This window comes from Diabrotica virgifera, chromosome 4 (assembly GCF_917563875.1).
Source record: "Diabrotica virgifera virgifera chromosome 4, PGI_DIABVI_V3a".
Taxonomy (NCBI): domain Eukaryota; kingdom Metazoa; phylum Arthropoda; class Insecta; order Coleoptera; family Chrysomelidae; genus Diabrotica; species Diabrotica virgifera.
This window is the reverse complement of record NC_065446.1, coordinates 175,392,767-175,514,662: the sequence shown is the minus strand read 5'-3', so window position 1 is coordinate 175,514,662 and position 121,896 is coordinate 175,392,767. Positions and strand designations below refer to the sequence as shown.

The window sequence follows — 121,896 nt, the reverse complement described above, 5'->3', positions numbered from 1 at the left end:
CCAAACCTCTTTTAGATGCTTCCTTGCACAACTTCACAAATTTTTCCTGTTTAGTTTTATGTCATCAGCATACACCACAAGTTGTGACATCAATGTTATAATTGTACCTTCTATTTTGGTAGCTTTTATTGTTCCTTCTACAGTGACATTAAATAGTGAGTTGACAGAAAGTTGCCCTGTAATACCTCAGTTGCTATTTCTATATTTTTGGTGATGCTGTCATCTGTTAGTATAGCTGTTGTCGATACTTCCATTGTAATTTTCGTAAGCTTTAACCAACCTTTCGTAACCTAACCTAACGGTTTTATTGGGACATCTTAATTTTTAATCAAAATTTAACCCTCACGCACAAGGTGTACATACAACTTCAATGAGGAACTGAGTTTATTTTATATGTACAATTTATTTGCTACAAATAAACTCCATTATTATTATTATTATTATTATCTATTAACACGTTGGCTGCCATGAGACACAAATGTTGTGTCTCATGTTGTTTTCGATAACAACCGTGTGACCCATTTATTTTAATATTGTGGTAGCCAATGTGTTAAGAACAATAATTATGTATAAATTAAAAATGAACAAACATTTTCAATGTCTTTGCAACCCGAAACTGCAGTCGTATTATATTCTAGTTCAATCAGAGAGTACAGCAAGTATATCTACCGGTTTCGAAGCTTTGTAGCCCCTCGTCAGGAGATACATATGCTCTTCTCTCTGACTGAACCAAGATAATACTCCGCATGCAGTTATTATTTGTATAAAAAATTCATTTGTATAGCGCAATTATGTATAAGTAAAATTTTGAAATTTGAAAAAAAATTTGCGTGTTAATGGGTTAATAAATAATTGAATCAATAATTATGGATTTAGGAATAAAATATCTAAAAAAATTCAGTAAATTGTTATATTTTTCAATAAATCAATATATAAATTTAAGTAATGATAATAAATGAGATAATGATCAATAGTTTCTACACATTTACACAAAATAATTTACTAAAAAAATATTTCTGAATGATGAAAATGCTAGTCATTAAATGCCTAACTAATAATTTACAATTACAATTAAAATTGTCTAATCTAAAGATAATCAACTAAACCTCATGCTTCATTATATGTTTCTATAACATGTTTTTTATATTCATCTTTACTTTGCCATTTGGTAGCTGCTAGAGCATTAAGTGGACTGTCGATATTGGGCTCAGCAAGCAATACTTGAATAGACAATAAAATAGTTCTCACATCATATAGGGCAGACCATTTATCTTTCAATATGTCTAAACAGATATTACCACTAGTGTCTACGTTGGGATGAAAACAAGGCGTGATAAATTTTACTGTGGGTGCTGTATAAGGATAAGAATGGGGAAACTGTAGGCTTAACTTGAATTTTAATGATTCATATACAGAATCTTTCGGGCCTGTTATTGTTCCTACCCATTTGAAAAAGTTTTCACCTTCAGGAAAAGCCGATATACTTTTATCTGGATTCATCATTAAAGTCATGAGCTCATTGTGTAACCTAAAAGTAATGAATAATAAAATACATATGATGAATAATAAAATGCATATGAATACTTAGGTTCAGTTAACTTTGATATGATTATTTGTGCTACTATAGTATGTGGTATACTGTCGTGTTTCCACCATGGCTGGTGGTCTACCGAGGGGTGTATAAGCTGTATTATATTACAATGTAGATAAAAAATCTTTGTGGCTAATCACAATAACCTTCTCAGATGGGTTTGCACACAATAATGAAAGGCACCTTTGTAGATGAAATGTTTATTGCTAAGTACTAATAAGCATTTATACTACTACTATTTAGGAATATACAATAAACTTAATGCAAATTTAGATTCTTTACTATTATGCAAATAACACTGAAATCTTTTTCCAGGGTATGCGCAAATATCAGCCCATCTCTTCAAATAAATTGGCCCATTTATTTTACCCCAAATGTTTATTACTTGTGAATAAATATTTTTTTATTGGTACCCCATTTTGCTTATTTAAAGTATGCATCAATGTGTTTAAATTCAACTTTCAAAAACGCGCATTTTTACCATAGCAACATCAACAGTTTAAAATATTGATCTGATCTGATAGGAGTACACACCTTGTAACGTCGAATACCTAAATAAAATAATATGAATAAAATATTACTAACAAATGTTTCAAAAGCTTTATTCAAATATTGAAAACCTTAATCCTCTGAATGTGTGAACTTGTCTTATTCTTTTTTTATAATCGTCTTCTGAGTTTTATGGTATTAACCGTGATTCTGCTTTACTATTTAAGTAATAAATGTTAGAACTAATTTTTAAGCAATATACAACCAGTAATAACAGTTAATCTTATGTGGGAGATTGCAAATAAATCTTTGTTTTTCTCATTTCCATAACAACAAAAGGTATACTGATGTACATCACAAATTCAACCATTTTACATTAGGTTTGTTCTAGCAAACAGTCAAACTAGTCAAAAACCGTCAGCAAACAGTTGGTCAGGGAGAAAACATAATACAGTCACCAGTGCTATTCCCTCTACTCGCGCTGGTCCACTATTCGCTGATGGTTTCAAACCGTTTGAAACTGATGCTAGAACAAACCTATTATTAGCTCTTATTTCAATTTTTTGTAGTAATATTACATGATTTCAAAATGTGCCCATAAAATCAATAGCGTAAAATATTCGTGGGTAACAGGTCTTTAAAACACTTGCTCTATTTTGGGCCATTTCGACGAAGAGTGTAGACACATTAACCAACAAAAAATGAAGCATATAAGAGACTCCAGCAGCGCAGAACGAGATCAACTCTCGAAGATTATGAAAATCTTAGAAGGGAAGAAAAGAGAATGTTCAGAAGAAAAAAGAAAGAACAATACGAACACGCTCTAAACGAAATTGTTAACTACCACAATGGAAAAGACATACGAAAATTGTACCAACAGATAAATAGCTGCAGAAAAGACTTCAAAACCCAGAATAATAGCCTGTAAAGATAGATGGCGAGATGGAGGATCCCATGCTTCAAATTAATGAAGATGATCGGCAGCCACTCCCCACCGAAGAAGAAATTAGAGAAGCCATCTTAACACTTAAAAATAACAAAGCCCCCGTTCGGATATTCTCCCTGCTGAACTCTTCAAAAACGGCGGCGACACTCTCTTGAAACACATGCATAAACTGATAACTGCAATTTGGCAACAGAAAGAAACACCCACAGACTGGAAGTTGGGTGTACTGTGTCCTCTACACAAAAAGGGAGACATGATGGTGTGTGATAATTATAGAGGCATCACTCTACTCAATATGGCATATAAAGTGTTGTCCAACGTATTGTACAAAAGACTTCTCCCCTACGCTGAAGTAATAGTAGGAGGATATCAGTGCGGTTTCCGTCCTAATAAATCAACAACGGACCAGCTATTTACAGTGAGGCAGATCCTTGAAAAATCTCTAGAGTTTGGAGTCGACACCCACCACATATTCGTGGACTTCAAAGCCGCATACGACTCAGTTAATAGAGGTAAACTTCTACTTGCTATGGTAGAATTTAAAATACCGCTTCATCTTGTCCAATTAACTGAACTTACGCTCACAGGAGCAGAGAGCGTGGTAAAGATCTAGAACGATTTCTCAAGACCCTTCCATTGCAAAAATGGACTAAGGCAGGGTGATGGACTATCGTGTCTCTTATTTAACCTGGCATTAGAAAAAATAATTCGAGAGTCCCAAATTAATACGAATGGTACTATCTTTAACAAATCAGTACAAATTGTCGGATACGCAGATGACATAGACATCATAGGTAGATCTAAAGAATCTCTGACTGAAGCATTTCGGTCGTTAAGAGCATCTGCACAGAGAATATAAGTGTTCAAAAGACCAAATATATGTGTTGCACTAGGTCAAGCAACCCGACACCTACAAGAATAATAATTGACGACCTAGAACTGGAAGGTGTCGACACCTTCATATACTTAGGCTCGCTGCTAACTAAAGATAACAATGTCAGTGAAGAAATTAAAAGAAGAATAGTGCTCGCCAATAAGTGCTACTATGGCTTAAGAAAACAGATGGCCTCAAAAATACCTAGAAAAATTAAATTGACTGTCTACAAAACACTAATAAGACCAGTGCCAACATATGGCTCAGAAACTTGGTCACTTACTCAGAATGACCAAGAACTGCTCAAATGTTTTGAGCGAAAAATTCTAAGACGAATGTATGGTGGCATAAAAGAACAAGGTTTGTGGCGCAGGCGTTACAACTTTGAGTTGTATAGAAATTTTGGAGAACCTGACGTTGTACAATCCATTAAGGTATCACGCCTTAGATGGATAGGTCATGTAATCAGGCGAGAGGAAGATGCCATAGTCAGAAAAGTTTTTGACCGAAGAGGGCCGATAGGACAACGAGCAAGAGGAAGACCGAGACTTAGGTACCAAGACAACATAGAAACTGATTTAAAATCTATTGGAATTAGAACATGGAGGAGAGTTGCCAGAGACAGGGGCGAATGGAGGATTGTTCTGAAGAAGGGCTGTAACGCCACTGATGATGATGATGATTTTGGGCCATGCTCGAAAAATCGCGTGTGTTTTAAAGACTGCAATATCCACTTATACTTTAATACACTATTTTCTACAAGAGTTTTCTTGCATTTCATTATTTTTTGCAAATCCTTCAGGTAGATCGCACCCTTGAGGTAGACTGCTTACTATAGTAGCACCAGATTATTGATGATAGGGATATAAAAAATAGTGTTTATAAATTTTATAAAGCGTTATGATGCGTGTATTAATCTATTTGTACCAAAAACTAGGTGCAAAGACTCCAAAATGGTACACTCTTCATTTAAAACATTTAATATACCAGAAGAAGATTGTTAATGCAAAATACAAATAATCATTTTTCTAATTTGCATCAACAATTTAGGGATTATGGCAAAACATATCAGATTCAGTCAGTCAGGGTAATTGGAAACACTATTTGAAATATCATGACATCTAAGCATTTGAAATTTATTTAAAAATTTACTGTTTTATATTATAATAAAATAAAAGCTTTTGGTTATTATACGATAAGTCTACAGTAGAATGTCTTAAAAACTAGTAAGAAAAAGTCACAAAAAAATAAGATATTCAAAGTTTCCATTTAACCCAGAAATTTTAAGAAAAAATCTAAAAAATTGGGTTAAAGTAAACAACAATCTCAGGCTTTTAAACATGTAACAATATGGTCTTCAATTTTGGCTGACCATGCAGTAGACACACTAGTTCCATGCAGTTGGTATGTTTCTACCCTTTATGCAGCTGTAAATAACGCAATGTGGAATACTGTAGTAAGCATCAGCCTCCCTATGTTACTTTTTTTTGTTTTGATGTCTGCCACCTCATTTTTAAATTATTCAAAGAGTATTTCGTTGGTTCTCTCTTCCGTATGTACTTCCTTAATATTTTAAAAATGGCAAGACCTGTACCTTAACATAAAAAAATTGATTTCCATTTACCTCACATTGTTTCCATTTACCCCTAACAGGTGGTTTCATTTACCCCATGCTCAATATTTAAGGGGGTAATTGTGAACATGTACTGTACTTATTTCTTGTAGTAAATAACATTCAAATTAACATTTAGGGCAGTCAATGAGGGTATTTGGCTCCGAATTCCATCCTACTACATCGATTTACTTGATATTTTCACAGTAAGTAGGTAATAGCTCAAGAAACAAAGTCTACCCTATGCCGATGTGCGCTTTTTTTATCTTGGGGGTTGTTCCCACCCTTTCTCAGGGGTGAAAAATGTTTTATTTAAAATAGCCACGGAAGAGGCTAGAGAATCTAATTTTAAGCAAAAACTGTTCTATAATTATATTTTGAAAACTCAATACTTTTTGAGTTATTGGTGGTTGAAAATTGGCCATTTTCATTGAAAAATGACACCTTTTCGGACGGATTTTTGCGAATACCTTAAAAACTATGCATCTAACAAAAAACTATATAAAATATTTCTGTAGGTTATAAAAAAACAAAGAGATTCGTTCCTTCATAAATCTTCTAGTTAAAATACAAAGAGGGATATGGTAGGTAAGAAGAGTTTGTTTTTTTGCTGTATGCTCAATTCGGTGTATTTTAGCTGTCAACTGTCGATTTTAGGTGTATAATGATGCTAATAACTTTTGTAGTGCTTGAAAAGACCTTTAAAATGAGCAATACTAACTGTCGATTACATTGAAACTAAGCGAGATATTCCTCAAAAAAGTTGATGGCTAATGTATTTTAAGAAGAAATGAGAAGTATATTTAACCCCTCATCCATCAGCATTTAAAAACATCGTTTTCCGTCTACAATACTTTTTATTATAGTGTTATTTCTATGTTCAAAAAGTTGAACTGAATTAAACTGAATGGTTTTTGAAAAAAATAAGATCAAATTATAGAGCGCATTTTTAAATTTTCTTAAAAATCTTCCTTTTCCTCCATGTAACTCGAAAAAGGTAAGGGATACGAAAAACAGATACCACACAAAAATGTAGGGCTTTTTAATTTAAAATTTCCTTTTATTTTTCATTACTGTATCTCATTTTCATTATCATTTCATGTTACATGGAGAAAAAGGAAGATTTTTAAGAAAATTTAAAAATGCTCTCTATAATTTGATCTTTTTTTTCAAAAACCATTCATTTTAAACCCGTCCAACTTTTTAAACATAGAAATAACACTATAAAAGGTATTGTAGAATGAAAACGATGCATTTACATTTTGGTGGATGGGGGGTTAAAATTACTTCTCATTTTTTCTTAAAATACATTAGTTATCAATTTTGTTTGCAGCATATATTGCTTAGTTTTAATGTAATGGACCCTTAATATAGCTCATTTTAAAGATCTTTTCAAGCACTACAAAAGGTATAAGTAGCATTATACACCTAAAATCGACCGTTTCTCTGTTATTTCAAGTTGAATACACCAATTTGAGAATGTACCAAAAAATAAACTACATATTTTCACCTAGCATATCTCTTTTTGTATTATAACTAGAAGATTTATGAAGGCAAGTGTCTCTTTGTTTTTTTATTACCTACAAAAATGTTTAATATAGTTTTTAGTTAGATGCATAGTTTTTAAGAGGATCGGTACGTATTTTAGTCTGCAATGCTATTCAAATGGGGATTCATTTTTTTCGAATCCTGAGAAAACTAATAAGTATTTTTGAAAAATTTAAACGCAGAATGAAAGATTACGTTATTAGCGAAAGCCGAAAGTCCCTGAGAACTTCTATAATGTTTATTTTAATAAGTTACAGGGGTGAAAAACTAAGAGAAAATTTAGTGTGATTTTTAATTTCAAATATCTCATTCAAAATAAACTTTTTATTTATTCTAAGGGACTTTCGGCCCCCGGTAATAATTTAGTCTTTCATTCTGCGTTTAAATTTTTCCAAAATATTTATTGGTTTTTTCAGGATTCGAAAAAAATGAACACAATGCCGTGGTAATATTTTCCAAATCTATCTTTGTCTTACAACGCACTCAGCCGAATATAATATTGTCAGCATATATTGTCAGTCAGACACTGACAATCAGTGACAATTTTAAATATTTGACATTGCATCGGGAATATTTTGAGTTTTGATTAAATATTATTGATATATAGTGTATTTGATAAATAATTGATTTAAGACGTGAACGTAATAAAAAGTTATTAATTGTGTATTATTTGTGGAAGATCCAAGCAAAGAATACATCAGGATAATATATTCTGTGATCCAAGTATTTTGTTGTTAAAGATGTTCAAAATTGTAAGCGTTCCATAACAATATATTATTAAAAAATCACTTTAACACTTTTCCTCTTTTCTCGATTGAGTATTAGTTTTTGTTGTACAAATAAATTATTACAATCACTAAATACATAGTTAGTGAAAAAATTATCACATTTATTAACTGAATTAATAATTTGCAATTATAAAAATAACAGTTATCCAAGAACATTTAAAACCCATCTCTTTAAATTAATGATGACATTTTCAAGTAGAATGACATTTTAGTAATGTTTACATATCCATACCAGTGTGAATTTTACTACACGTAATTTGCCGTGTAAAGACAGAAAAAGTAGGGATACACGTAAAATATTTGCGAATTATGTACCCATAGCCTTAAGGTATTCGCAAAAAACCGTTCGAAAAGGTATTTATTATGTTTCAATGAAAATGGCCAATTTTTAACCACGAATATTTCAAAAAGTATTGAGTTTTCAAAAAATAATTATAGAACTGTTTTTGCTTAAAATTAGGTTCTCTAGCGAATACGTGGTAATTTTAACCAAAACATTTTCCACCCCTAAGAACCACCCCCAAGATAAAAGCACACATCGGCATAGGGTAGACTTTGAATTAGGAGATAACTAGAGGCTAGGCACAAAATTTCATTAAAATCCATGCAGTAGGATAGAATTCGGAGGTAATATCCTATTCTTGCTCCCATTGACTGGCGTAATTGTAGGCAATATAAATATTCTTGTAGTAGCTATAAATCATACAGGGTGTCCCGAAAAGATTGGTCATAAATTAAACCACAGATTCTGGGGTCAAAAATAGGTTGATTGAACCTCACTTACCTATATACAATAGTACATACAAAAAAAGTTACAGCCCTTTGAAGTTACAAAATGAAAATCGATTTTTTTTTCATATATCGAAAACTCTTATGAGATTTTTTATTGAAAATGGACATGTGACATTCTTATGGCAGCAACATCTTAAAAAAAATTAAAGTGAAATTTGTACACCCCATAAAAATTTTATGGGGGTTTTGTTCCTTTAAACCCCCCCAAACTTTTGTGTACGTTCCAATTAATTCATTATTATGGCACTATTAGTTAAAAACAATGTTTCTAAAACTTTTTTGCCTCTTAGTACTTTTTCGATAAGCCAGTGTTTATCGACATATTTTGAATATTTTTCAAATCCACCACATATTTGTATATGGTTAAATACCATTTTAGAGACCTATTAATAATCTGAAAATTTATTTATAATTTGCATTTTTAGGTATATTTTGAAAATGAAGCCACATCTCGATAAAAGGTGACTTTTAACAAAATACTAAGAGGCAAAAGAGTTTTAAAAACACTGTGTTTACCTAATGGTATCACAATAATAGTTTAATTGGAACATACACAAACATTTGGGGGCTTTAAAGGAACAAAACCCCCATAAAATTTGTATGTAAATATATTAAAAAAGAAGCCGGGTCTCGATAAAAACTGGATTATCGAAAAAATACTAAAAGGCAAAAAAGTTTTAAAAACGTTGTGTTTAACTAATGGTACCACAATAATGAATTAATTGGAACGTACATAAAATTTTGAGGCGGTTTAAGGGAACAAAACCCCCATAAAATTTTTATGGGGTGGACAAACTTCACTATAATTTTGTTTTAAGATGTTCCTGCCATATGAATGATACATGTCCATTTTCAATAAAAAATCTCTAATAGTTTTCGATATATTAAAAAAAAATCGATTTTAATTTTGTAATAAAGAGCTGTAACTTTTTTTATGGGCACATTTGTACTAAGGTAAGTTAGGTTCAATCGAACTATTTTTGACCCCAGAATGTGTGGTATATGACCAATCTTTTTATATGACCAATCTATTCGGGACACCCTGTATAATCACTATACATACCTATAATATTATTATTATTACTATACATACCTAATACAGAGAGATAAAATTTGTAAAATATTGGCACTGTTCTAAATCGATTTAGGTGTTTAAAAATAATCAAATTTAAGTTGCACAGAATGGATATTCACTTGACTTATAAACAAATGAATAAAATACCACACAATAAGCAAAGATGGAATTGTAATTCTGTGTATATGATATTGATGCAATATTTCATTTCTACTGTTTCTAATCACCCCTGTTTCCAATTACCCTTACTGACCTAATAGAGAGAATATTGAAAACTACTGATCCATATTTAAAATTTCAGTTTTTGGTAAATCTTTTGAAGCTGAAATTGTAATTGAATTTTAGCCGCAAAAACTTGGTCCATTATTGAATCCTACTTTAATACCTGACCAACACTGGTTTATCCTGGCACATTCTATTATACCAATCTTTTAGTTCTGGAAGAATTTTGTTGGAATGCTTTTGAAGCGTTTGACCAGGTTGATGTAATCTATACTGATTTTTTCAACGGCATTCGATAGAGTGAATCATACTGTCCTAACCTCATAAACTAAATAAAGCAGGTTTACATGGAAGATTATTAGGTAGGATAAGAAGCTACCTCACTAATAGAACTTGAATTTTAAAATCAATCAATTTTTATCATCTACTATCAATGTAACCTCTGGTGTTCCACAGGGTGGAGATTTATCTCCTATCTTTTTTAATTGTTTTATAAATGATATTAAAAATGGTAACATTCTTCTCGTATGTTGATGATCTAAAAATTTATACAATCATAAAAAATTCCAATGATTGTAATTTATTACAGAATGATTTGAGTAGATTATTAGATTGGTGTAACTTGAAACTAGAAATACTTTGAATATGAACATAAATAAATGCAAGGTAATGAGATTTTTTAGGAACGAACATCCAATTACATTTGAAAACCATATTGGACCAAATATTTTATTTAGTAGGGGTCTTGGGGTGATTTCTGACCCCACAGTAAGCTTTAAGGGCCAGTTTTCATACATTCCTAATAGATCCATGAAACATTTAGGTTCCATGAAAAGTAGCCTCTCTGAATTTGATAATATTTATTGTCTCAAAAACATCTACTGTTCCATTATTAGATCCGTTTTGGAATATGTAGTGCAGTCACTGAAGGTTTTCACCTCCGATTTCGTTGAACCTTCATCGATTTTCATGAAAATTGGTAAGTGGTTAGTTTGTTAGAGGATGCCTCAAGGAACAAAAGTGAAAATTATTTTATTAAAAATAATACCATAAATTGATAAAGCGACAAATTATAAGTAAAATTTGTTATACAGTATGTAAATCGTTCAGCTGGACAAAGGAATTATACAGTGAGATAATTGTGGCAACTGCGCTCTCTGGATGACAATATGGTTGTTTGCATTAAGAGGTCTTAACCTCAAAATTGACAAATTATTTCTACTGACACAAATAAACGTCAAAACATGACAATGTAGTAGCTAAATATTTTTAGCCTAAGGGAATGGGAAAACTATAACCATTTAATTTTGAAATTAGTTTTTAAATAAAAATTATTTTAAAAGATAAAGTAGAATGATTATGTAACTCATTAATCAAAATCTTTTCTTTTGATTTATTTATGAACAGCCTTGCTTCCCAACTCACTCATTATATTCGTTCGAACAGCTCTACTGCACCAGAAACTTATACTCGAACAGAAGCTTCAACTAACCCAGGATAGCGCATTTGCCACAATTATCTCAATACATTGAGATAAATACAGTAGAAACCCGCTAATCCGAACCAACGGAAAGTGAAAAAAATTAAAAAATACAAGACAAAAACTTAAAAACACGTTTATTATACAGAGTAAAACTAGAAAATTGAGCAATGTAGGATTTAGTCCTGTCGCCAGGGGGGGTACAACGGCCTCCTTAATTCAGATGGACTTACCCAAGTTTTTTTTTATATATTTTGACCCGTAGAATACGAATTTTTTGGGTAACAGTTGATCCGGATGTCGATAAGATTGTTATAGACAAAGAACTTGAGGAATTACATAACAGTGATTTCTCGCAAAACAAAACATATTTTTGTATTTTTTGGGTCATTTTAAGCAAAAAATATTCCTACAAGTTTTTTCGTAGAATGCATAGTTTTCGAGATAATCGCGGTTGAACTTTCAAAAAATCGAAAAATTGCAATTTTTGAACCCGAATAACTTTTGATTAAAAAATAAAGTAGCAATTCTGCTTACCGCATTTGAAAGTTTAAGTCAAATTATATCGGTTTTGATTATTTGCATTGCTAAAAATTAATTTTTTTATTGTTAAACTAATCTATAAACACATAGGTTTCCCGTGCCTAATACATGCGTTTTACCGCATGCTACGTAGAAATTGCCTCGCTTGCACTTGTAGCTACTCTACCTACTCGTTCGATTTTAAATGAGAAATCATAGAAAACATCCCTCACATACTAGGTGTTTACTACAGTTTACAGCTTTGTTTAACAATAAAATAATAAATTTTTAGCAATGCAAATAATCAAAACCGATATAATTTGACTTAAACTTTCAAATGCGGTAAGCAGAATTGCTACTTTATTTTTTAATCAAAAGTTATTCGGGTTTAAAATTTACAATTTTTCGATTTTTTGAAAGTTTAACCGCGGTTATCTCGAAAACTATGCATTCTACGAAAAAACTTGTAGGAATATTTTTTGCTTAAAATGACCCAAAAAATACAAAAAGATGTTTTGTTTTGCGAGAAATCGCTGTTATGTAATTCCTCAAGTTCTTTGTCTATAACAATCTTATCGACATCCGGATCAACTGTTACCCAAAAAATTCGTATTCTGCGGGTCAAAATATATAAAAAAAACTTGGATAAGTCCATCTGAATTAAGGAGGCCGTTGTACCCCCCCTGGCGACAGGACTAATTAATAGGACTTTGATATTTAAAATTTCTTAAAAATAAATACGTACTTTAATATGTAGTGCCTATAAAGGTTAAACATAAACTTACTTCGGTTATCTCGTGGTCAACCTGAGTCCAAAAATATTGTCCAGGCTATTGCGAGAACGTTTTGCTACTCAAAATCAATGAAAGCTGAAATACTAGTAGGCTAACTTTCGGATAATCCGAAATTTTTGGAATCTGAACAGGCTGTCCCCCCAATTAGTTCGGATTTTAGGGGTTCTACTGTATAAATAATAAATTTAATACAATGTAAATATTCCCTATGTCCAGCTGAACGATTTACGTACTGTATAATATTATTAATACAAATCAATACTTTTTGAGTTATCAAAGATCAAAAATTTTATTTTTTCTTAAAAAAATGCATGTTTTAAAGCAGTTTTTCACCTATAACTCAAAAACTGAGCTTTTACAAAAAAGTTATTATTACCAAATTTGAAGATAATAAAAAGCTGAATACACTCATCACGTAAAGAACTAAACTAATGTTAATTGAAAGTGAGTTATGGGTAATTGAATGTATACTTTTTTGGACGAGTACTTAAATCTAAGTATTCAATCTTAAATAACGGGAAAACGATGCAATTTTATAAGATATACCTGCTAAATGCATATTTTAAAAAATGGTATAATTTACAAAAATCAGAATTTTTAAAATTATCGTAATTTTCATTTTCTTTTGATAATAACTGCAAAAGTACTCAATATACGTAAGTAAAAACTGATATATAACCAATTTTAGTTTTCTCTGTGTTAAATATTTTATTATTTTTACTATTTCTGTAGAGTAAAAAATAACCGAGATAGAAACGTTTAAAGCTTAAATTTTGCTGTGAGTACCATGTAACCAGGGGTATTTTTCACCTTTCATTTAAAAAAAAGTAAAGGGTTTAAAGACTAAATTTAACGTGGTTCAATAGCCCTTGGAATTATCTTTCAGATGGTTTTTAGGTGAATCTGATATCATAAAAATTAACGGAGTTATTAAAAAAAACAATAACATTTTTTGGAAAAATTTTTAAAAGATAAATTTTCAAAAATTTTTGGTGCATAAGTTTTACTGCAATCAATTTGTTCGGGCGCTCATTTGATAGATATTTTTAAGTGCTTTTACAAATGCATGCGTTATAAAATGCATCATTTTCCCATTATTTAAGCTTGAATACTTAGATTTGGGTACTAGCCGAAAAAAATTTACATTTATTTACCTATAACTTCTTTTTAATTAACACTAAAAGGTTTTTTTAGTAAGGAATTTATTTAATTTTTTATTAGCTTCAATTTTGGTAATAACTTTTTTGTTCAAACTTATAGTTTTTGAGTTATTTATGAAAAATCTGCTAAAAACATGCATTTTTCTCACGAAAAATTAAATTTTTGATCTTTAATAACTCAAAAAGTTTTGATTTATTTTAATAACTTTATGTAACAAATTTTGCTTAGAATTTGTCCCTCTATCTAATTTATTTATTTATTTATTAACGGGATAAACTCAATACATACATACAAAATACAATAAAGCAGAGCTATCGTCATAATAATGAAAATATAAAATTTAGATACACGTAAAACTGCAACTATAAAACACAAACATAAAAAATAAAAATAGTCGAGGAAATGAAGCTGAAAAAATGGCAAAGCCTCGCAATTTTTTCGTCCAGCATCGATTTGTACAAAAATTTGGGATTAGCCTCCTTACACCCTCTAGTTCATTTTCTATATTAAGCCGTTGTACGCTTCTGGTTTTTTAAGGGTGAAAACTACCCCTAATTGTAAAAAATTATAAAATAACATTTTAAACTTTAATATTGTCAACATTTGGTTCTTATTAGTTACATAATGATTGTTTTATGCTTTATGATATACTATCATAATATTTCAACCCTTAAAACCAACCTTGTTGGAGCTATATATAAAAAATTGACTTATCCTAAAAGAATAATTTCGGCTTGCATCGATTTACGTAAAAATTTGGGATTAGGATCATCTCACCCTGTACTTCATAATCTATATCATGCTTAAGGGCGTTTATTATTTTTAGGGGTGTAAATTACCCCTTATTGTCAACAAATATATAAAAACATTGTAAACTTTAATATGGGTAAAATTTGGTTTTGATTGGTTAAAAATAATGATTGTTTTATACTTTAGGATATAATATCATAATATTTCAACCCTTAAAAACCACCCTTAATAACATTACAGTTTTTATAAGTATGTAGATATTTTAATAGATCTATACAGAAAAAAAAGTAGAATTAAAGAATTACAAAAACATTTATTTACACAAAAATAGTTCTTTAGTCATCTTTTAGTATGGCACGAACCGGTTCTGTGGTATTATACATATTATACATTGAAAATTAGCGGACTATCCGAATTTTTCGAAAAAAAAAATTTACAGCTCCTTCATTTTTGGCGATAAAAAGTTTTTTAAAGAATGACTTTGTAGGATTCTTGATGAGTTATAAGACTGTGTAAACTAAAATTCGTAAGATTCCTTAGTTTTTAATGAGGGTGGGTTTAAAGGGCTCGAATAAGGGGGTGTTTGCTCGTAAATAGAGGTTTTAAACAGCTATATGTCGCTAACTGTTCACTGTAATGAAAATCTATGAACCAGGGAATTTTAGTTATTAAAAAAGCTACAATTTATTAGTCCATAATTTTTTTCGTATCTCCAGTATTTTCGGAGATATTTTGAAGTAAAAGGTGAAAGATGGGAAATTCCAAAAAATTTATTTTTCTTTAAATTCCGTTTTTTTCTAAAATTAGGCCTTTTAAATAGGTCAAACTTCTTCTGTGTATTGATAATACAAATATAAAAGGAATTACAGAAAGGTGAAGAGCAATTTTTAATTAGGACGGTAGTTAGGGGGTTGTTTTCACCGATTTTTTCATAGAGAAAAGCATGTACCGACCTTTTTTTGATCATAAGTCGCTTAATTTTCAGGCTGGAAACTTTTTATTATTATTTTTTGAAAGGCCTAACTGTATACTTGAAAAAAGATTTATTAAGTTTTTCTCGAAAAATGCAAGTTTTTCCGTTATTGCCGTATCTCGGTTTGTATTGGTCTTAAAGATATTACAGAAAAAGAATTTGGTTTGTGTTACTAAAAGATACAATTTTGATATCTACAGTTTTTTTGATTAACCTTCCGATGACCAACCTTTTTTGAAGATATTCTTCTTTAGTGGCGAATCGATTGAGGGTAAAATTGTACATGATCCGCGCGCCTGCGCACACTGACAGTATGTAGTTCATTGCTAATCTTTCAAGATAGGTATGTATGTATCTGTAACCGTGCAAATAAGTCATTAAAAGAATATATTAGTGGTTTTAGGAAATGTATTATTTATTAAAATTCTTGTGTTTTTGGATTTGTGTTTCTCTGTAGTAAAATAATAAAATATTACGTAAGCATAACATTTTTACACTATATGTCGCCGTGTTGTGTAATTATATCCGAAACTTACATTTCTAGGGCCTCGCTGGAGTAGTGGGAAATGCGTTAGCACTGAGATTGGAAGGTTGCGGGTTCAATTCCTGGGCGATTCATATTTTTTTTTATTTTTGGTTGTTTTAATAAACATTTTTTGAAAGTGGTAGATAAGAAAGTTAGTTTGATTTTTAAATAAAATACAAATAACCTTTTAAGTATATTTACTTCGTTTAAATTACGTATTATATAATAGAAGAATATCTTCTTATGTGCGTACAAAGTACACACACATTCTTTTTTTGTTACACAGATGACCAAGGGGGGAAAATTACCCCAGGTCAAAAATGTCAAAAATGACAACAAAAAAATGAAGTTTTTTTATGGCATGGACTTTATGTCATTAAGCAAGTCACAACATGAGTATTAGTGTCATGTGTACTGTGTATGTTGAGTAAGTGTCTTGTTACTTTGCAAAGTCGACGTCATTAGCGTAAAACTACTTGGAATTACACATTTTTTTTTATTATAACACCTGTACGATGTATGCATACTGCTATCTAGTCACAAATGACCAATTATCAGTGATTCTCTGACCTAACTTAATAACAAATTCTTAAATCTAAGGGCATACCCTATGGCTTACTATTATTATATCTATCAACTAAGCACTACAATTAACATGCAATAACATCACAGCACTATGCTCTGCTTTTTACACTAAACTGTTACACATTTACACTAACTCAAATGGTTTTGTCCTCATGAGTCTTCTCTTTAGTTCAGTGTTGTCAAGAAGCTGGATTGCCTCGACATTCACATGACTATGCAGCCTCTGCTCGTGACTTGCTGCTGTTCTCTTGATTACTTCGGTCACAGTTTCCATACCCAGGTCCTGGTGGAGGTTGCTGTTACGGATATACCAAGGAGCATCAACAATGTTCCTCAGTACTTTGTTTTGAAATCTCTGGATAATATGTAGGTTACTAGCTTTGGTACAGCCCCAGAGTTGGCACCCATATACCCATACTGGCCTCAGTACTTGTTTATAAATGGATAATTTATTATGAATGGATAATGTTGAATTTTTTCCAATCATCCAATACAATTTCTTATACCTCATATCTAGCTCCCCTCTTTTCTTTTTGACATGGAATTACACATAAGAGACGGTATTTTACTAAACATCAACTTCAGAATATATTTTTTATTTGTAAAATATAGGAAATTTTTTTTATTTCAAAATATGAGGATATCTAGAATGATATTAAAGTCAAATAAAAAAATAATGAGTTAAAAATTGAAAATACTTTTGAATTTATTAAAGAAAAACATACGCTGGGGTCACAATTTCCCTCGCTTGGTCATCCGAAGGTTAAATGCATACTTTTCGAGGTATTCTCAAAAAACCCTCTAAAAAAGTCGATTTTTTCATCGAAAAACTGTTACTTTCAAGCACGAATAACTCGAAAAATGTTAGTTTTACGAAGAAAATGTAAAAAACATTTTTTTCTTAGAATTACTTTTTACATGGTTAAAATGTAATAAAAAATTCCCGCCCCCGAGATGGGGTGGCAACCACCCCCCAAGGTGTACCTTAGCGTACAGCGGCATGATATAGAAAATGATCCTTGGACTATTCCCTACCTTCTGTGAAAATTTCAAGTAAATCCATGCTGGACGAAAAAATTGCGAGCCAAAATGCTTCATTTCCTCGACTAAAAGAATATAAATTATTTTCAAATGATGAAAACAACTGAATCAATCATAACAGTTAATTCTATTTAATTTTTTTAAATTCAAAATTCAAGACGCCCGAGTTCTTGTTGAATGGAGGAAATTGAAGAACCAAACAAATCTATTAATTTTTTTTTTACTTTTTTTGGCTTGGACTATGGTCATTCAGCCAGTCTCAATCAAAAGTAAATGTATTAAAGATATTGCCAATTAGTGAAACTTGGTTATTATTTATTACAATTTTTTACTTCTTATTTACCTACTCATTACAGCTAATGTAAATACTATGTTAATAAATATAAATATATTACAGAGTGAGTTTTATGTATGGAAACACTCAATTATCTCAAAAACGGTTTACACGATTTTTATAAATTTTGGTAGGTATGGGTTTTCTAATGCGGCCGATATTATAGTGCTATTTACATTGTTGTCATGTTTTCCGTTTTTCTGGAAATCTAATGAACTTTCTTATTTCAAATGGAACACCCTGTATACTTTTTGTGTTTTGAAGTCCCTAAGAAATACTGATAATTGTTCATGTGATATTCCCTATTAGTGCAGTCACTGAAGGTGAATATGAGCTATTACCTCCGATTTCGTTGAACCTCCATCGATTTGCACGAAAATTGGTGAGTGGTTAGAGGATATCTCCAGGAACAAAGGTGACATGGTGCCAACTTGCGTTTTTACCCTGGGGGTGGATGCCACCCCTCCTCGGGGGTGAAAATTATTTTATAAAAAATAACCCCACAATTCGATAGAGCGACAAATTATAAGCAAAATTTGTTATATAAAGTTATTAAAATAAATCAAAACTTTTTGAGTTATTAAAGATCAAAGATTTTAATTTTTCGTGAGAAAAATGCATGTTTTTAACCGATTTTTCATAAATAACTCAAAAACTGTAAGTTTTAACAAAAAAGTTATTATTGTCAAAGTTGAGGCTAATAAAAAATCAAATAAATTCCTTACTAGAAAAACCTTTCAATGTTAACTGAAAGTGAGTTATAGGCAATTGAATGTATATTTCTTTCGTCGAGTACCCAAATCAAAGTATTCAAGCTTAAATACCGGGAAAATGATGCATTTTATAACATAAACTTATTAAACATTTGTCAAAGCTCATTGAAATATCTATCAAATAAGTGCTCGAACAAGTTGATAGCATTAAAGTTTATGCACCAAAAATGTTTCAAAATGTATCTTTTAAAAAATTTTCTAAAAAATGTTATTGTTTTTTTGTAAATAACTCCGTTAAATTTTAAAGTAGCAAGTTCATCTAATAACTGGTTAAAATTTTATTCCAAGAGCTATTAAAAAACGTCAAAATAGTCATTTATACCTCTTACTTTTTTAAAAATAAAAGGTTAAATGGCCCCGGTTACATGGTTCTCGCAGCAAAATTGAAATTTTAAACGTTTCATCTCGGTTATTTTTTACTCTACGAAAATAGTAAAATGGGTAAAGTATTTGTTACAGAAAAAACTAAAATTTAATTATTTATCATTTTTTACGTATATTGAGTATTTTTGGAGTTATTATCAAAAGAAAATGAAAAGTACGATAATTCTAAAAATTCTGATTTTTTTAAATTATACCTTTTTTTCAAAAATATGCATTCTAAACCGGTCAAATTTGTTAAAATAATTAACTATGCTAACATAAAGAAATTCTTGTGAGGATTACTACAAATTTTAATTTTTGCGGAAATGGCGTATGTTTAGTTTTTAACTTTTTCCTAAAAAAATCGAAAGGGTTCTCTTATTTTTATCATAACTTGCTTAATTTTGATGCTATTAACTTCTACTGAAGCTCATTTGATAGGTATTCCGAAGTACTTTGACAAGTGCTTAACAAGTATATTCTATAAAATGCATCGTTTTTCCGTTATGTAAGCTTGAATACTTAGATTTGAGTACTCGTCGAAAAAAATATACATTCAATTACCCATAACTCACTTTAAAATAACATTAGTTTAGTTCTTTAAGTAGGCAGTGTATCAAATTTTTTATTATCTTTAATTTTGGTAATAATAGCTTTTTTACAAAAGCTTATAGTTTTTGAGTAATACGTGAAAAACAGCTTTAAAACATGCATTTTTTGAAGAAAAAATAAAATCTTTGATATTTAATAACTCAAAAAGTATTGATTTATGTTAATAACTTTATATAACAAATTTTGCTTAGAAGTTGCCCCTCTATCGATTTCTGGTATTATTTTTAATAAAAAAATTTCACGTCCGAGAAGGGGTGGCAACCACCCCCAGGGTAAAAGCGCAAGTTAACATCATGTCACCTTTGTTCCTTGAAGTATCTTCTAACTACTTACCAATTTTCATGAAAATCGATGAAGGTTCAACGAAATCGGAGGTGAAAACCTTCAGTGACTCCACTATATACCTAAATACCATAATTTCGGAGTTATTGCTACATTTATTTAAAAAAAAATTTAAACAAATTATAAAAATCAATTTTTTTGACCCGGGTAAACACTATTTTAGGTTGTTTGGATCATGGGGAACAAAAAAGATCTTTTATAATTTTTCTCTAAAATTAATCGTTTCCGAGTTATAAACAATTTAAAACTGAAAAAAATCGAATAACGACGATATTCAAGGTTCAAGAACACAAATAAACAATCTTATTTTTGAAACTGCGAAGTACCAAATTCAACATCAATCCTTATTTTATCAGATACCGATAAGTAACTTAAGATTGTTTCATTTTAAAACATTGTTATTTTAAATGTTAATGCAGCCCGATCGCCCGTCCTCTCATATGCACTTCATTAAATATTAAAAATCAATGTTTTACAATAAAAAGAGACAAAAAATCTTATGCCAAGCTATCAGAAGAAGAGTTGGGCTTACATTTAGGTACTTTATAATTTCAAAAATTATATTTTTTACTTGGGGTTTAGAAACCTTAAAAATCGTCATTATTCCATTTTTTTCAGTTTTAAATTGTTGATTACCCGAAAACTATTAATTTTAGAGAAAAATTACAAAAGACCTTTTTTGTTCCCAATGATCCAAAGAACCTAAAATAATATCCACCTGGGCCGAGAAAATTGATTTTTATAATTTTCGATTTAAAAAAAAAATTTAAAAATAAATGTAGCAATAACTCTGAAATTATGGCATTTAGGTATAGGGAATATAACATGAAAAATAATCAGCATTTCTTAAGGACTTCAAAACGCAAAAAATATATAGGGTGTTCCATTTGAAATAAGAAAGTTTGTTAGATTTGCAGAAATACAGAAGATCTGACAACAATGTAATTAGCACTATAATATCGAACGCATTAGAAAACCCCTACCTACCAAAATCTATAAAAATCGTGCAAGCCGTTTTCGAGATAATTGAGTGTTTCCATACATAAAACTCACTCTGTATACTACTTAATGTTTATCAAGAACACATAGTGTATACATTTTACAAATAAAAATATTAATGTTAATATTAAAATAAAGGCATTCTTTTTTTGTATTTTATTTTAGTTTTGTTTTTTTTTGTCACTACGATAGGATGTCAACCCGGTTCAACCCCGCGGAGGTTTAAATCCTCTTAGTAATTTTTTCCTTTAATTTTTTTTTATTATTTTTTTTTATTTTTTTTTTAATATTTTTTTTAAACATATTTTACAAATATGTACCTATAACTAATTACAATAATATTTTACTATCCGACAAGAAAGATACCAAACAGTCAAAAATTTTCTTTTTATTCAGTGACAAAATAAAGAGAATATTTACAGGGAGTGGGATGTTCTGGTCTATAATTCTTTTAATTAGGTGATTGGTTAGGTGTTTATGCTTTTTGCATTCAAAAAATATGTGGTTCAAGTCACTTTTAACCTCACATTCTTGACAAATATTCGAATCTAATTCTATAGACTAAGAGCCGCTATAGGTGAAATTTCTTAATCATTTTAGGCATGATGAGACCCTATAACTTAAATAGTAGAACCTAAAAGAAAACGTTTGAACACTGTGCCGTCACTTTTCAGTGGCACATGCGTTGACAGTGGCGCATCAAACTTTCCACTTATGGACGGGATAAATAAATTAAAAGTTACCCTCCCTTACCAACAGAATTAAATTTTTTTTATTTTTATAAGTTCTATGTGATTAACACATAGGATTCAGTGTAATTTTAACCCACCACCCCCTTCTCCCTGCCCCCACCATCAAAAACTTTATTTTTCATTTTTATTTTTTTTTTGGTGGGATGCAATCAATTTTAAAATTTCAAAAATTCACACGCATAGCTGAGGCTTTTATAAAACATGCCTATTTTTTATAGATCCATAGGTAGAGTGTACATAACCTCAAAAAATTAAAAGAAATTTTTTTTTTTCAAAAAAACGTATAACTTTTTTTGAGGAATAGCTGCAGGTCTAATTTTTTCTTAATCTTGCGTGTTTTACCAAACACTATATTTTTAATTTTTTTCAGATTTTTCCGTAAGGCTCCCCACCTTCAAAAATCCGAAAAACTGTTTTTTGGGGGGTTTTGGGGCATTTTCCCTATTTTATAGACTTCATAACATATCAAATCAATTTTGTTTTTTATAGGTTATATGTAACTTGAAATAACTGAGTACTTTAAAATATTTAAAAATCAGAAAAACACGTTCACACCCCCCAAAACCCACTCAAAAAACAGTTTTTTGGATTTTTGAAGGTGACCAGCGTTACAGAAAAATCTAAAAAAAATTAGAAATATAGTGTTTGATAAAATACATAAGACTAAGAAAAAATTAGATCTGCAGCTATCCTCAAAAAAAAGTTATATACTTTTTTCCAAAAAAAAATTTTTTTTGAGGTTATGTACACTCAACCTACAGGTCTATAAAAAAATAGACGTGTTTTATAAAAGCCTTAACTATGCGTGTTAATTTTTTGAAATTTTAAAATTGATTGCATCCCACCAAAAAAAGAATAAAATCGAAAAATAAAGTTTTTGATGGTGGGGGAAGGGAGAAGGGGGTGGTGGGTTAAAATTACGATGAATCTTATGTCTTAATCTCATAGAACTTAAAAAAATGAAAAAAATTAAATTCTGGTAATGAGGGAGGGTATTTTTTAATTTATGTAACCCGTCCATAAGTGGAAAGTTTGATGCGCCACTGTAGACGCATGTGCCACTGAAAAGTGACGGCACAGTGCTCAAACGTTTTCTTTTAGGTTCTACTAGTTAAGTTATAGGGTCCCGTAGTGCCTAAAATGATTAAGAAATTTCACCTATAGCGGCTCTTAGTCTACTACTGATGGTGGATATGTATTTGCGAGGGAGAGTGAAATTCTTATACCAAGGTTTTTCCGGAATAATCGGTTGTATCAAACTGTATTGTGTTGTTGATATGTTACAGTACCTTTCCCAGTGTGTTTTCCAGCTCTTCATCTGTTCAGTTCTTAAACAAGCAAAAGCATCTAGAATGCAGGGCTGATATTTGGTTACTGTTCCATGGATGAGGGAATTTTTAGCTAATTGGTCTACATGCTCATTATGTGTAAGTCCTGAATGTGCTTTGATCCACATAAGTTTTATTTTTGGGGTGTGTTTATTAATTTCAAATAAGATATTTTTTATTAAAAAAATGTATGGATTAGAAGTACTACAACGTAGTTGAGGTGTTTGAATAGCAGTAAGCACAGATAATGAGTCAGATAAAATTACTGCGGAATTATAGGATGCCAACTTGAAATAAATTAAAGCCTCATATATACCGCCGCAGCCTCGGCAGTAAAAATGGAGAAATTTGAGGGCAGTTATCTATTAGATCAGCGATACTCAAAGTGTGTTCCGCGGAACCCTAGGGTTCCGCGATACCCCTGTAGGGGTTCCGCGAGAATTTAGAAAAAAATTCAAAACACCTCTCTCTGTTCGACTTTTCTGACGCGGTATAGCACGATTCACGAGGCGTGGTCGAACCACAGGTCGAACTTAGTTGCCTCCTGTTGCCTCATACAATTTTACTAGCCTGTTACCGCCGATACACGACTTGGTTGGTTGGGGTATTCTTTGGTGACTTAGTCCTTAGTCGACGATGTCCTCAGTCGACAATTAGGGTTCGGAGCGATGAGTACCTACCTACTAGAAAAAAGTGTTTATTTTTCTACTGCTGTATTCTGATTGTATCAGTTTTGTACTTTTGTTGTTTGTGATCGTACGTTATTTTGTGGTTTTTAATAAAGAAGAATGGAACGTTGGCTTAAAGGCGTTAAACGTGATGCAACAACATCTTCTACCGAAGCCGAATGTTCGAAAGCAGTACGCGCGGAGTATACAGCAATTACCGGTCAAGATGATTATGCAACGACGTCAAGTTCCACTGTTTCAAAGGCGAAAAATAGGAAGTATGATGACACAGTTTCGGATTTGTTGATTCCAATGGCTCACCTATCTGAATTTTATGTAGTAAACTGTTTCCTAATAGTTCCAATAGCACCTGCTAAGTTGCGCCGACATTTAGAAACTGTACACCCCGAGTTTAAAAACAAGAATAAAGAATTTTTTATACGTAAAAAAGAACAGTTATTGGAAAGTCAAAAAACTATAATGCATGTAACCAAAACTTTCAATGAAAAGGCCACAGAGGCATCATATTTAGTTAGCTATCGCATGGCACAAGCAGGTGAAGCGCACAATATCGATGAGAATTTAATAAAACCATGTGTGTTAGAGATAACAAAATGTATGCTCGATGAAAAATGTGCAAAGCATCTTCCTACTGTACCGCTATCGAACGATACTGTTTCACGGCGTATTCATGATCTGGCCAGCTACGTCAAACAAGAACTACCTAGTTACACGTCTACAAAAAACACGATTCGCCTTGCAAATAGATGAGCCTACTGATGTCGCTGGTCTGGCTATCTTGCTGGTTATCGTGAGATATCCATATGAAAGTTCTTTCGATGAAGACATGCTTATGTGTTCACCGCTGTCCACAAACACAACCGGAGAGGAAATTTTTAATAAAATAATTATGTTTTTTAAGAAAAATAATCTCAGTTGGAACGATTGCATTGACATTTGTACAGATGGGGCCAAGGCGATGACAGGTAAAACAGCAGGATTAGTGTTACGAATAAAAAATAAAGCCAATTATAGCTCCAGCCATTATATCCTGCATAGACAAGCACTTGCGATGAAGCAAATGCCGTCAAATCTAAAATTAGTTATTGTTAGGTTTTAAATCTGGTATGGACTGTAATTATTTGCGCTGGTATGGATATATTGCATTAAGAAAACTATATTTTAATTTGAAGTTTATTCTGACAACTTGGTAAAAATTCAATTATTTCTATATTGTTTATCAAGGTGCATGCATCACCAGGCAAACATAAATCTTCTTTTTATTTTCTTTTCATCTTCTACGAAACTGTCACATAACAAAAAAAGTCAAAAAGTTCCTAACATACTCCCCGCGTTGAAGTACACTTCAAACAAGTCCACGACACATATTACACTTGGGAAGTTGTTATAATAGTTAGAGGATCACTGAGATTCTTCTAAAGGCAATTGGACTAGATGTCTGGAGGATCTGGTGATGATGCCTTTCGAGGTTTTAACTTGAACAACCCTGATTTTTCCATCTTTTCCAGGAAATACCTTCTCTATTCGTCCTAAAGACCATTTACATGGAGGTAAACTTGAATCATGGATAATCACTAAAGCACCTGGATTGAGAGGTTTCGATGAATTCTGGTTCCATTTATAAGACTGGTGCAATTGGCTGACATATTCTTTTGAAAAGCGAGCCCAGAATCTTTGAAGAAGTTGCTGAACTTGTTGGAAACGATTAAGTCTGTTTGTAGGAATTGATAGAACATTGGGTTCAGGAAGTGAAGTTAAAGGACGTAATGTCAAAAAATGGGAAGGAGTTAAGGGTCCAAGGTCAGATGGATCTTCTGAACTAGCAAAAAGTGGTCTTGAATTTAAAATACACTCTATTTCGGTTAATAAAGTAAAAAATTCTTCATATGTTAAATTACTATTGGTAAGTGTGCGTTTCATATGAAATTTCATTTGTTTTATAGACGATTCCCATAAACCGCCAAAATTTGGGCTATATGGTGGAGAAAAATGCCATGCAATATTTTTAGTTAAAGCAAAATTGTGAATGGTATGGCTATTTGTTTTCAAAAAATGATAAATAGACTTTAATTCTCTATTGGCTGATTTAAAAGTGGAACCATTGTCGGAGTAAACATTAGTGGGAATACCCCTGCGAGGTATAAATCGTTTAAAACATGATAAGAAACAGTCAGTTGTCATATCAGTTAATAGTTCTAAATGTATAGCTTTTGTAACAAAGCAGACATATATGCAAACATAACCTTTTAGAATTTTGCTTCCTCGTCCCTTTTTCTGCTTTAAAAGGAACGGTCCTGCAAAATCTAATCCCACATTTTCAAAAGGGTGTGATATAGTAATTCGTTCATTAGGAAGTGGACCCATGGTCACTGAAGTATTAGGTGGTTTTACTCGAAAACACTTAATACATTGTTTCACTATTTGCTTGGTTAATACTTTTCCTGATATTGGCCAATAATTTTGTCTGATTAGTGACAATAATAGTTGTGGTCCTGGGTGCAAATAGTTTACATGGTAATGTGTATATATTAATTTTGTTAAAGCATGAAATTTTGGTAATAGGATTGGAGTTTTTATATTATTTGGTAACATTGTATGTAAAAGTCGTCCTCCTACCTTTAATACATCATTATCTATAATAGGTGATAAATGAATTAATTTGGATTTTTTATTTAATGGTTTTTTATTTGCCAAGCTAACAATTTCATCTTGAAAAGATTCTGCTTGAACAAGTTTTATTAATATTAAAAAGGAGTCATTTAGTTCTTTTACACTTAAAACCATGCTATCTGCTCTAGTTTTAGTTTTAATAGATATTATAAATCTTATAAGATATGCAAATACTCTTTTTAGTTTATGTAAATTTGAAAATCTACTAATAAAATTCGAAATCCAACTTATGTGTATATTGGAAAATAAGGTTGTTTGGACAGACTGCTTGAGTTCTGGTATTTCTTCTAGTTCTCGAAGTGAATTAATCGGCAAATTATTGGGATGTTGTCTCAAAAAATGTGGCCCATGAAACCAAAGGTTGGATTTAATGAAAGACTCGGGAAGAATTCCGCGACTAGCAATATCTGCCGGATTTTCCTTAGTGTTGACATAGTCCCAACTGTTCACAGTGGTGAGAGATTGGATTTTAGCTACTCTATTAGATACAAATACCTGTAGCTGGTGCGGCTCTAGTTTCAACCAACATAATGAATTTAATTGAGGCAACTGGTTATATAACTGCCTCCAGGATTTATTTAACTCTGGAGGTACAGGTTCATCCCATGGTTTTTGAAGTTGGAACAATTTTTGAATAATTATTTTGGCAAGTATAATAACTGGACTGAGAAGACCCATTGGATCCCAAATTTTAGAAATAATGGATAAAATTTGACGTTTAGTAAATAAAACAGGCATTTCACAAAGTGATATTTTATAACAAAGGAGGTCTTGGCGACTCATCCATTGAATTCCTAGAGTTCTGGTACTCTCAGAGCTTCCAATATCAATGATATTATTGGAAATATCATTGTTATCAACGTGAACAAGGGTATCAGGAGTATTGGAAATCCATTTTCTTAAGATAAAATTTCCAGATTTCAATATTTTAAAAATGGTTTTGCATCTCAATTGCAATTCTTCTAAGTCGTTTGATCCAGTGAGTAGATCATCTACATAAAAGTCTTGTATCACAGATTTTGCAGCTGAAGGAAACTGAGATTGAAAGTCTAGGGCCAATTGGCGCATACATCTCATGGCTAAGAATGGAGCTGCCTTTTGTCCATAAGTTACTGTGGTTAATTTAAATGTGTCAAGACTATCAGCTGGATTTTCTCTCCAAACAATTTGTTGAAGGGTTTGGTCCTCTTCATGTACCATTACTTGTCTGTACATTTTTGACACATCCGCAGAAACAACGTGGGTGTACTGTCTAAATCGTACTAGAATGTCAAAAATATCGTTTTGAATTTTGTGTCCTGTATACTGAAGATCATTGAGAGACCAACCAGAAGTACTAGGACAGGAGCCATCAAAAACTACTCTGAGTCTAGTAGTAAGACTGGTGTCTTTTAAAACTCCATGGTGGGGTAAAAAATAGGATTTAGAAGATATATTTTTCATATCGACCTTAACCAGATGTCCCAGGTTTTGATATTCTTTAATAAAGTCATGGTATAAATCACTAAGTTCTGGATTTTTGGTAAATCGTTTTTCTAATAATAGAAATCTGCTGACAGCAGTATCTAAGGAGTCTCCTAACAAATCAGCAGAGAACTTCAGTGGAAGTTTTACTACAAATTGGCCACTTTCGGACCTGGTAGTGCTTTTTTGAAATATTTCTTCGCATTCGTCATCATCTTTCGACCATGGTGTAGAATCTTGCATTTCTTCTATTTGCCAGAAATGTTTTAACTGGTCATCTTCGGCGATGGTTCTGGTAAAGTTACATGACACACGAGTTGTCTCATAGGGAACAACTCCATTTACAATCCAGCCTAAACGTGTATTTTGCAAATTTGGTAAACCTTTTCCCAGCTTGATTTTGCCATCAGTAAGGAGATCCCAGAATAAATTGGCACCAATAATGGCATCAACATTAGTGGATTCATTAAATAAAGGATCAGATAGCTGAATATTAGATGGGATAACAAAATTTGAAGTATCAAAACTAGCTGACGGAATTTGGTTTGAAATGACTGGTACAACATAAAATATGGATGTAATATTAAAGCTATTGAACTTAGACAACAAAGAAATTTGGCACTTCTTTGTGATAACTGACACTACCTGGTTTATACCACTAACAGCAAGGTTAGTTGGAATCAATGGAATATTTAATTTTTTACAAAAGCTCTCACTTATCATATTTATCTGAGCGCCACTGTCTAGAAGCGCACGACATGGTATTAATTTATTATCACTTGACCTGACATCAAAAACAACTGTTGACAAAAGAACTTGTTTATTTTGCAAATCTACTGCTTGTGCAGATAGCTGGTGAGTTGCCATTGGTGGCATATTAACATTCTGTATACTATTTACTGATGTTTCACATGGCTGGACATTGTTGTCAGAGTCCACTGAAACATGTTGAATGTCATCAAAGTGTATTAAGGAATTATGTTTTAAATGACATTTCAAACATGGTTTTAGTGTACACTCTTGAGCCCTGTGCCCAATTCTTAGGCAATTGTGACACAAATTTAAATCATTAACTTTACCTAATCTGCCTTTGGTATCTAGTTTGAGGAATTGAATACAAGAATATATATAATGATTGCCTTTACACAAAACACAACTCTTTTTCTGTGCTAAATTTACTTGGACTGCTCTCTTATGACCTTCATGGTTTGTATATTTGTAATTAGAATTGGAATTATTATTATTATTATTGTGATGGGCATTATGAGAACTTTGGTCTTGGATTTCTTCCAAAGTATCTACTTTCGTTTTTAAGAAATTAAAGAATTCCATTAAGGCTATGGGTACATAATTCGCAAATATTTTACGTGTATCCCTACTTTTTCTGTCTTTACACGGCAAATTACGTGTAGTAAAATTCACACTGGTATGGATATGTAAACATTACTAGAATGTCATTCTACTTGAAAATGTCATCATTAATTTAAAGAGATGGGTTTTGAACGTTCTTGGATAACTGTTATTTTTATAATTGGAAATTATTAATTCAGTTAATAAATGTGATAATTTTTTCACTAACTATGTATTCAGTGATTGTATTAATTTATTTGTACAACAAAGACTAATACTCAATCGAGAAAAGAAGAAAAGTGTTAAAGTGATTTTTTAATAATATATTGTTATGGAACGCTTACAATTTTGAACATCTTTAACAACAAAATACTTGGATCACAGAATATATTATCCTGATGTATTCTCTGCTTGGATCTTCCACAAATAATACACAATAAATAACTTTTTATTAAGTTCACGTCTTAAATCACTTATTTATCAAATACACTATATTTCAATAATATTTAATCAATAACTCAACATATTCCCGATGCAATGTCAAATATTTAAAATTGTCACTGATTGTCAGTGTCTGACTGACAATATATGCTGACAATAATTATATTCGGCTGAGTGCGTTTTAAGACAAAGATAGATTTGGAAAATATTACCACGGCATTGTGTCTATTTTTTTCGAATCCTGAAAAAACCAATAAATATTTTTGAAAAATTTAAACGCAGAATGAAAGACTAAATTATTACCGAGGGCCGAAAGTCCCTTAGAATAAATAAAAAGTTTATTTTGAATGATATATTTGAAATTAAAAATCACACTAAATTTTCTCTTAGTTTTTCACCCCTGTAACTTATTAAAATAAACATTATAGAAGTTCTCAGGGACTTTCGGCCCTCGCTAATAACGTGATCTTTCATTCTGCGTTTAAATTTTTCAAAAATACTTATTAGTTTTCTCAGGATTTGAAAAAAATGAATCCCCATTTGAATACCATTGCAGCCGAAAATACGTACCGATCCTCTTAAGGTAGGGAGTTCCTCTTTGGTGCGAAACTCTTTCCATTCTCTATAACTCTGTTTATCAAGTTTATCAGAAATAATGTTTATTAACAATAAATCACTTAGGCACTCTTTTGTTATCTGCAAACTTTCAATTGAAGTGACACTATCTGACACAATATCTAACAATTGTCTTAGATGCTTTGGAGACTCTTTATTAATTGACTCTAAACTAATAATGGTTTTAATGTGTTTGTTTACTAATAACCTTTTATTGTCAAATCTCTGACAGAGAGCATCAAAGGCAGTTTGGTAATAGTCACCAGAAAATTCAATTTTATCTATTATACGTTTTGCATATCCATCCACATATTGTCGCAAAAGCTGAAACTTGACTGTTTGACAAAGGACTGTTATGAATGACACTAGTAAACGTGGATTTAAATTCTAACCAAGTTTCTAACTCCCCAGTGAAGACTTTGATTTTCATTTTTGGTAACAAAAGGTGACTTAAGGAGTCTACTTGAGGAGTAGAACTCAAACTAGTATCGTGTGAAGACTGAAATGTGTTACTTTCAATATAACCTTTCAAAAAACCCATAGCTTTAAAATACCTATTTTCAAATAATTCATTTTCCTCATACTGTTCTTTTAATTTGTCTTCCGGTGTTAAAATTTCAATTTGCAGTTGTACATCTTGAAATTCTTTTAATAAACTGGCATTCATTTCATATCTTAGTTGAATTTCTGACAGAGATTGTTTACTACTTGGCGTAGGAGCTTTTATTATATTAACATAAGACTCTAAATTGGTCAGTTTTCCCTTGTAAGAACCCCTTGTTCTTATATGATTGGCTAAAGTCATTTTTTGAAGATTTATGGCAATCCCACAAACTTGTTAGCAAATTAATATTAACGGAAATTAAATTTATTCTATATTAAATCAAAACCAAACTTCAAAATGCACTGTTTTGCTTAATTCAGAAATAAAAATAGGTTTATGATATAATAGCAAAAAGGACAGACTTATCTTCAAGTTTTGGACGTGGCTTGGTGCACGGTATCTTGAAAATAAAGGAATATATTGGAATTACTTATATCTTCTAGTCTTGGAAGTCGCTTGGTGGACAATAACTTGAAAATATACCAATATATGGTAACTTCAAACCCACTTGGAAACGTGGCTGTTGGCACATTTCTTAATGAATATATCCTTAATTCGACGATGTAGGACCAAAATGCGGCTCTAATGACCAAAATGTTAGGTTTTAAATCTGGTATGGACTGTAATTATTTGCGCTGGTATGGATATATTGCATTAAGAAAACTATATTTAAATTTTGAAGTTTATTCTGACAACTTGGTAAAAATTCAATTATTTCTATATTGTTTATCAAGGTGCATGCATCACCAGGCAAACATAAATCTTCTTTTTATTTTCTTTTCATCTTCTACGAAACTGTCACATAACAAAAAAAGTCAAAAAGTTCCTAACAGTTATGGATGAAGCAGTAAAAAGAATTAATTTTATCAAATCACGACCATATTCCCGATTGTTCTCATTATTGTGTGAAGATTACGGCAGCAAATATAAAACACTGCTGCTCCATACAGAAGTGCGATGGCTGTCTCGGGGTAAAACTTTAACAAGGCTATTTGAACTTAGAGCCGAGTAACAAATGTTTCTTTCAGATACTTATTTCAATTTGAAAGACCGTTTGTATGATAAAACTTGGTTGTTCCGACTGTCTTTTAGAGTTTTTTTATTTTAATATTATATTCTATTATTATACTTGTTATGTAAGTAAGTAATAAGTAACTGTTACATTGGAATTTGATTATGCTTATTAATATATGCTTTAATTAATTAAAACTACACTTTTAAAAACTATTGTTTTATTTTAAGGTTCCGTTAAGTATTTTGCTTTCCAAAAGGGTTCCGTCACCAAAAAAGATTGAGAACCGCTGTATTAGATGACTAAACTTGTTTCCATACAGGGTCAATCTACTAATTGGTGCATATTGACCATAATTTGTAGCATGCCTGTAATTATGGGGTTATTTTTATGAAAATAATTTTTACCCCCGAGAAGGGGTGGCATCCACCCCCAGGGTAAAAGCGCAAGTTGGCACCATGTCACCTTTGTTCCTTGAGATATTCTCTAACCACTCACCAATTTTCATGCAAATCAATGGAGGTTCAAAGAAATCGGAGGTAATAGCTCATATCCACCTTCAGTAACTGCACTAATGGTAGCAATATCTGGTCTAAGATTGCTAAGATTGTCTAAGATTGCTGAAGGCAACAACATTGCAAAAGCCGAGAATGAATTAACATCGGAAGTAGAAATCAACACGGGAATCAGACAAGGGGATAGCTTGAGCCCATTGCCTTTTAATTTGGTACAACATGAAAATATCAACAGCTAAGACCAAATCGCTGGTAGGGTCAAGGCAACCCATAAGATGCAAAATAGTAATTAACAACAAACTAATTGAACAAGTTTTAAGATTCGAAATATGTAGTTATGGAGATGTCAAAGGGAGCGTCGGAAAGCAAGAAAATAAAGCCAATTAAGTGTCAGGATGTCTGAGGGATGTCATCTGGAGAAATAAAGATATGAGGATGGAAGGGAAAGTATGCCAATACAAATCATGTGTAAGACCGATTATGATGTATGCTATAGAAACAAGATGTGACACAGCGGAAACCAAGAGGATACTGAGAACATCATAAATGAGATTTCTGTAACATAAATAAGACCAGTTTATAGCGTCCTGTGCCTTCGGGTTCCTATTTTCCAGCTGTGTAGATCTGTCCAAGCTCTTGGTCGTAGATCTCTCTCAGACATTGCTTTCTGGATTCCAATTATCCAGGTAGTTTTCAGTCTGCTCCTTTTCCTTCTCTCTGGGGGATTCCATTCCATTATCAGCTTTGGAAATCGATGTTCCTCCATTCTTTGCACATGGCCATACCAACAAATTTGTTTTTGTTGGACTTCTTCTGTTATGTTTGTTTTCCATTCATAATATCTTGTACTCATTCATTCGTTATATGTGAGACTCTGGAGATGCAGGCCAATCTTCACTAGAAGTCCATTTCCAGTGTGAGCAAGTTCTGTTCTGTTCTGTTTAAAGATGCTACTATATAGCTGTTTTCTGTTCTTCTGATATGGTTTTTGACCAAAGTAGTGAGTTCAAAGCTCCTATTACTTTCTTTACTTTCATAATTCTTTCATCTATTTCAAATTCAGTCCTTCCACTTTGTTGGATTCTCATTCAAAGGTATACATAATCAGAGCTTGGCTTGATGATGATATCATCCTCTAGTTGTAACTCATTTTTCTGTCCTATACTTGGTTTTCTCTATATTAACGTATAGGCCCCATTTTTTGTATTCTCGAAACAGCCAGTTTAGTCTGTAACATACAAGACTAGTACAGTGGGGAAGACGAGAGTGGAATCAGCATGTGACAAGAATGGACAGCGAGAGAATAGCTCGTATAGCCAGATATTAAAAGCTAACAGACAAGAGACCAATAGGAAGGCCCTTTAAAAGTTTGCGAGATAGCAGGCAGTCAACATCACAGCTACGAATACGAGCTCAAAATTGGTTAAGAACAGGTCAAGAGGCCTAATATAAGAAGAAGACTCTGCTGCAATAGTTTAAGTTAAATTTAAGGTGAAGTATTTTTTGAATTTGTTATGGCTGGAAGTTCTGCTTTAAGTTTATTAATATGTTCGACTTCAAAAGGCTCCAAATGCACATAATACAAATGTGTTAAACTGTATACAAACCTCATACTATTTAATGAATAGTAGAGAATATACATCTAATATATCAGTGTAGCAACATTTATGGATAGCAGATTAAACAAAGATATTTTTTGCTGCCTACAGTTAATACATGTTTGAAAAAATCTTACCTTTTGGTTACAGCATGGTTGTCATTTGAAGCTTTTCTTGAATCGTCATTTTGTTTTACAACATCTGCCTGTTGTTCAAGAAATGGATTTACGTTTTGGGCCATGATGGTCTTTTATTTTAATTAATTTATTGACAGCAAAATTCGTTGAAGACTGACAGCTATAATGGCGCACTGGATATATAAAATATATTCAAATTAACCAATCAGAAATCATTACATTTCACCCCCTACCTCCAACAGTGTGAGATGTGAGATTCTCGTTTTCCAAAGTTCTCATCAAAAGAATCGAGCATCGAGCAATCGAGTCCATAACATCGATTTATAGGAAGGTTTACTGCTATTTTTACAGTGTATGGTTTAACATCGGTACATCGGCGCGGCAACGCTGATATTAAAGTTAAAGTGACAACTGACAAGTGACAATGTCAAAATAGAAATTAAATTAATTAAAAGTCTTTAAAGTTTTCGCTGTTTTCGGTTTTCCTGCTAAGAAAAAACAATTATTGAAGAATTTTAAATTTCATTAATTTCTGGAATACCAATCAAATGGAAGTAAAACATGAAGTTATGGAAGAGACGTGTAAAATAGAAATAGTTGATAACGAGCTGCATAATGCTCATCCAGATACCTTTAAAACTGAGATTAAGGAAGAACCCCATACAGAAAGTGCACAGAATGCATTCGATGATTTAAACTATAAGATATTAAAGACAGACATAAAATACGATGAAGATAAACTGTGTCCCCTTGACGTAAAACAAAGTAAGTAATTGTCATAGCATAAGTAGTTCAGCTTCACAATTATAGTGCCTATACTCCAGCTCTTTAAAAGATGGAATCCAAGATCGCGTGGTCTCTCAATGCAAGCATCGACCGGTCGTTTGTATCCAGACCTTCTAATAAGTGTTTACACCCTCATTATTTGTGTTTTGCACTTCCGCTGGTGAATTTTGTTAGGCAGTTCTTAAAATTCGTTTTCATTGAGAGGTGTAAACTTTTGGAAAAAGTGATGACATCAGGAGAGGAACGTTTAAGAGTGCGTGCAGTTCTCGTGATCATTCCATCTTTTCAGTTGCTAGACTATAGAGCCTAGTTATCATATGAGCGGTAAACACAGCGGAGGTTTAACCTTTCTCCGGTCATAACTGTATCCAGCAGATACAGCAGTCTTTCTTTTGTGTTGTGTGCAGCAACCTTTATAATTACAATTTTCCATCTCTAGATAGCCTCTATACTATTAATTATGGATACCCAACATTATTTTTATTTACGATAAACCTGTTATTAATTTTACAAAAAAAGTTATTTTTTATGAATAGTTATGCATGGTATGGTCTACAAAACTAGGATGTAATCATAAAATATCGAATTTTACCAATTTGGTATGTCACGATGTACGAGGTATGTCAAAAAATATTTTGCTCGCAACCAAATATGGTTTTGTTGTGGTTATGGTTGAGTGAGGCATAGAGACAAGCCCTATAGTCGATAATGGGCCTTATGTATGTTTTGTAGGTGTGTAGGAGAGTCTTGTTTGATGTGCCTCCAAACTTTCCAGACAACACTCCAAGGAGTTTAGCTCTATTCTTTACCTTGTTTAAGACATTTTGAATGTCAGTGTTCCAGTTGAGTGTCCTGTTAAAGTGAACTCCCAAATAGACTACCGACGAGCGAAATTCAAGTGCTTCCCCTTGAAGGGTTATCCTAGCCCATAAATTACGGGTACTATTAGGATGCCTGAAGACAATCATTTGTGTTTTTGTTTGATTAAGAGTGACTCTCCATTGGTTACCCGCAATTCAACAAAAAAAAGACTTGTTCACTCAAAGGCTATTTTTCAACTGGTTGTTTTTCATATACCACATAGGTACATTGTATTTTATGATATCCAACAGGTAAACTTACAGATTAATCTATAAATATTAATTCCCTGAAAACCTCAAAATTAACCCTAGTAATTAGGTAGTGAAAATTATTAATTTTATAAATTATAAATTGAAAGTAGTTTGTCAAGTTCTATTTCTTAAAATTTAAAACCTTCAAAAGTTCCAGAATTATTTAATAATTTTATTTTATTGATTTACGGGCCTTACCCATTATTAAAAAATAATTTAAAAGCTATAATATATAGATTATAACCTCAAAATAAATTATAAAAATATGTAAACTATACACTTAATTAATTCACAAGATGATAACATATCACAGACAATATTAAACATTGACAATTATTTGGCCACTTAACACTAAGGGCCAGTTGTTCAATCAGTAGTTAACTCATGGATTAAGTAAACCATAATTAAATTTAATCTAAAGATTATTTTTTAAGAAGTTGTTCAATGTTAGTTAACTTTCAGATTTATTAAACCCGAGTACTGAAGCGGCGACAACATTGCCAGTTATTAATTAACGATTTGGAACAGCTTTATGATGAAAATTGTACATAAAAATGTGTTCTGTGTTATCAAGTTAATGATTTTTGACATGTAGTGTTTACTACATGTCAACTACTGCTGACAGAGATTTTAATTTACATTATTAAACATATTTAAAATGGAAGAAAGTAGATTCAGATTCGTTTATTCATGTCAATAACACAAGTGTTTAACACATGTCAAATAAAATTACACAAAGATTTGGACGCAATACAAATTAAAAAGATGCACAATACGACTAAGAGTATTAATAACATTAAATACTAATATAAAAATCACATTAAATTTGATTACATTAACAATGGACATTGCTTAAAGTCATAAAATCCTAAAATTTAAATGCAAGAAATTCCTCATTACTATAAAAAACATTTTCTAACAAAATATCTTTAATTGTACTCTTAAATTGATTTAATGGAAGACACTTTAAACTATCTGGAAGTTTGTTGAAAAATTTAATAGCCCAGTATCCTGGCCCAGTTTGACACCTCCTCAATCTCCAGTAGGCTGGCACGAGATGGTGTTTATATCGGGTGTCATGTTGGTGTATGTTCTCATGGGTTTCAAAGTGCGCCCCTCCCCTCTTGATAAACATTAGGTTCTCAAGTATATATAGAGATGGAACAGTGAGAATTCTTAGGGACCTATATGCTTGCCTACAATCATCCCTATACCAAAGACCAGCAAGAACTCTAACTGCCTTACGCTGCCAACCAAAGACTGTCAACATTTCTGCTGAATGACCCCAGACTAAAATGGCATAGGCTAGATGAGACTGAAAAATTGCATGGTACACTGTTATTGAGACTTTATGTGAAACATTAGATGCCAGATTCCTGAGTACAAACAGATTTTTTGCTAGCTTTTTACTTAGACTGTTGATATGTTCACCCCATTGAAGCTTGGGATCTAATAATACACCCAGAAATCTGACACTGCTCATACCATCATTTACATTCTGTGTGTCTCTGAGAGAAAAAACAACTCTGTTGGTTTTTGCTGCATTGAGCAGTAATCGGTTTATGCAAAACCATTCATTGGTCACTGACTGTGCAGACATAGAACCCTCAAGCGACTCCCCAAGTGTATCAGTTGTAAAAGACACTGTGGTGTCATTGGCGAAGAGTGTGTACTTTGCATTTGTGTTAATGCTCGTAAGGTCATTAATATAAATTAGAAAGAGAATGGGTCCCAGAACAGAGCCCTGGGGAACCCCAATATTAACAACACTCTTTCCCGATAACACCCCAGAGACCCTCACAACCTGTGTTCTGTTTTCTAAGTAAGATTGAACTAGTTTTACACTGTAAGGACAGAAGTTGTATTTTTTGAGTTTTTGCAAGAGCATTCCATGATCTACACAGTCAAATGCCTTGCTCAAGTCACAAAACAGAACAGTATTAAACTGCAACTTATGAAAGGAGTGTACAATATGTGAGACCAAGTCCAGTATACCAAGTACTGTGGATTTGTCCTTTCTAAAACCGAACTGAGAGTCTGAGAAATAGTTATTATTTTCAAAAAATGTGTTATTTGTACTGCCATAGCTTTTTCAACAATTTTAGAGATTATTGGAAGCAGAGAAACAGGTCTATAGTTTTCTGGATTCTTAACGTCCCCTTTTTTATAAATTGGTGTAACAATTGCTTTTTTAAGGACTGATGGAAATTTATTTTCTTTAAAGCATAGATTTATTAGTTTAGTGAGTGGGCTTATAATAATATTTTTAATCATTTTAATAAGGTTAACATTAAATCCATATATATCATGGCTATTTTTATTCTTTAAGCTGTTTATTATATCCCTCGTTTGATTAAAGGTAATTTCAAGAAATGAAAAGGTGTTTGTATGATTGACATAATTAATTTTATTAATAAAGTCAATATTTAATTTTGGAATGTCTTTAACTATATTAGTGGCAATTTGGGAAAAATAATCATTGAACTGGTTTGGCGTGATCTTGTGATCTTCTAATGAAGACCCTGATTTTCCTCGATATTTGTTTATCATGTTCCACATGGTTTTCTGTGGATTTTTTGAATTTAATATTATTTGGTCATTTGACCTCACTTTGGCTTTCTTAATTTCATTTTTATATTGATTTCTGAATTGTTTAAGTATATGATGGTTATTATCATTTTTATGTTGCCTATAAAATTCTTCTAAAAATTTTAGATGTTCCCGCATTGATGTTCCGATTTTTTCAGATTGTGATCTTACTCTATATTTTTTTTTTTGTGAAAAAGATTCTAAAAAACAACCTTCAAGAATATTCATAAAGTGACAGAATTTTAATTCAACATCAGTGTTATCTTCATAGATAAAATCCCAGTTTACTTCCGATACTTTGTTGAAAAATATGTTCTTACTTTTTTCAGTTATAGGCCTAATAAGCATAGTTGTCTCAGTAAAACCTGTAACCTTTTTTTGAATCTCAAATTTGACAATCTGGCCTTTGTGATCTGAAAAACCAGTCTCAAAAACCTCAGCAGAGTACAGGGGCAATCCAGGATCCATGAAAATGTTATCAAGACACTTATTACCCCTTGTCGATTCATTTATAGTCTTGACTAGGTGAAAACCTTCAAGAACGCCTTGAAGTTTACGGGCACTTGCATTGTCAACAAGAAAGTCCACATTGAAGTCCCCAGCAACAAGGACTTGTTTATTTGGGCTTAATGTGCCTAGAACTCCTTCAAGAGAGTCCAAAAAGATGTCAAACGGGCCAGAGGGGCTATGGTATACTGCTAAAACTAACAAGTTAAAATCTTTTAGACATATACAACAATATTCTATACAAAAATCAATTATAAAAGTGTCATTATTAACAACATTAAAACATATAGTATTTTTGACGAAGATCGCAGAACCCCCTCCTCTATTTTGTGACCTTGCCGTGTAGTTGGCCAATCTGTAGCCCTCAATATGGACTGTTTGGATTTCCTCGTCTGCCAGCCAGTGTTCTGTAAGGCATAGAATGTCAACATTCTTGTCCTTGATGCATGCCTCCAAGAGACCAATCTTATTTCTCAGTGACTGCATATTGAGATGAAAAACACTAAGAGGTATTGGAGATTCACTTGAGTTTATATCTTCTTCATCTTTTGTCCCTGGTGGCTCTGGATATTCATAAAATGGTTGACTGAGATCCCAATTGGCCAAAGGGACGTATCAACAATTTCATTTGCCTGATCTGTGGGAACTCCTAGCTTGAAGGAACTTCTTTGATCATCCTTTTTAGTGTACATTTTCTGGCAAATAAACCCTGCTTTCATTCCATTCTCCATTAAATGAGCCTTAACGGCTGCCGAGTCCACTGAGGGGTGGAAGCCGGTTACAAAGAACCAAGTTTTGGGGGATGGTGATTCAGCTACCTTGAGTGTTGTGACACTTGCAGCTGTGCCTCTGATTGGTGCCGGTCTACGATTTTTAGGGGCTGCTCTCTTTCTGTTTTGGACAATGGTCCAACCTTCAGTAGTTTCACTCTCATTGGTATTTGTTAACTGATGTTTTTGAAGTTGAGATATTTTGGACTCAGAATTATTGATTTCCGAATCCGAAATCTGTTTTGTTTTTGTTTTATTTGTCATGTCGTTGACGTTGACATTATTGACTTTGACTTTTGGCGAATCCATTGCTACCAACTGTTGTTCGTTGCGTTCGATTTTCGTTTCCATCTGCTCCGTTTGATCCGGTTTCAATGCGCCGGCGCCTGAGACGTCATCGTCAGCGTGAGAGGATATGATGAAGGCAGGCGAAAGGTGCGGGGAAGAAGACGAAGGATGTTTACCTTTCTTTGAGCGTGAAGTCTCCGGTTTTTTTATGGGATTCTCATACTTTTCCTTCCATAGATTGGCATTTTCCTGTAGAATCTTGTTTTTGTCAGTTAATTCATCCACTAACCTTCTCAAATCTTTTATGTTCTCTGGTGTTACATTTTGGCTATCTTTGTCTTCTTTAACCTCGGTCTTCTGAGCTTCCGCATCACAACAGTAAATACGACTTTTGTCGACGAAAACTACTTTTCCGGCCCAATCTCTGTTCACACAGGAATTGTGGAAAAGGCTACCGCACTTAACACAGATTACCACAGTAGAACTTTTCGTTTTGCAGCATTTAAATGCCGTTTTATCGGGAGCGTCGTCTTTCGCATGTTTCACAGCTGACGCCATCTTTTGAAGTTGAAAGTATTAAAAGTACAACTGCTAACTTTGCGTAAAAAACATTTTAAAATAGTAATGTTCATTTTTTAGCTTATAAAAATAATTCCTATTCCTTCACAAAAATTTCATAAAAAGTTTTTCCAATTTGTTTTTACCTGATTTTTACACATAATGAAAAAAGCGAAATTTCTGAAAATATGTATTTATAAATAATTAATAATTATCATGCATACATTTGTAGAAAGCATAAGTACCTACACACTGACTCACTGAGAGATCTAATTTATTTTTGTACTGGCTATATGTGCATATCACTGGGTTATAATAATATAAATTTTTTAAGAAACACATTTTTTGAAGTCAAAAAAATTATATTAAAAACAGCTATTAACAGGTTATTAGCTGCGTTACTCAGTAAACAAAGTCTAACAATAGGTTTAGATTTGGTACAAAATATTGATTGACATAAGATAATTTGGACAGTTTTCTCCTAATAGAGCTGGTAGAGTGTTCATTGGACGTATTTTGGATACTCAAGGAACAAATAGATGACTGTAAGAGGCATAAAAATTAAGGTTAGACTTGCTCTTTTAATTATTAAGTGCTTCTGTTGCGGATTCATAGTCTTAAAATTTTGGTTGCAGTTAAAACGGCTTCTGTTGCAGTTAAAACAGTTTTTTTAGGTGCCAGGCAACTATTAAATTTATAAATATTATAAATAATAATTTTTTTTTGATATTTTGAATAGCAGATCCCTAATTCCAGCTAGATATAAAAAGTCACTTTGTGATAAATACATTAAGATAAAGATTTCATTGAAGACAGTATAAATTATATTTCAAAATTAATGTTTTTCAATTGCGAGCTAGTGGTAAACTCTAAAATAAAAACTAAATTTTTAGGCCTAATCATTTCTAAAAGCAAATAATATATGGACCTTTATAATATAACGGTATATTATCCTATGACTCTATGATCTTATAAGATTAGTCAAGATCATCTAGAGCAGCGGTGCTCAAAGAGTCGATCGCGATCGACCGGTCGATCGCCAAAGTTTTTGAAGTCGATCGCGAAGCTGCAAGCAGTTCCTAGCGAGTTTGAAAGACGCTTCGCTGATTTTAAAAAACTAACAGATATTGTAGCATTCATGTCTAACCCATTTTCTGGTGAATACGTGGAAAAATTTGTCACTGAAATATCCAATACTTTCAACACGGGGATCATTTCCGTTCAAAATGAGGTACAGAAAATAATTTCGGATATACACCGTGAGTCCAGGGCGAGCGATACATTTTAATCTTTCATATCATCTGACAAATATCCATCTTTGAGGCAAGTGTCTCTGTAGCTCACAGCATTCTTTGCATCAACGTACTTATGTTAGTCTGCATTTTCTCAAATGTAGGTACGTAGGTAGAGAAATTAAAGTATCGTAATCGGCTAACTGACGAACATCTCATCATGCTTCCGTTTGGCCCTCGATAATTACGTACCATCATATTATCGTCGCTTAGTACTATAACTTGATTACTCCAAAATTTACGTTTTTGAGATAACTAGTTCACAAGATGTATTTTATTTGCCTCCATATTGTGTAAAAACTTGATAACTCTCTCCAAACGGGTTAAGTTTTTATTTTTATGATTGACGAAAGTTGATAAAACTCAAATGCCCCTAATATTCAGTGCTAAAAGTTGACAAGATAAGTTATCAAGTTATCGTTTAATCGAAATAATCGTGAATACGACATACAATGAATGCTACAACTAGCTAACTCTACTTATCTAGGTGTAGCACGTGTTTTTCTGAAACCATTGAGCTTACCACGTAATTGCTATCTGTTTATTCGGTTCATGTTAATGCAAAAATTCGAGAATTGTTAGCAGATCTGGCAATCCTCATGGCAGAGGGCTAATTTTCACCAAAATAGCAGCCTGGTAGCAGCACAAATATCTTTAAAAATTTTGAACCCGTTTATCTTAGAACTACTAATTTCGAGTTATCAAGTTATAGTATTACGGCGACGATATAAGAAAAACTTCAATCAACATTCAAATAAAATTAAGATGAAAAACATGACTTTAATTACAACTCTCTGTAGTTACAACTTTTATCAAAGAGAAATGTGCAATAAAGTTTTTTATTTTTAAAATTGTTTTTTTATTAGTAGTCGATCGCTAGACACTTGCAGTTTATGTGGTAGATCCCACGCAGTATAAGTCTGAGCACCACTGATCTAGGGTTATTTATCTTCAATAAGATCCAAAGGAGGTTGGAAGAACAACCCAACCGCTGGGCAATTTGCTGCAGTATATAAGCGGCTTATTGTAACAGCAAAAATTAGAGACGGTGGTTTAGGAAATTATATCCCATTGGACGATATTTCAATTTTGACTGGGTCTAACAAACTTAAAACACCAATAGAAAACCTAAATCTATGCCTCATGCAGAGCTGGGCAATACCCGGGTACAAGTACCCGAATTTTGTACTCTGAGTACATTTTGGGTACTGAGTACCCGGTACCCGAGTACATTTTCAATAAAGTACTCGGTACTCGTATCCGTAGCATATCGGTAAAATACCCGGTACCCGCGTTTATTATACGAGTACATTTTCCGAGTACTTTTTGCAAGTCTAAACTTGTCGCTTCATGTGAAAGAGTAAATTAATAGCAACACGCAAAAACGCGTATTCAAAGGACATCGCACACATCTTATGGAAAATATAATGTCACTCAAATTCAATAAAATTTATACCAATAGATTCGTTTTAAATTAACGATCAAATCTTATCATTGCGCCAACTCTCTATTTTCAAAAATAAGAGCAGAAATTGATATTTATAAATAAATCTGAAATCAAATGGGTAGGTACATAAGTTAGAGAGAGAAAAAATATTTTAAAATACCCAGATTTTCGGTACTCCATAAATCAGCGGATTAGTTTCACTAATCCGCTTAGGCCCAGCGGGATTTAAGCTGTTATGAATAGCACTCAGAGCAATAATGATTGTAAATTAACATTTTATGGACTCCAAAAATGTGATTTCGATAAACTTTAATTGCAATTTGCGCCGTAATTAATCATAATTAAGAGTTGGCGCAATGATAAGAATTGATCGTTATACTAAAACGAATCTAATCGTATAAATTTTATTGAATTTGAGTGACATTATATTTTCCATATGATGTGTGCGATGTCCTTTGATTTAATAGTATTCTAACACTATGGTAATTAAAATTTATATTGAGATATTTTTTAATTTAGTTTTTTATTATGTTTCGAATGATGCATAGTGAGCAAAATTTTGATAGTAATTTAAAGAAAAAATGTGGGTTAGTTGCTTTATTTAAAATTGTTGGATAGGTCAAGTTTTTTACCAATACATAAATAATGAATTCTTAATTTTTTTTTAGTTACTTAAAATGTATGTTATGTGATAATTAAACCTACCTTCATTAAAAGAAAATTCGTAATCCATTTTGCATTAAGGTTAGAGGACTTTTATTAAATATTTATAATAATATACACAAAAAGGTGCTACGTGCTACTATAGTATTTGCACAAAATAATGAAATACAAGAAATCGATCTCGTTCCAGATACTTTGTTGTTGACAATCAAGACGGCTGCACATGGATTCGCTCCCGGGTTCAGGTAGGAAGACCTAACCCTTCGGTCATAACTTAACTTTCGGGTATGAGTTTCGGAGCCAACTCGTGTACAATAAAAGTGGTTTTATAGGGGTTGGGAGCGAATCCATGTGCGCCGATCAAGACTATGTGGACTAACTATGGAAATCTACCTGTTCATTTTATTTATTGAAAAGATGGGTTGATATTTGCATATAGGAAAAAGTTTAAGGTGTTATTCATACAATCAAAGAATACACCACCGTGGGTGGTGTATTCTTTGACATCTCAAAATACTATTAGGTAGTAAAAATTTTTATTATTACTTAGCAATATAAATTTTTGGTATCTGTGGGTCGGCACGTATCGTCTTTCATCATTGTGTACAAAGCCTTCCGAGAAAATATTATGGTAATTGTTAGCATAAGGCTGATTCACATTATAGCTCAGGTCACGGTCCGCTCACGCTCAGCTCAAGGTTCGGTCAACTATTCTTACACGCATCTTAATCATGCTATCCGCACTTAACACGACGGTCAAGTTCCGTCCCTTTTTTTTGACCGCGGGGTTTCTCCGAGAGAATATTTTGATCGTGGCTTGAGCTGACCGTGAGCGGAGCGTGACCTGAGCGATTATGTGAATCAGCCGTACACAGAGTAGGCTACCGACAGAAACAACCTTTACAAATTGAATAAGACGCAAAATAATTATTTATTTTAATTAATACATTAATACAAATTAATAGTTTGTATTAATAATTTACTATTTTAGTTCGTAATAAGCCACAAAATTGGCTACTAAATAGGAAATTGATATGACAAATTAAATTATTATTATTAAATATTACTTTAATAAAATTAAAAATAGTCATTCTTATGAATTATGCGTATTATTCTGATACGATGAACACTTGTTGATACATGTTTACTAATAACTGTAAAATCAACATTGGCCTGAGCCACACAATTGAGGGTTGGCCACTGTTGCATTCGTATTTCCAGTATATTTGTCAAGGCAACAATAGATTATATAGTGCCATCTAGCCAAATATGAAGCTAGGTTGTGTAGACCACTGTTGATCAATAGATCCAATGTTTCTGGTTTTATTGATGTATTAATCTAAAAATGCTCAATTTGTGGGTTAGGCCACTGTTGCTCTGAGCGCCTCAAATATGTTTAGAGATGCAGAGATAATTACAGTAGACTCCCTCTATAACGAGAACTGGAATGGCGGACTAATTATCTCGTTATAAGCGGATCTAGTTATATCAGACAACAATAATATTGTGCATACATATGAATAAATATAGTTTTCTAAGACATTAACTTCCTATAGTTAAGCCATTCGGAGCAATATAAAATGCTAAATGTTGTTTCCTCAACAATAAGACTTCGGCCATCATAAATTGTAAATTTCCTACAATATTCAATATCTGTCGAAAAATAAACAAATTAGGAAGAAGTTTTTTATAGGCGGTGGATTTTATTACAGCACTGGCCTCGATAACCACACAGATGTTGGGAATTTCTGTATACAGGCAGTTTATTTATAGCCATTACTGCGCTACAAATAGGTAAAGAAACATAATCTTCGATTTCATTTTTCCTCGTTATAACCAAATATGGGGCGTTATAGAGGTGTTACAGTTCAATAGGAATTTCATGGGATATCTAGCGTACCTCGTTATAAGCGAAACCTCGTAATAACCGTATTCGTTATAGAGAGAGTCTACTTATTACCTTCTTACCTTTTTTCTGGTTTTACATTCGAATGTACTCGAAATAAGTACCTGAGAAATTCGGGTAATTGTACTTTGAGTATTGTACTTTGAGTACTTTTCTGGAGCAATGCACTCGGTACTCTGTACTCGTTCCTTTAATATGAAAAGTACCCGAGTACAATTTATCAGTACCCGGCCCAGCTTTGGTCTCATGGAACCTAAATAGCACCATATGGAACTTATTTGGCTTGAACATGACTATATCATTAACAATCGTATGTTAAACAATTATTCCAAACAAATTGTAATTTATATTGATGGTTTTCTGGTACCTTCATTAATAATTAACAAAACACATTAAATGTGACTGTGTTCAAGAACTAGTTGGGGATTCACAAAACTTTTTAAATTAGTCAATTACAAAAAAATCTCAGGTTTTTTTAACGTATCCATCATCAAAAGGTGTAAAACTTGTCAATATAGCTCACTATAGTAATGAGTGAGCCTGCATAAACGGGTCCATATGGTGACAAGATTAATAGAAATTTTGTCAAGTTGCAAAACAATTTTATAAAATTATATGAAAATTCTTTCAATACAACTAAAATTGTGCAATAAAAAATAAAGTTAGGTTTGAATGCATTCAGTTGCAACTATTTATAAATCTTAAAGACCATTAGTCCTGTCGCCAGGGGGGTACAACGGCCTCCTGAATTCAGATGGACTTACCCAAGTTTTTTTATGTATTTTGACCCGTAGAACACGAATTTTTTGGGTAACAGTCGATCCGGATGTCGATAAGATTGTTATAAACAAAGAACTTCAAGAATCACATAACAGCGATTTTTCGCAAAACAAAACATTTTTTTGTATTTTTGGGTGATTCTCAGCAAAAAATGGTTTTACAAGTTTTTTCGTAGGATGCATAGTTTAAGAGATAAACGCGGTTGAACTTTCAAAAAATCGAAAAAGTGCAACTTTTGAACCCGAATAACTTTTGATTAAAAAATAAAATAGCAATTCTACTTACTGCATTTGAAAGATCAAGTCAAATTCTATCGGTTTTGATTACTTTCATTGCTAAAAATTAATTTTTTTATTGTTAAACAAATCTATAAACACATAGTGATTGAATGATGTTTTCAATGCATTTCCCATTTGAAATCGAACGAGTAGGCGCACATACAGACAATTTTAGTACATTAAAACGCATGCATTGGGCACGGGAAACACTATGTGTCTATGGCTTTGTTTAACTTTTTAAATTAGTCAATTACAAAAAAATCTCAGGTTTTTTAACGTATCCATCATCAAAAGGTGTAAAACTTGTCACCTCATATAGCTCACTATAGTAATGAGTGAGCCTGCATACACGGGTCCATATGGTGACAAGGTTAATAGAAATTTTGTCAAGTTGCAAAACAATTTTATAAAATTATATGAAAATTCTTTCAATACAACTAAAATTGTGCAATAAAAAATAAAGTTAGGTTTGAATGCATTCAGTTGCAACTATTTATAAATCTTAAAGACCATTAGTCCTGTCGCCAGGGGGGGTACAACGGCCTCCTTAATTCAGATGGACTTACCCAAGTTTTTTTATGTATTTTGACCCGTAGAACACGAATTTTTTGGGTAACAGTCGATCCGGATGTCGATAATATTGTTATAAACAAAGAACTTCAGGAATCACATAACAGCGATTTTTCGCAAAACAAAACATTTTTTTGTATTTTTTGGGTGATTCTCAGCAAAAAATGGTTTTACAAGTTTTTTCGTAGGATGCATAGTTTAAGAGATAAACGCGGTTGAACTTTCAAAAAATCGAAAAAGTGCAATTTTTGAACCCGAATAACTTTTGATTAAAAAATAAAATAGCAATTCTACTTACTGCATTTGAAAAATCAAGTCAAATTCTATCGGTTTTAATTATTTGCATTGCTAAAAATTAAGTTTTTATTTGTTAAACAAAGCCATAAACACATAGTGTTTCCCGTGCCCAATGCATGCGTTTTAATGTACTAAAATTGTTTGTATGTGCGCCTACTCGTTCGATTTCAAATCGGAAATGCATTGAAAACATCATTCAATCACTATGTGTTTATAGCTTTGTTTAACAATAAAAAAATTAATTTTTAGCAATGAAAGTAATCAAAACCGATAGAATTTGACTTGAACTTTCAAATGCGGTAAGCAGAATTGCTATTTTATTTTTCAATCAAAAGTTATTCGGGTTCAAAAATTGCAATTTTTCGATTTTTTGAAAGTTTAACCGCGTTTATGTCGAAAACTATTATGCATCCTACGAAAAAACTTGTAAAAACATTTTTTGCTTAGAATGACCCAAAAAATACAAAACAATGTTTTGTTTTGCGAAAAATCGCTGTTATGTGATTCCTCAAGTTCTTTGTTTATAACAATATTATCGACATCGGATCGACTGTTACCCAAAAAATTCGTGTTCTACGGGTCAAAATACATAAAAAAGTAAGTCCATCTGAATTAAGGAAGCCGTTGTACCCCCACTGGCGACAGGACTACCATGTTTTAACGTGATCAAAAGACCAAATACCTACTTTGTAATAGAATCTATAATTTTAAAATATTTGAATGTTAGAATTTATTTTAGTACAAAACGAATATCAGAAATTATACAATTATAGATCCTCTTAGGATGTATTTCAAATTTATCGTCATCTAAAATTCGAAATAAAAACATAATGTACGTATTATTTTTAACAATTTTAATATGAGCAACTTAATAAAACATTTATAGTCTGGGCTGATTATCGGAGAATAGGCCATTTTTGGGAAAAGTTATTTACCAGCAATTTTATTGCTGGAATCGAATCTTATGATTGTATATATTAATAATATAGATATGCAAAGTCCGCAGATAGTGTGCTACTTTTTTTTATAAACAAATGGCGCCCGAAAATCGTGATTTTTTCAATTTTTGCTCTATAACTCCAAAGATTTTAACTTTAGACCAAAAACATCCAAATAAAAATTCACCGCAATAAATTCTGCATAGAGACGTGTTTTTTCTGATTTACTTCGACGAAAACTTTCCCCGGAAAATGCGGGTTTTTCCAACAAAATCTTTAATTTTCAGCTAAACTTTTAGATAAGTAGTTGTTAATCAATAATTAAATAACTTGGTAACGTAAAAGCCCTTTCCGTATACAGTATGTCCCTGTAAGTTGTATCCATATGGAAAACTTTTTTATTATTAATTTTACGAAAAAAAGTTATTCTTCATAAAAAGCTCTGCATGGTCGAAAACCTAAGATTCAACCATCAGATATCAAATTTTATGAATATTATACGAGGTATGTCAAAAAGTTTGAATTTCACTCAAGAGTAAAGTAGCTTTATCTTTCACAATATTGAAAATTGCTATTATGAAAAGTTGTTTGGAATTAAAAACTATATTCTAATATGCAATTACATCCTTCTATTTGAAAAAAATTTTTTTTGAAAAATTATGGATAACTAACATTATTTTCAGTAATTTTAATTCTAATAACTCTTTTATTATTAATTTTACGAAAAAAGTAATTCGTAATAAAAAGTTCTGCATGGTCTAAAATAATCTAAAACCTAAAATACAACCATCTTATGTCAATTTTATACGAGGTGTGTCAAAAAAGATAAATTTAGATCAAAAGTAAAGTACCTTTATAGTTCAAAATATTTCAATAAGAAGAATATAATTACATACTGAAACATGGTTTTAATTCTTAATAACTTTTCATAATAACAATTTTCGATATTGTGAAAAATAAAGGTATTTTACTCTTGAGACAAATTCATATTTTTTGACATACCTTGTATAAAATTGATAAAATTTGACATAAGATGGTTGTATTTTAGGTTTCAGACCATGAAGAACTTTTTATTAAGAATCACTTTTTTTCGTAAAATTAATAATAAAAAAGTTATCAGAATTGAAATAACTGAAAATAAGGTTTGTTATCCATAATTTTTCAAAAAAAAAAATATTAATTAGAAGGATGTAATTGCATATTAGAATATAGTTTTTAATTCCAAACAACTTTCCATAATAGCAATTTTCAATATTGTGAAAAATAAAGCTACTTTACTCTTGAGTGAAATTCAAACTTTTTGACATACCTCGTATAATATTCATAAAATTTTATATCTGATGGTTGAATCTTAGATTTTGGACCATGCAGAGCTTTTTATGAAAAATGACTTTTTTTCGTAAAATTAATAATAAAAAAGTTTTCCATATGGATACAACTTACAGGGACATACTGTATATTATAATTCCAGAAGCCGATGGAAATTGAATGAATAGTTTAGCAACAATTGAAATGTTAATTAAAAATTTACGGTCGCTATAATAACGACAATAATTATGATGCATAAGAATAACTATGACTTTTTCATAAAAAGACACTATACCTATCTAACGTACTTTACAGAATTGAAATTGGACTATTTAAGCGGCCTCAGGAATATTTTAAAATTATAAACAATGTTTTGGCTTATAAACAAATATAATATCTCGGGAAATATTAAACTAAATTAAATTGTGAAAACGGTATTCGAAAGACAGCGGCAGGACGCTTCTTTTAAAAGAAAAAACGTTTAATTATGACGAGTGGTTCCTGAGATACAACCGGTCAAAGTTGACCGCAATTTACGGCAAAGATATAAACAATAGGATCATAATTTTCAAACCATCACCTTTTTATTTTTGTCCTCTTTCTCCACACCAATTTTCATATTTTTAAAATCCTCACAACATATATTATTATAATAAAAACTATCGATAATACGTGTGAAAGTTGCCAAAAATAGCAAAATTCCAATCAAAAATTAGGTTGGAGAAAATGTAACCCTCAAAGTTCAAAATCGGTATACGTTAAAAGAAATGAATTTTCTCGGCTTCCCATGGAGCAATTTCCTTCATTCTTTTTTTGTTCCCAAGTAACTCGAGTAGAGCCATCGAACTAACGCATTATTAAATGTCAAACTTGCTTTTGTTTTGTTATAATAAATTAATTTATTTATTATAACACAATATTTTAATTTGTTTAAATAAAAATTGTTTAAATAATTATATAGCTTTCAAATGAGAATATTTATGTTTTTAACTGTAAAAAGTACACTTGTACAACTGGAAAAAATATGTAATTTTCTGTTCTTATAAAACAATTAATCTATTATAACAAAACAAAAGCAAGTTTGACATTTAATAATGCGTTAGTTCGATGGCTCTACTCGAGTTACTTGGGAACAAAAAAAGAATGAAGGAAATTGCTCCATGGGAAGCCGAGAAAATTCATTTCTTTTAACGTATACCGATTTTGAACTTTGAGGGTTACATTTTCTCCAACCTAATTTTTGATTGGAATTTTGCTATTTTTGGCAATTTTCACACGTATTATCGATAGTTTTTATTATAATAATATATGTTATGAGGATTTTAAAGATATGAAAATTGGTGTGGAGAAAGAGGACAAAAATAAAAAGGTGATGGTTTGAAAATTATGATCCTATTGTTTATATCTTTGCCGTAAATTCTGGTCAACTTTGACCGGTTGTATCTCAGGAACCACTCGTCATAATTAAACGTTTTTTCTTTTAAAAGAAGCGTCCTGCCGCTGTCTTTCGAATACCGTTTTCACAATTTAATTTAGTTTAATATTTCCCGAGATATTCGAGTTGTTTATAAACCAAAAAATTGTTTATAATTTTAAAATATTCCTGAGGCCGCTTAAATAGTCCAATTTCAATTCTGTAAAGTTCATTAGATAGGTATAGTGTCTTTTTATGAAAAAATCATAGTTATTCTTATGTATCATAATTATTGTCGTTATTATAGCGACCGTAAATTTTTAATTAACATTTTAATTGTTGCTAAACTGTTCATTCAATTTCCATAGACTTCTGGAATTATAATATATAGTGAAAGGGCTTTTACATTACCAAGTTATTTAATTATTGATTAACAACTACTTATCTAAAAGTTTAGTTGAAAATTAAAGATTTTGTTGGAAAACCCCGCTTTTTCCGGGGAAAGTTTTCGTCGAAGTAAATCGGAAAAACACGTCTCAATGCAGAATTTAATTGCGGTGAATTTTTATTTTGAGTGTTTTTGGTCTAAAGTTAAAATCTTTGGAGTTATAGAGCAAAAATTGAAAAAAACACGATTTTCGGGCGCCATTTTGTTTATAAAAAAAGTAGCACACTATCTGCGGACTTTGCATATCTATATTATTAATACATACAATAATAAGATTCGATTCCAGCAATAAAATTGCTGGTAAATAACTTTTCCTTGTATTTTGCTAATTAGCCCAGAGTATTACCGTGAACAAATTTTTCATTTTAAATACATTTCATATTTTCATTTTAAATACTCAATCCATAACAATACCCCAAAGATAATGGGGTTTAAATTATTTTTAACCCCATTTATTAAATTATTAATAAAATTAAATTAAAATTAAAATTTTAGAATCAAAATTTTTAAAACTGAATGGTAGTGAATTAAAAAGTAGGGAGCCTGCATATTCAAGAGATTTTCTAAAATTAGTGTGAATATGACGGGGAAGACATATTATCCCGGCATTTCTTGTGTTATATGCGTGTAAGTCATTTGCTGTTTTAAGATCATTTAATTAGTGAACGTGCGTGATAACAACTTATAGATATATATTGAAGAGGAAACAGTAGCGATCAACAGGTAGCGAAAACGCGTTCCAAGATTGCGGCTGTAATTTTGAATATTTTTTCGACATATTTAGCACACGTATTCGTAATATAATAAAGAATGGCGGTACAGAGCCCAATTTGAAAAATACATTAATATGTGGAAATTACGCTGTAATTAAATACAATATTAAAAAAATGAGCCTGTACCGCCATTAAGAAGAACAAAAAAATACACTTTCTTCAAATAAATTTTTTTATCCGATGCTTAGATTTTGTGTCATTTTAGAACTACTAAAATTTTTTATTTCATTAGTAGTTCCAAAATGACACAAAATCTAGGCATCGGATAAAAAAGTTTATTTAAAGAAAGTGTATTTTTTTGTTCTTCTTAATGGCGGTACAGGCTCGTTTTTTAATATTGTATTTAATTACAGAGTAATTTCCACATAATAATATATTTTTCAAATTGGGCTCTGTACCGCCATTCTTTATTATATTACGAATACGTGTGCCAAATATCTCGAAAAAATATTCAAAATTACAGCCGCAATCTTGGAACGCGTTTTGGCTACCTGTTGATCGCTACTGTATCACCTGAAGCAAGCGTAAGAATGTTATTATTTTTAAAACATTGTCGACAATTGCCTCTAAAGCGTAAACCAAATATTGTTCGAATTCTTCGTTTTTGTAGGACAAATACTCTCAAACTTTCCGATGTCTGTCCCCAAACAATAATGTTTTGACTGATTATGGAATACACTTAGGAATAGTCTAGTGTGACCAACGCATTTACAGTAACTTCGTCCTTTAACGACAATATCGCGAAATATGCTCGATTCAATTTTAAACAAGTGTTGTTTATGTGTTCACGAAAATTTAAAGTATTGTCCACAATCGTAATACCAAGAAACTTTACTATGAACTAATTTAATATGTAATCACGTTGTCTGTAATTTCGAATGCAGAAGTACTTGTTTTTCTTTCACCATAAGAAAACTGAATACATACTGTCTTAAATATATTTATTACCAAATTATTTCGGTAGCACCAGTTCTTAACCTTCGGATGACCAAGCGGGGGAAATTGTGACCCCAGCGTATGTTTTTCTTTAATAAATTCAAAAGTATTTTCAATTTTTAACTCATTATTTTTTTATTTGACTTTAATATAATTCTAAAAATCCTCATATTTTGAAATAAAAAAAATTCCCTATATTTTACGAATAAAAAATATATTCTGAAGTTGATGTTTGGTAAAATAGCGTCTATTATATGTAATTCCAAGTAGTTTTACGCTAATGACGTCGACTTTGCAAAGTAACAAGACACTTACTCAACATACACACTATATATGACACTAATACTCATGTTGGGACTGGCTGAATGACATAAAGTTCATGCCAAAAAAAACTTCATTTTTTTTTTGTTAATTGTCATTTTTGACCTGGGGTCATTCCCCCCCCCCCTTGGTCATCCGTGTAACAAGATTCTTGACCTTAGAATGTGCTAACTCGAAGGATTCCGTTGAGACAAGTATGGTGGTATCATCTGCATACATGAATATGTGTTTTTCTGAGATATATTCAGGCATATCCTTTATATAAAGTAAAAAGAGTAGTGGACCTAATATTCCACCCTGGGGTATTACTAAATTACCATATAATATGGTCTTTTAGATAGATAGGCTTTTTTCATTTTACGGAACTTTGGGACAGATGTTGCAGATTTAAGTTGTAATGGGAGATGGTTGTATAGTTTTTTTTGCCGAATATACACTGGGGTGTAAAATTAACCGGACACCTTAAAAATGGGTCATTTTTGATGTCTCGAAGTTCCTAAAGCTGTGATACGATTTAATAGTCGAGGAAATGAAGCTGAAAAAATGGCGAAACTTCGCAATTTTTTCGTCCAGCATTGATTTGTACAAAAATTTGGGATCAGGCTCATTTCACCCTCTAGTTCATTTTCTATATTGAGCCGTTGTACGCTTTTGGTTTTTGAGGGGTGACAACTACCCCTCTCTGTATCTGTAGAGTAGGGAGTGTGAGTCAAGTCCCACAGCAACTAGGCCACAATTGACCCATTGTACATCCTCCCAGGGGGTTGTCGTCCTTAGTTCATTATCCATCCTGCCATTTCCAGGAAGGTGGACAAATCACCTGGTGACATCTCCCCTATATCGGCAGGTGTAGGCCAAGGCTCGCCGAACGCATACTCTCGTATTGACGATAACTCCGGACATTCACATAGGACATGCTCGACAGTTTCGTCATCTCGTTCACACCTCCTGCATAGAGATGTGTCTACTAGCCCCAGTGTGTGGAGGTGTTTTCTTAGTTGACAATGGCCAGTTAAAGAACCAACGGTCAAGCGTAGGTTTTTCCTGGTCATTCTCAAGTACTTTTCTGATGCTGACTTCCCAAGGTTCCTTAGTGTTACCTTGGCAAGTCTACATCCTGGTCCTTCTTCCCATCTTCTTACGGTTTGCGTGTGGGAGTGACATTTGACAGTTTCCGCGATTGTTGTAGTCGACAAGCCAAAAAGATCACAAGGTCCTAAGAGTCTTAGGCCTGCTGCCCTTCTAGCCAGCTGGTCAGCAATGCGGTTGCCTTTATTTCTGTTGTGTCCTTTAACCCACCTCAGGATGATGTTGTTACCATCCGAAGCTTGGGCTAGTGATTCATGACACTCCATTACTAGCCCTGATATGACGCGTGGTCTGTTCAGGGTTAGTAGCGCTTGTCTGCTGTCTGTGCAGATTATTACAGTTTTGCCGGCTATACCTTTCCCGATTATCTCTTTTGCGGCTATGGAGATACCAGCCAGTTCAGTCTGAACTACGCTGGCATTTTTGCCCATGCCCCATTTTATACTAAGGTTCAATGATCTGGAGTATATTCCACATCCTGAGCCTTCTTTCGTTTTGGAGCCATCGGTGTAGATGCAATATGCATTTGCCACGTTTGACTCCCTATGTTGTCTTGTTTCGATTTTGTAGGGTTTGTCGAAGACAAACATAGGTTTAATTGAGTCGTATCCATGGCCCGCATGCAGCTGGGGCAGTGCCTCCAGCTCACCCCGCTATAAACGACATCTCAATTGTCCCATTCCTACATCAAGGTTTGTACCCGCTGAGCGTAACCTCATCATCGTCATCAGCGCCACCTCTCTGACATATGTCTAAAGGGGTAATGCCAATGAGCAACTCCATTGCAGCAGTTGGTGTTGTTTTCATGGCACCTGTTATATTTAGGCAAGCCATCCGTTGAATATGGTTTAGTTTGTTGATCGCTGTTGCCTGTAGCACTTTTGGTACCCAAGCAATGGCTCCGTAAGTTAGCATTGGCCTAATGACAGTAGTGTAGATCCAGGCGACCACCCTGGGCGAAAGGCTTCAAGTGCGTCCGACCGTTCGCCGACACTGTTCATAGGCAATATATGCTCTTTTAGCTCTACTATCTAAGTGAGAGTTACATGTTAACTTCCTGTCAAGGGTAATACCAAGGTATTTCACCTCTTCAGAGAAATTCAGACTGCAGTTTAGAATCCTAGAGGGTATTAAGCCCGCGATCCTTCTTTTTCTGGTGAAGAGGACCATCTCTGTCTTTTTTGGATTTATAGACAGTGAGTGTTCCTTACACCATGTTTCTATTAGTCTGAGAGCAACTTGTAATCTCTCGCATAGTGTGTTCTCAGACTTACCGCTTTGCAAGACGGTTATATCGTCTGCATAGGCTATTGTGTAGAAACCGTTCTTGCTGAGTTGGTAAACCAGGGTATCCAACACTATGTTCCAGAGGAGTGGTGATAGCACCCCCCCTTGTGGACATCCCCTCGTAACCATCCCTCTAACCAAAACGTCTTCTACATTTATGCTTATTGCTCTATTTGACAGCATACTGAATATCCATTCGCTCACGGCCAGTGGGACATTCCTGACATTGAGCTGTTGGGTGATGGTTGGGAAAGTTGTTTTATCAAACGCTCCCTCAATGTCTATGAATATACCTAGGGTGGATTCTTTATTATCCAGCGATCTTTCAATTCTTCCCACTACTTGATGAAGTGCAGAATCGGTAGATCTTCCCGAAGTATATGCATGTTGATTTGGATGAAGTGGATTATGAACCAGAACTTCATCTCTTATGTACCTCTCGCATAGCCTTTCCATCGTTTTCAAGAGAAAAGATGTCAGGCTAATTGGTCGGAAAGCCTTCGGTAGGGTGTAATCCATCCTACCTGGTTTTGGTATGAAGACCACACGTACCTCTCTCCACTCTCTAGGAATATATCTCAGAGCCAAGGAGGCTCTGAACATTCCCACAAGGTGCGGCAAAAGAATATCCAGTCCCCACCGTAGTAGGGCTGGATATATGCCGTCAGGCCCTGGTGACTTAAAAGGGGCGAAGCACGATATGGCCCATCTTATCTTTTCCTCACTAATTAATGTTCTGGCAAGATGCCAGTCATTTGGTGTGGGTATGATTATTTCTTCCGTCCAGTTTGGTGCTTTTGAAATGCTAGAACCGGGGAAGTGTGTTTTCATCAGGACCTCAGCACTTTCGCAAAGGTTGGAAGTTTTGCTTCCATCTTCCTTTGTTAGTATGCTGATATGCCGATGTGGATCTTTTGAGAGCGCTTTTTGTAGCCTGGAAGCTTGCGGAAAATCTTCGATTTCCTCACAGTAGGCTCTCCAAGCAGCTCTTTGTTTTTGTCTACAGACTTTCTTAAACTCTCTGAGGTTTGATTGATAAATATCCCAATCCTCTTTGAGTTTGGTGCGTTTTGCTTTATTAAAAGAAGTTCTTGCTGTCTTTCTAAGGTGTTCCAGTTCAGTGCACCACCAAGAGTTGGTTTTGCGACTTTCCTGGACCATCCTTATCGGACAGGATTTTTTATAAGCGTAGCTTATTTTATTTTGGATAGATACCGTGTACCTTTCCAATTCTGTATTAGTTCCTGGAGTTAAAGCCTTTTCATTCCGCAGAGCATCTTCTAAGAGGCGGTTGTAGAGTTCTACATCCGTCCTCCTAGGGTCGCGAGATTTGATACGGCTTTTTTCCAGACTAATAATATAGGTCAACCAGCGGTGATCAGACATAGAGATGTCCTCTGAGACCTGCCAGTTCTGAATTTTATTAGATATTTCTGCTGTTGCTAGCGTGATATCTATAACAGTTTGGCTACGAACATTAATAAATGTAGGTTCCGTGCCTCTATTTAAGATATACAAATCTTTACTAATAATATAGTCATAAAGAGACTTACCTCGAGAGTTGTTATATTTGCTGCCCCAGCCTAGATGGTGAGAATTCGAATCGCAGCCGATAATAAGTTCTACCTTCTGGCTGAGACAATGGTCTACCAGATCTTCCATCTCCTTTGTTGGTGGTAGGTTGGCTGCATCTGAGGGTAGGTAGACCGATGCTAGTATCAACTCTCTGCTTTTGCCTTTTCCCCATGGGCATTTTACTTTAACAGCAGTTACGTCTGAAGTACAAAACTGCACCAGGGGGAGGCTTTAATTTTCCTGGGAACATATATTGCTGTTCTCGGTTGTTGGTTGCTTGGTAAGCTGAAGATTTGACCATTTAGACTGCCAAAACCAGTTATTTTGGTCTTAATTATCCAAGGTTCTTGGATTAATGCTATTGCATCCTCCTTTACATCCAGGTGGCGGCAGAGTGTCGCGGTTGCCACCTTTTTGTGCTGGAGGTTGCATTGAATAATGGTTACCTTTTTTCCGACGTCTTTGCTCATGGCCAAGGTGTCGTATTGGTTCTTTTTAGGCGTCCATTTCCTCCTCACTTGAGGAGGCGGCAGCCTTAGTCGTTTCGGTGCTTCCTCTGCAGGGTTCGTCGACCACCATCTGATGGTCGTAGTCCTGCTGTGGAACCACGGGTGTTTCAGTCTCAGTGACTGTATCCGGTTGCCGAGTATCTGAGGTCCCTGGTTCCGAGGAGGTGCCCTCCATTTTTTGTTTGCTTGCTTTTAGAGTCAATGAGGTGAACGCGTAGCTCAGCCTCATTGCTCTTTTCTTAAGGACAGCCATGTCCTCGTCTCCGATTCCGAAGATCCTTTGGATCGGTTTTGGCCTCATGGTGGAAGGTGCACCATCTCGCAACTGACATGTCCGGATTTTGCACCGTTAGCCTCCGCAGCACTCTTTCTGTGTCATCGGAGGTGTTAGTAACATCCTCCGAGATCCATAGAGAGGCTTTAGTAAGCTTCGGCAGCTTATCCTGACTGACAACAGCCAGTGATGCGTCCTCCCACGGTTTGAGGTCATCTATAGCCTTTTTTAGCCACGCAAGCGCCTCGTCGTCATCGCAGGCCACTCTGATGATCTCACCAGAGTAGGTCCACGACTTAAACGTGGGCGCTCTTGCTAGGCTGTTGGAGGTGGACAAGATTGCTCTGTCCAATTCCTCCATCAGGCTGCGTTTGATAAGGTTTTCCCGGTCGGCAGAAACCTTGCCGTACGGGTTTACCTTATCTATGATAGCTACCCTAAGGTGTGTTACGGAGGCTTCCGCGAAGCTTTGGGAAGGGGCAGTGGTGTTTCCACCGCTGCGTACCTTCTTGTGCTTCTGCGGCGTGCTCTCCGTGGAAGTGCTTGGGTGAAGGCGCTTCACACCGGGGGCTGTCAGTTCCTGTCCTCTTTTGGAGGTGGAACTGTTGACAGCTTCCGATGCGGGCACCCTCACCTTTGTTTTTGGAGGGGCTGGAGAGGGATGGGTGGCTCCCGTAGGTGCCTTCCCCGCCGCCTCTCTGGCCTTCCTCCTTCTTTTTAGCTCGGCGCCACTAAGTTTGTGGCGCTTTTGCCGATTTTCCCGAGGTGATCCTTGTCCGGCCTCTGCTGGGGCCGAAGCTTGAGGTGAACATTGCTGTCCGTCCTCAACCGCGGCCTCCAGCTGAGGTGAACGTTTTGGTTCAGCCTCGGGATTTGATTTTGGTTTTTTGTTTGTTATTGTTAGTTTGTTGTTCAGTCCATGATGTTCCCACGAGTAGCTAGGGAAAGGTTTGTCACCCCTGGAAGAGCCCCGCATTACCAGAGGAAGGCTATATGCAATGGGGTTTCGCCTGGTACCCCAAGGGGATCGTTCACGACCACATACACCCTGTGGCCATCCAGCCATCGGCACGATTACCATCCACCTTAGCTTGGGTAGGTTTGGGGTAGGCTGCTTCTTGGTCGCTGAAGCAGTTCGTCCACTTCTAGTGTCTAGACTACCTAAGAGAGATTCCCAGATACCCCAGAGAACCAAGTGGTGACAGGAACTGATCTAGCAAGGTCGTTTCACATCCTTTCATACTTCCCATTCATCAGGCCTAGCCCGTTTATAGGGGGTACCTACACTCAGCGGAGAGCTCCTTATTAGGGAGATCCTATTCATTCACATATGCATACTTGTTCCACTTCCTACACCAGACTACAGCCCTATCTAAACTGTCAGCTTAAGCCCCCGAACTCACGTCAAAGTCTTGCAGCCACTATCGGGGGACAACTACCCCTAAAAAAACTACTATAAAAAATTATAAAATAACATTTTAAACTTTAATATTATCAACATTTGCTTCTTATTAGTTACATAATGATTGATTTATGCTTTAAGATATACTATCATAATATTTCACCCCTTAAAACCACCCTTGTTGGAGCTATATATAAAAAATTACTTATCCTAAACGAATAATTTCGGCTTGCATCGATTTACATAAAAATTTGGGATTAGGATCATCTCACCCTGTACTTCATATTCTATAAATGCTCAAGGGCGTCGATTATTTTTAGAGGTGTAAACTACCCCTTATTGTAAAAATTATATAAAAATATTGTAAACTTTAATATGGGTAAAATTTGGTTTTGATTGGCTAAAAATAATGATTGTTTTATGCTTTAGGATATAATATCATAATATTTCAACCCTTAAAAACCACCCTTAAGAACATTACAATTTTTATAAGTAGATAATTTAATAGATCTATACAGAAAAAAAGTAGAATTAAAGAATTACAAAAACATTTATTTACACGAAAATACAAATTTACAAATATGTAGAAGTACAAATAAAAATAGTTTTTAAGTCATCTTCCAGTATACGAACCAGTTCTGTGGTATTATTATACATGCATTGAAAATGTTCCATAAGCGTACTATTCAAATATTTCGAAAAAGAAATCGTTTTATAAACATAGCTCCTTCATTTTTGGCGATAAAAAGTTTTTCAAAAATGATTTTGTGAGATTTTTGAAGAGCTATAAGACTGTAAATTAAATTTCGTTAGATCCCTTAGTTTTTAATTGGAGTGGGTTTAAAGGGCTCGAATAAGGGGGTGTTTGCTCGTAAATGGAGATTCTAAACAGCTATATCTCGCTAACTATTCACTTAATGAAAATCTATGCACAATATAATTTTAATTATTAAAAAAGCTACAATTTAGTTGTCTATCATTTTTTTCATATCTCCAGTCTTTTCGAAGATATTTTGAAGTAAAAGGTGAAAAATACAAAATTGCAAAAATCAATTTTTCTTTATACTCAAATTTTTCTAAAATTAGGCCTTTTAAATAGGTCAAACTTCTTGGGTGTATTGACAATACCAATATACAAGGAACTACAGAAAGGCGAAGAACACTTTTTAATTAGGAGGGTAGTTATGGGGTTATTTTCACTGATTTTTTCGTAGAAAAAAGCAGGTACCGACCTTTTTTTGATCATAAGTCGCTCTATTTACATGCTCGAATTTTTTTATTATTACTCTTTGAAAGGATTAATTGTATACTTGAAAAAAGATAATTTAAGTTTTCCCGTTATTTGGCGTTGAATATTTCAAATTATGCATTTGACGAGAAAAGCTAACCTTTAACATGCCGTATCTCGGTTTGTATTGGTCTTTAAAGATATTATAGGAAAAGAATTTAAAAAGACTAAGTTTTCACTCTAATGGCATATAAAACAACATAATGCTATTCTACATCCCACCAGAATGAAAACAATGGGAACCTTCTCTGGTTACACCTACGAGGCTTCTACAATTTACAAGCCATACGGATGCTGAGACTAAGCAAGATGAGGGAATTCTACAATTTACAATTCACGTCCCATCTGCTCAGCGCGGTAAAGTTCCAATTGTAGATTGTAGATGGGACGCGAATTGTAAATTATAGAATTCCCTCATCTTCCTTAGTCTCAGCATCCGTATGGCTTGTAAATTGTAGAAGCCTCGGAGGTCTAACCAGAGAAGGTTCCCATTGTTTTCATTCTGGTGCGATGTAGAATAGCATTATGTTGTTTTATATGCCATTAGAGGGAAAACTTAGTCTTTTTGCTAGCAGTTGCCGCTAGGGCATCTATGCCATTTCGTTCGTTGCAATCAGGGACTGCACGCTGGGGTTTGTTTTGGTTGGATCAGAGAGAGCAGCATATGTGCCTCCTGATGAGAGACTAATAAGTTTCGAAACCGGTAGAGGTGCTTGCTGCACTCTCTGATTGGACTAGAATATGGTTTGGCTGTATTTTCGGTTTGTAACGAAACTGAAACTGATTTTTGAAAAAGAATTTAGTTTATGTTACTAAAAGATACAATTTTGTTATTTGCAGTTTTTTTTTATTAAATGCGTATTTTTCGAGGTATTCTCAAAAAACCCTCTAAAAAAGTCGATTTTTTCGACGAAAAACTGTTACTTTTAAGCGCGAATAACTCGAAAAATATTAGTATTGCGAATTAAATGTAAAAAACATTTTTTTCTTAGAATCACTTTTTAATCGATTTACATGGTTAAAATGTAATAAAACATTTCCACCCCGAGATGGGGTGGCAACCACCCCCAAGGTTTTAGCGTACAGCGGCAGGATATAGAAAATGATCCTTGGACTATTCCCTACCTTCTGTGAAAATTTCAAGTAAATCCATGCTGGACGAAAAAATCGCATTTCCTCCACTATAAGTGATTTTTTAATATATTATAGCCTTATTCTTTAACAATATCGCTGTAATAGCATTATTGCTAAACAGTTAAACTTTCAATGTATACCGGGTGTACCAATCAAACTGTGTTTTTTTCTCAAAGTTTGCACCACCCTGTGGAATATTCTAGCATTTATAAAATACGGAAATTAAAATCTAAGTCTAGCCTCATGTTTTCTCAACATTTTGTTTTTTGATTCATTCGCTTACATTAGACCATAAAAAAGTTAGGTACTTTAACAACTAGCCATGCTTTTCATCAATACAAGGTGTTTTTAAATAAATATGGCAAACTTCAAGGGGTTTCAACTTCAACATGAAAAAATAATGACAGGTTTAGGAAATTTGAGTCATCAAAAATGACCCATTTTTAAGGTGTCCGGTTAATTTTGCACCCCAGTGTAATATAGATTTTTTTACTAACTTAGTGGACGAGATCGGTAAATAAATATCAAAGGTTGAATTTCTGGCGGAGTAGGGATGATTAGGCCTTGCTGGAAAGACATGAAGGTGTTTACGAATTAAACAAATCGTTTCTAAAATATATAAAAATGGAAGTGTCAAAATTCCGTGATCTCTGAAGTAACTTCTGCAATGTCTAGTTCTTCTGAGGCTAAACAGATATCTTATTGCTCTTTTTTGCAATTTAAAAATAACATCAGATTGAGCAGCTGTACTGGAACCCCAAAAAGTAAGACCACATCGAAGATGAGACTCGAACAACGAAAAATATGTTATTTTATAAAATGCTAAATTAATTCCCCTTGAAACAGATCTTATTGCATAGCAAGCTGAGGCGAGTTTATTATAGGCGATTTTAAATCGATTTTTAAATTATTGGTGTCATTTATAAAGGTAAGGAAAAGTAGAGGACCCAATACTGAACCTTGTGGTACACCACATACAATATTTTGAGATTTGGGTCAGTATCATTTGCTCTAACCAGTTGTTTCCTATTATCCAAGTAGGGTTGGAACCAATTCAAAGAAATGCCTCAAATTCTGTAGAAATTGAGTTTTTTTATCAAAATATCGTGATTTACATAATCAAAAGCTTCGACATAGTCACAGAAAACAGTGGCAGTATAAAGATTATTGTTTAGTGCTTGGTAGACCTCATGTAGTACAGAAAACATGGCATCAGTGGTACATTTATTAGTTAAAAGGTGGACTGATTTTGTGATAAAATGTTATTATCAACGAGACAGGACATAAATCGAGTTTTAATGAGTCTCTCAATAATTTTGGAGAGTACCGGTAGTAAGGCAATAGGTATATAGTTGCAAGCATTAGATTTTTCACCACCCTTATGAAGAGAAATAATAATGGCTGTCTTTAGGCACTCTGGAAAATTACCTTTTTCGAACTTATCTTATAAAGAATGAATTCGAGACCTTTCTTGAATTAGGAAGATAGCAAATGGGATATTGTTGCGGCAAAAAATATATACAGTATTAATAAAGAAATATGTTTTGTCTATAAAGAAATATGTTAGGGCCGTAACACTTAAGTTACTATGTATTTTTTTTTGTTTTTCCTTTCGTTGCTTAATACCATTTTAATGGATAACTACGATTTTAGGTTTCGTATGTGAAGATACATCAACTGATGAATGCAACGAATTAAGAGATCACGATATAAGTAAGCTATTGACCCAATGTTCAACTGCCGTAAAGAAAGTGAAGGCTGTAGAAAAACATTTTGTATGTGAAATATGCACCAAACAGTTTGCACAAAAGGCTCGCTTAAAAGTTCACATGATAAAGCATATTGGAGAAAAACAATTTGAATGTGAAATATGCACAAAACAGTTTACACAAAAGGCTCACTTAAAAGTTCACATGATGACGCACACTGGGGAGAAACCTTTTGCATGTGAAATATGTGCCAAACGGTTTTTACTAAATGCACATTTAAAAGACCATATTATATCAACACATTCTCAAGAAAAACCATTTGAATGTGAAATTTGCACCAACCGGTTTGCACGCAGTTATTCTTTAAAAGTACATATGAAAAGGCACACTGGAGAAAATCTTTTTGATTGTGAAATTTGCAATAAACAGTTTACACAAAAGCCTCACTTAAAATACCATATGTCAACCCATTCTCAAGAAAAACCATTTAAATGTGAAATTTGCACCAACCGGTTTTCACGCTGTTCTACTTTAAAAGCACATATGAATCTTCACACTAAGGAAAGTCAATTTAAATGTGAAATATGTACCAAAAAGTTTATAACAAATGCTAGACTAAAAAAACATATGGCGGTACATGCTGGTGAAAAACTTTTAGCGTGTGAAGTTTGCACCAAAAAGTTTTCAAGCAGTTCTTATTTAAAACTACATATGAAAATTCACACTGGAGAAAATCAATTTGAATGTGAAATATGCACCAAACAGTTGGTAACAAATGCTAGTCTAAAAAGACATATGGCAGTACATACTGGTGAAAAATCTTTAGCGTGTGAAGTTTGCACCAAACAGTTTTCATGCAGTTCTTATTTAAAACTACATATGAAAATACACACTGGTGAAAGTCAATTTGAATGTGAAATATGTAAAAAACAGTTTATAAAAAAATCTTCACTAAAAAAACATATGGCAGTACATACTGGTGAAAAGTCTTTTGCAGGTGAAGTTTGCACCAAACTTTTTAGTCAAAGCTCTTCTTTAAAAGTACATAATATGGAAATGGACACTGAAAAAAGGCAATTTGAATGTGAAACATGTTCCAAACAGTTTTCACAAAATACTCATTTACAATACCATATGTTAACGCATTCTCAAGAAAAACCATTTAAATGTGATATTTGCCCCAGGAAGTTTTCAAAAAATGCACATTTAAAAGACCATATGCCAACACATTCTAAAGAAAAACCATTTGTATGTGAATTTTGCACCACAAAATTTTCAAGAAATTCTTATTTACAATTTCATATGAAAGTGCATACTGTAAAAACAGTTTGAAATGTAATGGCACCAAAGGTACTGTTGTGCTAGTCCCGTAATTAAACTAGGCGCCAGATCGAGTTGTTTACCAAAATACGGCGTCCGAATTTCTACCTGTCTAAAGCTCTGGTTTCCTCGAAAGCGGCACCGACAAACTGCGACCGTAGCACTGCGATGAATTACGTCAGATTACGGTGAAAAATTCAAGGTTCTTCACTGCGGCAATGGAATGTGCAAACTCAGCAAGCGGTGGCTTCCAACGCATCCTTGGAAACCACCGCTATTATTTTGCATGGTACAGCTTTTTATGACGTCATTCATCGCAGCGTTACGGTCGCAGTTTGTCGGCACCGCTTTCGAGGAAACCAGCGCTTAGGGAACCTTTGAGACATCGCCAGAAGCGAGTTCCAATACCTTTTAGGAAGTGCAGCGTTAAATGGCTGGTATTCGATTGATCTTCGAGATTCTTCCAGTACTTGATCCAAATTATATAAATATACATTTTAGGTTTGGACGATTCAGTGTGTTTTACATTGTCGGCGCGATTTATGAAATGTATGTAACGGGTACGGTATTTTGAAATGTAATTATTGTAATTCGGAATATTAAATAAATTAATTATTATGTGTAAACGTGCAGTCTCTCCTATGCGATTGTCGCATGCGTTCGACGCAAGCAGCAGTCGCAAGCGATGTGCTCTCCACTTGTTAAACGGTAACTTTATACAAGGGGTCTGCTTTGTGCGTCCTATGCGAGTAGAGTTGCACAAGTTTGACTTGAATGTTTGAAATTGACTTGAGTTTGACTTAATTTCAAGTCAATCCTTCTGACAAATAAATTCAAGTCAAGTCAAACTGGTCAGTGTTTACAGGTTTGAAAATTCAAACTGTTTGTCAAACTAGTTTGAAAGAGTGAAAAATAATTTATTTAGTAGATATACTTTTTTTTCTGAAATAGAAATGTAATAATTATTACCCTTTACCATAGTATTAGGATGCTAATTAAGGCTGTTCCTCACGATTCTGAGCATTGCTAAATTTCAATGTAAAAGTTTAAACAAAATGTCGCAAAAACTATGGCAGATATTGAGATATTTTTTGAAGTAAAAACTTTAGGGACGTTGTGCGATTTTTGAATAGGGAAAAAGCATTGAATTCGCGACAGTCATCGCTTATGCTATATATTATTTGTATGTATATATAAATTGTATAGAAGTATTTAAATTTAAAATAAATGTAAAACCTATTTTAGGATGGGGAAAAAGGATTTATTTCGCGACCGTCATTTCTTCGGCGAAGTAAATTTTGTATGAATCAATATTATGTGTATATACAGAGAGAGTCTGTAATTTGGAATAAATTCAATATCTCAAATACTAATTGTTTTTTTGAAAAATGCTCAGACCCATCGATTAGTATTTCAAATTGTCCCAATTTAGAGATATGACGTCATCGTTGATGTGTGTGTAAAAATAACAGCAAAATTTCAAATTTTTATTCCCTACCATTTACAAGATAATAAAAAATAACAAAGGTATGAAAAACAAGTAATCAAATAATTGAATTTAATTATTTCAATTCAGCAAATACTCAAATGTTGCCCTCAATTATTGTCAAATTGTCAAGGGGCAACGTTATAAGCATTTGCTTATTTGAAATAATTAAATTCAATTATTATTTGATTACTTGATTTTCATAACTTTGTTATTTTTTATTATCTTGTAAATGGTAGGGAAAAAAATTTGAAATTTTGCAGTTATGTATAACTTTACACACCCTATCAAAATATCTATCAAAATGACAGTGTTGACTTTTAAGAAAATCAATCATGACGTCATATCTCTAAATTGAGACACTTTGGATACATTATTATTATATGTCAAAAATGACAATTTAAAATACTAATCGACAGGTCTGAGCATTTTTCAAAAAAACAATTAGTATTATAAGTTTTGAATTTATTCCAAATTACAGACATAACTTTGTTATTTTCTATTAAATGGTAGAGAATAAAAATTTGATATTTTGAAGTTGTGTATGACTTTACACACCCTATCAAAATGACAGTGTTGCCATTCAAGAAAATCAACGATGACGTCATATATCTAAATTGGGACACCCTGTATACATTATTATTGTATGTCAAAAAGGACAATTTGAAATACTAATCGACGGGTCTGAGCATTTTTCAAAAAAACAATTAGTATTTGAGATATTGAATTTATTCCAAATTACAGACTCTCTCTGTAAATTGTATAGAAGTATTTAAATTTAAAATAAACGTAAAACCTATTTTTGGATGGGGAAAAAGGATTTATTTCGCGACCGTCATCTCTTCGACGAAATAAATTTTGTACGTGTATTTATTGAAGTGAAAACTTCTTTAGGGATGTTGTGCACTTTTTGGATGGTAAAATGTATTAAATTGGCGACCGTCATCGCTTCGAAGAAATACATTTTTGAAGTGAAAACTTCTTGAGTTACGTTGTGCACTTTTTGGATGGGGGAAAAATATTAATTAGCGACCGTCATCGCCTCGACGAAATAAATTTTTGACGTGAAAATTTCTTTAGTGACGTTGTGCACTTTTTAGATGGGAAAAAGTATTGAATTAGCGACCGTCATCACTTAGATGAAATTTGAAGTGAAAACTTCTTGAGGGACGATGTGCACTTTTTGGATGGGGAAAAATTATTAAATTAGCGACCGCCATCACTTCTACGAAATAAATATTTGAAATGAAAACTTCTTGAGGGACGTTGTGCACTTTTTGGATGGTGAAAACGTATTTAATTAGCAACCGTCATCGCTTCGACGAAATAAATTTTTGAATTGAAAATTTCTTTAGGGACGTTGTGCACTTTTTAGATGGGGAAAAGTATTAAATTAACGACCGTCATCGCGACCATCATCGCTTCGACGAAATAAATATTTGAAGTCAAAACTTCTTGAGGGACGTTGTGCACTTTTTGGATGGCGAAAAAGTATTGAATTAGCGACTGTCATCGCTTCGGCGAAATAAATTTTTAGAGTGAAAACTTCTTTAGGGACGGACGTTGTGCACTTTTTGGATGGTGAAAACGTATTAAATGAGTGACCGTCATCGCTTCGACAAAATAAATTTTTGAATTGAAAATTTTTTAGGGACGTTGTGCACTTTTTGGATGGGAAAAAGTATTAAATTAGCGACCGTCATCACTTCGATGAAATTTGAAGTGAAAACTTCTTGAGGGACGATGTGCACTTTTTGGATGGAGAAAAATTATTAAATTAGCGACCGCCATCACTTCTACGAAATAAATATTTGAAGTGAAAACTTCTTGAGGGACGTTGTGCACTTTTTGGATGGTGAAAACGTATTTAATTAGCGACCGTCATCGCTTCGACGAAATAAATTTTTGAATTGAAAATATCTTTAGGGACGTTGTGCACTTTTTAGATGGGGAAAAGTATTAAATTAGCGATCGTTATCGCGACCATCATCGCTTCGACGAAATAAATATTTGAAGTCAAAACTTCTTGAGGCACGTTGTGTACTTTTTGGATGGGGAAAAAGTATTAAATTAGGAAACGTCATCGCTTCGACGAAATAAATTTTTGAATTGAAAAATTCTTTAGGGACCTTGTGAACTTCTTGGATGGGCAAAAAGTATTGAATTTGCGACCGGCATCACTTCGCTGAAATAAATTTTGTACGTATATAAATTACGTATGTGTACATAAATAGCATAGGGCATACGCATCGCGTATATGATATAGGTATAGCACTTCTTTTTTGATGGGGAAAAAGCATTGAGCTCGTCATCTATTTACTATAAGAAGTTTTCACTTCTGTCGGCACTCCCACAAGTGCCTTCAAGTTTTTTTATATGAAATGTATTAAAAAGTTCTAGTGCAGTATTTGCTTAACAATTATTGAATCCCAGAGAACGGAAGTTCTCGCCAGTGGCGCACAACCCCCGTACATGCGACACTATATATACAGTAAGGTCTCGTTTTATGCGGTAGATACGTTCTAGAGAAAAGCGCATAAAAAGAAATCGCATAAAAAAAGACTTTACTTGTATTGAAAAAGTAGGGATACGTTCCGTAGTTTTCTAAAATCACATAAAATGGTGGGCGTTCGTCCACCAAAAATTGTAGGTATGTTGTAATCTACGGGTATGTACTTAATCTACGGGTCCATAAAAATAGACATGTTTTGACGCACAACTATGCGTATGCATTTTTTGAAATTTTAAAATTGATTTCATCCCCTCTAAATAAAAAATAAAAACGAAAAATGAAGTTTTTGATGGTGGGGGAAGGGAGAAGAGTGTGGTGGGTTAAAATTACGCTGAGTCTTATTTGTTAATCATATAGAACTTAAAAAAAAATGAAAAAAATTGAATTCTGGTAGTGAGGGAGGCTACCTACCTTTTAATTTATTTATCCCGTTCGTAAGCAGAAAGTTTGGTGCGCCGTTGTCGAGGCATGTGCCACTAAAAAGTGACGGCACAGTGCTCATAGGTTTTCTTTGAGGTTCTGCTATTTAAGTTAGACTTATCGTGAATAAAATGATTAGCAAATTTCACATATAGCGGCTCTTAGTGATCTAATGAAAAATAAAACTTTACATGACACTGACTCAGGGCTGCTTTATCCATTAGGCAATATAGGCAGTTGCCTAGGGCGGCACATTATGAGAGGGCGGCACAAATACTGTACAAAAAATATTTGTATATACAAATTATGGATCTGGGTTCTGTCATTAAAGAGTATGAATCTCTTTCAAATTACTTTACCGCAAGGAAGCCAAAAAATTGTGCCCAAATAAAACATATAAAGAAATAAGAAAGAGAAAAAGAAAAATTCAATTTGACGAGGGGGCCGATGATGAACTAAACTTTTCAGCTAGTGATGAGATGAAAATCTACACATTCTATATTATAAATTATAATCGACACTCTGATAAGAGATCTGAGTAGACCTCTGGAATCTTATCGACTTATTTATCAACGTTTTCGTGTTATTAACAGATTTACCAAAATTAAGCAATGAAGAAATTATTAAAGAAGCTGGAAATCCGGTACAAAATAAAGACGACGAAGATACATCGTTCATGCATGAATGCATTTGGATACCACAATAAAATTACCAATTGATATATCTTAATATTTAAAGAGGGTTTAGTGCAGTCACTGAAGGTGGATATGAGCTATTACCTCCGATTTCGTTGAACCTCCATCGATTTGCATGAAAATTGGTGAGTGGTTAGAGGATATCTCAAGGAACAAAGGTGACATGGTGTCAACTTGCGCTTTTACCCTTGAGGTGGATGCCACCCCTTCTCGGGAGTGAAAATTATTTTATTAAAAATATCCTCAGAATTCGATAGAGGGGCAAATTTTAAGCAAAATTTGTATAAGGTTATTAAAATAAATCAAAACTTTTTGAGTTATTAAAGATTTTTCATAAATAACTCAAAAACTATAAGATTTTAGAAAAAGGTTATTACTACCTACCAAAATTGAATCTAATAAAAAATGAAATAAACTCCTTACTGAAAAGACTTAACTGAAAGTGAGTTATAGGTAATTGAATGTATTTTTTTTTCGGCGAGTACCCAAATCTAAGTATTCAAGCATAAATAACGGGAAAATTATGCATTTTATAAAATAACCTTATTAAACATTAATTTGGGCAATGTATGGTATAACTATACCAAAAACCCAGACATCCAAAGTGAAAGTTATCCTCCAACACCAAATTGTTCTATATGGTCCACATAATGTCCAGAAAAAAGTCACACCATTTTGAGCGTCGGGTTTGGGGGGGGAGAAGGGAGAGAAATATAAAAAGTATCGAAAACCTCCACTTTTCACCCTCCGTAACTCTGTAACCGTTGATTTTATAACAATTATGTATAGAACCTTTTTTGTTTTAAATTTTATGTAGAACATTCTTCTATAGAATATTGACGAAAAACCTAAAGAAACTACTAATTTACCGACTTCTCCCCCATCTCCCCCCCCCCCCCAAACCGGACGCTCAAAATGGTGTAACTTTTTACTAAACAATATGTGGACCATATAGAACAATTTGGTGTTGAAGGAAAACTTTTACTTTGGATGTCTTGGTTAGGCCTTTTTTGGACCAATTATACTATACTACCTCCTTAACTTTGGAACCGTTCATTTTAGAAGGGTTATGCATAGGGCCTTTTTTATTTCAAATTTAATGTAGAACAATTTTGTATAGAGGGTTGTTCATGCTAAACCACATAGCTTTAGAAATATTGACGAAAAACGTAAAAAAACTACGAATTTACATTTCTCCCCCCCCCCTCCAAAAAACCCGACGCTCAAAATGGTGTGACTTTTTTCTGAACATTATATGGACCATATAGAACAATTTGGTGTTGGAGGATAACTTTCACTTTGGATGTCTGGGTTTGGGTCTAACTATACCATACTAAATGTAGATGTATAGAAACTTACATAGAAATTCGAATACTTTGTAAGGATTAAAATATTTTATTTCTTGCATAAAAATGGCGCGTCGTATGAAAAAATTGGAAGATAGATTTTTTGTCACAAATTGAACGAGGAATTCAAAAATGATTGTTAATTTGAAATGTCAGTAGCGTACTATCTTTTTTCTTTAAAAAGTTCAGACCATTGCCCGTATGCGCGCCAATGATGAATATGAAATTCTTAATTGTATGTGAAAAAATGAACAATAACTACCTCTAAAAACCTGCCAAATTTTATTACAATATTGCCAGTAGTTTCGGCAAAATCGTAAAAAATGTGTAAAATTTTGTTTTCTTCAACGCCCTGTATCTTGAAAGTGGATGACATTACAAAAATTTTTTATTAAGCAAACCCCAATTATTTTTTAGTTTTTTTTACCTGTGCTAGTGACTAGTGATGTTGATTATAGTTACGTTCGAGTATTCGTTACAAATCGTTACTTTTATATAAAGTAATCATTTACAGTATCCGTTACTTTGATTACTATGATTATTTTGATACTTTTGTATTTGAGTACCGGTAATCATATCGAGAATCGTATTTCTCAGTAGGTAGGTGTTTTGTATAAAGTAATCATTTAGAATATTCGTTACTTTGATTACTATGATTACTTTTGTTACTTTTGTATTTGAGTACCGGTAATTATACCGAGAATCGTATTTCTCAGTAGGTAGGTTTGTATAGGTATTCCGATATAACAACGACCTTCACCAATCTGTTTAAGGGATAAAAATGATTTGATTACTATGATTACTTTTGTTATTTTTGCATTTTAGTACCGGTAATCATATCGAGAATCGTATTTCTCAGTAGGTAGGTATTTTGTATAGGTATTCCGATATAATAACGATCTTCACGAAGTCCGAACTACTCAGAGTAATCAAAGTAAACAAAGTAGGTACAATAGTCGTTATTCGCTCTGTTACGATTGGTACGAAGTAATCAGAGTAATCAAAGTAATCAAAGTAGATATAATAGTCGTTACTCGCTCTAATATAATTGGTATGAAGTAACGAAGTAACCAGAGTAATCAAAGTAGATACAATAGTCGCTATTAGCTCTGATACGATTGATACGAAGTAACGAAGTAATCAGAGTAATCAAAGTAACGATTTGCCTCTCTGAATAGTAATCGTTACTTTCGGTATTCGTAAGTAACGAGTACTTTGTAACGAATAGTTACTTTTTCAACATCACTACTAGTGACTGTGTGACCTTCTTTAAACACCCTGTATAAAATTTTATCAAAAAGCGAAAAAAAGCAAAAAAATGCGGTTTTCTATTTTTAAAAGTAAGTTTCACCAATTTTAAAAATCTGAAAAAATTCTGGGTGAAACATTATGCAAAAATACACGTTATAATTTTTTTCGTGAGAACGAATGTCTTAGTTTGTTTTTTATACTTATTTAAAATTTTAACATCGTCCTAAAATTTGAATTTCCCGCCAAAAATAAAAAAAAAATCGGACAGAACTTTTTGACACTTACAACTTCTTTATTTGGGTCTAGGACGTTTCATCGCCGCCGTTTCGATGCCTCCAGTTCGATGCCGATGCCGGCCGATTCATCGCCAGTCAATTAATCGCTATCTGATATATTTCCGAATTTTCGACAGTTACAATTATTAGTTATTTTTAGTACTAATTAGGAATTCTAGGAAATGCGAGATATGACGGCGATGAAATGGACTGGCGATGAACCGGCGGCATCGAAACGGCCGGCGATGAACCGGCGGCATCGAAACGTCCCATTCCGCTTTATTTAAAGTTTTTCGCTAGCTCTCGATGTGGCTGAGATAAAAAATAAAAACTTAAAAAGCCTAAAAAAGAAAGTGAGTTTCTCTCTATGTGCTAAACGTTGACCTATATGCAATTCGAATCGAGTTGGGGCATTTTTCATCATCTTACCCGGCTAGGCCCTTTGTCGTTATCGTGGGGGATGGCGGCGGGACGCGCGCCGGACTTTTGCAGTGGATCGATGAAATTAACGAATTAAAATTAAATAAATTGTGCGATATTGTAAGATTTGTGAAAAGTTAAAGACGGCTATGGCTGGGATATAAGACAAGAAGATACAAAGACAATAACGAAAATATTACAATAGAAGCTGACAGACAGACGAAAAAAAAGGAAGGTCCAGAACGAGACGGTTGTTTGACGTAGAAGACAACTTGAAAACTATGAATATAATACAATGGATAAGAAGTACATAAGGAAGGTCTAAATGGAAGGGCCTAGCAAGACAGGCAAAGACCCATTCATGGTTATGATGTCAAAAGAAGAAGAATAAGTTGACTCTGTGTAGACTCTATACGAGTTGACTCTGTGTATACTGACTTTTCCAAAGCATTCGACAAAGTTAATCACGAGCTCTTGATTCATAAACTTTATTTATACGAGTTGATGGCCTTATATTGAAGTGGCTCAAGAGCTATCTTACGCAAAGATCGCTAATTGTTAGGGTTAATCATCACTATTCTCATACCATCTCTGTTACCTCAGGTGTACCACAAGGATCACACTTGGGACCTCTGTTGTTTAATATATTTATCAATGATCTAATACCCTGTTTCCGAGTAAGTGAAACTTTGTTATTCGCTGATGATTTAAAATGTTTTAAAACAATTACATGTGAGACTGATTCATAGTCTACAAAGTGATATTGATCGCCTATCTAACTGGTGTATGCAAAATGGTATGTGTTTGAATGCATTCAAATGTCATATTCTTCGTTTTCATCGAACTCATCATCCAATGATCTTCGAATATCGTATAAATAATCTGACCTTACATTCTGCCTCTGAAACTAAGGATCTAGGTGTGATCCTTGACTCCGCCCTTAGCTATAAATCACGCATTTCCAGTACAATACATAAGTCTATGAAGATGCGTGGTTTTATAAAGAGAACCACCGGAGACTTTACTAACATCTCAGCTATTAAATCCCTTTATTTCTCCCTGGTCCCTGGTTAGATCTCATTTTGATTACTGTTCCACAATTTGGTCCCCATATTACTTTACTCATAAACATAAACTGAAACGAGGCTGTCCAACACAATTTTCTGAGATATACTGCCACTAAGATGCATGTATACTACGACTATTCTGCATTAGAGCGCATACTGAGCTTACCTCCTCTTGAGGTACGCAGAAAACAAAGAGACTTAATACTTTTATTTAAAATTATCAATGGGCTGTGTAACTGCCCCGAGCTTCTCTCCAAAATATCTCTATTTGTCCCCAGTCATTCGACTAGGCAGGTGCAAACCTTTTATGTTTCTTTTCATAGATTCAATTATTCTCACAACACATTTATTCCTAGAACTCTTCGATTAGCTAACTCATTAAATAACCTCGAAATTTTTAATATATCAGTTTCCCGCTTTAAAAATCATATTTCTTCCCTAACTTTTTAATACTTTCGGCCAGAGCTTTTGTATTGTGATTAGTGTTACATGACCTGTATGTATTAGATAACTCAAAACCGTTATACCTTGGAACATTTCTAAATTGATTTATGTGTTATCTTCTGTTCGTAATTGTACTGACCTATATGTTATCTTATTAAATTTGTCAGTCTGTGAGATGAGAAATCTTGTAACCTGTCAAAGCAAAGGGAATATAGCACCGTGGTAGAGCGTGTGACCGGAGATCTAGAGGTCCCGGGTTGAAATCCTGGACGATTCATATTCTTTTTTTTTTAATTTTTGGTATCGTTTTAATAAAAAGTTTTTAGAAGTGGTAGGTAAGAAAGTTTGTTTAATATTTAAATAAAATACAAATAACCTGTCAAGTATATTTATTTCTTTGAAATTATATAATAGAAGTATAACTTCTTACGTGCGTACAAAGTACACACAATTCTTTTTTTTTTTTTTTTCTCAAACCACTATGTTATATTATGATAATTTAGAACACTGTAAAATTTATATCTGAATAGAGCTTGCCCGTGAATAAATAAATAAGTAAAAATACATACAACACTTAATTTTCTCACTTTTATCACCTACCCCTATTTTCTAAGAGCCATATTAGTGATTTAATAAATTTTTTCTACAACCGTGTTAAAAATGCAATTTTTAACACTCCATAGGAGCGTTAAAAATGCTACTTTAAAGCACTAGTGCTTTAAAAATTTTAAGGCACTGCAGTTAAAAGTTAATTGTGAAACGTCAAAATATTTATATTTCATTTTGGGCCCGGTCTTTTCACCTCCGAATAACTATTTATTGGGAAGTTTATCCGGCAGATTAAATGTAAATCTGTCAAATAAACCTCCGAATAACTTTTATTCGGAGGTAAAAAGACCGGGCCTTATTAACATTAATATTAATAGTACCACTTGCGCAATTTGAAAAAGGTGGTTTAAAAGGTTTTTTTAAAATTTAATTTAAACTGTATTATTGCATTTTTAACACGTTTGTAGAAAAAACAAGTTTATGTAACGGTATAATATTTTCGCTAAGAATTTTTAGACATTCCCCTCGAGTGTAGACAACCAGTTCTACCTTTTATGGGTCATAGGTTTCATGGTTTCAGCAATTAACAAAAATATTGTATTTTATAAATTTGCGTGTTAAAAAGTACATTTTTAAGGCACTCATGTGAATTGCAGAATGAGCGAAGCGAACTTTCACATGCGTGCCTTAAATTTTGTACTTTTAACACTTATATCATAAATAACTATTATGTAACGGTATAATATTTTCGCTAAGAATTTTTAGACACTCCCCTCGAGTGCAGACAACCAGTTCTACCTTCTACGGGTCATAGGTTTCATGGTTTCAGCAATTAACAAAAATATTATATTTTATAAAATTATAACGTTTGTAGAAAAAAATATTGTATGATATACGTGTTAAAAAGTACATTTTTAAGGTACTCATGTGAATTGCATGTGAAACTTTCACATGCGTGCCTTAAAATTGTACTGTTAACACTTATATCATAAATAACTATTAACTATGTTCGATCAATTGGCCAATTATGACTAGATCAGTAATCCCCGCCAGGCGTCTACTAGTGTCACTTCTTATTCGGTAAACAGCAATATATTTGTTTATGTATATATCGAGCATAGTAGTGACGTTTTTAATCGGAAGTTTTTGGGAGTTTGCGGAATAAACTTTGAGTGTCCATGTTTCGGGCAAGAAAAATGAATCGTGCATTGGAAAACAGCCATCGTTTTATATTTACGCACGGCAAAAAAAATATTGCCGGGTCGGTCCGACGGTCCAGTTAGCTGGGGCTCAGTCGATCGACAAGTTTAGTGGATTTGCGATTTGCGATCGCTGGTTCGAGCCTCAGCTAGGTCATGAAATTTATAAAAGGCCAACGCCGTAGTATAAAACTCAATAGAGTCTACGGCTTGGTCTGGAATAAACTGGCGTCTGATCGGCCTATGGAGGAGCGGTACGGGAAGGGATAAGGGCTTCCGGCTTGGTGATACTCCTCCATAGATCCCTACCGAAGGGCGTTGACGCCTAAGAACGGTGTATACATACAAAAAAAATATTGCTTATCAGAATGAATTAAGTAAATTGATACTTTTATATTGGGTAATACGTAATATTTTGTTTGATTTTCTGTTAATTTTTATTTATTGAACTTTTGACACATTATTTATTTATTTCTAAGGCGGTACGAAGTTCGCCGGGCCAGCTAGTTAGTTATAAATTTTGCAAAAATAAACCAAAACACAAAATACAACATTTTGTGAAAACAATTAAAAACTACTTTTGTATGTAAATGTAACAATGTAACAAATAAAGAACAAAAAATAATTTATCAGTAAAAAATTTTACAAAAAAAAACGTAACAAAATACATTTTTGAAAAAATTAAAAGCTAAGGTGTTCAAAATAGTTGAGTGAATGAGTTACTTACACTACGAAACAGTTGTAAATTAACACTTCGAAATACACTTTGTATTCTATTTTTCATCTCATCCCTTGTTGTTGGAGGCATTTTATAACCTTCATTCTTAACGTAACTCCAAAAAAATCAGTCCAGTTTATTAAATTTTGGTGATCCTGTGCGACCATGCTACTGGTCCAATGAATTGAAAATATCTCGAAAACTAATAAATTTAGACATAGGGAATGTTGTATACAAATTAAAGTACGATAATGGTACTTTTCAGTAGTGATATAAAATACAGGGTGTTTAATTTAAAATGTGCAGGTAGATATTACATGTGATAAGAACATCGTAAGTGCAGTTACAAGATTATTAGATGAGCTTTATATTTTATCAAAAACTGTAACTGCCACATTTTAAAAACCTATCCTCTAATCGAAAAATATAGCCCTTATTCTAAAAGAGGAGTTTAACATTTATATAATTACTTACTTCTTACATTGAAAAAATGTCACATGCATATAAAAAAATAAATCAAAGAAATTGGTATCTTTTTTTTATCATTTCTGAAGAATATCATAAATGCTGGTTAGAACGTTATTCTTTGCAGGGGTCGATATATACAGGGTGTAATAAAAATGAACGTCATAAATTCAATTACATATTCTGGGACCAAAAATAGTTTGATTGAACCTAACTTACCTTAGTACAAATGTGCTCATAAAAAAAGTTACAGCCCTTGAAGTTACAAAATCAAAATGGATTTTTTTCAAATATATCAAAAACTATTAGAGATTTTTTATCGAAAATGATATGGCAGGAATATCTTAAAAAAATAACTGAAATTTGTACACCCCATAAAAATTTTATGGGATTTTGTTCCTTTAAACCCTCCAAATGTTTGTGTACGTACCAATTAAACTATCATCGTGGTACCATTAGTTTAACACCGTTCATAAAACTTTTTTGCCTCCTAGTATTTTCAAGACCTTTAATCGAGAGGTGGCTTCTTTTTTAATGTTTCACAATATACCTAAAAATGTAAATTATAAAAAAAAATTTCAGATTATTAATAGGCCTCTATAATCGTTCTTAACCTTTCACTACACGTGCTGGCATATTTTGTATGCCAGATATAAGAATTCTACTGCAAATATATTTTTTAATTTTTGAATTTATTGTTTAACTATCTAACCTATCACTGGAATGTACTTTACAACTGGTTTTAGTTTCATTATAATCGGCGTTCTGGGAAGATCGTAATTTACAGTTTATTACTTGTTGTTTCCGGTGGTGTACAATATACGCCACAATTATAGTAATCTAAGTAGTAATATAAGTACATATAACTCCATAAGTAGTAATATAACTCCAAGTACATATTCGCTGATGCCGAATAAGGTTTATAACAAACAACTAAGTATATTTAAAAAAAAAGTAAATCCGCTGATTTTAAGTAATTGGTAATGCGCAAGTAATTAAAGGTTAACCATATTACAAATATATGGTGGATTCGACAAATATTCAGAATAATTCGATAAACACTTATCAAAATGGTATTAAGAGGCAAAAAAAGTTTTAAAAACTCATGTGTTTAACTAATGGTACCACAATAATAATTTATACACAAAAGTTGGTAGGGGGAAGGGGGGGGGGGGGGTTTAAGGGTTTAAAACACCCATAAAATTCTTATTGGGTGGACAAATTTCACTATAATTTTGCTGTTGTAATTGAGATTAAGATGTTGCTGCCATAAGAATGCCACATGCACATTCTCAACCAAAAAATCTATAATAGTTTTCGATATATTGGAAAAAATCGATTTTTATATTATTATTTTGATGGTGGTGTAGATTGTGAGGCGTGAGGGGGAAAACAAAGTATATATCCCTACAGCACGCCTCTGGTAACAGCGGAAAACTATCCCTTAAAACTAGTTAAAGTATTCCAACATGTGTAAACTGTTTGTCAAGTTAGAACAAAAAAATACTAAATGTTGCAGAAATTTAAAAAATTAGAAAACACCGGGATTCGAACCAGGGACCTCTTGATCCTCAGTCGAACGCTCTACCACTGAGCTATACCCCTTTTGTTTATCCGGACTACAAGATTTCTCAGACATAATGACAAATAGACCAAGTGAAGTATAAAAATACTTCAAGTATTACTTATTATCTTAATCCCGAGATAGACAAATCCAAAGACACAAAATTTGGAATAAAATATATTTACTAATAAGACTATTAAAAGTAATATATTCCTTCCACACTATTTTTGGGCTGATACGCACATAACTTAAAACATTTAGCAACTAACTCCATACTGTCTGTGTGTGCATGCGCGAAGAATAATAAAGATTCACTCCCAATCGCGCCTAAAGAAGTATAACTTCAACAATGGGCTAAAAATAATTTTAGATTAGTAATAAAACACTCTTAGGTATCTCGGTAAGGAGGAATATTTTATTTAAGTGTTTTAGGTTAAATATTCGTATTTTGTGCTAAGGTTTCGCCAGTTACTATATGGGCAATTCTTAATGAAAAACCATGTATAATTTTTTCGATTATTATTTACAAGAATAAAAAACCGCTAAACGCCGTAAAAATGAGTGGCTCATACAATATTCCAGCTACAAAAGATCTGATATGAAAATTACGTGGCGCGAAAATGTATTTTCATTTTGATGCAAAACAAAATTCTAGTTTTATTTTAAAAGATTTTTCCATAATATTTGCTAAATTTGAAGTAAACGCGCCACAAAAGAGTAAATTTGATACAGTTTGAATTTTGAAACTCTTTTGTGGCGCGTTTACTTCAAATTTAGCAAATATTATGGAAAAATATTTTAAAATAAAACTAGAATTTTGTTTTGCATCAAAATGAAAATACATTTTCGCGCCACGTAATGTTCATATCAAATCTTTTGTAGCTGGAATATTTTTTGCGCCACTTATTTTTACGGCGTTTAGCGGTTTTTTATTCTTGTATCAGGAGTTTTTCAAGTTATATACAAGTAGATGATCTAAACGGGTGTCACTATAGATATAGGGAATTATGTGTGTTAGAGAGAGAGGTATATGATGTCACTGCTGATATAGGGAATTATGTGTATTAGAGAGAGAGATATGGTAAAACATGGAACTATACGTATCTCTGTTGTTAATGCCCCGATTTTAACGTACGACGGCTCGTTGGAATAGGGGGGAGGTAACGAATACAAAAAACATAGCGACGTAGTGCCAAAAGGGCGCTTTCCGATGTGACGACGTCCGATGGGGCGCGTTCCGATGTGACGGCGTCCGAGCGCTGGTTGCGCGATCGGTGTGGCGGCGCATCGGTGCGCGATACCAGATGTGCGATCGGTACCTTAACTTTTCGCGGAAAGCGCCCTTTGCGCGAACCAGATGCGCGGTCGGTACCTTAATTTTTTCGCGGAAGGATCTCGTTAGATACGAAGCGCGCGGCTGGTAATTTTGAAATTTAAATAAAACAACAACATAAACAATGCAATTTTTTATTAAAAGAACTATCACTAAGGAGGAACACAGCAATCTTTATTCGTATATAGTGTTATGATCTGCTTCTTATTACTTTGATATTAATTATTATTTATTTGATCAATTATTTAATTAACGCAAATCATACATAAAAATTATTAAGAAAAAATCTCAGGGTGCCTTTTGTCAAAAAAAAAATTAATTAAATTCTCTTAGGTTATACTTATCCTTTCTCGTGGCTTCAGTATCTCTTAGTTGATCCTTATCGGGATAAAATAGGAAAAGGAAATAAATAGAAAAATCATAAATAAACACATACAAATACCTTTATTATCAAAAGCAATGCTCTGTAAATTTATTAATTAAATCCTGTGGGCATAACTGTCCAAAAGAAACTTTTACCATGTAGATTAATCTAATTCAAACAATTATTTATCGCTTTGTTCTTGATACTATTAATAAAACAAACTAAACAAACAAATTTGGTATTCGCAAATGACTTATACTTACTATTTAATTTTTGAAATGTTGGAATCTTAAATGCATATGCTTTTACGTAAAGATTATAAAAAAAAATCTATCACATAGGTTATTGACTGACCTTTTTGATTCACAGACAATTGATGTCTCCTCTTGACCCAAACAGCTCCTCCTTGTTGATTATGTTAGGCTACCAATCAAAGCCCTCTCCGTTCTCAGCAAACAATCCAGCAGGATACCAGCAACTATTTCTCCAAAACACAAGCCAGGCCTCTTTTTGCCACTACTCGTTCAATAAACTCCAAAACTCTCTCCTCTCTTTCTCTCAACAATAATCTCCTGAGACCCAAGTATCTTTTTTACTTGGTGTCACAAATAATTTTAATAATGATAATTCTTGTAACTTACTCTCTTGGACTTTACAGAATCAAAGAGGTATTTCTTCTCGATTTGATTTGTCTCTCGTACCACTTTTCGGCTACTCCCACTATCAAAACAAAACACTAGTACTTGCTTCTGAACTACTCACGAAAACTTTTGACTGCTCTTTCTGGATGCCAGTAACACAATGGCATCCAAACTGTCTCAACATTCAAACAAAACTTTCCCCATTCCAAACTTCCAAGCCAATCAGAAACATCTCTCTCCCCATTCTTTTTTCATTCGAAAACCCACTCACACTCTCAAAATTATTCCTACCATCATACTAATTACTTTTGGGAAATTCTACAATATCTACTCGGGGTTAAACAAAAAAATTAAAATTACAAACTTTCTTTACCCTAATTTTCTAAGAACTAATTACCTATGGCTTCTATCTTTCCCGTAATAAACAATCGGTTTAAAATACTAATCCTAAATAACTTTCACTTCACTTTTTGAAAGCTAACTTCTAATAAATATTTACAAATCAATATACAGGGTGTATCAAATTTATGTGCCTGCGTTATATTAAAAAAATAAAAATTTTATTCTATCTTTGATTGATGAATTGAAACACAATAACATCCCCGCCTTGTTTTGAGATAAAATCGTTATTAATAAGTGCAACAAAAAAAAAGATTTTCTTTTGACAACAACACTTTTCTATTGTATCAAAATATTGAGTCCCACCTGAAAAACAATTGCTTCCTTTTTCCCAGTGTCTGTACTTAGGTGGGATAGGGTAAGATTTCGATCGAAAATTTCCTAAGTCTTTAACCTCAAATGAATGTTCATACTTTTTTACTACTCTGTTTTCTTCATTTATTCAATTTTCATACTCCCTCAATATTACACGCAGTTCCTTCTCCTTTTCTTCTCCACATAGCAATTTTCTTTCGTTTTCTTCCGATTCTTTACACATGTTTATTGTGTATTCTGCCTCCTCCATTTTGCATCCTTCTTCTTCAAATACCACAGTTTCAATGGTATCTCTTTCGCCTTCTTTTTTTATTCTGATCTCTTCTTCTTCTGGGCTCATCTCTTCTTTTGAGGAATCCCAAGCTTCATTTTCTTGTGTCAATCTTTTTTCTTCTTTTTCTTCTTCTGGGCTCATCTTTTCTTTTGAGGAATCCCAAACCAAATTTTCTTTTGTCAATCTTTTTTCTTCTTCTTTTTCTTCTTCTGGGCTCATCTCTTTTTTCAAGGAATCCCAATCTTCATTTTCTTTTATCAATCTTCTTTCTTCTTTTTCTTCTTCTGGGCTCATCTCCTTTTTCGAGGAATCCCAGGCTTCATTGTTTTTATTTATCTTCTGTTGCTTTCTTCTCTGTCCTTGCTTCATTGCCAAATTCATTTCCACCGTTTGTTTTTTGTCTACATTATCCTTTTTTCGTTTCTCATGTTCCTTGTCCATCTCCAGATTGTCCTGTTCTTCTTCTTTTCCCTCTGTGATTTTCATCGTGTTATTTTTAAAATCTATCACCACATGTTTTTCTGACAATTCATCCACTCCTGCGATCATATCATGTATCATGTTCTGCATTATAACACATTGTAGTGCATAAAATGTCTTGCCCAATCGTATCCTTATTCGTATTCCTTCATTTATAGTTGCCAAAGTCCGTTTATTTGCGCCCACTAAATTTACCCTGGGAATTTTATAAATTAAATTCGTTAAATCAACCTCTTCCATTAATTTCCTGTTAATCAATGTAATTTCCGAACCAGTATCAATCATAATTTTAATCGGTTTCTCATTGATAAAACCATCTATTAATTTTAAATTTACTCCACTGCTTTTATCATTATTTCCTGCTAATTTAATAAATTCCTTCGGTGACAAAAAATTCCTGTTTGTTTTTTTGTGTCTAGTGAGCGCCTTCGTGAAAAAACGCTTGCTGTTCTTTGTCGCTTCTTCTTTCGTCGCTTTGTCTCTCATCCTCATATTCGCCTATTTGCGTATTGTTTACCGCTCTTCTATTTTCTCTTGGTCTGTCGGACCGTATCGGTTTCCACGATTTTCCTGTTCATTCCTTCTATTATCATTTCTGCCTTCTTGATATGTGCGGTTGTTATTTCTATTTTGGTTTTCTCGATATCTATCTTCGTTCCATTGCCGATTTCTTTGTTCATAGTTTCCTCTTCCGTTGTCTCTATTTTCGTTTTCCCTCCTCGGAATAAGTTCTCTTCTTGTATAATCTCTGAACAATATCCCTTCGTTGGCTCAGTGTAGATGGTCTTTAAGTTGTGATGGAAACACCAAATAATAGTAGCAGAGTTTATTGATGAGACTTACACTATGGATGTTGACCCGGGGTACTTTGAGTAGAGACTTAAATGATGAGCGTTGAAGACAATCACTCGCGTTAATGAATTAATAATAATTGTATTTCTAGACAAGAGATCTTAGTTTTATATAAGTTTAAATTGGGTCAATGTAAACACGGGCCCCGCGTGATTTTGTGTATCTAATTAAGGTAAATTGTTTATCTTATGTCAGCAACTTTTGGCTGATGTCCAAATTATGTTATTGATAATTGACCAAATGTGTATGTAATTTAATTAATTACGTGTGTGTGTTTAATAACAAATAAATGCATTCGATCTACTGGGTGATAAAATGATACTGTCCAATTTCGGATATGAATACTGAATATTTGATATTGGACATACTGCGGAATCGGGCAAAAACTGGCCCAAGTGTCAATACTCAAAGTTTACATATAAGTATTACATAAAATAGTCAAATTCAAACATGTTAATAAATAAATAGTTTAAGAATAATCAACAATCTTCCAACCGTACTCTAGCTATCAATGTCCGACTCTATCTCTAGATTGAAATTAGGGCAATTGGATGAAAATGTGGAGAGTGGGATGTCGGCCTTTGAAGTCGACGGTACATTGTTATGCCGATTACTACTTAATACAGGTACTTCCTGTTCGTTAGTCTGAGTATGTGGATTCCCTGAACGACATAGTCGTACAACAGGACGGTATTTCCATAACGTGAGTATTCCAATTATTACCATTATAGTAATGGTCCCGGTGGCTACAAAATAATGCCAATTAGATTCTGGAATCGATTGCCACTGCGTATGCGTCATTTCTAGTTCTAGACTTTCCTCCTCAAGTAACGCGTGACGTAGCTCTCCTCCTGGTATGTCCAGGTAGGTGTTTAGAGGCATGTTAAACCTGCGGGGTGTCCTCGCCACCAATTGGGCCACGGGAGTGATTGGCGCCTTCAGGTAGCTTGTTACCGCTCTCTCCATCCCACTGCTAGTGGGGAGTAATGTAATATTTTTCGTTTGGGCGATACATTTGGGTGAAAGTTTCAGGAATGTGACTCGTTCCAGTACTCTTTCGCTCCGATTTCCATCGCAAATAATGGATATGTGTATCGTGACTGGCGTGATAACGAGCCAGAGGTTGGGGGTACCCATCTTACTCCATTGAGCTGTCTGTATTGTCCTGGCTACCACTGGACATGTGCTATTCTTAGATCGCTCATAAATTTCTTCAAGTATGCAGTTTGGTTGGGTATCCATGTTCCTTATAGCCGTTGGTGAGCACGCTATCTGCGTCTTTGTCAACAGTAAACATCTTTCCCTATCTTCTGCGGTCAATTCGAGGTAGTGCAGTGTGTTATAATCTACGACCAGTAGATTCCTTGGGGCGACAAATGTGCGCAACACCGACCCCTCAACGTTAAGTGGTATGGCCGTGACTTTCAGCATGCTGTACTTAATTTTCCCTGTCACTATGAAATAGCCGATGACTGTTATATATCTGTCGTCATGACTGACTTCTGTTTCTATAATGGGCTGTCGTCGTATTTCGACCCCTTGTGGCAGTATCTGCCCTGCTTTCTCTATCAATTTGGTTATCTCACCCGGTTTCACTATATCAATGAAGTGTCCGTGGTTATAGTGAAGGTTTAATATTCCCTCGTAAAATTGAGTATATTCGTTTATGAATTCCATAACTTGCAACGCTATCGTTTGTATTCGCAACGTGCTATATTCGGTTTCTAGTCTCTGTGCTTTGTCTTCTACTTCGTTAAGTCCTTTAGATATTTCTTGTAGGCCTGTGATTAGTGCTTTGTTAAACTTGTTCATTTGCTCGTTTATCCTGTTCTCTGTGTGATTGATTGATGTTATTGTTTCTAACATTATCTTCGCTTGATGCTGTGATCCCTTTATTAGCTCCTTTTGGTTATTGTCTAATGCTTCAATGTTACTGTAGGCTTCGTCATTGACTCCAAATACTGAGGTTAATATTGTTCCTAATATTCCTCTTCTTTCCCTTGCTTTTATTTCTACTGTCAACCCCTCGCTTACTGATTCCGCCTTTCTTTGTCCTTCCTCTAACTTCCCTATTATATCCTTACAATTCACGATTTTTATATCCTGACACAGTTCTCGTACTCCTTGTATCATATTTCCTATTAGTTGGTGCTCTGTTCGAATTCTTCCCTTTTCTAGTAACACCTTTATTCGAAATGTTCCCCGGTCTATAACCACCTCTCCAAGATCTTCTGTGAAAAATCCTGGTTCCGGATTATATATTTTATATGGTTCTGCCTTTATGGGTTTTAACATCGTTAAAAACATTATAGCTACTAGTATTTTCTTCCATCTTAGTGCTGCTGCCTTCTTCGGCTTTTCCTGTTTCTCTTCTTCCAGTCGTATTAGTTTATGTATGGGTCTTTTTGTCAGTTTCCCGTTCCCCTTTCTCACTGTTACGACTCTGGTTAGTCCCTCCGCTCCAGGGTGTGTTTCTGTTACCCTCGCTAATGGCCATCTGCCTGGAGGTGTATCTTCTTCTTTTATTATAACTATTTCTTCTTCTTTTATGTTAGAGTGCGCCTTATGCCATCTATTTCTCTGTTGTAATTGGTGCAGGTATTCCTGTTTCCAAATTTTCCAGAAGTCTCTTTTTATTTTCTCCAATAATCTCCACCTCGTCGGCATCTTCAAATAAGTCGTAAGCTCTTCTTCCCGATTTGGTGATATAATTTCTCTCCCTATAAGGAAGTGAGCTGGTGTCAGGGCTATTTTCCCTTCAGGGTCTTCTGATGACCCACATAATGGTCTCGAGTTCATACATGCTTCTATTTGTGTCAGCACCGTACTCAATTCTTCATATGTTAGAACTGTTTCCCCGATGATTCTTTTCAAGTGATATTTCATTATCCGCACTGCGCTCTCCCATAGTCCTCCGAAATGTGGTGCATATGCAGGTATGACATGCCATTGGGTACCTAGTGCCAGTAATCCTTGTTTTTCTCGTCATCTATTTTTTGATTTTCTTTTTTCAACAAATTTGCTGTTCCTACGAATGTGGTTCCGTTATCGCTGTATACGTTGTTGCACTGTCCTCTGCGTGCCGTAAATCTCTTGAACGCCGCGATGAATGCATCCGTAGACATATCGCTTACTACCTCGAGGTGTACTGCCTTCGTTGACAGACACACAAATACTGAGATGTAGCCCTTATAGCTCCTCTGTCCTCTGCCTCTCGTGGTACTTATTTTTATTGGTCCGGCATAATCTATCCCTGTGTTAGTAAAGGGATGACTCGGGTTCACTCTGTCTTTCGGTAGATCTCCCATTAATTGTTGTGCTGCTTGGCTTTTATACCTCCTGCACCTTAAGCATTTTGCTAGATGATCTTTCACGGTTCTTCTGCCGTTGATTATCCAGTATTTCCTTTTTATATACTGTAGTGTTTGTTGTAATCCGCTATGTAGATTTTTTGCGTGACTATCTGATATAAGTAACTTTGTTAATGCACTATCCTTTGGCAAAATTATCGGATGTTTTTCTCCGTACTTTAGATTCGTGTGTCTCAGTCTTCCGGTGACTCTTAGAATTCCTTGTCTATCCAGGAATGGTACAAATGACGCTAATTTATTTTTCTTGTCTATCTGCTGTTTCTTCTCCAGCTTCTTTATTTCTTGTTTGAAGTAGGCGTGCTGTGAGTGCTTTATCACCTTTAATAGCGTTTCCTCTAATTCTTGGACTGTCAGCTGACTTTGTCCACTGTCCTTCTTTTTTCTGCATTTGTCTGCAAATCTCCTACAGTATGCAAGTACTCTTCTCATTCTTTCTAAATTTGAGAATCTCTCGCATATGTCCTCCTTTATCGTTGTCGTGTGCACCGTTATTTTCGTTTTGACTTCCTCCTCATTTGTCTCTGGTATTTCTTCTGATTCCTGCGTTAAAGTTTTGTTACTAGTCAGCCAAGTTGGTCCCTTCCACCATAGCTCTGCTTCTAATAATTCTGATGCTGTACTTCCACGTGAGAGGATGTCCGCTGGGTTTTCCTTCGTATCTACCTTATGCCAATTTTTCGGTCCTATAACGCCTCTTGTTTCCTTTACTCTGTTGGCGACGAACATTTTCCACCTTTTTGATGATCCCCTTATCCAAGCCAGGGTTATCATTGAGTCTGACCATGCATATACCTCAATGTTTTCCCTATTCAATGCTTGTAGGGTTTTCTTCATTAAATTTGCTAATAGCACCGCGACACACAACTCGAGCCTCGGTAATGTCGTTTTTCCTTTCAATGGTGCGACTTTCGATTTTGCTATCATTAGATTCGTTTTGATTTCTGGGCCTAACACCCTTGAGTAGATTACCGCTCCATATCCTTTCATAGATGCATCTGCAAATCCATGTAGTTCTACTCTGTTTGTCTTGCTTAAGTTGTTCCACCTGGGCAATGTTATTTTCTCCAGATTTACTAATTGCGCCTGGTATGTATTCCACCTGCTTGTTGGTTGCTAGTTAATTCTTTATCCCAACTGGTTTTTTGCTCCCATAATTCCTGTATGAACATTTTCGCCTGAATTACTACAGGTGCTATCCACCCTAGTGGGTTGTATAGTTTTGCTACTTCTGACAGTACGTGTCTTTTCGTTATTTTCTTTGCTGTCGTTATCCCTATTTTGAATGTGATTATATCTTCTTTAGGGGACCAGTGTATTCCTAACGTTTTCCGTACTTCTTCTTGTTTGAATGCCTTGGAGTCTACGTTCCTCATTTCCTCCGGTACGTTCTCCATTATTTTTTCTTCGTTGCTCAACCATTTTCTGAGAATGAAACCTCCTTTTCTGAACAGTTGTATTAATTCCTTTTGGGCTATTTCTGCTTCCTGCACTGTCTCCGCTCCTCCTAGTATATCGTCTACATACATGTTTTCTTTTACAATTTTCGATGCCAACGGGAACCTCGCTCCTTCGTCTTCTTGTAATTGCTGTATTGTTCTCAACGCTAAAAATGGTGCTGCTGCCGTGCCGTATGTCACCGTCGTTAAGTTATATTCTTGTATTGGGTCCTTTGTGTCCTTTCTCCACAAAATTTTTTGATATTTTTGGTCTTCTTCTGCCATTCCGATTTGTCTAAACATTTTTTCCAAATCCGCTGAGTATGCTGTCTTATTGGATCTCCATCGTAATAGTATATTTGTCAAATCTTGTTGTAATTTCGGCCCTGTGTGCATAATATCATTCAGGCTTACTGCCGATGAGCTTTTACTTGATGCATCAAACACGGCTCTTATTTTCGTTGTAGTACTGTCCTCTTTTCTCACTAGATGATGAGGTAGGTAGTACCCATCTCCCTGGTTTTCTGCTATTACCATATGACCTTGGTTTTCATAATCTTCCATGAATTGTCTGTAATTCGCTTCTAACTGTTTGTCTTTTGCAAACTTTCTTTCTAGTTGCATCAATCTGGCGAATGCCTGCTGCTTAGATTCTCCTAGCTTTGTTACGTCTTCCTTAAACGGAATTCTCACTTCGTATCTCCCGTCTTCATCTCTTTTTACTGTCTGTCGATACATTTCTTCACATTCTTGTTCTTCTACTGACAAACTTGTTTCCTGATTTACTTCTTCTAATTCCCAGAATTTCTTTATTTGTATGTCCATCTCTTGTCTGGATATCATACAGCATACTTCTGCTTTTGTAGTCTCCTTCTCTCGTGCTATCCCCGAAACTATCCATCCTAGTTTGGTGTTTTGACTCAGGAGTCCATTACTTATTCTGTGCATCCCTTCTGTCAATATGTAACTGTATTCTTTTACTCCTAGTAGTAAGTCTATTTTCCCTACCTTGTAATATCTTGGATCTGCCAGTATTGCATTTTTCTCGTTATAGTCCGGTAGAATTATATCCTGTTCCGGTAAATTCCTTGTTATCTTCGGTAATACTAGTGCTTCTATTTCCATCTCGAAGTCACTTTCGTAATGAGTTTCGATTAAAAGTTTCATACTCCAATTGGCTGTTTTTTCTCCTGACGAGCCTATGCCGGATATGGTCGCCCGTATAGGCTTCCTTGTTGTTCCTAGCGTCGTCGCAGCTTGTTCCGTTATAAATGCGCATTGTGACCCTTGGTCGATTAATGCTCTCATTATGTGTGAATCTCCTTTCGCATCTCTTATGCGTACAACAGCTGTCGCTAGTAATGCTTCACCTTCCTTATGGCTTGCACAGTTTACTGAATTCTGCCCTCTTTGGTGGTCGTTGATATTCCTATGCCCATTGGTATCTTGTGTATTTTCTCGCCTTCCGTTATTTTGTTCTCTGGCGTTGTATGGATTATTATTTCCTCCTCTGTACCTATTAACTTGATACCCGTTTCTTCTATTATTCGAATCTCTTCCATTTCTTTCTTGTGTTTGTTCTCCTTTCGTTTCATTGGAGTTTCTTTTGTTGCCTGTGGTTCCTTTCTCATAATGCAACATATGGTGATGGTCTCCGCCACAGTGTCTGCACCTATATTGTACATAACATTGTTTTTCTTTTTTATGTGCTAGGCAGTTTGCACACAATCCTTTTTCTTTTATCATCCTGTTTCGGTCTCTTACATTGAGTTCCTGAAATTCTCTGCAGTTCGGTACTCCGTGATCTCCGTTGCATATCACGCAACGTGTTCTTGGTTTCCTCCCAGATCCTCCTTGCTTCTCTTGTCTTTTTTCTGACTCCAGCAGTTCCAGTGTCTGGAATCTTCGCTGTAAGAATGTTTGTGTCGATTTGTACGTCGGTATCTCTCTACTGTCTCCAACGTGGTTTTCGTACAGCCTCCTGGTTTCATTGTCCCATTTCGTTATGATAATTCGGGCTACCAATGGGCTCCACGCTTCCGTGTCTGTTCCTAACCCTCCTATGGCTTCCAGACTTTCGTGGAAGGTGTCATGTAGTGATTTCAATGCTCTAGCAGAAGATTCCTTTACTTCCTGTGCTAGTAGCATCCTGTCTATCAATTTAAACAATATCATCCTTGGATTCTCATATCTATCTTTTAGCATGTTCCAGGCCACTTCGTAGTTGGCCTCGGATATGTTTAAGTGTTGTATCATTCTGTTGGCTTCCCCTCTTAGTTGAGTTTTTAGGTACTGCATTTTTTCTGCGTTTGATAACTGGTCGTTTTCATGTATTACTTTAGTAAACAGATCGTGGAAAGTTCTCCACGTTTCATACCTGCCTTCATACACAGGGATTTTTACCTGCGGTAATGTCACACCGTCCCTCCTGTGTGTGCTTTCTGGCCGTTGCATTCCTGGCCTTATTTTCTTCAAGGTTTCCCTGACTCTCCTCTTTAGTTGATTTATTCTCTCTAATTCTCCATTATCTATAGCGTCTAGTTCCTCATTTACTGCTGCTTCAATTATTAGTGTATTCACCTTTTCCGTGTATTCTCTTAACTCTGACTGCAGCTCTTCATCCTCCTGCAAATCTTGTTCATTTTCTGGCCGTAATAATTCCTCGATTCTTTGCTTCCTTATCTGTATCTCCTTTACTTTCGGTGCTTTTCCTCTTTTCAGCACCCTTCCATATTCTTCCAACAGGGTTTTCCCCTCAATATATGTCTTAAATACCTGATCATGGTATTTTGTTTCAAAATATTTTTCTTTCGTTATACCTCCTTCTAGCAGCTTTTCGTGGTTATTCAGAAATTTTGCCCAATATTCTTCTAATTTTTCCTGCCTATCCCGGATGTATTGTTGAGTCATCCGAGATTGAGAATCCTTTTTAGTATTAGAAACTAGTTTCGCTAATTCTGCTCCTATCTCCGCTTGCTTAACGTATACACTTTCCATGGTTATTTTTATAAAATTTTAAATTCAGCGGTAAATATATTAAACAATATGAACTGTATTTTATTTATTAAGCAATGTACTTAAATATGCCTATAATGTCTGGCTAATTGGCTAGTCCAAGGCCATCAAATTCACACAAAAAAAAATATCTGCTTATTAACAATTATATTAATTTTCTATACCTGTACTATCACGCTCTCTCGTAAGCCAGAATGTATATAAATAAAAATGTAATTGTATGCCCTTGTCAAGTTTGCAAATTTTTCAACGTTACCGTAGGTCGCTTGCCTGACTAAGTGATTTCTGTTTGTAAATAAACTGAATGGTATTACGATTTCACTAACGCTAAAATTGAAATTCTTTGGTTGGAAAATGTAATAAACCTTTGTATTTATAAAAGGTCTGTAAATGATATATTTAATATTAATACTGGAATCTTATTCAAATTTGGCAATTAGATATCTATGTGATTAATTTTTACAGAAGTAGGTAAAATATTTTCATTTTCTAAAATAGTGAAAATTTAACTGAAATTATTATATAGAGTGGACTTTTATCGTTCTATAAGTTACGTAGTATTTTAATTTTTTCGAAATAAAGTATTTAATTGAAATTAAAGCAAGCTATATGTTTATGAACGTTTCTTTTTTTTTTTTTTTTCTCAAATTATTTTTCAAATATATTTTTGTCTCTTTATTATTTATATGGTATACATTCTAAAGTACATTATTTTACTATTGATAGAGTGGAGATTGTTGTTCTAGATTGTTGAATTATAATAAAAATACAAACTTGTTAAATTGTACGATTGTAACAGTTGGAAGATTTTGTAATTATTCAAAAACTTACGGTTTTTTTTTGTTTTCTTAGACGTCTAGGGTCCCTCGCTTCTGGTAGGCTCTGCAATCGGCTCTCGGCTATGGTACTGCTCTTAGCTCTGCAATCGGCTCTCGGCTTTGGTACTGCTCTTAGCTCTGCACTCGGCTCTCGGCTATGGTACTGCTCTTAGCTCTGCAATCGGCTCTCGGCTTTGGTACTGCTCTTAGCTCTGCAATCGGCTCTCGGCTTTGGTACTGCTCTTAGCTCTGCAATCGGCTCTCGGCTTTGGTACTGCTCTTAGCTCTGCAATCGGCTCTCGGCTATGGTACTGCTCTTAGCTCTGCAATCGGCTCTCGGCTTTGGTACTGCTCTTAGCTCTGCAATCGGCTCTCGGCTATGGTACTGCTCTTAGCTCTGCAATCGGCTCTCGGCTATGGTACTGCTCTTAGCTCTGCAATCGGCTCTCGGCTTTGGTACTGCTCTTAGCTCTGCAATCGGCTCTCGGCTATGGTACTGCTCTTAGCTCTGCAATCGGCTCTCGGCTTTGGTACTGCTCTTAGCTCTGCAATCGGCTCTCGGCTATGGTACTGCTCTTAGCTCTGCAATCGGCTCTCGGCTTTGGTACTGCTCTTAGCTCTGCAATCGGCTCTCGGCTTTGGTACTGCTCTTAGCTCTGCAATCGGCTCTCGGCTTTGGTACTGCTCTTAGCTCTGCAATCGGCTCTCGTTCTCCCGGGTCTAGTGGTCTCTCTCTGAGGGTGTTGCTGGTGTGGACTGTATAGGCTTTCTCAAACTTCCTTGAAGTATTCTTTTTCTCGATAGGACCATGAACAATATCCCTTCGTTGGCTCAGTGTAGATGGTCTTTAAGTTGTGATGGAAACACCAAATAATAGTAGCAGAGTTTATTGATGAGACTTACACTATGGATGTTGACCCGGGGTACTTTGAGTAGAGACTTAAATGATGAGCGTTGAAGACAATCACTCGCGTTAATGAATTAATAATAATTGTATTTCTAGACAAGAGATCTTAGTTTTATATAAGTTTAAATTGGGTCAATGTAAACACGGGCCCCGCGTGATTTTGTGTATCTAATTAAGGTAAATTGTTTATCTTATGTCAGCAACTTTTGGCTGATGTCCAAATTATGTTATTGATAATTGACCAAATGTGTATGTAATTTAATTAATTACGTGTGTGTGTTTAATAACAAATAAATGCATTCGATCTACTGGGTGATAAAATGATACTGTCCAATTTCGGATATGAATACTGAATATTTGATATTGGACAATCTCTCCTAGAGTTTTGTCCTCTATCTCTATAGCCTTGATTTTCGCGTTGTCTATAATTTTCTTGCGATCTTCTTATTTGTCTTTCTCTCATTTTTGCTTTTCGTATTTGTAAGAATTGGCACAAACTGTCGATATCTTTGTAGTTTTGTAAAGTTATGTGATCTTCTAAGGTATCTTCAAAATGTTTGGCTATCAGTTCTACTATCTGTTCGGACGAATAATTGTAGTGTAGGTGTTTTGCATTGTTGTATAATTGTAGCGCGTATGTTTGTTCTGAAATACTCATTCTATCATGGTACCTCCCATTTTGAAAGTCCTTGTTTATTTCCATCTGTTGTATTTTTCCCCAGAAATAACTCAGGAACTTTTGTTCGAATTTATGTCAAATTTTCCAATTCTTCTTCTTTGCTATCAAACCATAAACTCGCCTCATCTTTAAGATGGTTCCTTATCGTTTCTTTGGCTGTTTCGAAGTTACCGATGTATCATACTTTCTTTTTTAAATTGTTTATGAAAATTACTGGGTGTAATTTTTTTACATCCCCGCCAAATCTCATTTTCACATCCTCTGTACTATGGATAATCGTTTCCCTTCTTTCTCCGGAATTTTGTTGATTCCTGATTTCCTCCATTTTTCTTTCTATTTCTCGCCTGTCCTCTTGTAATGCGTTTTCAAATTTGGTTTCTAAATTTTCTAGTTCCTTTTTCTGGCAATTGTTTATCTCCTTCATTTTGATTTTGATTTCTTTAATCTCTATCTCCTGTTTCTCGCTCTTTTCTGCAATCTCTTCGATTTTTTTTACCATTTCCTTTTTGATACTCTCTATATTTCTGTTGTTTTCTTCTATTGCTTGTTTTGTTTCCTGTTGATTGTCATCAATTTTTTGTTGTGTTTTCTTCATGGCTCGTTTTGTTTCTTCCTGATTTTATCCATTTTATTTGATGTTTCATCCATTTTTTGTGACTGGAGTTGCATCAGTTGTAATAATTTATCTATTCCTGATAATTCCGGTTGTTCTGATGCCATGATTGTTGTTTCGAAAATGTCTTCTTGTTCTATATGTTCTTCTTGTTCCAAATGTTCTTGTTTTTTGTTTTCTTTGCTTTTGCTTCTGGTTGTTATCGACATGTAGTTAAAATTTTCTCCCCGCCTGATACGAAATTCGAAAATACCTTGTATGCTGTAGAGACGAAAATTTTTCTCTCCCCAAATATAATCAATTTATCACACAAATTTTCAAATTTATCAAAATTCAAATCAAACAAAAATAAAATAAATATGTAAAACTGTACCTAGATAAAAAAAATAACTCAAACAAAATATTTCATAAATTGTAAATATATCAACTTTTTCCGACGGGCAAATAAATTTTCCTTCACCTGTTTTCCGTTTCCTATCCTTTCAAATTCACAACCAGAGATACTTTAATGCTTTACGTTGGTTCGCCTTGTTGTTATGATCTGCTTCTTATCACTTTGATATTAATTATTATTTATTTGATCAATTATTTAATTAACGCAAATCATACATAAAAATTATTAAGAAAAAATCTCAGGGTGCCTTTTGTCAAAAAAAAATTAATTAAATTCTCTTAGGTTATACTTATCCTTTCTCGTGGCTTCAGTATCTCTTAGTTGATCCTTATCGGGATAAAATAGGAAAAGAAAATAAATAGAAAAATCATAAATAAACACATACAAATACCTTTATTATCAAAAGCAATGCTCTGTAAATTTATTAATTAAATCCTGTGGGCATAACTGTCCAAAAGAAACTTTTACCATGTAGATTAATCTAATTCAAACAATTATTTATCGCTTTGTTCTTGATACTATTAATAAAACAAACTAAACAAACAAATTTGGTATTCGCAAATTACTTATACTTCCTATTTAATTTTTGAAATGTTGTGGAATCTTAAATGAATATGCTTTTACGTAAAAAATGTAACTTCTGATTATAAAAAAATCTATCACATAGGTTATTGACTGACCTTTTTGATTCACACACAATTGATGTCTCCTCTTGACCCAAACAGCTCCTCCTTGTTGATTATGTTAGGCTACCAATCAAAGCCCTCTCCGTTCTCAGCAAACAATCCAGCAGGATACCAGCAACTATTTCTCCAAAACACAAGCCAGGCCTCTTTTTGCCAGTACTCGTTCAATAAACTCCAAAACTCTCTCCTCTCTTTCTCTCGACAATAATCTCCTGAGACCCAAGTATCTTTTTTACTTGGTGTCACAAATAATTTTAATAATGATAATTCTTGTAACTTTTGGACTTTACAGAATCAAAGAGGTATTTCTTCTCGATTTGATTTGTCTCTCGTACCACTTTTCGGCTACTTCCACTATCAAAACAAAACACTAGTACTTGCTTCTGAACTACTCACGAAAACTTTTAACTGCTCTTTCTGGATGCCAGTAACACAATGATCTTTTCTTTTCCAAACTGTCTCAACATTCAAACAAAACTTTCCCCATTCCAAATTTCCAAGCCAATCAGAAACATCTCTCCCCATTCTTTTTTTCATTCGAAAACCCACTCACACTCTCAAAATTATTCCTACCATCATACTAATTACTTTCGGGAAATTCTACAATATTTACTCGGGGTTAAACAAAAAGATTAAAATTACAACCTTTCTTTACCTTAATTTTCTAAGAACTAATTACCGATGGCTTCTATCTTTCCCGTAATAAACAATCGGTTTAAAATACTAATCCTAAATAATTTTCACTTCACTTTTATTTACAAAAATGTTTTTAATATTCTTCATGGAAAAATTCATTAAGGAGAAACCATTTTGCGTTGAAAGCTAACTTCTAATAAATATTTACAAATCAATATACAGGGTGTATCAAATTTATGTGCCTGCGTTATATTAAAAAAATTAAAATTTTTATTCTATCTTTGATTGATAAATTGAAACACAATAATAGTTACAATTTTGTTTAACAAAGTTTTTAATTGTTTTAATAGACCGTCTTCAGGGCAGGGTATCCCAAAAAGTCCCCAACTGAACGTTCCTGCTGCTACAACTTTACGTGTGTATTCGCTGTACTTATAATAGGTATTGTTTTGAAAAAAGTAAATAAACCCATCCGTGTACCGGAATGCTGATGTTATTTTATTCGGTATTCCGGGGAAGAGATCATTTATTGGGCCACGGTTTAAGACATCTCCAGCTTCATTAAATTCAGTGTATGAATTATCATTGTACAATAAATATGTTTGACCGCTGTTTGTTTGAAATAAGGCATTTATTTTGGTTCTCGTAGGTATAGAAGGAAACATAAAACTTTTTTGAAGTTCTAAATTATAGAAAGATGCATCGTAATACCGATTATTGCTTACAGTTATTAAGTGCCCCTCGGAATTCTGAAAAACATGTGAAACTTGCGTAAACCTCAACTCGTTAGGGAGATAATCGGTAATTAATTCTGGATGTTGTGGAAGACGCATCTCATTTAAATCAAACTTCCATAAATATTTGTCAGACCCAACGTACATGCGATAATTTGGAAACTGTGGAGATGTAGCTAGAAACATGAAATCGGGATAATGAATTAGACAGATGTTTTTTATTGCAGGTGTTGTCGACAAATAGACCCTGTTTTGCGAAATTGTTGTTTGCGTAACTGGGGCTGTTGGCATCGAAGAGGGGGCTTCTGTTTGTCCATATAGCATGCTCATTGCCTTTTTATCATCATCACCAAAACTTGTCACATCTTGTTGATACCAAGGATACATAATAGACGAATCACTATTACTGTGTTCTAGTCCGAGGGTATGACCAATTTCATGCATTAGGACATCCAAAAAATTGGCTTCACCATCAGGAGCTCTACCATTTCCTGCATACCACCGTTCATTAGCATCAAGATGGATTTCAATACACTCGTTTACGCCAGGAGTTTATTGCCATGCGTGGGCCAATACTTTTCCAGGACCATCGAAATTAAATGGGCATTTAGAGGTTCCTTGACAACTTGCTCGAAAATTATGATTATTTGGCACCACAGTTATAGTAATATCCTGCTTTGAAGAAGGTATTATTACTCGTTTAAACTTTAAATTAGATATTTTCCCCCATCTAACGAAAGCGTCTTCAGCAAGATGTATATGACCGGGATTACTAACAGCTTGAGGAAAATACCAACTTAATGTCGTTTTATTCCACTTCGAATGAATTGCATAGTTATTGTCGCCAACAGAACATCGAGGCTTATTCATCATCATATTCATAGTATCATTATTTAATGTTCCGGTCACCGGAAGATTGTATCTTTCTTGAAATTCAACTAAGACCATATCTATACTAGAAATAGCATTACTTGATGTAATGTCCAAATCCTTTAAGAAAAGAACTAGCATACTCGCAAGAACACAGATACAGAGAGCAACAATAAGACATGTAAACAGACAAGCATCTCGATTTATACTAAACCCAAAATTTTTTGGTAAAGTTATTTAAGAAAATATTTGAAGTAAAAATCGTTGAAAATAATGAAAATAAATGTTAGCAGATAATTCACATATCGCATAGGAAATAGCGGTTGAAGGTCTAATCGCATTACTATGCAATTTTCGTTATCATACCGCATTTTGTTATTGAGCTATATTTCTTATCATGTGCATAGAAAATGTTGGAATTTTTCAAACCAATGACAATGATAAAACTGAATATAATTTTGCAGGCGCAAACATTCTACAACACGTCATACGGTGGGGCACGCAACCTTATAAATTTCAAAGTGCACCTCGGTACGGTCTATTCCATACTGTTAGTGTGCGCTCGTTGGTTCAACTAGTTTTGCAAGGTAAGTGTTCTCTTAATTATTCTTTGTTAAATATTTTCGGTGTTTCTTGTTTGATTTTGAATAAAACTTAATGTTTTCTGCTCTGCTATTTATAAAATCCCTTGATTCCAGCTGAGATTTATTATTTCGACATCTACATTAAATACTTGTCTAACTGTCGACATTTTGAATGACAATTATTCTTTTTTTATTTTCTCGTAATTATTCGTTGTTAAATCTTTTCGGTTTTTCTTGTTTTTTGGTCAGCTATTTATAAAATTCCTTCATTCCAGATGAGATTTATTATTTTAGCACCTGATTGTCTACAAAAAGACCTCATGCCAGCATTTTGAATGACAATTATTCTTTTTTATTTTCTCGTAATTATTCTTTGTTAAATCTGTTCGGTTTTTCTTGTTTGATTTTTTTTTAATGAATGTTTTCTGCTCTGCTATTTATCCCATCATTCCAGATGGGATTTATTATTTCGGCATCTGATTGTCTACAAAAAAAAGACCTAATGTTAGCATGCTGAATGTCAAGTATTCGTCATTCTTCGTAATTATTCTTTGTTAAATCTTTTCGGGTTTTGATTTTGAATACAACTCAATGTTTTCTGCTTGGTTATTTATAACACTCCTTCATTTCAGATGGATTTAACAAAAATTAATTCGTCATCTGTCGTAGCGAGGAAACCAGTTAAGAAACTGAAAGACTTGCCTATCGACATTCCGATACCAATTACGGGAGCCCGAATTGTGAAGACAACATTTGGTCAAACCGTTCTGCTAGATTTGGGAGAAGAAGTGGTGTTTTTACCTCCAAGAGTTACAGAGACCTACAGTCCCGTCATCGAGGAGTTTGCGAGCGGCAAATATTCCATAGTTTTTCACGGCCTGGTGGACTGCGGACCCAAGTACCAACCAATGACATCGTTTAAAATCATCTAATTGAAAATACTGAGAGAAAGAGAGAGGTAAGCATTATGGATATTGTTAAACAATGTGAAAATTTATTATTATTCATCAAAAGAGTCAGAACGATAGTTTTTGATAAATTCACGGCTAAAGACAAAGAAATTTGGTTGAAACGCTTAACGAAACAAATCAAAACTTGCAATAAAGTAATAAAAAAACGCAATTTGCCTATAGGTACAATTAGAAAACTGCAAACGCATGTAGGGCATTTTAAACAGATTATTTTCAATAGACATGTAGGTATGGGGCTAGACAACAAACTAAAACATAGAGTTAAATGGGAAAATGTAGTTTCCGCGTTTAAGAGTCGAATGATGAATATATAATCATTATGGGTGACTTTAATGCCCGTGTTGGCAATGACACAGTTCCGGGAATAAAACAACGATATAATGAAAATATCAGAAATGAAAACGGAGACCTTCTGACGGACCTCTGCAGCATAAATGAAATACGAATTAACAATACATTTTTCCCTCACAAAGAACAATACAAATACACTTTTGAAAACACTAGAGGACAAAGATCTATGATAGACTATATTCTGTCGAATAGAGAGTTACACCCGTCTCTAATCTTGGATGTAAGAGCACTAACATCAGCAGAAATAGGAAGCGATCATAAATTGGTATTGTGCAAAATCAGAATGAAAACACATCTATGTGATAACAAAACAGCAGAATACACCACCAAGATTAAAGTCGAAAGCTTACAGGACGACTCCACCAGATACCTATTCCAAAAAAGACTAACGGAAAAAAGCAGCAACATGTATATCACAGAAAGTGACGGAGTCGAAGAAAGCTGGGCAAAAATTAAGTCTAATATCTTAGCCTCAGCCAAGGAAGTTCTTGGTGAAAGAAACATAAATAAAAATAAATCGCTTCCAAGACGAAGAACTCCATGGTTTTGTACAGAAGTGAAGGAAAAATGTAAAGAGAAGAAAAAAGCCTACCTAAAATACATGTCAACTAAAGCACAAGAGGCATACGATAATTATAAGACCATAAGAAACGAAACACATTCAGTAGTAAGAAGAATAAAAAACGATCACTGGGAACGTTTTTCGAAAGAAATGGAACATGATTTTTATGGTCTCCAAAAGGAAATATGGCGCTTTATAAGAGGTCAAAGAATGGAGGTAAAGGAACTAATAGAACCAAAACACATAGAAAAGGATACATGGATTGACTATCTAAAAAAGCTTTATGCAGAGGAAGAACAAATAATGCTAGAACCGGAAACACCAGAAATTACCACAGATGAAGATGTTAATATAAATGCACAGGAAGTACGAAAAACACTCGAAAAGCTGAAGAACAGAAAAGCTGCAGGTAAGGATGGAATACCAAACGAACTACTGAAATATTGTGGAGCAGCAATGACAGAACAATTAACAATATTAATTAACAAAATCATAAAACACGGTAAAATACCGGAAGAATGGAGAACGAGCGAACTAATCCTACTATTCAAAAAAGGAGATAAAAAGCAGCCAGAGAACTACAGAGGTATCAACTTGTTAAATACTACCCTAAAACTTACAACTAAAATCTTACAAGACGTAATGAATCAGAGGATAAGTTTAGCAGATGAACAACAGGGTTTTCGTACTGGAAGATCGTGTACAGATGCAATATTCGTCATAAAGCAAATTACTGAGAAATCACTAGAGTATAATAGACCAGCATTTCTATGTCTGATTGACTTAAAGAAAGCATTTGACAGAGTAAGACTTAGGGATGTAATCCACCTTCTGTATAATAGAGAAATCCCTCTAGATATCATAAAAACTATTGAGAACATCTACCAAAATAACAAGATGGAAGTCAGAATAGATGGACAACTTACAGAACCTGTAGATATAGGCAGCGGAATAAGACAGGGAGACTCATTGAGTCCTCTGCTTTTCAATTTAATCATGGATGAAATCATCAAAAACGTCAACAAAGGAAGAGGATATAGAATGGGAAACAAAGAAGTAAAAATACTCTGCTACGCAGACGACGCAATATTGATAGCCCAAGATGAAGATAGTCTGCAAAGATTAGTCCACAGATTTAACATAAGAGCAAAAGAATTCAATATGACAATTTCATCTCAAAAAACTAAAACTTTAGTAATCAGTAAAGAACCAATCAGATGCAAAATAGAAATTGATGGTATCAGTATTGAACAAGTAATGGAAGTAAAATACCTTGGAATTACATTGTCAAGTTACGGAGACCTAAACAAAGAAGTGAGAAATCAAGTACAAAAAGCAAATAGATTGGCAGGATGCCTTAATAACACTATATGGCGAAACCGACATATTAACACTGAGATGAAGTCAAGAATTTATAAAGCCAGTGTAAGACCAATAATGACATATGCATCAGAAACAAGACCCGATACAGCCACAACACAAAGACTACTGGAAACGGCAGAGATGAGAGTACTGAGAAGAATTACAGGAAATACACGGAGAGATCGAAAGAGGAACGAAGATATTAGAAGACAATGTAACGTACAGTGTATAAACGAATGGACACTAAATAGATAAAAAGAATGGAACAACCATATAACCAGAATGGGGGAGACACGTGTGGTCAAAATAGCACGAGATAAATCACCAATCGGCAGAAGAAGTATCGGCCGACCGCGCAAAAGATGGAGCGACAACCTTCCATAGAGGTATCAATCCGCCAATGAACAAGCAGAATTGCTTATAAAGAGGAAGAAGAAGAAGAAGAAGAAGAAGAGTCGAATTAAAACTGGAGTTATAGTTAATTTATGGCATAAGGACTTAGCACATTTCCTAAATGATTGTTATATTATTTTTAAAAATAAAATCAGAAAAATTTTAAAAGCAGATAAAGTTGTTAAAGTTAATGTTTGTTTTTGTGGAGAATTTATTAAAAAATCGGGGGAGGAGGAAATTGTAAATTTTAAATATTTTAATACAAAAAATGCTGTACTAGACGTATCTACCGATAAAGAGCGGTGGTTTTTTGAGAATGTTAAAGATAAAATAAATCTTAAATTATCCGAGTTTCAGGAAAGGGACTCTGGTTTTGCATTAAATAGAATTGTATCTTTAGAAGTAAATATTAATCGATATGAAATTGGAAATGGTTCATCTTATATTAAACTTCCTGAGGCTATTCAAAAAAAGCGTGCTTGTATTAACGTAAAAAATTCTGATCAGGCATGTTTTTAGTGGGTAATAGTTAGTGCCCTCTATCCAGCTAAAGCAAATAAAGAACTCCCATCCTCATACCCATGGTACAGTACAGTACTAAAAACAGAAGACCTGGAGGCGCCAATGCCGTTACATCAAATTTCAAAATTTTAAAAATTAAATAATATATCAGTCAATGTATTTGCTTTAAAATTAATAGAAAATAATGAAAAGTCATTTTTCACTGTATATCCAGCAAGATTAACTAAAACAGTAGTTGCCAAACATGTAAATTTTCTTTTAATTCAAAATCACTATTTTCCTAAATTAAACGATTATGAAGCACCTCCAGTGGATAATGATAATTCAGAAATTAAGTTCCACTACTGCCACATTACGGACATGTCTAAATTAGTTGCTGGTATAGAATAGAATAGAATAGAATAGAAATATGCTTTATTGCCATGAAAAATTTTACAATTTTATCGACAAAGCTTATAAATAGTCAAAAAAACAAAACAGTAACAATCCAATTTACTAAGATTACATAAATCGTCAATATATTTAAATAATATAATAATGAAGTTAAAACAGAAATAATCAATTGCAAAAATTTAAATAAATTGCAAATGCATAGTGTACCTATGTAATAATTAATAAAAAAGGTTTAAAAGTTAAAAAGTTAAGCTGCTGCATATGACACCCAAATATAGATAAAAAAATAATAAAAATACTACTTGTGCAAAGGGTACTGTAATTTCTTAGTTATTGACTAAAAAAATCTTCTACTGAATAATATGGTCTTTCAGACAGGTAGGCTTTTGTCAGTTTACGGAATTTGTGGAAAGATGGTGCCGATTTTAGTTGTAGGGGGAGATGGTTGTACATTTTTTTGCGGAATATAATATCGATTTCTTTATTAACTCCGAGGACGGGGTCGGCAAATAGACGTCAAACGTAGAATTTCTCGTGAAGTAGTCATGATTAGGTCTTGGTGGAAAGACATGTAGATGTTTACGAATTAAGCAAACAGTTTCTAAAATATACAAAGATGGAAGGGTTAAAATTCCGTGATCTTTGAAATAACTTCTGCAATGTGTTGTTCTTCTGAGGCCAAACATATATCTTATTGCTCTTTTTTGTAATTTGAAAATAACATCGAATTGGGCAGCTGTACCAGAACCCCAAAAAGTAAGACCATAACGAAGATGGTGACTCGAACAAAGAAAAATATGTTATTTTGGAAGATGCTAAATTGAGTTCATTCGAAACAGATCTTATAGCATAGCAAGCTGAAGAGAATTTCTTCTGTAACAAATCGATATGGCGGGACCATTTAAGGTTGCTGTTTAAAAAAATACCAAGAAATTTTACAGAATCAACGGTACTGATCTGGCTGTTACTGGAAGAGGTAAGGGTTGAAGAGCTCCTTTATAAGACAATGCTACTATTTTATCTACGTTAAACGAGAGTAAATTTGAGTCAGACCAGGTTTTTATTGTAAGTAGATCAGCAGTTATAGTAGCATGAAGAGTTGCAATATTTGAGTTTATCCAAGTGATACTGGTATCATCAGCAAAAAGAAAGATTTTTCCATCGATTTTTAAATTAGTGATGTCATTAATAAAGATAAGGAAAAGTAGAGGACCCAATACTGAACCTTGAGGTACCCCACATACAATGCTTTTGAGACTAGAGTCTGTATCATTTGCTCTAACCAGTTGTTTCCTTTCATCCAAGTAAGATTGGAACCAATCTAAAGAAATGCCTCGAATTCCGTAGAAATTTAGTTTTTTTTATTAAAATGTGATTTACACAATCAAAAGCTTTGGCGTAGTCACAAAAAACGGTGGCAGTGTGAAGATTATTGTTCAGTGCTTGATAAACCTCATGTAGTACAGAAAAGATGGCATCAGTGGTGCATTTATTATTTAAAAAGCCGAACTGATTTTGTGATAAAATGTTGTTTTCAACTAGAAAGGACATAAGTCGGGCTTTTATGAGTCTCTCAATGATTTTGGAGAGTACCGGTAGTAGTGCAATAGGTCTATAATTGCAGGTATTAGATATTTCACCACCCTTATGAAGAGGAATAATGATGACTGTCTTCAGGCACTCTGGAAATTTACCTTTCTCAAAAGAATCATTAATTAGTGAGATGAGGACTTCTAACACATTTTCTGGAAGATTAGAAAAAATTTTTATCGATAGACCATCAGTACTACAGGAAGATTTGCTTTTGATACTATTGATTGTTTGGATCAGTTCAGATTTATCAACTGGTTTTATAAAGAATGAATTCGAGACCTTTCTTGAATTAGGGAGATAGGAAATGGGATCTTGTTGTGGCAAAATAGTTGATGTAATATTTTTACGCACATTAACAAAGTATTGATTTAGATTTTCAGGGTCTGGAAGGGAAAATGTTTGAGCAGTGTGGGTTTTATTTCGAAGATCGTTTGTTATGGACCAAGTTTCTTTTGCAACACTTTTGGAGCTTCCCAGACGGTTCTGGTAGTAGACTTTTTTAGCTGATTTTATAAGTTTAAGATAGGTTGCCCTGTACTTGGTGATATATTCAGTGATAAGAGACGTTGGTAGTAAATTTCTTGATATAGAGAAGAGAACGCATATTCTTGTAAGATATTCGGATACCTTTAGTAGTCCAGGGTTTGTGATGTTTTGGCTTAATTGCAATTAAAGGAAATGCTTTATTGAAGATACAGATAAGCTTATCTAAGAATTCACTGAAATTATTATCCACGTCCATGGCAGGAAAGCGCCAGCGTTTGCTGGAGATATTAAACTTCGTATAAACTGCTTCATGATCAGATATTCCAGCATTAATAATTGTAGAGTGGACATCAAGGGGTGAGAAATCTGAGACTGTATAATCAATTATGGTAGATGAAGTTTTTGTAATCCTTGTAGGAGAATCAACGTGCATTGTTCGACCATACGATTCAAATATGTTGATTAAGGATATTTGTGTAGCACAAGCAGCAGCATAATCAATGTTAAAGTCCCCGCATAAAATTTTTCTACTTTTATGGGGCAGGTCATCTAACAAATTTAGCAGGTTCTGAAAAAATATTTCCACGAAAGAGGCAGGTGATCTATAACTGCAAATAATATAAAGATTAAGATTCTTATTGTAAACTAAGGAAAACTCAAAGGAGGCTTCACTTAACAGAAAGTCATATTTTGTTACCAAAGAAAAATAATTGCTCGCAGACAGAATTAGTGTCCCCCCATAAGCTGATCTTGGACGATCATACCTAGCAATTGTGGTGTATTTATCTACAAAAAAAGGCTCGTTGACTTCAAGCCAGTGCTCTGTAACCGCAACTACCGGAGGAAACCCTAATTCCTCTAGGAACAAAAACAATTCATTAGTTTTGTATCTTATAGAACGAATATTAATCAGAACCATGCTAAAGTTGTTATCACTAAAACAATTTGAGGATTCTAGTCCCTCAGAACACGTCGTGACGTTTAAAAATTTCGTTTTGGAGAGGCAGCGGAATAGTAATTTCGGTGACATTCCCTTGATTTTTGCAGGTGTATAATTCTTTCAGAAGTGAGAAAGGACCTATAAGCATTAAGATCAGCTTCCACCTCATCTGGACCAATTCCATAGGCATTGTTGAAGTCTAGCAGAATTTGTCGTAGATCTTCTGTCTTAGTGGGAAGTCCCTCGGAAGCCAAAAAGAGTTCGGTCAATTAAATAAAAGAAAGACCAAATTAGACCAAAAAGACCTTTGCAATAGATGCTTAAATTATTTTTCAACTGAAGGGAAATTGTCTAAAAATGAAAAAATGTGTGCAGATATGAATAATTGTAAAATGTATTTTCCTAAATATGATACTGTTAATTTTAAAAATTATACTTATAAACAAACAACGCCATTTGTCATATATGCAGATTTTGAGTTAGAAAAAGTTACAGACCTCCAAACATCCCGTTTTACTAAAAATATCTAAAACATATTCCGTATAGTGCTGGATACTATGTAAAATGTAGCTATGATGAAAAGTTGTCTTTTTTTAAGAGTTATAGAGACATTGACTGCATGGAGTGGTTTGCTAATGAATTACCAAATTTAGCTCAAAGTATTCATTCGAAAATTAAGAGAATTATACCAATACAGGAAAATCCGAGTACCAGTAGAGCCACAAGGTGTCACATATGCGAAAAATTTTTTCTCCTGCAGATATCATTGTTAGAGATCACGATCATTTTACGGGGGAGTTCAGAAATTTCGCCCACCAAGCATGTAATTTAAATTTTAAAAAATTGTTTGTCGTCCCAGTTATTTTTCACAATATGAGTGGCTACGACAGCCATTTTATAATTTCAGAGTTAAGCAAAAAAGGAGAAATTAGTCTACTTCCAGTCAATAAAGAAAAATACATTTCATTTACACTTAACGATGCAGTTACTAATATAAAATTTCGATTTATTGATTCATTAAAATTTTTAGGAGCCTCTTTAGATGAATTGGCCGCAACATTAAATAAAAATGACTTTAAAATTTGTAAGCGAGAATTTAGCAGATTAAGTGACGATAAATTTAAATTAATAACTAAAAAAGGGGTATTTTGCTATGATTTTATTGATTGTTGGGAAAAATTAAATATTACCGATTTACCTCCAATAGAGGTAATAGAGGGATTTTATAATAAACTAAACGATAAGAATCTTACAGATGAGAAGTATGCTCATGCTAAAACAGTTTGGGATACGTTTAACATTGAAAATTTGGGTCAATATTCAGATTTGTACTTAAAGACCGATATTTTGCTTTTAGCAGATGTTTTTGAAACTTTCCTCAAAAAATGCTTCATAACTTATGGGTTAGATCCAGCCTGGTACTACACAATGCCCGGTTATTCTTGGGATTGTATGTTGAAATACGTGAGGTGTAACCTCGAGTTATTGCGTGACGTTGACATGATACTGTTTATGTAGAAAGCAATTCGTGGAGGAATTTCAGTATGTAGCGGTAGAATGTCGGAGGCCAATAATAAGTACATGCCTAACTATGACCCCACACAACCCTCAAAATACTTAATGTATTTTGATGTCAATAATTTATATGGGTGGGCTATGGGAGAACCCTTACCCTACGGAGGGTTCGAATGGATGGATAACAAAGACATTGATGTTATGTCTGTACCTGATGACTCTCCCGTAGGGTACATGTTACAAGTTGACTTTGACTATCCTCACAAATTACATGATCTGCACTCAGATTTTCCATTCGCTGCCGAACACCGCAAAGCTTTGGGTTCAAATCATACTAAACTAATGACAACACTTTATAATAAAAAAGAATATATCGTTCATTATAGAAATTTAAAACAAATGCTGGCTAATGGGTTAGTTTTAAAAAAGATTCATAAAAGTTTGAAATTTAAGCAGTCTGAGTGGCTGCGACCCTACATAGAATTAAATACTTGACTTAGAGCTGCAGCTAGACTCGGACAAACATAAGTTTGGGAATATGATTCAAAACTCGATGATGCGCAGTGGTTCTTGTTTACTAGCGTTACCATGGAAACGGTCAGTTTGCTGATCGCCAGTGTCGTAGTTAGAAGTGCATTACGTATCGCAGAGGGTGTTTAACTTATTGGTTTGATCGTGTTGGATATTTTATTAATAGTATTTAGCTTAGTGTTTGGTATATTAGTAGTAGTAATTAGTGTATTATTAAGACATTTAGTGTATCTCTATTGTGTTAAGTTTAGTCATTAGTTATTTAATAATATGCCTCATAAAAAGATAGGAATCAAATTGCTGGGATTGAATAGCCAAGAAAAGGCAACCATTTATAATGTTACTACATTTATGGAACAAGAGGCAGCACATTTCAAAACAACTGAAAACCTGTTAATACCTTTAGGTAAATTGGCGTAAGTATTGTTAATGACATTTTATTTTCTTGATATTACGTATTTATGCAGTTTCATCAGATTCTTCTTCTTTAGCCCATTTCTATCCACTTTTGGACACAGGCCTTCCCCAAATCTTTCCATATCTGTCTGTCCTTGGCTGCGCTTTTCCAGTGAGATCCTGCAGCTTTTACAATATCGTCCTTCTGTGAGTTATTTCTATTTTGTTTATGTTGGCCTTTGTTATTGTCCATGTTTCTGACCCATACGTCCTAACAGGAAGGATGCTCTGATCAAATACACGAGTTTTTAGGCACTGTTTCTTCTTTCACGCCAATATTTTGCAATGTTTTTCGCCATACTTTCGTTTAGTAACATTTAACATTGGTAATTGTAGGGATAGGATTCTAGCAGCGACGGGCATAAGCAAAAAACGCCTTATCCAAAATAAGAAAAGAAGGTAGAGACGTAAATAAAAATGGAGCGACTAGTTTATCTTTTAAAAGTCAAAAAGAAAACGTTGTCGTTCCAAAAAAATTGAATGAGCAGTGGACAAGTGAAAACCGTCAAAAATATTATATACGACTTCTACACTATCGAAAAAAGATGGTAAATGGTTTATAGTGGTAAATAGCTTAAAAGTTAAAAAATTATTAGTTAATGGGAAATTGATACCTATATTTTTATGGTAAAGTAAGTAAAATTATAAAACAATTGTTTGTACCCGGTTAGAACGAAATAAAAGTTTTTTCGTAAATACACTGATATAGATACATTTTTAACAAAAATGGTAGATACGATTCTTTTACAATTTTATTTACTTAAAGTATAAAAGAAGATTTACTTTCCAAATATTTTAACGATTTCTATTTATTTAAGGTATCTATCAAAAACTAAAGAACAAACAAATGGAATTTCCAGGGTCAAAGGAAACATTAAGAAAAACGATAATTGGATTAGGCTTTAGGTAATATAGTAAAAGTAATTATTCAGCTTAAAAAATAAAATTGTATAATGGATAATGTATTTTAAATCGATATTTCGTTGACATCGTTTTAGTTCAACTGTCTGCAATTTACAGTTATGAAGAATGTTTTTTCAAAAGTACCAAGTATTTACAATCAATAATTTATTTCGTTTTCGATTTTCGAAAAACTGTAAACAAAAAATAAATCTCTCCAAGGTTACATACGATTCTACATAATTTTTATTTTTCTCAAATGAATTGTTCTCACGTCTGTATGTTTTGATACATTTAAAATTTAAACCATCATACTTTTGAAAAGATATTTTTCAAATTATCTCGAACAAATTACAGGTGGAGAAAACCCGAACACAATGGTAGTGTCCTAATGGAAAGTTACGACATTCGTTTAAAACGAACAGAGTATTTAAAGCAGCTGATTAAATTTCGATCTGAGGGTAAAAGAATTAGTAAAAATAAACACTTGTTTAATTTTTTTTATTGTTGAAAGCCTACCTTCCTTCCTTCCTGATAATGTTATTAAATAATTGTAAGTACATATTGAGGAATTTGTCATATATTAAAGTACTCCCTAATATTTTGCTCATTATTTTATCAAATGCAACTGATTATAAGCTTCATAATTATTAAAAACTATGAAAATAAAAAGAAACAAATTCATTCTTCGCTTTAATTAAATATAATTTAGGTACTATTATAATTTCCTTATAAAAATTTATTTCAAATCTGCCTGTTTCCGTCCGCCACTGGTAGAAATAGTTTGCTTGTCTGCGCGAAACGCTACGTTCCAATCCCAAACTTATGTTTGTCCGAGTCTACGAACGATTTTGGAAGAAATTTATATAAATTGGCCAATAATAGTGTATTTGGAAAGACTATGGAGAATATTCGGAAACAGAATAGTAAAACTAGTTAGATCACGGAATTTCTAGTGCCCGGTTTCACAGCAGAAAGATATTTAATGACAATTTAGTAGCCATAGAACTGATTAAATCAGATCTAGTTTTTAATAAACCCTTATACATTGGCATGACTGTTTTAGATATATCAAAATTATGAATATACCAATTTCATTACGACTATATGCTCCCAAAATTGGGCGCAGATAAATGTAATTTAATGTATATGGATACCGATAGCTTTATTTATGAACTGTACTGTCATGATGCATATGAGGAAGTAATAAAACAAGATCTATCAAAATTTGATACATCCGATTACGCTGTAGATAATATCTATAATATTCCTCGCGTAAATAAAAAAGTTTTAGGAGTAATGAAGGATGAAAATAAAGGAGAAATTATGACAAAATTTGTGGGATTACGATCAAAAATGTATACTTTTAAAGTTCAATCTGGTCGAATCACTAAAAAAGCAAAAGGGACTAAATATAATATAGTAAAAAATGTTATAAAATTCGATGATTATGTAAACTGTTTAACTGATTTTAAGGAACAAACTGCTACTCAACACTCCATTCGGTCGGTTATGGTCATAGCCATAACGTCTATAGTAAAGAACAAACAAAAATTGCGCTAAGTCCTTATGACGATAAAAGATATTTAATTCCAAATAGTTTTAGAACCCTACCATTGGGACATTACAGTATTTTAAAATAGATTTTTTTTATAGATGAATGTTCCATCATTGGCAGACCTGTCTATCAAAAAAATTTGCGAAACAATAGTATCAGCATCACATTTCATCGAGCAGTCCCCCTTGCCGTGGAAATTTAAAAAATTATTTTAAAAAAATGTCCTTTATATAAATGGGAAGCGATGATAAGCAGTGCTAAAAATGATCCTATTCCTTCATATAAAGGAATAGAATTCATTGCTTGCTCTAAACACATACCGTCACATTTAACCTTTTCACTGCGGGAACCGGATATATACGTAAAATGATTTCATGCCCGTACAACGGGAACCGGATAAATACGCGTAACCTTTTTCGGCATTCGCTGCGGCAACCGTATGAATCAGATATTGTTTGCGTATTGTATGTTGCCTATAGAAGAGAGTTAGACATAATATATCAAAATTTACAACACTTTTAAAAATTTTATACTTTACTGCGGGAGCCGTATAAATCCGCACCTTTTTATACAGGCACGCACTTTGGAGGATTTACTTGTAAAATCTTAGGATTCCCCTTCACTGTATTTATGCAGGATAGTGTTTATCATCTATTTAATTTTAGTTTAAGAATTCAATTGTGCGAATTACAGCTGCTAACAAACCTATTATTGACTTTGAAAAAAGTGCAAGAGCGTTATGATCGGTAATTTGATAGATACAAAAATAATAGTAAATAATCTGAGATTTTTGGGTTGCATTTTCAAGATTTTGTGTGTGTAGAATTTAGCATCAAAATGATTGCAAATGAGGGCCGAAAATTGCAGAACATAGTATATAATAATGTTTTCTCACTTGTATTTATTTAAAAAAAAGCTTTATTTCTGAATTTTACACTGAACTTATACAATAACTATAATTAAATGATTCAAACAAAAAGTTGACTGTTACAAGTTGAACTCAAGCGTAAGAATGTCTGCATTTTTTCCTAGTTCCCTATTTTATAACATTCTAACTAATAAATTAAAAACTAATGGGTTCATTGCGTCTTTGCTGCGTCTTCCGTCCAGGTGGTCCAGGCGGGAGTCGTATCGCGTTGGTATCCATGAAGGGTGATATGGTTACATTTCTCCTCCTTCCTTGGGACTAAATTCCGACCTCGGAATTTCGAGAAGTTCTTGTAGAGCTGCTACTTGGTGTTGTGGCATTCTAGGTCCAAATAACAACTTGTAGATTCTCTTTTTCTTGCGAATTGCAATGTATGAGATGAGTGCTAGAACAGCCATAATTATTATTATGAAGGTGAGGCTGATGCTAGTGGTCATCAATGGTTGCAGATTTGGTAGTTCAATGGGCTCAAGTCTGTGATGGGTCTTTGGAATTTGCAATTTTTCCAATATAAGTGAATGTCTTGGATTAAGTTTCATTTGTATGATGTTGGGCATCTGTAGTTCTTGAATCGTTTGTGGGTTTATCTTTTGTCCCATAATAAATAGCGTTTCGTTTGTGGAAATCACGCTAGAGTGGTTGACAGTTGTTTCACCAATTCTGAGTGGGTTTGCTAATCCTAGCAGAACGACGTGGTCAGTCTCTATGATGAAATTTTCGGTGACGTGTGCAGTAAGGCATCTTTGGACGTCTGGTATTTGGCATTTTGAATATACTCTGTTTTGGCAAATAATAATGTTGGATTTTGGCGTGCAATCTTCGTACCATGTGTTGTTTGCGTAGTATTTCGCAGGTGGTATTACCATTGCTTGTTCGTCGTTAGGTATTGAATATATTTTGGAAGTTGGATAAGAATGGATGTGGAGAATAGGAATTTTAAGGATTATAAGCATTTTTGTCTGAGTTATACATACTACTGAATGTGAAGCTTCTAAGAGTTCATAGGGATGTTCTTCACTAAGTATTAGAGCGTCTCGAGAATAAATTTCAAGTAATTTATTCTGAAGATGGAATATCTCATGTAGAGTGAAAAGTTCAATATTTGGAATATTGGATTGTGAAATTGTTACTGTTCTTATTAATTTTTTGATATATTCGTTTATACTTTGGATTTCGAATATTTCATTAATTATGGCTAGCTGTTTGGAAAGGTGATCTAGTCCATTTGACAATAAGACATTGTTATCATTCAGCTTTTTAAGAAGTAGGTCGAATCTAGTATTAAAGGTTTCGCCATAAGAGATTTGATTATTATATTTTTTAATAATTTCATTTTGTTTAAGTTCGATTGCGGCGAGATGAGATTTGAGAAGTTCTAAGTCTGAGTCGTCAGGATTTCCAGTAATATATTTGATAGTTGTACCTAAGAAGTTGAAAAGACCTCGTTTTTGTATTCTTTTTCGGGTAATTTTGTGCAAATTATCTTCTGCTTCTTTGAGTAGGTGTGTGAATTGGTTGTTAAGAAGTTGTATCATAGGTACGTTAGGTATGACGTTGTGGAAGTTGTTAGTGCAGTTTGTTAATGTTTGTTCAAGTTTGTCTAGGTCAATTTGTAGTATGTGTTTATGATAGTGAGTTATGATTTTTGAGTCGCCTATGGGTTCTGTATAGTAGCCGTTATTGGGTATCTCTTGGATTTTGACTAGTGCTTGCAGATGTTGAAGGGCCATCCTGCAAAAAGGATTTGTTGTAATGTTTTCGTTGTCTTTTAACGTATTTTAAGTGTGTGCTAGTTTTGTTATTTTTTGTTGTTAAACCAGTAATTTTTGTTTTATTTTGTGAAGTGGGAGTTATTGTCTGGTACAAAGGGTCTAATTTGGGTTGAATTTTCTTTTTTTTTGCGTAAATTTTTTGTGTTATTGTGGGTATTTCTTCTGCGTCTTTATTTATTTTTTCTAGTGCTTTGTCTCTTTTTTCTTTTGTTTTTGTGTAAATGTGTTCAATGAATGGGAGTAATTCGTTTTTGTGTTGTTCATTGTAAGTGTCGTAAATAGGTAAGTCAAAGTCAAAGTTGATTTCATTTAAATAGGGTCCGTAGAGGATTGAGAATGGTGAATAGCCGGTAGAGCTATGAAGAGATTGATTGTACACAAGGACAGCTTGCGTAAAGGTATCGTCTAAGGAATTTTGTGGGTTTTGCGCTTTTAATGTGCGAATTTTTTCTAATAAAGTAGAGTGGAAACGTTCGACTGGGGAATTAGAAGAAGAGTTGTTAACGGTGGTTGTATGTGTCTCAATCTTATGTAGATTTAAGAATTCTTTTATAACTGAGGAGTTGAATTCTTTTCCACTGTCGAATACAATTTTCTTAGGGTGGTTATGATGTGAAAAGTAGTGTCTAAGTTTGCTTAAAATTGATACGGATGCTTTATCTGGAAGTTTGTAACATTGGGCGTATTTTGAAAAGGAGTCAACTAATGTTAGGAAATAAGATTTGTTACATTGTAAGATGTCTATATGTAAAATATCGAATGGTTTTTGTCCTAATAGTGGGCCTAGTTGGGGTAGTTTGTAAGGTTGACGTTCGTATTTGTTTTGTAAACATATGTCGCATTTATTAATAAAATTTGCTATCGTGGTTTGCATTGAGGGCCAATAAAATTTTTGTTTTAAATGTTTATAAGTTTCAATTATACCGTTGTGATTCATAATGTGGTAAGTTTTTGTACATTCTATTTGTCTGTCTTCGGTTTCTACGTCTTGTAAGAGCTTTTCGCAAAAGTTTGCTTTAACACTGTTATCTATATGTGTTCTAAAGAAATTACATATAAAAGGTTGGAAATCGTGCGGAGCTTTTATGCCGAATTTTTGACTTGGCTTTAAAATAGCTTTAAATGCGTCGACGAGACAGTCTTGCCAATTTTCAGTAACTTTAACCGTATATCTGTATTTTTTAAATATTCTCTTGTAATTTACATCGTATTTTTCGCTATTAGGTATAATTATTATTTGGTTGGTTGATAAATTTAGAGGTTCTTCAGATATGGGTATGCCATTAATGGGGTCTTCTAAAGAAGTATGTTGTGTTTGAGTTTCATCGCAATTATTTTGGATGTTATCGAATGTTTCTAGAAATTCGTCTGCGTCAAAGTCATTGGTATTAGGTGGTTCAGCTATAACTGAAGATTTGGTGAGTGCATTTATTTGAATTCTAGATAGAGCGTCGCTAACTTGGTTATCACGACCTCGGCGATATTTGACTTCGAAGTCGTAGTCTTCTAATTTTAATCGCCATCTGGCTAAGCGAGATGTGGGGTCTTTTATTTTGTAAATCCATACTAAGGGATTATGGTCTGTTTCGACTATAAATCGGGATCCATAAAGGTAAGGTCGAAAATGTTTGCATGAATCTATGATCGCGAGTAATTCACGTTCTGTCGTGCTATAGTTTTGCTCGGCTGAATTTAGAGTACGAGAGTGATATGCAACGGGGTGACCGTCTTGAGTTAGGACAGAGCCTAATGCAACATTAGAAGCATCGGTTGTTAGTGTGAATTGTTTGGTAAAGTCAGGGTATTGCAGAACGGGGGAGTTTGAAAGTAATTCTTTGCATTTAGCAAAAGCTTCTAAATAATTGGAATTGGATGGGTCGATAGTTGCATTTTTTCCTGTGCATCGTGTTAGGGGAGAAGTGATTTTTGCGAAATTTGGGATGAAGCGTCTGTAATATCCGATTAGACCTAAGAAGGATTTTATTTCTTTCACTGTTTTGGGAAGTGGATATTCTCTTATTGCTTTAAGTTTCGCTGGATTTGGTTTTACTCCTTCGGGGGTAACAACGTGGCCTAAGAAGGTGACTTCTTTTGTTAAGAATTCGGATTTATCAAGTTGGACTTTTAAATTGGTTTCTTGGAATTTTTGGAAAATTTGTGAAATGTGAAGAAGGTGCTCATGTAGTGACTTGGAAAATATGATTACGTCATCCATGTAGACGAAACAAAATTTATTTAGAAAGGGGCGTAGGATGTTATCCATTAATTTTTGGAAAGTTGCTGGACTACATTTTAGACCGAAAGGCATTCGAAGAAATTCGAAATGACCATGGGGTACTGTGAATGCGGTTTTTTCTATAGAGTCGGGGTGGACTTCTATTTGATGGAATCCTTGGGCTAAATCTAGGGTTGTGAAATATGTGGCTTTACCTAAGTTATCAAGAATTTCGTCAATTTTTGGAAGAGGGTATTTGTCTTCAATTGTATTTTCATTTAACTTTCTGTAATCAATTACCATGCGAAATTTCTTTTTACCGGAAGCGTCAGTTTTCTTTGGTACAATCCAGACTGATGCAGAGAATGGCGATATACTTGGACGTATAATGTTATTATCTAATAATTTGTTTATCTGACGTGTAATTTCTTCTTGCATTGCTTTGGGGTGTCTAAAATTTCGGGAATAAATGGGATTTTCGTCTTTAGTTCTAATGTGATGTTTAATTTGGGATGTAAATGTTAGTTTGTCTTTTTCGTCGTAAAATATGTCTTTGTATTTGTGGCATAGTTTTAATATTTTTTCTTTTTCCTCTGGGTTTAAGTGTTCTGTGCGAATTATACTGGGGTCAAAATTGGAAGGTATGTTATTAGTTATTTCGTAGTTATTTAAATTTTCTACGTGTATGGGTTTCATTTGAATTGGATAGTCGAGACTGATATTATCAATGTATCCGTTAGTGACGTGGTGAATGGATTCTGGGAAGATTTCATTATTAATTGTTGTCTCGGGAAATAGTACTTCGCCTTGTTCTATGTCAACGGGTATTTTAAAGGAAAGGGTTTGAAATGGTATCTCAATATTATAACGTAATAATGTTAATGTCTTATTGGTATAATTTAGAATGGCTTGAAAAGAATCTAAATCGTAATTTCCTAAAAGAATGTCGAAATCTTTGCTCCAGTCAGCGATGCGTGCGTCGATAAAATCGGGGATATTTAATTCTTTGAAAAGGGGAGTTTTGATATTGTCGGAATATTTAGTCGTTTTTTTCAATGATGTGAGCGTAAAATCTTTTTTGTAAATATGACGGGGATTGAAAAATTTGGAAGCTTTAGGTGAGATGATTGTATCAGATCCACCGGTATCAATTAGGATTTTTAGTCTGCTTTTGGGTAATGTGAAAAAGGGGAGTCTTGGATGATTTTTAATATTATTTAGATCGATTGAGGAGGAGGTTGTTCTTCTAATAAAGTGTCGTGAAAATTTTCGTCTTGGGGGAGCTTTTGGGTATTATCAATGTCATAATATTCGGTCTCTTGGGGGTCGAAATATTCTAATTCGTTATAATTATTTTCTAAAGGTTCAAGACAATTTTCGGATTCAACATTAAAATTTTGGGTCCATCTAGTAGATGTTGTCATGGGTTGAGCTTCTGTTTGAATGGTTTCTACACCGCTCATTGGTCTAGGGCAGTTTTGAGGGGTTTGTGGTTTTCTAATTGGATTCGGGTTTTGATATTTATTTGTTGGATTTCTATAGAAATTTTGATTGGGTGTAGGTCTTGAGTTAAACCTATTATTGTTGTTGTGCGTGAAAGTATTTCGATTGAAATTCGCGTTATTTTGTTGGGGAATTTGTCTATGTGGATTTGTGTTAGTATTTTGAGGAATTTGTCTGTTAGAATAATTTACGTTAGTGTTTTGAGGAGTTTGTCGAGTAAAGTTTGTGTTGTTATTATGTGGTCTAGGTTGAAAATTTGGTTTTGATTTCACTTGTTGGTTTTTCAAAAAGGTCATATAAGAAACTTGGTTCCTATGGTTATCGTAAGCTATACATTTTTGTAGAGCTGAATCGAGTGTATCTATTTGAAAATGTGAAAGGTATTCACAATAAGGGTTATTTATACCTGTACAAAATGTCTTAAGTGCTAAATTCTTAAAATAAGGTGACTTAAATTGTAATGTTTCCGCATTGTTATGCAGACAAATATGTTGCAATAAATCGTTTAGATGGGTTGTAATTCTTTGATAGTAATCATCATAATTTTCGTGTGGTTTTTGAACTGTTGTAGTTAGTTGTGTGACTAGGATTTCCTCGGATCTCCTGTCGCCGTATTTAGCTAATAATGCGGGCCGAACATCGGTCCAAATGTGTTTATTTGAAAAATTCAAAAAATCTCTAGGTTCTCCTTTAATTCTAGAAAGGATATTTGCGTTTAATATGAAAGCTTGAACTTCGCTAGGATTTTGTCCTGCTAAAAATTCTATAAGTGCATCTACTGATCTAATAAAAGTCGATAAATTATAACCTGTGGTATATTCAGGGAGGGTAGCACATAGGCTGGAAATATCGCTATTTGAAATAGGCATTTTATCTTTCGGAATCTGAGAAATTTCTTTGACAATAGGAAGTCTACGTAAAGGGCTTCTATCGCGAAGATGATTTCGTGGGGATTCAGAGAGGATAATATTTAATTCAGTTTCAGTTAACTCAGAAAGGTTGCTCATAAAAACAAGTAAAAATAAAGATAATTGTAAAGGATAAAAGACTTACAGGAATACAAGCAGCTTCTGCATGTCTCGGTCCGTCGAATCTCGCTACCAAACAACTGAAGTTGACCAGGAATTATCGGCAATTCTGTGTAGGGATCCTGTTCGCAGCGCCAATGATGTTTTCTCACTTGTATTTATTTAAAAAAAAGCTTTATTTCTGAATTTTACACTGAACTTATACAATAACTATAATTAAATGATTCAAACTAAAAGTTGACTGTTACAAGTTGAACTCTAACGTAAGAATGTTTGCATTTTTTCCTAGTTCCCTATTTTATAACATTCTAACTAATAAATTAAAAACTAATGGGTTCATTGCGTCTTTGCTGCGTCTTCCGTCCAGGTGGTCCAGGCGGGAGTCGTATCGCGTTGGTATCCATGAAGGGTGATATGGTTACATTTCTATATCCAGTTTTGCCACTCCTAAGCAAAAAGTCGGAAAAATCTTCAAAAAATTCCAATCAGTTGTATAGGGTCTATTACGTCCACAAATTATTAATTTTCAAGAATCTAACAGCAACAGATTAACAGTTACTTCTACAAAATTGCAAATACAGTCCGGAATACACTGTATTGATACACTGCGCGAACCGTATTTATACGTTATAGTACTACATCGACTGACTGCGGCAACCAGATTGATCAGCACAGGCATGAAACAGCCGTACCAGAGACCATACTACTTTTATAACTAGCCGCAGTGAAAAGGTTAAGAAATGCTGTATTAGGAAAGTCAGATTGGGGCAATATATTTGAAGATAAACACTCTAGTTATTGTGTATGGGTTAGTGGATATTGGCTTCAGCAGCATCGCCTAAACGTGTGCAAATCATGTTTTTTTGCATTCAAAAAAGTCCATGAGATCTTAAATAAATTTTTACTGGTGCGTTACGATCATACTCACGAAGTTTATGATGCTGATGAGATCGTTGAATGTGTATATCAGCAACAATATTATTGGTGTCATAGTTGTTTTACACGCGTTTTATTCGATTTAAAAGATTACGAGTCTTGCGTTAATGCATTACACGAAATGCGTAGAAATAACAGGTTTGATGATTCTGAAGTAGAATTCTAAAGTAGACAGTGATATTGATTCTTTTGAGACGAATGATAGTGTCTAATATCCATAAGCTACTATCTCTCTTTCTCTCTTTTATATTATAAAAAATAAAGATATATAGACATGTTATTTTTCTTTCTCTCTTTTATATTATAATAAAGATATATGTAGACATTTTATTTGTTTTATTATGAGCACTTCCCTCATATTATCATCACATCAAAATAAAAATCTTATACGTTTTATGATAAAACGTCACGTTTTATGTGAAATAAAACTCCAAATTTGCAATTTTTATCATTTATTTAAATCATTAATTACCTTAATCTTATAAAAATAAATGAACTCCCTAAGAGCATTATTTGTCATATCATCTGGCATTATAGAACAAAACGCATACAATATTTGCAAGGGGTTTAAACTATCTGCAGTATTTTTACAAAAATCTAAAACATAATAATATTCACAAAAGTTCAAATTTTCCAACAACTGCATACGAGGCGATATCACACTAGTGTTATGTTCAACAATTTGCTTCACTTCTTCTTCATCCATATAGTACTCCACACCATGCTTCTTAACAATAATGAATTTACAATCATCGTAAACTATCGGGGTAACAGTGCAGTATTCTTCGCATGGAAAGTTGGGTGCATGAGGTCATCAGTTGATTGGAAAAAATCAATTAGTTGTTGTGTGATGATTGAAATAAAGGAATACCATTCGTATGCGCTGAGTGATATTCTGGTAGGTTTATATTGTTGAGATGAAATCACCGCAGGCGAAAATAATAATAATAATAATAAACGAAGGCAATGGAGAATGCAAAGTACCCAGACGATACCGATTATTATTTCTACTACTGTAGTCATTCCGAAGACCCTCCTCGAAAGCATAAAAAAGCTGGGTTTGAATGAACATCTTTATAAGACCATGCAGAAAGCTGTACTACTCGCGACGGCCAGATGCGTACGAAAATTTCTGGGAGATACACCTGCATTCCAAGTCACCTAGGGCTCGATAACACGGAAAGAGTCCCACCAGAGCTCAATCCTTTTGATACCGTAGGTATCTGGGATGAGT

At 33.8% G+C, this 121,896-nt stretch overlaps 3 protein-coding genes and 1 non-coding gene across 4 annotated transcripts; 1 reads left to right on the top strand and 3 right to left on the bottom strand.

Annotated features, from left to right (window-relative positions):
• Positions 1–896: 896 nt before the first annotated feature.
• On the bottom strand, positions 897–34,731 carry LOC126883252 (probable ubiquitin-conjugating enzyme E2 C). Its single transcript, XM_050648548.1, has 2 exons — positions 34,368–34,731; positions 897–1,528 (listed from the first exon to the last, which is right to left on the bottom strand). The coding sequence occupies exons 1-2, from the start codon at positions 34,469–34,471 to the stop codon at positions 1,108–1,110; spliced, it is 525 nt and encodes a 174-aa protein (XP_050504505.1). The 5' UTR covers positions 34,472–34,731; the 3' UTR covers positions 897–1,107.
• Positions 34,732–34,769: 38 nt separating this feature from the next.
• On the top strand, positions 34,770–66,561 carry LOC126883247 (zinc finger protein OZF-like). The gene is made up of 2 exons (XM_050648539.1): positions 34,770–35,132; positions 64,560–66,561. The coding sequence occupies exons 1-2, from the start codon at positions 34,916–34,918 to the stop codon at positions 65,945–65,947; spliced, it is 1,605 nt and encodes a 534-aa protein (XP_050504496.1). The 5' UTR covers positions 34,770–34,915; the 3' UTR covers positions 65,948–66,561.
• A 13,754-nt stretch (positions 66,562–80,315) lies between these two features.
• Positions 80,316–80,387, bottom strand: Trnal-gag (transfer RNA leucine (anticodon GAG)). The gene has a single exon. It is a non-coding gene; the product is annotated as a tRNA-Leu (tRNA).
• Positions 80,388–98,845: 18,458 nt separating this feature from the next.
• Positions 98,846–99,304, bottom strand: LOC126883749 (matrilysin-like). Its single transcript, XM_050649414.1, has one exon. The coding sequence runs from the start codon at positions 99,302–99,304 to the stop codon at positions 98,846–98,848; it is 459 nt and encodes a 152-aa protein (XP_050505371.1).
• Positions 99,305–121,896: the final 22,592 nt, after the last annotated feature.

What these genes read in the sequence shown, in the direction of transcription:
- LOC126883252 (XM_050648548.1), bottom strand. Translation starts at nt 34,471, where the DNA reads ATGGCCCAAAACGTAAATCCATTTCTTGAACAACAGGCAGATGTTGTA. An exon ending in AACCATGCTGTAACCAAAAG is followed by an intron (nt 1,529 to 34,367) that starts GTAAGATTTTTT and finishes CATTACTTTTAG; the next exon opens with GTTACACAATGAGCTCATGA.
- LOC126883247 (XM_050648539.1), top strand. Translation starts at nt 34,916, where the DNA reads ATGGAAGTAAAACATGAAGTTATGGAAGAGACGTGTAAAATAGAAATA. An exon ending in TCCCCTTGACGTAAAACAAA is followed by an intron (nt 35,133 to 64,559) that starts GTAAGTAATTGT and finishes CTACGATTTTAG; the next exon opens with GTTTCGTATGTGAAGATACA.
- LOC126883749 (XM_050649414.1), bottom strand. Translation starts at nt 99,304, where the DNA reads ATGCTAGTTCTTTTCTTAAAGGATTTGGACATTACATCAAGTAATGCT.